Genomic DNA, 144,179 nt, shown 5'->3' with positions numbered 1-144,179 from the left:
GTTGTCAGGACAAAGGTGTGGAGGGTGGGGGCCGAGGTACGGGCGGCTGGAGGAGGGGCGGTGTCCGCGGAGACGGCAGGGGAAGGGGGAGGTGGTGTTGACTTTTTGTGGGAAGTGGCGGGAGCAGAGTCGGTAATGACGCGCTTTTGGGGTTTTTTGGAGACTGGAGGCTGGGAGGAGGAGAGAGGGACGCGGAGGAGAGAGAGGTGGTGGGTGGCAGATCCCTGTGGCGTAGTGGAGGGGCCGGGAGGAGCAGCCGGGTCAGTGGTGGTGACGGTGGTTCAGCGCGAAGCGATGTGTGCGGGAGATGCAGGTGACGAAGCGACCGGGTGGGTGAGAGAGGGGAAGCCGACCACCTGAGGGGTGGCAGCAGAGGCGGCAACAGAGGCGTACGTGAGGGCTGGGGTAGTAGTGGGAGCTGTTGAGGGTGTGGAGGCTGGAGGAGGAGTGTAGAGGTGTGGGTATACAGCAGGGGAGGATATAGGGGGATTGGTGAGTGGGGGAAGGGGAGGGAAGGTGTAAGGAGGGAGGCCAGGGGCGGCACTCCAGGAAGTGACTGTGGGAGAGGGGGGGAGGTGTAGATGACGGTGGAGGTGGGAGGGCTCACAGCAGACGGACGGCGACAGACGGACGGACGGACAGCAGGCAGCAGCGGCGGCGGCGGCGGAGGTTACGGCGACGGCGATGGACAGCGAGCAAGCAGGCGGGCGGACGAACAGCTGCAGCAGCAAGCGGCGGGCGGGCGGATAAACAGACAGACACAATCTTCGAAGACGGAGATTCCACCCTGAGAGTAGCCCAGGCTTTGCAATCTGACGCTTTCGAAGGAAGGGATCCAACCTTCTAGATTCGAAGACGTTCTCCGTTATATAGTGCGCTGATAGCACTACCTCGCATGCGTTGCAATTGCGGAGACAGAAGGGCCACACCGACCAGCGGCAGCGCCCTCGCTGGTGGAACTGCAGTAATCAGCTGCCGTCGGTATTCTCGCTGGCCACAGCTGTCGAAGTCTTCTGGCGTCTTCGTCTCGAGCAAATTTCTGAGATGACGGCATTCCACGTGTGGTGTCACCGCCAGACACCACACTTGCTAGGTGGTAGTTTTAAATCGGCCGCGGTCCATTAGTACATGTCGGACCCGCGTGACGCCACTGTGTGATCGCAGACCGAGCGCCACCACAAGGCAGGTCTCGAGATACGGAATAGCACTCGCCCCAGTTGTACGGACGACGTAGCTAGCGATGCACACTGACGAAGCCTCGCTCATTTGCAGAGCAGATAGTTAGAATAGCCTTCAGCTAAGTCAATGGCTACGACCTAGCAAGGCGCCATTAGTAACACTGCATGTATCTAAAGAGTCTCACTTGTATCGCCACAGCCGGCCGCGTTGGTCGTGCGTTTCTAGGCGCTCCAGTCCGGAGCCGCGCTGCTTCTCCGGTCGCAGGTTCGAATCCTGCCTCGGGCATGGATGTGTGTGATGTCCTTAGGTTAGTTAGGTTTAATTAGTTCTAAGTTATAGGGGACTGATGACCACAGCAGTTGAGTCCCATAGTGCTCAGAGCCATTTGAACCATTTTTGTATCGCCACAATCTCCAGATGTACCAAAAGGATGGATTAAAATTAAGTATTCCAGAAGCTACGTACTTTTCTTTATAGCATTCATTACGTATCCTGTTTCAGACCTCACGCCATCCTGCTTTGGCTTAGCGCGTGCCTTTCGGCTTCCTCTCCTTGTGTCTAGGCTGTCTTGTCTAGACACAACACCACGTGTCATTCAGTTGGTAACCACTGTCACGGTTCATTAGATTTCCCGCAATGCGTATTTCAACGGATTCTTTGATAATGGAGTCCCAAAAAGTTTTTGCAGTGGCCAAAATCGAAACTTTGTCGTACTTCATTGAATGTTCGTTAGAAATACAATGTTCCGCAACTGCGGACTTACTGGGTTGCAGTAGCCGAGTGCTGTACAATGCTCTTCCACTGTATGCGTCGTCTGTCCTATATAGGCCATACCACACTGACACGGTGTTTTGGAAATTTCCGCCTTCCGCAGTAACAAATCATCCTTCACCGATCCCAGCAAATTGGAAATCTTAGAAGCCGAACGAAAAACCACTTTCACATTAAAACGATTAAGAACCCTTGCTATATTGAAGGCGATATTTCCGACAAAGGGAAGAAAAGCTAGGGACTTGGCTGGCGCGTCCTCCTCTTTACCCACTTCCCGGTTCCTGGCTCTAGTTGAGAAGGCCCTGTTTATTTGCTGGGTCGAGTACCCATTGTCTCTGAATGCCATCCTCAAATGTGCCAGTTCCTTAGGCAAATTCTCTGCATCCGACACTGTGTGTGACCTGTGTACAAGGGTTTTAAGTACACTCATGGTCTGGGATGGGTGATGGCAACTTGAAGAATGTAAATACAAATCAGTGTGAGTGGGCTTGCAATAGACAGAATGTCCCACAGTGCCGTCACTCTTCCGTTTAACCAAAACATCCAGGAATGGAAGGCAGCCATCTTTCTCTAGTTCCATAGTAAATTAAATATTCTCATGGATGGAGTTAAGATGATGGAAAAACTCCATTAACCTTTCTTCTCCGTGGAGCCACACTACGAAAGTGTCATCGACGTATCTCCAGAAAGCAGTTGGTTTACAGACCGCTGATTCAAGTGCTCTCTCCTCAAAATCCTCCATAAAGAGGTTAGCCACCAGAGGAGACAGAGCGCTGCCCGTGGCGACACCGTCAGACTGTTCAAAATATTCCTGGTTAAACATAAAATAAGTTGAGGAAAGAGTATGTCGGAACAAAGCAGTAATGTCCGATTCAAACTGTTGACCAATTAGAATCAAGGAATCCGCAAGAGGTACTGTTGTGAAAAGGGAAACTACATCAAAACTCACCAGAAGATCCGAACTACTTAAATGGAGAGCCCCCAGTCTGTTAATAAAATCAGCAGAGTTCCGTATATGGTGTGAACATTTGCCAACAAATGGTCTCAACAAAGAAGCTAGATGTTTGGCTAAATCATATGTCGGTGCGTCAATATTAATCACCATAGGCCGTAAAGGCATACCTTCTTTATGCACTTTAGGAAGACCATACATTCTCGATGGTACGCTGCCATGTTGTATTAACCGCTTGATAGTCTCTGGAGCTAGCGAGGAAGAGTTCAAAAGTGCACACGTCTTCCGTTGCACACGTGCTGTTGGATCTTGATCAATTCTCCGATACATAGTATCACTAAGTAGGCTACACATCTTCTCCAAATACAACCCACGAGGTAACAAAACGGTAGAGTGACCTTTATCAACCTTCAGCACCACTATTTCCGGATCTTCTCGAAGGTTCCGTAGTGCAGCCCTTTCTTCAGAATGTCCCAATGGTGGCTTTAGAATGGATCCTGATATTGTTATTTTACCTGCAGACAAGGGTAACGCCACCGTTTTGTTTTTGGAACATCTGAATTCAATCCACCCGAATATTCAGTACACTATGGAGGTGGAGAATGGATGCCTTCCCTTCCTTGATGTGTTGGTCAAAAGGAAGACTGATGGTACGTTGGGACATTCTGTTTATAGGAAGCCCGCTCACACTGACTTGTATCTGCGAGCTGATAGTTGTCACCATCCAGCTCAGCGTGAAGGAGTACTTCACACCTTGGTTCACAGGGCCCACGTTATCTCAGACCCTGAAAGTTTGGCAGCTGAGCTATCGCATCTCGAAGTCACCTTCCGTCAGAATGGTTATAGTGAGAGGCAGATCAAACGAGCGTTGCGCTATCAGCCTTCTGTGCAACGGGTGAGTGACGATAGCAACGAAGTGGCACCTAAGTCTACGGCCTTTTTGCCTTACGCAGGAAGCATTTCCAACAGGATTGGCCGTATTTTACGGAAATATGATGTGAAATGTGTTTTTCGACCACCTTCTAAGATTAAGGCCCTGTTGGCGTCCGCAAAAGATGATCTCGGTTTGCGTAATGGTGGGGTCTATCGTATTTCTTGCAGTTGTGGCGTGTCATATATTGGTCAGACAATCAGGACTGTGGAAGACCGGTGTACTGAACATAAGCGTCACACACGCTTACAACAGCCGAGCAAATCCGCTATTGCAGAACATTGCCTTGACACCGGTCATCCTATGGAATACAACAACACGGAGATTCTGGCTTGCACGTCCAGCTATTGGGATAGTGTTATTAAGGAAGCTGTTGAAATCAGACTATCAAGCAACCTTATTAACAGAGATGGTGGATTTTGTTTAAATGCTGCTTGGAATCCGGCTCTGTCTCTCATAAAAAAAACAGAGGGACAGAATTAGTGCTACCTCACCTGTTGTTTAATAGTAACTATCGATATTTCTGATGTTGCTTATCGTTGGTTGTGTTGACACTTGTTCTGTGTGTGGTGTCTTCCTTGTTTCTCCTCTGTGAACCGAAGTATTAAATTTGCTTGCACGTTTTTTCTTCCTTGCATTTGTGCCTTGAGAATGGCAGGGTGTGCTCCTGTCGAAATATCGGCAGTGTTCGATGACGTCACCCGGCAGCAAACCCGTAAGTTATTTGAACAGCACTGTCATACATTATACACAAATCATATACAGTTAATGTCACAACATATATACATATAGTAGTTGCACAGTACAATAGAATACGCTAATTCAGGTGAGACAGGTTCAAAGTGTTTAATGAAGCCCTCCCACTTGAAATAGCTAGATAAAGGGACCTATTTTGTTACCTATATCTTTCCTTTTGAGTATTATTTGCTTCCTAAAAATAGAATAAAACTTGTTTTTTTTCCTTCCTTTCCCATATTGCACTTTATGCACCTTGTGTTTTTTGTTTTCTTTTTCTGTTTTTAACTTACAATTTAATTCATATAAAAAACAAGAAAAGTACTAAAATTCTAAAAATTGTCAAGTTTGTGGTAGCAAACGGCCGACTGTGGTTAACAAGGTGGTGAGTCACTCTGTCATATTGATAAATAAATTAATAAATGAATAAATATCTTCTATAAAACAGGAAAAGTGCTTTTTTACCACTTGTACATATATAATTTTGAGTTTTTAAGACACTATTTACATATTTGCAAACAGGCATCATTTTGAGTATATACTTTGTAACAACATTCTGTGGATTTTCTAGATTTTATGTAATTTAATGCAGTTGTTTTGTTTCAACTTTGTCATCTGAAATCATATAGAACTAAATATGGAACAGTTATTTATTTCGAAAATGTGCAAGTGGGCATATTATGGTTATGCCTATGAATAACTAATACTGTGTGGAAGACTGTGTGTGTTTGTAATATGTTTCACTTACTTTTGCTGGTTTCACTGTGAAAGCCTGCACTAAATAACTTTTCATGTCACTGTTTACAAACTACAAAAACAAGATGGCAGATAACTGAACAATTCAATCTTTTCTCGGCTGGAGTTTTGAATCTTTGTGGGGTGTATATGTCATTTTCTCAGTTTGTGTGAGTGCATGTGCATGTGTGTGTATGTATGTGTGTGTGTGTGTGTGTGTGTGTGTGTGTGTGTGTGTGTGTGTGTATGTGTGCTGGCTGCTGTGGCTGAGTGGTTCTAGGCACTTCAGTTCAGACCCGCACTGCTGCTGTGGTCGCAGGTGAGAAACCTGCCACAGGCATGGATGTGTGTGATGTCCTTAGGTTAGTTAGGTTTAAGTAGTTCTAAGTCTGGGGGACTGATGACCTCAGATGTTAAGTCTCATAGTGCTTAGAGCCATTTGAACCATTTTGCGTGTGTGTGTGTAAGTGGGTGGGGTGGATGGGTCAATGTGTGTGAGTTTTATTTATCTAATTATACTTTTTTATTTTTATTTATTTTTTTATTTTTTATTTGTTGTGCATATGTTTGTGTGTGTGTGTGTGTGTGTGTGTGTGTGTGTGTGTGTGTGTATGTGTGCTGGCTGCTGTGGCTGAGTGGTTCTAGGCACTTCAGTCCAGACCCGCACTGCTGCTGTGGTCGCAGGTGAGAAACCTGCCACAGGCATGGATGTGTGTGATGTCCTTAGGTTAGTTAGGTTTAAGTAGTTCTAAGTCTGGGGGACTGATGACCTCAGATGTTAAGTCTCATAGTGCTTAGAGCCATTTGAACCATTTTGCGTGTGTGTGTAAGTGGGTCGGGTTGATGGGTCAATGTGTGTGAGTTTTATTTATCTAATTACACTTTTTTATTTTTATTTATTTTTTTATTTTTTATTTGTTGTGCATATGTTTGTGTGTGTGTGTGTGTGTGTGTGTGTGTGTGTGTGTGTATGTGTGTGTGTGTGCGTGTGTGTCTGTTTGGAAGTGGAGTTTGGGGTGTTTATGGGCTGGTTTTGTGTGATAGCTCTTTGAGGAAAGAGATCACAGTTAGGGCTTTTTGTATTTGATACAAAGGTAGCATTTATGGACTGGGCACTAAATTCAGCCCTTTAACAAGATTCTTCGCTGTATCCTCATCAAGAAGTTTGTCAGTGAGATTAATTACTGCACCACTCCCTGCTTTTTGTCTCGATTTTTAACGGAAGTTGTAACGAGAATTATACGTATAAGAATTTTTTTCTTTATGAATTTAGATAAATTAATAATAGCAATGTGTTGAATTTCTTTTTCGATTCTTTTCGTGTCATGTTAAAGAAACTGTGAGTAACTTTTGAAACGAATATTATTTATGTTAGATTTCAAATAATGTGGTAATCAAAGGAAAGTGTATTTAATGTTAAAACTATTGTAAGATGTGAAAATTGTAATTTATACACTTGGTCCATACGTAGGTAATGCAATAGGATATGTGTAGTAGAAAACCTGTGGTGAATACCCTACCTGTAGGGGAGCGGGAAAGGGTGGAGGCAGGCGAGGCGGGAAAAAGCACACTGGGCGCGGTTCGGCACAACGGGCACAGTAACACAGTCGGAGGCGAGCAACAGTCGGAAGTACACGTACTGTACCGAGGAGGCTACCCAGGAAAAGTGGATTCCATTGAGCCTCGGATGAACCGATTCCGACAGCTACTTGGCATGGCTAGATTCTGAGGCACAAAATTGGAAAGATTACGACGCTAAGAAGATGGAAAGTGCCAATGTTGTGTGAGCCTTAGCCGTGCTTGTATGTGTGCCGTGCTGCCCGCTATCTCGCTGCCCGCCTACCGCCGCACCGACTTGCACAGGTCAAACATTTATTTCATCTTTAGAAGTGTATCTGTGTGGACCAGTGTCGAAACTGTTTCTAATGGTTCAATAATAACGTGACTTTTACCAGAATTGCTTTAGCCATGACTTATCCCGATCACTGACCTAGACAGGATCCTTACCTCGTATTGTGCAATCCGAGTATCCTAAACTGAAAGTTTAATGTTGGTGTTAATGAAAATTATCAGCAGATTAATCTATGCCATAAAGGAATCTATAGTTCTGTGTGCTGTTGCAAATATTGGTAAAGAACAAAAGAGTTTTTGTTGGATTGAGTTAGCGATGTTATTTAATTAATTTGAGACAGAAATAATGACAGTTAAATTATTCAGAAGTAAGACAAAAGAGTAGTTATCCAGAGATTGATAATTTTGTGTGTTAATTTGCCTTCAGTACTAGATAGTTTCAGACTAACGACTATAACAGTTTCAGGGCCTCCCCCTTTTGCTCTTGTTCATTCGTTCAAACCTTGATGTGTACTGATCAAATTTGACTAGTAAAGCTAAATTCTATATTAATCCTAAATGTATTAGAGTTTTTCCATTATTCATAGTGATATTGTGTGTGTACTTTTAAGATTGTCGACGCTAGGGCAATCTATGCCCGAGTTCAGTCTGCTCAACATACAAAATGCAGTTCGTAGTAATCATTACTGTGTGGTGTTGTGTAAATGTAGCTCGTCCAAATTAGTACCAAAAAAAAAGAGAAAACTTTAGTTCAGTGGATTTTTCGGGTTCCAAACTTTGCCATATAACGCATCTTTACTACGTGTTACTATGCTTGTACATGCACCCACTTGTACAAGGAAAAACTCACTAACTGCCTAAGTAGGCTGGCGACCGAATTGTTAGTTATAGGTAGCATCTACTGTGTGTACTTCTTGTCCATGCAAAAGAATAATTATACTGTACATTTGCTTGATGCATCACTGTGGTTATTGACTGAGTATAAGTCCGATCTTGCTTCTATTAGGTACACGCGGTCAACTTTTGTACTAAAATCCTTGTTCATAAGGTGAAGCCCGTGAACTTTTTTTTTTTTCTTTATTGTATTTCAATTCCCCATCGGGGCGGGCTGGCAGCAGCATATGCGCTGCTCTTCAGCCGAAAGACATAGAACAAAACAATAGAAGACATTTAAAAACAGCAAAGGAGAGAAGAAGGCGAACATAGATATAAAAAGGGAGAACATCATGGAAGGCAATATACAAAAAACGGGGTGACTGTAAAATGGAGATAAAAAACTGTTTAAAAGTAGCACACACAAAAAGCCACACACTGCGACGATTAAAAGAACACAAGGCACAGTATGACTGGAGCATAAAGGTGTTGACGGATGGCATAGCACACAGCGTAACACTGACGGCGAACCTCAAGGCAGTACACAATTAAAATCACACCTCTTGACGCACACGAGAAACAGCACGAAACACAACACTGACGTGGCACACTGATGATGAGCAATACAGAGGATCTGCCAGGTTCAAGGAGATGAGGGAGACCTGAAGAAGGGAGGGAGGGGAAGAGATGGGGGAGGGGAATGGGGGGCGCTCGGAAGAGGGCCAGGTAGGAAGGGATGTGGGAAGGAGAGAGGCAAGTATGGGGTGCAGGGTCTCAGGGGAGGGGGGGGATGGAGGAAAATCCGCTCTGGGAGAAGGAAGAAAGAGGAGAAAGGGGCCCTGGGGAGGGGGGGGGGACAAGGCCGGTTTATAGTTGGAAGGAAGGGTATATGTCACGGCGAAAATCGTCATCCGGGAGGGGGAGGCGTTGGAAATTGCCCTGATGAAGGAGATGGAGGGTGTGGAGGTGGAGAGAGGGAGGGATACAGCGATAGAGGCGCGGCAACGGGCGGGGGGTGGAGAGGAAGGAGGAAACCAGAGGGTGGGGGGGATCAAGCCTGCGAACAATGTAAAGGATGCGGAGATGTTGGAGGAACAAGAGGAGGTGGGGGAAGTGGATCAGTTCATACAGGAGCCGTGTGGGGGAAGGAAGGCGGATACGGAAGGCAAGGCGGAGCGCATGGCATTCAAGGATTTGGAGAGCCTTGTAAAAGCGGGAGGGGGCGGAGATCCAGGCGACGCTGGCATAACAGAGGATAGGACGGATGAGGGATTTGTAGGTGTGGAGGATGGTAGAAGGATGCAATCCCCATGTCCGGCCGGACAGGAGTTTCAGCAGGCGGAGGCGGGAATGGGCTTTCTGCTGGATGGTCAGGAGATGAGGGGTCCAGGTGAGGTGTCGGTCAAGGGTAAGGCCAAGGTATTTCAGGGTGGGGGTGAGTTGGATAGGACGACCATAAAGGGTGAGGTAGAAATCTTGGAGGCGAAAGGAGCGAGTGGTACGGCCTATGATGATTGCCTGGGTTTTGGAGGGGTTGAGACGGAGGAGCCACTGATTACACCAAGTGGTGAACTGGTTAAGGTGGGTTTGGAGGGTACGTTGAGACCGTTGAAGGGTAGGATAGAGAGCCAGGAAGGCGGTGTCATCAGCATATTGGAGAAGGTGAACTGGTGGGGGTGGCTTGGGCATATCAGCTGTATACAAGAGATAAAGGAGAGGGGAGAGGACAGAACCCTGGGGGACGCCAGCCGTGGGATAAAAGATACGGGAGTTGGAGTTGTGGAGGGTGACATAGGAAGGACGGTGCGAGAGGAAGGAAGCGACCAGACGGACAAAATTGATAGGCAGGGCGTAGGTTTGGAGTTTAAAGAGGAGACCGGGATGCCATACACGGTCATAGGCATTTTGGAGGTCAAAGGAAACAAAAATGGCGGAGCGACGGGAGTTGAGCTGGAGGGACAGAAGGTGAACAAGGTTGAGGAGTTGGTCGTCAGCAGAGAAGGAGGGTCGGAAGCCACACTGGGTAAGGGGGAAGAGGTGGTGTTGAGCAAGGTGCCGATGGATACGGTGGGAGAGGATGGATTCAAGGACCTTACTGAAGACGGAGGTGAGGCAGATGGGACGATAGGAAGAGGCGGCAGAAGGGGGTTTGTTGGGTTTGAGGAAGAGGAGGACGCGGGAGGTCTTCCACAGGTCAGGGTAGAAGCCAGTAGAGAGGATGACATTATAGAGATGGGCGAGGACAGTTAGGAAGGAATAGGGGCTTTCTCGAAGGTGACGGTAGGTGACACAGTCGTGACCAGGGGCCGTGTTGCGTTTGGACTGGAGGAGAAGTTGAATGTCTTGTGCTGTGATGGGAGTGTTGACGTCGGAGGGGGGCAACTGCCCCAAGTACTGGAGAGTAGGAGTAAGTGGAGCGACTGAGGTATCAGCACGTGCCATGACGGTGGGGAAAAGAGAATAATCAAAGTGGGGATCATCGGGGATGGAGAAGACCCCGGAAAGGTGGGAGGCAAAGTGGTTGGCCTTACTGAGGTTGTCTGGAAGGGGGCGATCGTTATGGAGAAGGGGGTAGTGGGGAGCGGAAAGGGAACCAGTAAGACGATGGAAGGCAGACCAGTACTTGGAGGAGTTGATAGGGAGGGTGGCGTTGAGTCGTGTGCAGGTCTGGCGCCAGTCCCGGCGTTTCGTTGCTGTAATAAGGTTCCGTACGTGTCGCTGTATTTGCCGGTGGCGTTGGAGTGTATCCCTGTCACGAGTGCGGAGGAAGGAGCGATAGAGGCGGCGGGATTCACGGAGGAGGAGGACAGCCCGCGGAGGGAGAGTGGGACGGTGTGGGTGGATGGTTTTAGTAGGAACATGGGCCTCCACGGCGTCAGTAATTACCGTCTGAAGGAAGGACGAGGCGCAGATGATGTCGTCAGGATGGCGATAGGTAAGAGGGTGGCTTTCGACCTGGGTGGAGATGGAGTCCTGGTAGGCATCCCAGTTGGCACGGCGATAGTCATGGACGACCTTGCGAGGGGGCGCAGGTTGCGGAGCCGGAGGGGGGCGGTTGGCAGACGTTATGGTGAGAAGGACAGGGAGGTGATCGCTACCTGTGGGTTCAAGGACGGCGACAGTGATACGCCCAAGGAGGTTGGCGGAGGCAATGACAACATCGGGGGTGGTGTTACTTTCAGGTCGGGTGTGCTGGGGAATGGGAACAAGGTCACCCTGGATTGTGGAGAGGAACTGATGCCACCGCCGAAGGGCAGCAGGAGTGCGGCTATGGACGTTGAGGTCGGCGGCAATCACATAGGTGGAGAAGGTGTGGTCAATGTGTGAGATGAAGTCATAAGGAAGAGGAGCAGTGGAGCGGACATAGATGGTGGCACAGGTAATGGTGATGGAGGGGAAGAAGACGCTAAGGATAAGGTGTTCAGTGGGGTCATTGAGGAGAGGTTGTGGCCAGACGGGGATATGCTTAAGGTGGCCATTCGCGACTCCACCCTGCGCACGAGGACCAGGAGCATCAGTGCGGTGGAGGATATAGGGGGAGGTGCGGATAGAATGGTGGGGCTGGAGAAAGGTTTCGTTCAAGAGGAAGGTGTCGACCTGGTGGTGGGAGAGGGTGTGCATGAGGAGGTATTTGTTGGAGCGGAAGGAGCGAATGTTCTGGAAGAGGATGCGAGACTCGTGCCGCGCCATGACGGGAAGGAGGGGGGGGGAAGAGAGGGAAGGGACGAGACTTAAACTAGGGTGTCGAGGCGGGTGAAGGTGAAGTGGGCTTGGTTGTGGGAGTAAGTGGCGAAAGTGTTCAGGTGGAAAACAGAGCGAGCAGCAAGGGATATTTGTTGGAAGGTGTGTGGGCGCTGAAAAGGGTGAATGTTTTAGAGTACAACGGTAACGAACCGGATGATGTCCTCGGCCATGGGGGGTGGACGGAGGGAATTGTTAGGATGGACAGGAGGATCGACGGGACGAACTGGGACTGTAAGTTCAGGGGTGGCTGGAGGGGGTTTAGCTTTACACTTGTGGGAGTATGTGGAGTATGGGGGCCATTGCAGGTATTACAGGAAGGAGGAGCAGCGAGGTTGGGGCAGTTCTTGAGAAAGTGGGAGGCCTTGCAATGGGGACAGGTGGGGGGGTTTTTGCAGTTGGGAGTCAGGTGGTCATTGTACATCAGGCACCGTTGGCAACGGTAGGATTGGGGAGGGGATTTGGAGGATTCAACAGGGTGGCGACGGTGGTATATCAGGGCACCCTGGGTGAGGAGATGGTCTATGGACGGGGCAGACTCGGAGAATACCCGCATGAGGTAGGTGGGACCAGAGGCATTGTGGATACGGCGGGCAGAGCGGATTTCCAAGTCCGGGTGGGAGTTCAGTTCTACCAACACTTCATCCTCTGTGATCACCGGGCTGAGCTCGGTGATCACAACGGTGTAGGTGGGGGGGCGACGGGGAGGCTGGGGCTGACGAGGAGTAGAAGCGGAAAGGAAGGGTGTCAGAGAGGCGTGGGGGCCAAACATAACTCGTGGGAGTTTTCGCAGGAGGTCTGTGTGAAATGATGGGGACGGGGACTTGATAAGGACTGAGTCCCTGCGGGGAATGAGTTGGGAGATGGGAGCACCAGGTAAGTACTTTCGTATTTCCTTGGTGAGGGTACGAGCGTCGAGGAACTTAGGATCGGGAGTGGACAGGACAAAGGTGTGGAGGGTGGGGGCCAAGGTAGGGGTGGCAGGAGGAGGGGTGGTGTCCATGGTGACGGCAGGGGGAGGGGGAGGTGGCGTTGATTTTTTGTGGGAAGTGGCGGGAGCAGAGTCGTTGAGGACGCGCTTTTGGGGTTTTTTGGAGACTGGAGGCTGGGAGGAGGGGAGAGGGACGGGGAGGAGAGGGAGGTGGCGGGTGGCAGATCCCTGTGGCGTAGTGGAGGCACCGGGAGAAGCAGCTGGTTCAGTGGCGGCGATGGTGGCTCGGCGCAACGTGATGCGTGCGGGAGATGCAGAAGACGAAGCGACGGGGTCGGTGAGAGAGGGGAAGCCAACCACCTGAGGGGCGGCAGCAGAGGCGGCAACAGAGGCGTACGTGAGGGCGGGGGTAGTAGTGGGAGCTGTTGAGGGTGTGGAGGCTGGAGGAAGGGTGTAGAGGTGTGGGTATACAGCAGGGGAGGAGATAGGGGGGTGGGTAAGTGGAGGAAGGGAAGGGGAGGTGGAAGGAGGGAGGCCAGAGGCGGCACTCCAGGAAGTGACTGTGGGAGAGGGGGAGGGGGAGGTGTAGATGACGGTGGAGGTGGGAGTACTCATTGCAGACGAACGGCGACGGACAGACGGACGTGCAGCAGGCGGCGTCGGCGTCGGCGATGGGCAGCGGCGAACAGCAGGCGGCGTCGGCGTCGGCGTCGGCGGCGGCGGCGAACAGACGGACGAACAGCAGGCGGCGGCGGCGGCGGCGACGGACAGCCAGCAGGCGGACGGACGGACGGATGGACGAACGAACGAACGAACAGCGACAGCAGCGGGCAGACAGACAGACAGACACACACAATCTTCGAAGACGGAGATTCCACCCTGAGAGTAGCCCAGGCTTTGCAATCTGACGCTTTCGAAGGAGGGGATCCAACCCTCTAGATCCCCGTGAACTTATTACAGTACAGGCTTTATATAGCTAACCTACGTCCGAGTAGGGCGGGAGTGTTACAAGTGGCTTCCCGGTGACAGGACATCCAGTTGTTGTCAGTTACAAATTAATGTAAAGAACGAACAGTGGATGTTCAGTGGCACGAATAGCAATAAAGTTCAACAAAAGAAGCTGCAGTGTGAGCCAAGTATAATAGTGTGGTATAGTTGGCATTTAGTATGGACAGAAACGTAGACGGGGTAGGTGCGCCAAGCGAAATGGAGAATGCGGCTGGCAGTAGCCGGAGTTTACGCGGCCAGATAACAGATGGCGTTAGCGAAAGACAGTTGGCGTACATACAATACCACGAACACGTCAATGAACAGATTGAAAGGTTGAGATCACCTCGGACACAGCAAGGGACAAAACAGGAAGCAGAGGGTGACTTTGTAGATGATAGTGGGTATGTGAACGAATCCACTGACATATTTGATTCACCACAGATAAAGAAAGAACCGAAAGAAACTTCTGAAGTAGAATCGGAACACATCGATCCTGTAGAACAAAAAAGTATAAAAATTTTAAGTATGAACGACTTATTTGAACAATTAACCAAACAAATTGCGGGACAGAATGATCAGCTTCAAAAACAAGTCGGCAATCAGGTTAATCAGCTCAAAACACACGTTGACGAGCAACTCAAAACACAGAACGAGCAGCTCAAAACACAGAGTGATCAGATTAAAGCACAGGTCGAAGGACAGGGGATTAAAATTAGTAAACAAATAGAACAGGTAGAACAAAAAGTGGGTAATTTAAGTTCTGTGGTAAATACTCTGAAACTTGAAATTGATACCATTAACAAAAATATGGATACTATGCAGGAGGAAATTGGAAACATTAATAGTAGATTCGATGTTGAAATTCTCAACATCCAAGAGAAAGTAGAACCTCTGGTTGAAACTAAGGTAGACGAAAAAGTTTTCGGTCTTAAAACTGAGGTCGTAAACAAATGTCAACACGGGATATCGCAATTGAAAAAGGTAGTTTTAGACACTGAAAGGGATTTAAGTAAAAAAGTAACCGGATGTGTTCACAATTGTGAACAAAATACTACGAAAATTCAAGGCAGAATTTTCGATCTGGAGAGCAAAATTAAAGATAGGCCTGGTGTTGTCTGTAATGGCACACCAATTACGAAGCTATTAGAAGGCGAGGAACGCTTCGATCCAGCCAAAAAACATAACGGGTGGCATCCGTTAGATTTTATCAAAAATTGCGAGAGAGTATTTCCTGAGCACTTATCTGATCAGGAAAAGATAAACGTTGTAATTAGCGCCTTAGCGGGTGATGCTAAGCGCTGGGGAATAAATTTAAATACCGAACGAATGACGTTCGAGGAATTTAGGCAGAGATTTACGGAAGAATATTGGTCTGAACAAAAGCAGGACCATTTATGGCGCGAGTTTATCATGGCCAAACAGCATGATAACCGGGGCAGGAATTCTTTGAAAGATTTCTGCGAGCATTGGTACCGGAAATTGACGCATTTAAGAGGTCGAAGATCAGATTCAGAAATTATCTGGGAGCTATATAAAAAGCTTCCGGAGGATTCCAAGAGGTACGTAGGAAGCAATCATCGTAGCTTCCAAGCATTTCTAGAAAGGGTCGAAGATGAAGACCATTGGCGCGAAAGTCGTGCCAATTATCAAAATTTTGGTAACCGTAATAACCGACACAATGACGAACGAAACGACGGCGATGGATTTCGCGTCAATGTAATACAGAGAGGAAGAGGCAGAGGAAGAGGCAGAGGAAATAATCCAGGTCGCGGTAGAGGGTATACCGCGCAAAACAATAACGACGCGGGAAACTAATTTCCGCGAACGTTGCGGGCCAAACGGAAGCGGACAATACATACCGGCCCCGATTCAAGAAAAGATACCGGACCGACCGTAATGTAATGAGACAGGCTAGGGACGAGCATGGAACGCCGCGACGTGTTGTGGCGAAACAAGCGTCAGGTGCGAGCCAGAATGAATCATCGCTGCCGCACAGAGCGCTACATGTTAACAGGCGAGTGGAGCATCAGAGGGCAACGGCCCAGCCTAGCCGAACTTCTGTTCGGAAAGAAGCCACTAGCAATACGGCAGCAGTAGGTACGAACGTAGCAGTCAGAGCTAATGAAAATTTTACGAGTAATAATTCCGTGGCAAAGGAAACAATAAATGAAACTGTGAATACACAGAGAGGTGCGGTTAGCAGTGTTTGCAATGAGATAAAAGGGGAGGATGAATTAGCAGAAGTAACTGATTGGCGTGTGCAGATCGATGATCTGTACAAGGGCCTAAAGCAATGTGAGTGGGAGGATTTTAAAAGGGAGTATGAGGCGAAGAGATTAGTTGGTGGAAAGAGAGATAGTAGGGACGTCCATAAAGTGACGTGGCCCAAATTTGAAGAGGGGAGAATAAATAGCGCCGCGCAAAGTACGCGTGCTGCCGATAGGAGGAAGGTTAATGATAGGAAGGATTTGGAGGATGAAATCCTCAGCATTGACGAAGAAATAACTTCTGCTAACAGTCCGCCAATAGTACAAGCTGCTACCGAGAGGCACCGTGTAGAAGGGGTAGATGATTACCTGAAAGTAATTAAAGTCCACGAGGATTACACCGAATATGAAGTCACAGTGGATGTGAATAAAGCTGAGGATAAGGCCGTTTTGCCAAAAGAGGAGATTGAATTAAAATCTAAACCTGACGACAATACAGAGGAAGAACTTAGTGCCTGTCTCAGAAAAGCTTTTATGTTAGAACCTGAAAGCGATCCGGAATGGTCGGATTCCGACGATAGTTCAGATGATGAAAGATACGCAGATACAGACGAAAATGAATGTACTAACTCTCCCTATTGTGCAAAAGTAGCGTACTTAAGTGAATCTGATGTAGAGGAAGAGAGTAGTGATGACTCTAGTGAAGATGAATTTTCAGGTGTAAAGGAAAATGAATATACTTTTACTGAAAGAGGCTATGAGAAAATCAGTGAAAATAAAGGGGACGCAGTTAATTGCGATATTGTACCTAACGATGACGACGTATCAAAACAAAATCCAGACGTTGAAACTGAACAAAGAAAGAAAGAGCCACCTGACGACTCTGTGTTTATTTTGCGAAGAGTTCAAGTAAGCAAAGACTTTGAACTCCAGAAGCCTAAGAAGCCACCAGACTTAAGTGACTGTTTTATGAACCAGAAAAGACTGCCTTGTTAATAAAGAGATTAGGGGGCAGGATGTTGTATTTTTATATATTATTAATATTCTGCATGACTTTATTATTACTGTAACTCAGTTTTATCTGAAAGTGAATTATTGTTTGTTGAATTAGAGCCTGGGGCAGATTTATATTGGATTTTGAGAATGTCATGAACACATTACATCATGAAACTACAGGATTTCCACTGGAAGAAATTTTGTTAGGCAGAAGTAGTAAAAGTTTAATTGAAGAAAAACTAGAGTTTCCACCTTGTACAAGTTTAGGATTGGATCAAAAGAAAGAATTGGTGATAAAAAGGGCAAAGCAAAAAGCTGAATCTAGATCTAAAAGACACAATAAAAATTTAAAAGTTTCAAAATTTAAAATTGGAGATTATGTTCTTTTAAAAACCCACGAAAAGTCTAGTGAACTAAACCATGAAATTTCAAAATTTAAATATATTTATAATGGACCATATATAATACAGAATATTCCACACGACAATGCTTACTACCTGATCTACCCAAAATCCAAAAGACCTTTAGGCGTAAGAAATATTGTGGACCTGAAACTGTATGTACCTAGGAACGAGTAAATGTGCTGTATCTTATGCTGAACCCAAGTTATTCTAAATGTATCTAATCTTGGTAAATGTCTGTATACCCTTGAAAGTGTGCTAATGTAGTTATGTGAGTTTCAGATTACCAATTGTACTGTAACTGTAAAAATGTATGGAGAAAAGGACTGAAAAGAAAGGATAAATGCTATCAGCCAGATAAAAGATGGGACTGTCAAAATGAAAATGGGCAGTGTAAGAACCATAATATGAAGGACTAACAAATACCAATGAGGGCAGATAAATAATCGATGGAAAATTGTAAATATGATCCAGGAGATGTCACAATATGAAGTGAAAAGGACTGTCCAAATCCGCATAATAGGCAGCAAATATGTGTAATTAATTTTTTGAATATATGTGTGTGTGTTTTGTTTAGTAAGTAAGAAAATGGACTGCTATTCAAAGCAAGCAGCGACAAATTATCTTATATTGTATACAAAATATGAAATTGTTTTTGTAGTTATATGTTTGTATTTCAGAATTTTAAATTATTTCTTTGAGAAATTTAGAAAAAATAAGTAAATTGCTATTTTAGTAAGGTTGTGATGGGAAGTTGGACTGTGCAAAAGGCACTTGAGTAAATGACAAGTCAGTATTCTTGAAGTATTAAAAAAGTGTAAACCTATATACAGTGAGCAAAAGGAAATATGTAGTGTAAATCTTTTTGGACAGTTAAGTAAAAATTCAGAACCACTGTATAATTGTAAGATTTAGTGTTCCCATAAAATTTGGACTTAAGAAAATTTTCTGGAAACAGGGGCATGTGTAACGAGAATTATACGTATAAGAATTTTTTTCTTTATGAATTTAGATAAATTAATAATAGCAACATGTTGAATTTCTTTTTCGATTCTTTTCGTGTCATGTTAAAGAAACTGTGAGTAACTTTTGAAACGAATATTATTTATGTTAGATTTCAAATAATGTGGTAATCAAAGGAAAGTGTATTTAATGTTAAAACTATTGTAAGATGTGAAAATTGTAATTTATACACTTGGTCCATACGTAGGTAATGCAATAGGATATGTGTAGTAGAAAACCTGTGGTGAATACCCTACCTGTAGGGGAGCGGGAAAGGGTGGAGGCAGGCGAGGCGGGAAAAAGCACACTGGGCGCGGTTCGGCACAACGGGCACAGTAACACAGTCGGAGGCGAGCAACAGTCGGAAGTACACGTACTGTACCGAGGAGGCTACCCAGGAAAAGTGGATTCCATTGAGCCTCGGATGAACCGATTCCGACAGCTACTTGGCATGGCTAGATTCTGAGGCACAAAATTGGAAAGATTACGACGCTAAGAAGATGGAAAGTGCCAATGTTGTGTGAGCCTTAGCCGTGCTTGTATGTGTGCCGTGCTGCCCGCTATCTCGCTGCCCGCCTACCGCCGCACCGACTTGCACAGGTCAAACATTTATTTCATCTTTAGAAGTGTATCTGTGTGGACCAGTGTCGAAACTGTTTCTAATGGTTCAATAATAACGTGACTTTTACCAGAATTGCTTTAGCCATGACTTATCCCGATCACTGACCTAGACAGGATCCTTACCTCGTATTGTGCAATCCGAGTATCCTAAACTGAAAGTTTAATGTTGGTGTTAATGAAAATTATCAGCAGATTAATCTATGCCATAAAGGAATCTATAGTTCTGTGTGCTGTTGCAAATATTGGTAAAGAACAAAAGAGTTTTTGTTGGATTGAGTTAGCGATGTTATTTAATTAATTTGAGACAGAAATAATGACAGTTAAATTATTCAGAAGTAAGACAAAAGAGTAGTTATCCAGAGATTGATAATTTTGTGTGTTAATTTGCCTTCAGTACTAGATAGTTTCAGACTAACGACTATAACAGTTTCAGGGCCTCCCCCTTTTGCTCTTGTTCATTCGTTCAAACCTTGATGTGTACTGATCAAATTTGACTAGTAAAGCTAAATTCTATATTAATCCTAAATGTATTAGAGTTTTTCCATTATTCATAGTGATATTGTGTGTGTACTTTTAAGATTGTCGACGCTAGGGCAATCTATGCCCGAGTTCAGTCTGCTCAACATACAAAATGCAGTTCGTAGTAATCATTACTGTGTGGTGTTGTGTAAATGTAGCTCGTCCAAATTAGTACCAAAAAAAAAAGAGAAAACTTTAGTTCAGTGGATTTTTCGGGTTCCAAACTTTGCCATATAACGCATCATTACTACGTGTTACTATGCTTGTACATGCACCCACTTGTACAAGGAAAAACTCACTAATTGCCTAAGTAGGCTGGCGACCGAATTGTTAGTTATAGGTAGCATCTACTGTGTGTACTTCTTGTCCATGCGAAAGAATAATTATACTGTACATTTGCTTGATGCATCACTGTAGTTATTGACTGAGTATAAGTCCGATCTTGCTTCTATTAGGTACACGCGGTCAACTTTTGTACTAAAATCCTTGTTCATAAGGTGAAGCCCGTGAACTTATTACAGTACAGGCTTTATATAGCTAACCTACGTCCGAGTAGGGCGGGAGTGTTACAAAGTGATCTAATTTTGTTTTCCGACTCGCACAGAATTGCAGCTGCATTCATTTTTCTTGTGAGCCCATTGTATTGTCATCTCATTCCAAAAAATGTACAGAACGTGTAGCCGACATGTAAAGATGGAGATGGCATGGCACTTTGGCCGCTGGTGTGCTAATGACTCTAAGACCAAAGAAAATGGACACACATCGAAGGCATTATTCGAATTTGACAGTTATTGGTATATGTAATGTATGTGGACAAACAAACCAATGACTACGATTTCAGAAAAATCGGATGACTAATTCAAAAGAAAGAGCTTCACAAATTGAGCATGTTAATAATCTTTGGCCCACCTCAGGTCCTTGTGCAAGAAGTTATTCGGCTGGCCATTGATTGATAAGATTGTTGGATGTGTTCCTGAGGGATAGCGTGCCAAATTCTGTCCAGCTGGCGCATTACATCGTCAAAATTCCGTGCTGGTTGAAGTGGTGACCTTTCTGGCAAAGTAGGATTTGGCAAGCACGAAGACAAGCAGTAGAAACCCTCATCATTTGCGGTCAGACATTATCTTGTTGAAATGTAAGCCCAGGATGGCTTGCCATGATGGGTAACAGAACAGCACATAATGTCGTCGACATACCTCTGTACGATAAGGATGCCGCTTATGACAACCAAACAGGTCCTGCTTTGAAATGAAATGGCACTGTAGACCATCACTCCTGGTTGTTTGGCCCTCTGGTGGGTGACAGCCAGATTAGTATCCTATCGCTGTTTAGGTTGTCTCCAGACACGTCTTCGCTAACCATCGGGGCACAGTTCGAAGTGGGACTCACCACTAAACACAGTTCCACCGCAGTCAATGAGATTCCAGGCCAAAGACGTGTCTGGAGATGCCCCAGGCAGCGGTGGGATACCGACCTGACTGTCGTTCACCAGACAGCCTGTATGCTACAATGAATCTTCAAGAGGAGATTGACATCCAGATACATAAGAATACCTTCCCTGACCTAATTCTCAATGCCCAAGCAGAGTCATCAGTACCAAATTTCTAAATAACAACTCAGAGGTCTTCTCATCTTTTAAACCAACGTAGGACATTGATACTGAACACAAGAAAAGGCCGCAGCAGGAAGAAAAGAAATCTTTAACAGGTATCAGAAGATGGATTTTACTGTAGGCAATACCGGTAATTGTAAGGGGTCTTCGACCTCTTACTCAGAGATAAACACATTTTGCTTAACATAGGTTGATGGTAGGCAGAATCTACTGTCAAGTGCTACAAGCACTCAGCAAGTTAATGTGATAATAGACTGGATCAGTGAGCAATGCATGGTGTCATATCCCCACTGGCACAGGATGGCCCTCAGTAAAACACTGTACCAAAGTGTGACAAGTGGTATTACAATCAAGTGTTCCAAAAGTTCATGTAGTGCTGGAAATCTATGTTCACATCAACCATGCTGGCCACACACTGGATTTCAGTGAGTACTGTGTATGCTAATTATTGTTACAGTGTGATATAAAGTACCAATGTACTAATCTGTCTTGAGATTGACCATATATGACGAAAGTAGTGTCTTGTGTATAGCGAATTATCCAAATAAAAAAAGAGCTTTTCTTTGCGTGGGATCAAATACTTAACCTATGCTGTCAGCTTCGAAGAGTTGATCTTGCTGCACTTGGTATAGAAAACAATAATAAATCGACGTCCTAGAGGTACAAATGGGTGTCAATGCCCACATTAATTCGTGCCACACTTTCTTTTGAGCTTCAATTAAGTTTATTTCAGAGTATAACTGTTCAAAGTTGGCAGACTGTGTGTTATTTAGAATCGACTGCATGTTAACTGATCAGAACAGGTGCTGTGTTGATACTTCAACCAAAACTGGGCACACAACAGTGACTCCACATGAGCCTTGTATAGGTTTAGTGACACTGATGTAATTCTTAAAAACGGAACTTTGACACATAACAGTTCATTATGTAATATTGAACAAATCATAAAATAAAATTATATTACATAACATATGAAATTCATTGTAAGGCATTCTCACTAAGAATGCAAATAGTCAAATGCGTAATTATGACAATACATATTACATTTTAGTGGATTACTCGTAAAATACAGAATATAAATTATTCCTAGCATGTTTCCTGGCTTTAATAAAAATGTACCTCTTTTTAGTAAAACAATATTTTCAAAATTGTGTCTGGCAGACATGAAATGTTTTGTAATTTCATAACTACACTTGTATTCTAATTGGACACTGTTCTTTGTTTTTAATTAGATTAGTTTTAAACTATATATATCATCAATACTAACTATGACTAATTTTTCTGCTTTTAATTACTTTGAAATTACTTCTGTTTTAAATATGTTATCAACAGTGATGGTAGCAGAAAGACATAAATGTTAAGGGAGTAGAAGGGTTTTAAACATTAATACCACTTACATTGTCTACTTGAGGCCTAAGAAATACATTGAGCACGTTTATTTTATGATAACAGTTCCCAAAGTATAGTATTACTAATATTGCTCATGTATGGCTATGCTTAGGATTACTATTGACACATTATTAACTTTTCAGTTAATTAATTTGAATGTGACATTGATGGTAACAAACCTTAAAAGAAGGGGAAGGCCATAGCTGCTACATTTCACACCTCCTTCCCCTCCCCATACCACCTGCAGCAGTTCTGCACAGTTTTACATTTTTGTAAGTTACAAGTGAAAACGATAATATGAATTTACAAAACCAGAATACCACTGGCATAAACATTTCTTTGAAAGTTTACTGTTTTAGCAAAATATGGAGTGGATCCTTCTAACTTGGCACAAAATTGTAAAATATGTAAGTATTCAAAACTCTATCTACGAATTTTGGTGATCAGGCACAGCTCTCCATATTTGAAGGCAAAATGAAATTAATTTTTGCATTTGCAGTAGACCAATATTATACAAAATTCAAAGAAGTAATGATAACATTTAAACCAAATTAAATACTAAGTATGATTAGTGGTACTGTTTTATAAGTTCATGTTTGCATGTAATAATGCAATACAGTTATAAAAAAGAAGTAATAAGTTTTACAAAATGAATATTACAATATGCATTTCTAAACACATGCCACCGTAGTTTAGGTCAAGACATGTCGATGTGCTAATAAGTACAAAGATATTATTCATAGTAATGAATATTACAGCACAAATATTCATTATCTACATACTGGTGTCAGAGACCATTTAGTTTCTACAACTAAATAGTGTCTTATTGTTTTCTTTTAATCTTTGCAGTCTGAGGAAGTAGGTGACAAAAATTCCAAGTTTGACTTTATCACTGATCATTTGTAACATATTCAAGAGTTTAACTCAAAGTTTTCTATTATTGTTTCATCATTTCATAATTTTTATTTGATCAAGAGGTACAGTACTGCTACTTGCTAGTGTTTTACTCTCAGTCTGCATTTTGCCAAGAATCATAGCATGCTACATGGTAATAGTAATTTTCTGTTGTCCCAAGTAAAACTCCACAAACAGACATTACTAGATTGGCAATATTGTATACAGTGTCAGTATTGTCACTGAAGCCAGTACTTTAGAATAGAAACATGGCGATGAGGGCAAAGGACATATAAACAGCTGATTATTTGCTGATAAAACAGTCACAAGAACTGGGAATAAACTGATACAATTACATTACCTTTAGAGTTTAGACACAATGGGCAATATATTCATCGTATTTGTCTGTAATGTTTCGTACAGAAACTGAAGATACAAGCAAAGGAACATGTCTCAAAGCAAGCATGACCAGAAACATCTTACATATTTTTCCTTTTGTTCATTGTATAAGCCCAGACGATTGCATTATAGTTTTCTTATCTGAAATACTGGCAGTGTTGAAATAGTTCTGTATATTTGAAAGATTTAATAAATTCGTATTAACAGACATAACTTAATTTTGTGTTTTCAACTAGTTCTGATCACTTTGGCTGTTTCTCGAATAGTATGCTCGCTGTAAGTAGAATATGCTATTTGTCATTGATACCAAGTATCTTCATTCATTTCAGTGTTCTTATGGAAACTACAGTCTGTTTTAAATGTATATATGTGTAACTTAATGTTGTTCTCATAACACAATTCTACATTGTATATGTTAAATTGAAACAGTATGCAAATAGCTGCTCAACTGCAGATTTTCTGTGGACCACCTCATAACGTTTATAACGCAATTCATTTCAGAGACTGGCATTAGTTCCTTATAGAAACTTCCTGACATGACTGTCTTACCTCACCAAACGTCAGGCTTCAGTAAAAGTTGCATCTTTGCCAGTCTAGTATGATAAATATGTGTAAAACTTAACGTCAAAAATCATTTATCTTTTTATATTACTATAATCGACTCTCTTGCTAATGAAATGTCTTAATGTTAGCTTATACACTTATGAAGTATATTTCTCAGTTAAAAATTATTGTCCATAAACAAACGAAAGAATATATATATATATATATATATATATATATATATATATATATATATATCTGTGTGTGTGTGTGTGTGTGTGTGTGTGTGTGAATCACAATATTCTCAAGTGAGACTACTAACCTAAATATGTACATACTTTAACAGGGACATTTTTATCATTGGAACCTAATATTTCCTTATTCAAAAGTGATGCTGTTCCATAGACAAATCTTTATTTTCAAATAAAGCAAATTTTTCCTGTCATGGGCAGAATTCAAAGTTACCCCTACTTCTGTCTTTATGATAATTATTTTTGGTCATAAATAGGGCAAGCCAAACAAAACTTTACTTCTTTCAGTATTATACTTACATCACAGTTAGCACAGAAACAAAACACTTAATGTTTTTCCTTTTCCATTAGTATTTCCACCTCTCTTCATACAATGACAAATGTCGAAGTGCAATGATATGTTTTAGTCAAATTTGCATTATGCAAGAAAAATCATCAAAATAAGACTTCCGCAAGTAAATATAAAGTTTCTAAAGGCATGTGTGCAAATTATGTTGCAGTTCCTCTCATATCTTCTTTCTTCACTCACAGCTGTGTAAAGTTATTAAATATGAATCTCTTCCCAGGTATCATAACAAATTTTTCGTTGCAGCATGGCAAGTCTTTTCTTGTCAAATTCTATACGTCTGTATAGCAAATCATGAATGTGTTGTTTACATGTGTAGTAATTCTTCAGTCTCTCATAACAGTACAAATATTTCAAGTTGTCATAATAATAACCATAATGTTAACAAATATACAAAGTGTGATTCAGTTCAGAACTAGAAATTTACTGGACATTTAAGTACAGGAGACTAAAATTCTTCAAAATATGACTCTTCATCATCAACACAGCACTGCCAGCGCGTTTTCCACTGTTTGTAGCCCTTCTGGAAGACCTTGGGCGTCATGCTGTCAAGGGCTCTCGTCGAAGCCTGCTGGATGGCGCCGATGGAGTCGAATCGCTTCCCTTTTAGGCCTGTCTTGAATCAGGAGAAGAGGAGAAAATCACTTGGAGCCAAGTCGGGGCTGTAGGGTGGCTGCGGCAGTGTTGTCACATTGAACTTGACCAAAACTTCGGCAGCGGTGCTCGACGTGTGAGCGGGCGAGCTGTCATCTATGTTATCCGCACTATAAACATCCTGCCACTCTTGTTCCTTGACAAGGTTTAAAAAACTCTCTATTGCTGTTGTATTAACTTTCTTACATAGTTTGTAATTAAATATGACATTTGTTGGAGTACAAAAGCCTTTTAGAGTTAAAATTTGTGCATCATGGTCTGAAAGGCCATTCACGCTTTTACTAACACAATGCACATCTAGTAATGAAAAATGAATAAAAATATTGTCTACTGTTCCCCTGCACCCTAGTTGGAAAAACATAGTCTGCATCAGATCCCATGAATTTAGGAGACCTACCAACACCCTTTTTCTTGCACCATCATATACAAAATTGACATTGAGATCACCACATATTACTAATTTCTGGTACTTCCTACAAAGTGAATCAAGGGCCCTCTCTAGTTTCAGCAGAAATGCTCTGAAGTCAGAGTTAGGGGACCTATAAACAACAACAATTAGAAGTTTAGTTTCACTAAATTCAACTGCCCCTGCACAACATTCAAATATCTGTTCAGTGCAGTGTCATGATACATCTATGGACTCAAATGGAATACTATTTCTTACATACATAGCCACTCCCCCACCCCACAAGGAACTCCTTGAGAAACAGCCAGCTAATCTGTATTCTGGTAAAGGAAGCCTCTGAACTGCCAAATTATTTAAGTGGTGCTCTGATATACCAATAATTTCAGAGTCAACACCTATAAGAAGTTCGCTAACTTTATCTCTAATACCTCTTATATTTTGATGAAATATGCTAATTCCTCCTATACTTCGAAACATTACATCCTCGGAAGGTGAGCCCTTAGAGGGACTTCTTTAAGCAGGTATTCCTATCAGCTGACTTCAATCTAAAAAAGGTGCAGCTCTAACACCAACTACAGCAGGTACTTTTCCATGAGTGATCCCACCACCACCACCCACTACACTGTCACCTATAAGCTTAGCCAGCCGCCCCTTCCCATACCCATTGAGGTGCAGGTCATTCCTAATGAAACCATATCTACTGATAGATCCAACTGGCACCACTGAGATGTGACCCATGCCCTCTGCCATCTGCGCCCTCCCCAGCCCCATGTTAACGTGCGTAACATCCGCATTAAGATGATGCCTATCATGACACTGAAACAGTTGCATGAAATGCACATTAGTGCCACCAGTTTCAGTAGCTATCTTTACCAGGTCAACACCTACATAATATTCCCCCTCCCTATCAAGACTGTTCCCTGCTCCACCCACTATCTGATCCTCCTTCGTAAAATTCCTACATAACTCCCCTATGCTGTCAGTCACTTGGGCCATCCCTGCACAAGGCTTCACAATGCTGGTGACCTGGTACTCACTCCCCAATACCTCCTGAAACTGCTGGCCCACGTTTCTACTGTGTGAACCTGGCAGCAGAACCTTCTTCTTTCTGTTGGACACTGCAACTCGTTTATGCCTCCTAACTGCTGAGGACTGCACCATGTTTCCTACATCTACAGCTACACGAGGCTCCTCTCCACTCAACTCTGACAGTTGGTCAAATCTATTGCATATATGCAAAGTGAAACTTTCTGAATACCTTCTCTTCCCAACTGCCTTCTTGCCAACTGCCAGTTCCCATTCCCGATCACCCTTCACAACCTATCTAGTTCCTCCTTCGCATGTTGATCTATGATCAGTTTTCTCAGTTTAAAGTAAAGAACATAGGTATGGTTTTCATCCATGCCACAAGCAGTATGCAGGCAGTTCATACCCAATAGTAACATAAATTTTGGTATAATATGCAGGTTGATAGCATATGGCTCAAAATAAATGTTATGAGTTCTGTATAGGTATGTGAATGATGAAATAGTACACATATCCTGACTGTATATTGAAATTTATACATGAGTACATGCTTTGTTGTGTTTGTATAGAAAGAGTATAAAGAATAGGAAAAGAGATGAATGTGACAGCAGAGACTGTTTATTTTCAAGAAAATGTCAACAGCTATGGCCCTATGTTTGCCACATGCATAATGCGTAAACAGCTTGCATCCCCCCGAGGGTAGTAATGATCAAACATGACAAAAGAAAATTCCAAATTGGAATAAAATAAAAATTTCAAAAGGAAACAAGGAACTGATTGATGTGTAAAATGAATCAACTCAGTCAGAATGCTTGTATGGTTTCAATTGTGTTACATTTCTAAGTCCATATAGTTTTCTGGATTTTGGGCAGATGAGCCTTTAAGCTTTAGGGTGTGGATTTTCATAAATTTCAAGAGATTCTATGTAAATATCAAAAACTTTCTTAATTTCACTATTTACTGCTTTTGGTTTAGTACAACTTTTCAGAAGAACGAAATCTCCAATTTTAAACTGTGTTGGTTTTGTTTTCCTGTCATGTCTATGCCGTAATGCTGCTCAGTGACAAATATACTTTTGCATAATGTAAATTCAGTTGGTTCACTAATGAGATAAGTGGGTCTCTTGTTAAATAAAATTTAGCATGATGAGGATCCCATTGTATTATATTATAATCTAGTCAATACACTTTCAAAACTACTGATATACTATAACCCATTTGAACGACACTCAGTGCAATAAGTCTCCATAACCGTTTTATTTATCCCATGTATCGTTCAGTCAGGTTGCAAATTGGCGAGTAAGAGAAAATAAGTATATGTTTTATGTTTCAGTCTTCGATTAACTGTTCCCATACTTTTGATGTAAACTGACTTCCATTGTCAGATGAAATTATAATTGTCTCACAGCAAATCGATATTTTTTCAAGAGCTAATGTCATTCCCCCTAATATCATATTTTTCTCAGTTTCCTTCAAGGTGTCCATATGCTCTTCGTGGGTTCTACTTGACAATAAAATATCATCTACATATATAGACAATTTTTCCAAAGTTGCCCTCCAAAAACAGAATCTAATCCGCTGACAAATTCTGCTACAGAAACATTTAAACCAAATGGTACAACGCAATACTGAAAGCTTTTCCCACTATAAAAATGCTATATATTTTATGGAGTCGTATTTTAGTTCAGTTTGGTGGAAACTAGATGTTAAGTGAAGACTAGTCATAAAATTTACAATTTCAAGCTTATTTAGCAACTCATCAATATTCTACATCACTATTAGATACCGTTTTTAATGGTTTTCTATGCTGAATTCTATGTGTCCCTATTATTTTCCACTTCTGCATTTTTGCAACACTCTTTCTACTTACTTTCTTTTACATATTGCCGGCCAGGGTGGCCGAGCGGTTCTAGGCGCTACAGTCTGGAACCGCGCGACTGCTACAGTCGCAGGTTCGAGTCCTGCCTCGGGCATGGGTGTGTGTGATGTCCTTAGGTTGGTTAGGTTTAAGTAGTCCTAAGTTCTAGGGGACTGATGACCTCAGAAGTTCAGTCCCATAGTGGTGCTCAGAGTCATCTGAACCACTTTTTTTTACATATTGGTAAGGTATAAGGCTTAATAAGAAATGGAACATGAGCCTTTAATTTAAGTCTACACTGATAACCTATTATTCTACTTCACAAATATCACTCTACTCCAATAGAAATTTCTAGTTCCTCTGTTAAAGTCTCTACTTCAGATAATTTTTAGCTACTAATTTGCTATACAAATTAATATTTATTTCATCATTACAAAGTTCATCATCTCCCTCTGTCTCTTCAAATAATTCCAGCCACATGACCAGATTATTTTGGTTATTGTTTCTCCAGAAATCCCGCTTTTTGATTCAGTGAAAATTATTTTCGTATCTCTCCAATTAAAATTTATCTTTGGTTTAAGGTAATGTCCATTTGAAATCTCTGATTTTAATCTAGATTGCTTAATTTCTGACCAAAATTTGTTCATGAAACGTCTTTCAAAGTCTAAAGAACTAATAGTGGATTAATAATTCGATTTTCCCATTATAGTTCATCTCCATCTAAATTATTTTTTTACAAATTCAATTTTCAGGTTATCTGACATGTTGGCGTAAAAATTGTCTTTGCACTGACAAATGAAACCTACAGGATGGAAAATTTTTGAAATTGATGCTACTGCAAATATTATTCTTATTACTGCAAAAATTTCTAGCTATAGTACTCTCTTCAGGCTCATCTATTGTTGACTTTACATTTGAAATATTCGTAACACATGCTTCAATGTCACTTTTACTTCCAGAAAGGCTGTCATTAAAATTTTTAGTTGTTTCATCTCCTTTCTAAACAATAATATATGTTTCATTTTTGACTATTGAATGTAGCATCTTGAAATTTTTGGCATTACTTTCAATTTCATAAACTAGGGTTGTTTCTTACCTTTGTGTCTTCACCTCCAATCCCTCAGTCCTGTTACTGACTTTTTGGTGTTCATTTAAACTAACTATATTATTTTCAAGCTTTTTTTGTTTTTTTTTTCAGATTTCAAATTACTTTGGTTTTAGTTTTATCCAGGGTAAATGTAGCAAAGAAATATGTTATAGAAGTTGTGTGAAGAAATACTGTATTTCCAGAGCAAAACAGGTAAGAATCACGTTTCAACACGCTTGATGTAATTCTGGTACTCTGTTGAAGAAGCTATTCACAGTATATGTGAGCAATAGCCTTGAATTCTTTACTGTATTTTGAAAGGCCAGTTTTCAGTCTACCATACTTCATCGACATGTTTTCAAATGTGATATCTGCTGCCATCTGTTGACTTTGCTCAGAATCATTGTTACTGTACTAAAGAGCGCGCATATAACGCCCTCAAAGAGATCATGCATGCTATTTTGTATACAAGGGTAGTTTTGTACTGCCATGTGTGTGTTGTGGAGCCCGAAGGTTAGGTTTTATTTCAGAAGGATATCGAATTATGTACGAAACACGAACTGAAGAGGTTCTCAGTCAGGCCAGACAATGAATCGAAAATTGAGAAAACAAACAGAAGGTTGCTGTGAGTAGAGAACATAGTTTTTGGCGTTTCCTTGTTAAATGTCCAATATACAGATACACAGGCTATGTTCAAAAAAATCCAATTTTAGGTTGCATTTCGTTTTAGGGCACTGTACCAGTGTCACTAGGATGTTTAAAAATGATTTTCATAGGTGAGTAGGGAGAAGAATTAGCACGCTACGTCAGGGATCTTGATGTTAGAGTCTACGGTATCAGCAGGAAGCAGCTCATGCAATTGGCATGTGAGCATGCAGAGGCTAACAAGTTAGATCACCATTTCAGAAAGACACAAAAACAGTTGGATATCAGTGTGTTCAAGATTACTGCAAAAGTCACCATCTTACTCTTATGACTCCAGAGAAATGCAGTGTAAGCAGGAGATCTGGTCTGAATAAATTCCAAACTGAGTGATTTTTTAAAAAGATTTGAGGCATGTAGTAGGAGAGACCCCCCCATGAACCATGGGCCTTGCCGTTGGTGGGGAGGCTTGCATTCCTCAACGATACAGGTAGCCATACTGTAGATGCAACCACAACGGAGGGGTATCTGTTGAGAGGCCAGACAAACGTGTGGTTCCTGAAGAGGGGCAGCAGCCTTTTCAGTAGTTGCAGGGGCAACAGTGTGGATGATTGACTGATCTGGCCTTGCTACACTAACCAAAACAGCCTTGCTGTGCTGGTACTGCGAACGGCTGAAAGCAAGGGGAAACTACAGCCGTAATTTTTCCCGAGGGCATGTGGCTTTACTGTATGGTTAAATGATGATGGCATCCTCTTGGGTAAAATATTCCGGAGGTAAAATAGTCCCCCATTCGGATCTCCGGGCGGGGACTACTCAGGAGGACGTCATTACAGGAGAAAGAAAACTGGCATTCTACGTATCAGAGTGTGGAATGTCAGATCCCTTAATTGGGCACGTAGGTTAGAATATTTAAAAAGGGAAATGGATAGGTTAAAGTTAGACATAGTGGGAATGAATGAAGTTCGGTGGCAGGAGGAAGAAGATTTTTGGTCAGGTGAATACAGGGTTATAAATACAAAATCAAATAGGGGTAATACAGGATTAGGTTTAATAATGAATAAAAAAATAGGAGTGTGGGTAAGCTACTACAAACAGCAAAGTTAACGTATCGTAGTGGCCAAGATAGACACGAAGCCCATGTCTACTACAGTAGTACAAGTTTATATGCCAACTAGCTCTGCAGATGACGAAGAAATTGAAGAAATGTAAGATGAAATAAAAGAAATTATTCAGGTAGTGAAGGGAGACGAAAATTTAATAGTCATGGGTGACTGGAATTCGAGAGTAGGAAAAGGGAGAGAAGGAAACATAGTAGGTGAATATGGATTGGGGCTAAGAAATGAAAGAGGAAGCCTTCTGGTAGAATTCTGCACAGAGCATAACTTAATCGCAGCCGACACTTGGTTCAAGAATCATAAAAGAAGGTTGTATACATGGAAGAATCCTGGAGATACTAAAAAGTATCAGACAGATTATATAATGGTAAGACAGAGATTTAGGAACCAGGATTTAAATTCTAAGACATTTCCAGGGGCAGATGTGGACTCTGACCACAATCCCGGTTATGAACTGTATATTAAAACTGAAGAAACTGCAAAAAGGTGGGAATTTAAGGAGATGGGACCTGGATAAACTGAAAGAGCCAGAGGTTGTACAGAGTTTCAGGGACAGCATAAGGGAACAATTGACAGGAATGGGGGAAAGAAATACTGTAGAAGAAGAATGGGTAGCTCTGAGGGATGAAGTAGTGAAGGCAGCAGAGGATCAAGTAGGTAAAAAGACGAGGGCTAGTAGAAATCCTTGGGTAACAGAAGAAATATTGAATTTAATTGATGAAAGCAGAAAATATAAAAACGCAGTAAATGAAGCAGACGAAAAGGAATACAAAAGTCTCAAAAATGAGATCGACAGGAAGTGCAAAATGGCTAAGCAGGCATGGCTAGAGGACAACTGTAAGGATGTAGAGGCTTATCTCACTAGGGGTAAGATAGATACTGCCTACAGGAAAATTAAAGAGACCTTTGGAGAAAAGAGAGCCACTTGTATGAGTATCAAGATCCCAGATGGAAACCCAGTTCTAAGCAAAGAAGGGAAAGCAGAAAGGTGGAAGGAGTATATAGAGGGACTATACAAGGGCGATGTACTTGAAGACAATATTATGGAAATGGAAGAGGATTTAGATGAAGGTGAAATGGGAGATACGATATTGCGTGAAGAGTTTGACAGAGCACTGAAAGACCTGAGTCGAAACAAGGCCCTGGTAGTAGACAACATTCCATTAGAACTACAGACAGCCTTGGGAGAGCCAGTCCTGACAAAACTCTACCATCTGGTGAGCTAGATGTACGAGACAGGCGAAATACCCTCAGACTTCAAGAAGAATATAATAATTCCAATCCCAAAGAAAGCAGGCGTTGACAGATGTGAAAATTATCGATCTATCAGTTTAATAAGTCACAGCTGAAAAATACTAACACGAATTCTTTACAGACGAATGGAAAAACTGGTAGAACCCGACCTTGGGGAAGATCAGTTTGGATTCCATAGAAATGTTGGAACACGTGAGGCAATACTGACCTTACGACTTATCTTAGAAGAAAGATTAAGGAAAGGCAAACCTAGGGTTTATAGCGATTGTAGGCTTAGAGAAAGCTTTTGACAATGTTGACTCGAATACTCTCTTTCAAATTCTAGAGGTGGCAGGGTAAAATAGAGGGAGCGAAAGGCTATTTACAATTTGTACAGAAACCAGATGGCAGTTATAAGAGTCGAGGGGCATGAAAGGGAAGCAGTGGTTGGGAAAGGAGTGAGACAGGGTTGTAGCCTGCCCCTGATGTTATTCAATCTGTATATTGAGCAAGCAGTAAAGGAAACAAAAGAAAAATTCGGAGTAGGTATTAAAATCCATGGAGAAGAAATAAAAACTTTGAGGTTCGCTGATGACATTGCAATTCTGTCAGAGACAGCAAAGGACTTGGAAGAGCAGTTGAACGGAATGGATAGTGTCTTGAAAGGAGGATATAAGATGAACATCAACAAAAGCAAAACGAGGATAATGGAATGTAGTCTAATTAAGTCGGGTGATGCTGAGGGAATTAGATTAGGAAATGAGACACTTAAAGTAGTGAAGGAGTTTTGCTATTTGGGGAGCAAAATAACTGATGATGGTCGAAGTAGAGAGGATATAAAATGTAGGCTGGCAATGGCAAGGAAAGCGTTTCTGAAGAAGAGAAATTTGTTAACATCGAGTATAGATTTAAGTGTCAGGAAGTCCTTTCTGAAAGTATTTGTGTGGAGTGTAGCCATGTATGGAAGTGAAACATGGACAATAAATAGTTTGTACAAGAAGAGAATAGAAGCTTTCGAAATGTGGTGCTACAGAAGAATGTTGAAGGTCAGGTGGGTAGATCACATAACTAATGAGGAGGTATTGAATAGGATTGGGGAGAAGAGAAATTTGTGGCACAACTTGACTAGAAGAAGGGATCGGTTGGTAGAACATGTCCTGAGGCATCAAGGGATCACAAATTTAGCATTAGAGGGCAGCGTGGAGGGTAAAAATCGTAGAGGGAGACCAAGAGATGAATACACTAAGCAGATTCTGAAGGATGTAGGTTGCAGTAGGTACTGGGAGATGAAGGAGCTTGCACAGGAGAGATTAGCGTGGAGAGCTGCATCACACCAGTCTCAGGACTGAAGACCACAACAACAACAACAGTAGGAGAGAAAGTTTCTTGCTCATCATATCTATAACATGGATGTGAGAGAAATATTTTCTGCTCCAAACAAGATCCCAAAGGTCCATAAATCCAAAAGGAAAACAATTGATTGAGAAGGTTGTATCAGCAGAAAGAGGCCAAGCTGTGACAGTTGTCTCTGCAATGAATCCCATCGGTTTCTTCACACCACCAGCCACGATCTTTGCACAAAAAAGGATGAATCCTGAGCTCTTCAAAGATGGACCACAGGAACTCTTCCCATGGTCTCAGGCAGTGCTTTCGTAAACACTGATCTCTTTGTTGACTGAATAAAGCATTTCAGTGACAATGCCAGACTAAATAAAGATGGCCCAGTCCTTTTGATACTTGACTGTCAGCCATAAACTCCAGCCCCTAGACGGCGTACTCTTTAGGCCACTGAAAACTGTTTACACTCCTGAAGCGAACAAAGGAAGATGCATAACCACTCAGGGACTGTAATTACACTGAGTGACACCTTGCTGGTATTTATTTGTGACATTTGCTAATTTCATACTCTTTGGGTATGTTTTGCGTAGTCTTAAGTGCAGGTGAACAAATGAGTACGAATTTCCCATTTCTTACATTTTTGAAAATTTCAGTAAAAATATTACCTCCCTGCTGTTGTTGTATACTGAACCTGTAGATATTGAGTTAATAAATATAAACCTAAAACGATTTCCTTTTGGTATTAATAATAACCCAGATACTTAAGGTTATTCCTCAACGGCACTCTCTTAGGTATGTCCTTTTTCACTGTGTCCATTGCTTCTCCTTGCCTCTTAACAAAATTTTCTAGCTTATTTAAACTGTTATTGAACTGTTTACTCTGTTTTTCTGAGTTTTTTTGTTAAACTAGCTCATCTGTCAAACAAACTATTATTACTACTACTTCTCATGCCCTCTCTCTCCTCAAACTTCAATGTCGACAGGATGTTAAACTGAATCTTCTTTCCTTCCTTTTCTCTCCTCAGAGCCAAGTAAAGATGTACAGAATTACTCACTCCGTGATCTATCACTTCATCCTCAAACTCTACACTAATATGACTCTCATCAATACTCTGTGCTACATCCTCCTCCCTTCTTTCATTAACGTCTTCTATCTTTACATCATTCATGTTTCCTCAGACATTTGACCAATCAGAAATATCATTCAAAATAAAATTCAAATTCTAACCAAAAAGTTTTTCACACGATCTACACTCACTATCACTTTGAAGAAAAGTAGAAACAACTGACATAACCCATTGACGGTGATGTGTGCTGCTGACTCAATTGTAAGATGTTGTAGTTTGTTATACTCTTGGCTGAATTTTGCATTGTATTTTTGTCCAAACAGTTGTTTGTCTTTTTTTATTCTCTCCTTTGTCCAAATTTTGTTTCCAATCTTGATTCTCCAAAATATGTTGTCGAAATATACCTCAAACTTCAAAACTGTGTAAGCACTCTGCTCAAAAATTTACACTGAACCCAGCCCTGCTACCAGATCAGAAGTTTCCAAATAAAAAGTGGACTCTTGTTTGGGTGGGAACAAATACTTAACATATGCTGTCAGCTTTGAAGAGTTCATCTTGCTGCACTTGCTATAGAAAACAAAAACAAGTCGACATCCTAGAGGTACAAATGGGTTGCAATACCCACATTAATTCGAGCAACACTTTTTTGAGCTTCAATTTGGTTTATTTCGCAGAACAACTCTACAAAGTTGTTAGAGTGTGTGTCATTTAGAATCGATAACATGTTAACTGATCAGCATAGGTGTCATGTCGATACTTCAACCAAAACTGGGAATATAACAGTGACTCCACATGAGCCTTATACAGGGTGTTACAAAAAGGTACGGCCAAACTTTCAGGAAACATTCCTCACACACAAATAAAGAAAAGATGTTATGTCGACATGTGTCCGGAAACGCTTAATTTCCATGTTAGAGCTCGTTTTAGTTTCGTCGTCCACCTATGCTCAATGGAGCACGTTATCATGATTTCATACATACTCTCTACCTGTGCTGCTAGAACATGTGCCTTTACAAGTACGACACATCATGTGGTTCATGCACGATGGAGCTCCTGCACATTTCAGTCGAAGTGTTCCTACGCTTCTCAACAACAGATTTGGTGACCGATGGATTGGTAGAGGCAGACCAATTCCATGGCCTCCACGCTCTTCTGACCTCTACCCTCTTGACTTTCATTTATGGTGGCATTTGAAAGCTCTTGTCTACGCAACCCCGGTACCAAATGTAGAGACTCTTCGTGCTCGTATTGTGGACGGCTGTGATACAATACGCCATTCTCCAGGGCTGCATCAGCGCATCAGGGATTCCATGCGACGGAGGGTGGATGCATGTATCCTCGCTAACGGAGGACATTTTGAACATTTCCTGTAACAAAGCGTTTGAAGTCACGCTGGTGCGTTCTGTTGCTGTGTGTTTCCATTCCATGATTAATGTGATATGAAGAGAAGTAATAAAATGAGCTCTAACATGGAAAGTAAGCGTTTCCGGACACATGTCCACATAACATATTTTCTTTCTTTGTGTGTGAGGAATGTTTCCTGAAAGTTTGGCCATAACTTTTTGTAACACCCTGTATAGGTTTTTCTACAATGATGTAATTGTTAAAAACAGAAATTTGAAGAACTATAAGGAGTGTTGACAGACAACAGTGCATTAAATAAATTATAAAATAAAATCATATTATACAATATATGAAATTCATTATAAAGCAGCCTCATTCAGAATTTAAATAGCCAGATATGTAATTATAAAAATACATATTACATTTTAGTGGATTATTCATAAAACACAGAATATAAATTCTTTGCAGTATGTTTCCAGCCTTAATAAAAAATGCGCTTCGTTTTAGTAAAACACTCTTTTCAAAATTGTATCTGGTGGACATGAAATGTTTTGTATTTCATAGTTACAATCGTTTTTTAGTTGCACTCTGTTCTTTGTTTTTTAATTACATTAGTTATAAACTATAAGTCATCAGTTCTGATTATGACTGATTTATTTTATTTTAATTACTTCCAAATTATTTCTATTTTAAATCTGTTATTGAGAATGATGGTAGCAGAAATATATGAATGTTAAAGAGATACAATGGTTTCAAACATTCTTACCAGTTGCTGTGTCTACTTGAGGTCTAAGGAAAACATTGTGCAGGTATGATAACAGTATCCAAAGTATGTGAATGCAAAATTGCTAGTTATAAAATTCAAAAGAAGGAGAAAGGTCCTAGCTGTTATGTTTCACTAAGTAGAATATTTTGCTGAAATAGTATAAAATATCTTGACATTGATTATTGCAAAAGCCCCTTTTCATTGTGATTAACATTGCTGAGCAGGCACATTCTGGTTAGAAACGACTCCTGAAGCGATTAAACCTTATTAGCACATATCTGGTAGCTCACATCATATCAGAATTGGATTTAGGCTGCTATTCTGTTATTAAACATGGAGAGAGTTTAATCCAAAGTGTCTCGTAATGATTTGAGTTAAACAAACTTTTTTTAAAAATCATAAAGCTTGAAACTGTACTACATTTCTACAGCCATTTGCATCTACATCTATGTGGATACACTGCAAATTACACTTAGCACTAGAACTGTGGCCTGGTCACTTCTCACCTACTACTTAATTCTTTCATTTGTCACACTTTTGCATTTTTGGCGTAGAGTGCTGAATTTCTGTGGCTTCCTTTGAAATAAGGTAGTTAGCGATTATACTTAATTTTACATTTCATCAGCACCTTAGGAGAGAAATATTTTTGGGGTGCACTCAGCCTCGTGATGCCAATTGAGGAGCTACTCGACCGAATAGTAGCGGCTCCGGTCAAAGAAAACCATCATAGCGACCGAGAGAGCGGTGTGCTGACCACACGCCCCTCCTATCCGCATCCTCATCTGAGGATGACACGGCGGTCGGACGGTCCCGATGGGCCACTTGTGACCTGAAGACGGAGTGCTTTTTAAGAGAGAAATATGAAGATTCACCTAGAACTATGGATGTGTCAGTTCTGACACCTCTGATGCAGCTGCTAAAACAATCGCATTTTTTTTGTAGCTTCATGCTTATTGTTAGATTGGGGTTGGACAAAAATCGGAAAACTCACATTTATCTCACTGCCAGATGACGTTGCAGTTTTCCAGCGGGGGAGAAGAAGGAAAGCAGGTTGAAACATGTCTAACTGTGTGTGCAAGTATAGCGCAGCCCATGCTTAGTTTAATGAAATATGGTTTTAGTAGTGCACTATCCTGTGCGGCTAGTCCCGGCGGAGGTTCGAGTCCTCCCTCGGCATGGGTGTGTGTGTGTTTGTCCTTAGGATAATTTAGGTTAAGTAGTATGTAAGCTTAAGGACTGATGATCTTTGCAGTTAAGTCCCATAAGATTTCACACACATTTGAACATTTGAGTGCACTATAACTGTGTAGATAGTGTTTGCAACATATAAATTTTTTATGACCAAGCGTCTATGAACAGAAGAGGATGCGCTAAATGATATTTTGGATCACGAATCTGTGGACAAGCTGCTGGAGACTTCATCTAAGAAAGAATTATCACCACCTGTAATTTTGGATTCTTCATCAGGAGATGATGTTACATCTCAAGATGTTCTACTGGATATTGATGAGGAAGCTATGCATGTTTATGCGTTTGTTTTCATATCAATTATTGTTTATGAATCTGTTCCATAGACACAGATTTCAGTTACAACACTTACGTTTATACGTTGTTACTTTCTTGAATTTTTACAGTTCTTATATTACCCTAATGAATGTGATTTTTATGTTCTAATATTCCAAAATATATTGAATACCAATAAACGTCGTGATACTAAATACTGCCATTACAGGAACAGCTGCCAAAAAGGCTCATGGCAGTGGGCATCACAGACAACAAAATGACCAAGGTTGTGGACTATTTCAGTTTCCTTCAGTTAAGATGGAACGGCCTGGGAAGTGGAAGTTGTAGGTGACTGTTCAGCCGGTAGATATGGACAACAGAATGTTTTCAAAGACCATGCAGGACCATCGTCACATGCAAAATGAAACCTCAGTGAGACCTGCTACAGTGCTTGGCATCTTTTGATAATGGACAAAATTTTGAAACACGTTGCAAAATGCACTAAGACTGAAGCACGTCGAGTATTGGGCTCAGATGATTGGACTGTGAATGGTGAAGAACTGGAAGCTTTTATAGCTGTGTTGTACATTCATGGTGCTTTAGTTGCAAAGAGCTTAGAACCAGGTACATTTTGGTCAATGGAGTGGGGAAATAATTTTGTGAAGCCAACAATGGCTTGTGACAGATTCATAGACACAATGCGTTACCTCAGATTTGAAATTAGATCCACAAGATCAAAACAACTGATAGATGATAAGTTTGCTTTGCTATCAGGAATCTGGCATGAGTTCACAGCGAATGCACAGTGTAGCTACATACCAGGTCCAAATGAACAATCGATGAGCAGCTTTTTCCATCAACATGCTGTTGCAGATTCACACAGTTCATGCCATCAAAACTGGGGTACACGAAAGAAGCCTCTTCGAAGATCATGACAGCAATTGGGCATACCCTGGGCAACGTCAGGTTTTTCCCTAACAGCCAATCCTTTCAGCACCAGGATATCACAAAACGGCTTTTGTTAAAGCTAACTTTGACGATAATGTCCATAAGAAAGAAGTATTACTCGCTGAAGCATGTAAAAGATACAACTGTGATCTCCTGCTAATTCAAGAGACCCATAGTGGCCCCAACAATAGAATACCTAAGGTCAACGTAATGAAATTAGTAATCGAAAGACCACATGCGCAATATGGCAGTGCAGTCTTCGCCAAAATCGACTTATACATAATATCTGTAGAACTGACATCTCAAGAAGAAATCGAAATCTTGACTATTGAGATTCAGTCTATAAGCCACCGAACAGTGAGCTCAGATACAATGAACCATCCACCTTCGGCTTACAACTGATGGAACTAGTAATGGGTGATTTCAACTGCTGTAGCTCAACCTGGGGGTACAGGCACACAGACAAAAGTGGGGAGGACCTCGACACCTGGGCAGACTCAACTGGACTGAAATTAATACACGATCCTAAACTTCCATCCTCCCTTAACAGCAGCAGGTGTAGCCACCGACACAACCCTGATAACGTCTTTGTCAGCGAATACATTGCACATCAAACTGGGCATGTTGTGGGAGAACCCCTCCCACATACACAACATCGAGACATAATATGTCTTGTAGAAGCTGTTGTTAAACCAGCAACCACCCAATTCAAAAGACACTTTAACTGCAAGTGTGCTCGGTGGGATAAATTCACCAAAGAACTTGACAAAGAGGTGCACAGCCTAGATGCGAGCCCCAAAAATGCGACGCATTTATTGAATCAGTTAAAACTGTCTCTTGCTAAAACATCCCCCGAGGTTGTAGAACAACGTATATACCTGGCCTTGATAGAAACTCAAAGGTGCTCCTGGAACATTACCAACAGCTCTCTGAGGGAAACTCGTTTTCAGACAAAACAGGTGTAATGGGAGAAGAACTCCTCCAGGCCACATTAGACTCAAGGAAAGCGAAATGGTGTAACTTAATCACAAGCCTAGACATGAAACAGAATAGCCAAAAGGCCTGGCAATTTATTAAAGACATCAATAATGACCTACCAACTAACACTCAAAATTTATATAAGGTCACACCAAATCAAATAGAAAATCAGCTCCTACTCAATAGAAAACCAACAGCAAACATGCAAGAAAGAACCTTCAGAGATTCATTCAAGAAGAAGAACTGTGGGTTGTGGTCCCCATCTACAATTTGAAATCTTGAGGATGACGATGTTCCTGGCACTCACTTTCATCTTTGTATCCAAACAGGGTCCCTTGAAGGTGAGAGCGCGGTCGAGTTTGACTCCAAGATATTTTGGCCTGTTGCAATGAAAGAGGTGCTGTCCCCCCAGGTTATGTTGAGTTTTCTCCTGGCCTCTGTACATTGCAGGTGAAAGAGCAAGTTCTGACCCGCTACCAGACGATGGTTACTAGCTATGGTGAACAACTGCATCCTTGAAATGAAGATCCCCAAGATCTGGCAGAAGGCAAAGATAGTAGCCATACCAAAACCTGGAAAAAGCCCTACAGGTCTCAAAAAAATTTGGCTCATCTCCCTCCTCTGTCAGCTCTATTAAGTCCTAGAAAGAATTATCCTCATCCACATCTCTGCACCTGTAGAGTAGAATATTATTGAAGAGCAAGCAGGGTTCTGCCCTCAGAGGTCATTCTGAGGACAAATTTTGAACCTCATGCAGCACATAGAGGATGGCTATGAATGGTGACAAATCACAGGTTCAGATTTTATCGATTTTGCAGCCACATATGACACCATTAATCATAATAAGTTAATATCACAAATATATAACACCACGAAGGATTACTGACTGGCACAGTTCATCCAGTGCCTGCTGCAGAACAGACGCTACTCTGTTACACTGCACACAAAGAGGAGCCAATGGCGTACCCAGAAAAATTGACTACCTCAAGGCTGCCGATTAGTAAAGATGTTCACTCCTTCATCTATGCAGATAACACAGTCATTGCTGCTAAGGGCAAAACATTTGAAGAAGTGGGAATAAAACACAACAGTGCTTGAGAATCTAGCTGATTACTATGACGGTAACCATTTCAAGCCAAAACCAACCAAAACCCAGGTCTGCACTTTTCACCTGCAATGTACAGAGGCCAGGAAAAAACTCAACATAACCTGGAGGGGACAGCACCTCTTTCATTGCTACAGACCACAATATCTTGGAGTCAAACTCGACCACGCTCTCACCTTCAAGGGACCCTGTTTGGATACAAAGATGAAAGTGAGTGCCAGGAACATCATCATCCTCAAGATTTCAAATTGTAGACGGGGACCACAACCCACAGTTCACCGTACATCAGCTCTAGCGTTATGTTTCTCTGCTGTGGAGAACTTGGTACCTGTATGGGAAAAATCCACCCATGTAAAACAAGTAAATATAGCTCTGAATGAGACACGACGCATCATAACAGGATGCATCCGCCCAACTCCCGCAAACCAACTGTGCCAACTTATGGGCATATCACCTCCAGACATCAGAAGGAGAACAGCTCCAGAAATCGAGAAAGAAAAACAAGAAACAGATCCCAGACATCCAATGTTTGGACACTACCCCCAAACTAAAAGACTTAAATCAAGGAATACTTTTCTACAAACAACTGATCTAGCCCCTTTACCGCCTCAAGCACAAAGAGAACAACTGTGGCGAAACTCGGAACCAGGAAGAACCTACAGCTGGCTTCGAACTTCCATAGCCATGTGGAAAGCGTTGAATAGATTAAGAATGGTGTATCACGATAGAAAGTAAACGTGGAGGAATGAGGCTGTATCAGTATGGAGGAACTCTGCGAATGTGGAGAACTTCAAGACCCACAACATCTACTAGTCTGCAGGAAATTGGACGAACTTTGCGAGATACAGGACCTACTAACAACAAATGACAGGGCTGTACAAGCTGCAACGTACAGAGTTTGGCGTGCGACATAAAGATTGTAATCCCAGAGGGAACCATACCAGCTCTTTTAAATGAATGGTGTTTTCTGTGTTTTCGTGTTTTACTGTATTTAATCTTCACTTCTCTCACTACCATGTATAGTATTACTTTATGTTTTCTCTTTATTGTAATCTTAAAGATTTTGTAAAAATGACATCTTGGGTACATAAATAAAATCAAAACCGGATAAATACGGGCAAAGGTATTGGATGGCAGTAGATAAAGACTGTAAATATATTGTAAATACCTTCCCTTATCTAGGGAAGAATGACACTAGGCCGAGTGATGAACGTCTTGGCGATTTTGTTGTGAAAAAATTGATCCAGCATTACCTCAATAAAGGAATAAATCTCACATGTGACAATTTTTCACCTGATTGGCTCTCTCTGAAATTTTGAAAGCATATGCTACAAGTCTAATGGGCACCATAAATCTCGCGCGGAAATTCCGGTCTGTATAAAGAAGGCAAAAGAAGCGCAACACAGCACGGAATAGCTGAAGAAGAATGATGCTGCACGGCCATGTTTACCAGGGAAAAATCAACAAGAATGTCCTGATTCTCAGCACTATGAATCCTTATGTTAAAATTGAAGATGGTTTCTAAAATAAGCCTAAAAAATGGTTAAAATGGCTCTGAGCACTATGGGACTTAACATCTATGGTCATCAGTCCCCTAGAACTACTTAAACCTAACTAACCTAAGGACAGCACACAACACCCAGCCATCACGAGGCAGAGAAAATCTCTGACCCCGCCGGGAATCGAACCCGGGAACCCGGGCGTGGGAAGCGAGAACGCTACCGCACGACCACGAGATGCGGGCTAAGTCAAATAGGGTTACATTTTATAAAGGCTCTAAATATGGAGCGGACATGGTTGACTAAATGGATCACAAATATTCTGTCAAAGCACCTTCGAGATGTTGACCTGTTCTCACATTTTGCAACTTACTGGATTTGGCTGGGCTAAATGCCTGGGTACTGTACAATGTTCTAAACGAGAAAAAGTTGAAATGCAGAGACTTCATACTGCAGCTGAGGTAAGAGATTACTGAGAAGTACGCAGCAACTGGGAAGACTGGTACCTCCATCACACCTTATGACGGAGCAAGCTGGCATCTTTTTACTTCCTATCTTGTTTTCCCATCTACCTCCTTAAATTCATTTTTCATTTTTGACTAATTATAATTAACATACATGAGTATTATCTGCATTTCCATAAAACAAAAAGGTTGACCCTCAGTCTTAAAGAATATAGCACCGGGACTAGTTTTGTGCCCAGTTTTGTGTAGGTAATTAATTTACTAATTTATTTCGACTATTCCTGGTTATTGTCTTTTGTTATAGGATGAAACCAGTGATTGTTTTGTGACATAGATTCTATTGTTGACTTACAAACAAATATAAATTTTGTACTAATTATAAACATTTGGAAGAAGAATTACTAGGATTCTTAAAGTATGTATTTGGCTCTATCCAAAAAAATGTTACCAAAGCCAGCCCTTAATTAATTCCAAAGTAATTACTGGGTTTGTCAAAAGTGTTGTTTGTGTAGCTATATCTGTTAATTTCATTGCTTAAACAAATAATTTGGACTAACCCTTGAGGTAGAAGGAACTGTACAAAAGGAGGTATTTTTCTATATATTCAGTTAATTGGATGAGTAATGTTTTAATTTTAATTTCTGTAACTTAAAAAACATCGAACAATGTGTAGTTTCAGTGCCTATTATTGTGAGGATATACAAAGGCCCGATTTTTGGTCCCAAGACAGTCAGTCCGCGGCCGATTTTCAGATGAGAAACCGGTATTGCTTCGGTCAACAACAGTGCATCAATTTAACTGTGGCATAACTGTGACACAAATAGGCTGTATGTTAAAATAATGAGTGCCTGTTCAATAGTGCCGCACATACCGTATTATTCTGCAAGAACTGTGTGGTTAGATTTTTATTGCTCATAGATGTTCAATGGTAAACTGTTGCACCAGTATGTTGATATGTGCCGGCAAACTACTAATGAGGCTTATCAAAAGTTAGCCAATAGTGAACTGGCCATGTTAACTGTGTAATATGGGGGGGTTGTGAACACTGAAAGTAAAGAACTGTGAAGTGGAACTGTGCAGCTGTTGGCTACATCATTTACAGTAGTCAGTGTAGAACTTCCACCCCCCCCCCCCTCCCATTTTTCAGCCAGTATAACAACACAGCACGTCGACACCCAGGACTATCAACGAAGAAATAAAGCAGGCAAACTTCACAACCTGAAGACATTCCCGACAGACAAGAAAAGCGAACACGTTGCCCTGTAAAGTCTAACTGTGAAAGAGAAAAATCATTTGACAAATGGCATATGTGCAAGAAAACTGTTGGCAACAAATGTGCATCAAAAGATTAGTATTTGTGCTCATTATGTGAGGGCAGTCAGTAAAGGCACCCATCAAATGTGCGTAAGTTTTGCAAAATAATAAATGATAATTTGTGAAATCTACTTTATTTTAGTTGATTTCGTGATAAATATTCCAGCACTTCAGATTCATTAGAGGTAACAAAATAAGCCACTGACACAGGGTAATAGAAAGGGAAGGATACGTAGGTCATTCGTGACCCAGACACGGTTCTAGGTATATCCAAATATCGGCAGTTCCGGTGTTAAGTACCTGGCAGAAGGTTCATCGAACAATCTTCACAATGATTCTCTATTATTCCACGCTCTAACAGCGCGCAGAGAAACTAACACCTATATCTTTCCCTGTGAGCTCTGTTTTCCCTTATTTTGTTATGATGATAGTTTCTTTCTATGTTAGGAAAGAGTCAAAAAAATATTTTCACTTTCCGAGGAGAAAGTTGGTGACTGGAATTTCGTGAGAAAATTCCGTCGCAGCGAAAAACGCCTTTGTTTTAATGGTGTCCATCCCAAATCCTGTATCATGTCCGTGACACTCTCTCTCCTATTTCGCGGTAATACAAAACGTGCTGCTCTTCGTTGAACCTTGTCGATGTACTCCATTAATCCTGCCTGACAAGTATCCCAGAGGGCGCAGCAATACACCAAAAGTGGACGGACAAGCATAGTATAGGCACTCTCATTAGTAGATCTGTTACATTTTCTAAGTGTTCTGCCAATAAAACGCAATCTTTGGTTTGCCTTCCCCACAACATTTTCTGTGTGTTCTTTCCAATTTAAATTTTTCGTAATTGTAATTTCTAAGCATTTAGTTGAATTTATGGCGTTTAGATAAGACTGATTTATTGTGTAACCGAAGTTTAATGGATTCCTTTTAACATTCATGCGGATGACCTCACACCCTTCATCATTTGGGGTCAATTGCCAATTTTGGCACCATTCTGATATATTTTGTAAATCGTTTTCCAATTTCTTTTGATCTTCTGATGAGCTTACTAGGCGATAAACGACAGCCTCCTCCGTAAACAACCTAAGACGACTGCTCAGACTTTCTCCTAAATCTTTTATATAGATAAGGAACAGCAGAGTGCCTACAGCACTATCTTCAGGAACGACAGAAATTACTTCTGTTTTACTCGATGACTTTCCGTCAATTGCCTGCGGGTGTGGCCGAGCGGTTCTAGACGCTTCAGTCTGGAACCGCGCGACCGCTACGGTCGCAGGTTCGAATCCTGCCTCGGGCATAGATGTGTGTGATGTCCTTAGGTTAGTTAGGTTTAAGTAGTTCTAAGTTCTAGTTGACTGATGACCTCAGATGTTAAGTCTCATAGTGCTCAGAGGCATTTGAACGATATTTTTCCGTCAATTACTACGAACTGTGACGCCCCTGGGAGAAAATCACGAATTCAGTCACGTGACTCAGACAATATTCCATAAGCATGCAATTTCACCCTAAACTGCTTGTATGGTACAGTGTCAAAAGCCTTTTGGAAATTTAGAAATACAGAATCAATTTGAAATCCATTGTCAATAGCACTGAGTGTGTAAAGAGCTAGTTGTGTTTCACAAGAAAGATGTTTTCTAAATCCGTGTTGATTGTCAATAGACCATTCTCTTCGAGGTAATTCATAATGTTAGAACTCAATATCAGTTCCAGTATCCTGCTGCATATCGACATTAATGACATGGGCCTGTAATTTAGTGGATCACTCCTAATGCCTTTCTTTAATATTGGCATGACCTGAGCAACTTCACAGTATTTGGATACAGATCTGTCGTCGAGTGAGCGGTTGTATATGACTGTTGAGTATGGAGCTATTGTATCAGCATATTTTGAAACTAACCTAATTGGTATACAATCGGGACCAGAAGGCATGCTTTTATTAAGTGATTTAAGTTGCTTACTACTCCAAGGATATCTACTTCTTACTCATGTTGGCAGCTGTTCTTGATTCGAATTCTGGAATATTTACTTTGTCTTCTTTGGTGAAGGAATTTCAGAAGGCTGTGCTTCGTAACGTTGCTTTAACAGCACTGTCGTCGATAGTATTTTCATTGCTACCGTGCAGAAAAGGCATTGATTGTGGTTTGCCACTAGCATACTTTACTTACGACCAGAATCCTTTGGTTTTTCTGCCAGGTGTCGACACAAAAATTTGTTGTAAAAGGTGATTCGTCTTGGAGATTTTTCGTTCTTTTAAATTTGGCAAGCTTTTTTCATTGTTTCTGCAACAGAGTTCTGACCTGTTTTGTGAACCGTCGAGGATCCGCTCAGTAGTTTGTTAATTTATTTGGTACAAGTCTCTCAATTGCTGTCGATACTATTTCTACGAATTCATGCCACACCTGGTCTACACGGGCATTGTTTATTTGGTAGGAGTGGAGATTGTCTCTCAGGAAGGCTTCAAGTGAATTTTTATCTGCTTTTTTGAAAAGATTCATAGTTTGCTTATTTTCGCCCTTTAAGACTGAAGCCATGTCGGTCAGCATGTCAGTTTTAGGAAAGATAGCGAACCTGTGACTATTTATATTGCTATTCTTTGTATATACATATTCAGTATCCCCTGTTGGTCCTATCAGCATGGGTTCCACACACCTGGGCAGTGTTCTTGGCTAGGTCATACAAGTATTTTCTAAGTGATCTCCTTCTTAGACTGATTGTAGTTCCCTAGTATTCCACTAATGAGCTGAAGTCTGCCACCTGTTTCAACTTTGACTGTGTCGATGTGATCGGAACTTTTATTTCTGTACTGGTTGTTATATCCAAATATTTGTAGAAGTTGACTGTTTCCAACTGTGACTCGTTGAAACTATAGTCATTTTCATTTTGTGAAGTGCTAAATTTTATATTTCTTAACATTAACTGCAAGCTCCCAATCTTTGAACAACTTTGAAATCTTGTCAAGATCTCATTGAATATTTTGGTGTAGCATGTTTAGGTACTATTTCATTATAGACAACTGCATCATCTAAGAAAAGTCTTAGGGTACTACTTACATTGTCCACAAAGTCATTAATATACAACATAAACGGCAAATGGCTCAACATACTTCCTAGTGAAGTTACTTGTACATCTGGCTATGACACTCTATCCATGATAATGTGCTGTGTCCTTGCTGCCAAGATATCCTCAGTCCACTCCAAAATCTCGCTCAGTACTCCATGTGATTGTGCTTTCGGTAATAACTGCATGTTTGATACCAGCTTAACTGCTTTTTAGATGTCAAGAAATACTACATCTACCTGACACTCTTGTTCAAAGGTAACTGAGTGTCATGTATGAAAAGTGAAAATTATATTTCAAATGATGGATGTTTTCAGCATCCATGCTGGTTGACAGAGAGGAGGTCATTTTGTTCGAGATACCTTGCTACATTTGTTCTAAGGTTTCACCATGAACATATATCAAGGATACTGGAAGTTAGTTTTGTGGATTGTTTCTGCTGGCCTTCTTTTAAACTGGTGGTACATGTGATTTCTTCCACACACTTTTTTGTTCGAGAGATCTACATTATATTGTGACTGAAAGAAGTACTATTTCAGCTGCTAATTTGATGTAAAATTTGATCCCATCAAACTCTGGTGCTTTGTTCAGTTTTAACGATTTCTGCTGGTTTTCAAAGCCACTGACTCTAATATGTAGCCATGTGGGGTAGCTGTTCGGTCTGAGGTGCCTCACCACAGTTCGTGTGGCTTTCCCCCGTTGGAGGTTCGAGTCCTCCCTCGGGCGTGGATATGTGTGTTATTGTTAGCGTCAGTTAGTTTAAGTTAGATTAAGTAGTGTGTAAGCCTAGCCTCAGCAGTTTGGTCCTATAGGAGCTTACCAAAAATTTCCAAATTTTACTAATATCTATTTCACCTACGTTTGCAGTGGCACATGAATTAAATTCGACCTATAATACTTGATTTCGTTTTCAAAGGAACTGTTGCAATAAATACACTAGCAATTCAATAATTACCATGTAAAATAACAATAATAATTTTCAGTTAGACAACGGAGTATATCAAACCAACAATGTCCATGACTACTGGTAGTCACAAGCTGCTGCTGCACTGCTACATTCACTTGTTCATGTTTTCACAGTGATGCCAAACAGGTAGGAGCACTTGTGCCTGATGTAAAGATTGAACGTTCACAGATGTGTACACAAGGTTTCCATTTAGAAAAACATTTCTATAGCAGCTAATACACTCTAAAAATTAATGCACACAATTGTAGCCAGATGGTCTCAAAGATATATACTATTTAATTTTTTTAAAAGAAAATGTTATGCATAAATTGCTTAGCACCCAATGATGCAGACTAGGAAAAAGGAGAGGCTACAAGAAAAATATGACTAATAACAATAATAACTTTTTCAAGATAGGGAAAGAAAGAACATCTATAAATTATAAACACTGTGCTGTTTGGGGAGAGTTGTAAAGTACCGGCCACATTAGGTATTTTTTCAAAACATTTTTAAAAAAGCATGGGAAATGGAAGTACAACAACCGTAACGTTCAAATATTTATTTATAGCAAAAAAGTAGTCATTTTCAGAATACAATACTTTAGTGCTTCAACTAAATAAACTAAAAAATCATCAAAAATGACTGTGGTGAAAAACCATCACCCAGTGTTGGAGACTTTACAGACTCATTAATTACAACTGTAATTATGTATTTTTGCCTAACAAATGATACTTTTCATTTATCTATGTGTCATTCTAAATAAATGGAATGTTTATGCATGGTAGTTGTCACACTTATAGTAAAGGAGATTTTCTTGGTCCATGAAAAACACACATTCCCACCCCTTGCATGATGTTCACTGAACCCAATTTTCAATTGTTGATTCACAGCAAATAATACACTCTGTAGTGCTGTCTTCTACATTAGTGTCAATTTTAGAACTTCTGTTCTGTGGAATATTTGACTACAAGTGTTTTCGATTTATTTTCACTTTTTTTTCTTTCTTTTCCTGATCACTCTTCTTCTCTCTTCTTAGGGCTACATATACAAGCTTCTCTGTGCATTCTTCTAATTCCTTCTCCAGCAAATCTTCATAGGGGTTGTCACTAAATATTTCACTTTTTTCACTACTTCTCTTCCTACTGACAGTTTTCGTTCTCGCTTTCTCTGACACTGGAGAAATTTTGTCCGTGACTGTTTGGAATAAAGACAAAATGTAGCTTCCATATCAACTGAAGCACCCAGAAGTGCTTGGAGAAGAAGCAGGAGCAGAATCTACTGTGGAAAGACTTGCTGATGCAACGAAGGGTAACGGAGAGTATGATGGCATAGCTTCAATCACTGACACAGAAGAAGTTGCAGTTACAGAGCCTGGTTCTTCTGAAGAAGCTTTTAGGCCTACAGCACTAAAAACCATGGATCTTGAAAGAGCTATCAGACTTTCCTCAGAGAAGTGAATTGCACTAGGAATTCTAAATTTGTAAAGATGTCTTTCTTCAGTGAGTGAAGCCCAGTGGAGGAAAATCCAGAAGTTGCAAAGTCCATCCTGGAAATAGCCTTGAATGCAACTCCTACGAAATCAACAATGTCCCTTTGAGTTATTGTAAGAGAGCGATTTTGGTTCTTCCATTCAGCACGGACTTCATTGTAAGCCACTTTGAAGGGTCTCATCACTGCACAGTCAAACAGAAGTATGTTTGTAGTATGACGAGGAATGTTTATCATATGCACACTGTTATTTCTGGCTCACAAAATCACTTGAATTTCCATGTGTGAGCTGTGGCCATCTAAAATTATAAGAGCAGGACTTTCCTTTGTTGCGGTCATATGAGCAACAAATATCTTTAGCCAGAGCAAAAATTAATTTCCTGTGATCCACCCACTTTGTTCACAACCAAAGATACTCCCCTCTGTTGCATCCTTTTTTAGATCATCAACCATTTTCGCTTTCACAAATACAAATAAAATTGGTAGGAATACATCACCTGTAGCGTTGGGCAGTCATATTGCTTCCTTTTTCTCCAGACATGATTTTATTAACTTGTTTTTTGCCTTTTTGAGACAGAACTATTGTGGAGTTATCATTACACTGACACACCAGTTTTGTCACAGTTGAAGATTTTTGAGGGATCAGACTTGCATTTTGGTAACATTGTCTCATACTTCTCATAAACCAAGTCAACTTGTTCTCTGTTGAAACCGACCCTTTGGATACTTGTTGATTGAGATTTTCATAAAGAGAGTTCAGTATGGCTGTCTACAACTTCATAGCAAAATTTATCACATGGTGTTTTCTCCTTTCTTGGATCAGTACAGGATTTTAAATTCCTCAGCCATTTCAAATACAAATTTTAAAAATTCTTTTTTATTCATTGGCATTGTTCTATTATCTAGATCTACCAAATCCTCAACTAAGCTTGATTCTAATACTTCTGAAATGATCTGCTTGAAACAACCAAGCAGGGACTTCATTTAAGCATCCCTATCATGTTTTAAATGCTCTACTGTATCTACCTGTAACCTCCCCCTCACTTATCGACCTTAATGATAGTGCAAAATTAAACCGCGTGTACCTAATGGAAATGTGGGAAAAAGCAATCGTCACCGAAGTCAATTTGTTGGTAAAGAGGGAGGAAAGGGTTACATCTAAATGAAAGGAAAAATGCAAATGAAACTGGTGGAAATTAATTTTGAAAAGGGGTAAAGTTAATAAAGAAAGTAAATGTGCGGCCATTACGTTAACAATTAACTAGCGGTAATTAGATATTTGAGATTTGGGGGAAATTACAGTCGCCAGTCCTAAGGACAATTACTATAGTAACTGAAAACAGAAAGGTTATTACACAATAATTAGCACTAGAAGCGTGGCAACTGAAGGTTGACACGTGTAGTGTGAAAACTGAAAGTTTGTCAGAAGTAATAAATTTCCCTACACTCTGACTTAATTTAGCAAAAGAATTAATAAAACCGGAAAATCGAAAGTTAATTTAGTGACTGAAGTTAATAGTGAGCTTTCTTTCTGAAGCACATCGAAATTCAGTAAAATACGGTTAGTCTTGGACTACCTCAACAATCATTTCAAAAGCTACTTGAATCTACGCAATTTAGAGATAAGAGATTTAACTTTGAACTTGAATTAAATGATTCTGAACAATTAACAACAGTAAAATTTAGTACGCACAAAGCTGAGCTGCAGTCACAGGTAACTAAAATACGGTAACAAAACTCGCACTCTTAATTTGTGCTTGTGTAATCTAAATATTGTAGCCAGCTATGAATACCTTAACTGAACTTTGAAATTAAAGCAGTGAAATCGAATGATGCTGGGGTTTGAATTTCAACGACACTCGGGCTCATTTCGGAAAAGGAAGGGACCCAGCTTGGCAATGCAATTGGGACAATGAGCAACAAAGGTTCATGCTACGTTGCTGTAATTTAGTTATGAAACAATTTTAAAAGTTTGAAAAGCTGAGGTCTACCATACAGTTCTAAAACTTTACGTGCTTCCAGTCTTCCTTGTTGGCTGATTGAAGGTTTGAAGCCGTCGATCGAGGAGGTGGCGACAGTCACTCATTGTCGGCCGTCGCTGTTGCAGAAGCTGGATGTTGGCGCGCCTTCTTCTCGACATGGTCACCAGACGAAACGGGCTCTTGATGTGCGCCAGCTAATGCTTCCCGTCCGCGACACCACGTCAGAAACTATCATCGCAAGTCGAGCGCAATTACATGCTGCCAAACCCCGAAAGTGCGACAACTCGTGGGAGCTTCACACAACACACCTGCTCCACTGCACCATCCCAGCCAGACTCTCTCTGCTCTGCCCGCGCTCCACGCACCAGAGTTAACCCTACTGAAGATCCTAAACACTTAGGTTCTCCACACGACCTATCGATGTATTCGTTCGATAGCATAGTTTTCCCTAGGCCAGACCCAGCGTATAAATACAAATAATATTCACAAAACAAACCAACATAAATGCATAAATATATATATACAAACAGTAAAACAGTTACAATATATATAGATACAGAAATGTCATAACTTGAGGTAACAAAACAAGGAAAAATAATTATAGTACAATAGATGGAAATAGGAGGATATGCATTTACGGCGTTACATACCAAAGTGCTTTTTGGGACAGAAAAATGAATCGAGGCCTGTCCTATTCTCATTTTGTTGAATAGGACTTGCTCAATAGCAATCTTCATGGCATCCTTGGACTAAAGTCCCCTTTTTTCTCTTTATCCACAGAGTGAAATGTGCATTGAAAGGGAAAAATGATATTAGCACAGTCAAAATATCCACGGGTGTGCTGCCGGTCTATAGTGTCCAACGGGCACAATATTTCGGCGATCATACATGTCGCCATCATCAGGTGAACTGACGGACTGAGCTCCTGTGAACGCGCCGGCACGGAGATCCGTACGCTATGGCTGCTCAGAGGGAACTGGGTTCGGTCGCGGCGGCGGCCGATTTAAATACCCTCCGCCCGCGGCGCGCTCCCTCCGCCGTCCGCGCCCCGCGCCACGGTCGGGCGGTGGAACAGATTGCGACGGCGTCTGAGATGACGTCGGAGTGATGGCTCTGTCCGCCGTGGTCGTCACAACTATACGTTTGCTCGATTTACTCTTGATTAACCCGATCGCTGGTTCCCAAGCCTTGCTAAGATTATAGCCACAGTCACGGTTTATGAGGTCGTCATTGGTGCGAATTTCGATGGCCTCTCTAACAACGCTGTCCCAGTATCTCGACGTCTGTACCAGAATCCTCGTGCGGTCATATTCCATGGCGTGATTTTCCGACAAACAATGTTCAGCGACCGCCGACTTGCTCGGATACATCAGGCGAGTGTGCCTCTGGTGTTCACGGCATCGATCCTCGACGGTACGCATCGTCTGACGAATATACGACTTGCCACATTGTCACGGAATCTGGTACACGCCGGCCTTCCTCAAACTTCTTATGGGCGGAATCAGCTGACACCCAGGTGACGCCATCAATCCAATCCCAGGAACAAGAAGTAAACTTACTAGCCAGTTGCAAATGTAGTTTGAGTAATTCCAGCTGATTCCGCCCATAAGAAGGCTACGGGACGTCAAACAGCTAAGTTCTCACGTCTCCTTGACAAACCATCTCTGCAGGTTCCGTGCAAGACTGTCATCGATTTGAGTGGCATGGTGTTGAGTGATGATGCAGTCTCGGTTTTGCAGAAAGGTCTCAACTTCGCTCCCACCCCCAAGTTCACTCCAGTCGCAGAAATTGTTAGTGCTGTTGAACAGGTTGCAGCTCGACTTCCGCCAGAATCAGCCGAGGAAATACGTCGTGAAACTTGTCGTGCGTTGACGAAATCCAAGCCAATGAAGTCAAATATCAGCAGTAAAGAGAGGGCGGCCATTCGTGATCTGAGGGAGCGCTCTGAAATTGTTGTCTTACCGGCTGACAAAGGCAATGCTACAGTTGTTGTCTCCCATAAGGACTACACTGATAAGATGCAGAGCCTGCTAAATGACGATTCCTACCGGAAGATCAGCGTTGACCCTACAAAGAAGGTGGAGAACAAGACGAGGGCGCTTCTCAAGGACGCAGATTTACCGGAGGGTGACGCTAAGAAATTGTTACCCCAAGGCCCGGTACCGCCTAGACTATATGGACTCCCGAAGGTTCACAAAGAGGGGATACCATTACGCCCCATTGTCAGCAACATCAGGGCACCTACATATTTGTTGGCCAAATACCTGACGGGAATATTAAGTCCTTATGTGGGTAAATGCCCTCATCACATCCGTAATTCCGTGGATTTTGTTAAACGCCTTGACAGCTTCAGGTTGGATGAGTCAGATATCATGGTGAGTTTTGACGTCGTTTCCTTGTTTACGAGGGTACCCCTGCGAGAGTCACTAGAATTGATTAGTCAGAAGTTTGACGAGAAGACCACTGAACTTTTTAGGCATGTCTTGACTTCCACGTATTTTCTTTTTAATGGAGAATACTACGAACAAACGGAGGGAGTCGCCATGGGTAGCCCACTCTCACCGGTGGTAGCGAATTTGTACATGGAGAACTTCGAGGAGGAAGCCCTGTCGTCATCCGTATGGAAACCTACTTGCTTTTTCCGTTACGTGGACGACACGTTCGTCATCTGGCCACATGGTATGGATAAACTCCTTGACTTCCTTACACATCTAAACTCCATACACCCCAACATCAAATTCACTATGGAGACTGAAACGGAGGGTAAATTACCTTTCCTTGACGTCTTGGTCAAGAGAAGGGCTGACGGCACCCTAGGTCATGGGGTGTATCGGAAGACTATGCACACTGATCTGTATTTGCACGCAGACAGCTGCCACCACCCTTCACAGAGGAATGGGGTACTTAAAACTCTAGTACATAGGGCGCGCACTATCTCTGACGCAGAGAGTCTACCCCAGGAATTGGAACATCTGAGAACTGTATTTCGAAAAAATGGGTACTCAGAGTGGCAGATTCAACGTGCTCTCCGCCCAACCACTGCAGCACAACCTCTTGAGATGGATGAAGTCACGAGGGAGGAGGTAGGCACTGCATTTATTCCATACACAGGCGCACTCTCGGGGAAAATCGCTCGCATTCTGAAGAAACACCGGGTCGGAACTGTGTTTTGTCCTCCAAATAAAACTCGTGCACTGGTGGGGAGCGCCAAAGATGACCTCGGTTTGAGGAAGGCCGGCGTGTACCAGATTCCGTGTCAATGTGGCAAGTCGTATATTGGTCAGACGATGCGTACCGTCGAGGATCGATGCCGTGAACACCAGAGGCACACTCGCCTGATGTATCCGAGCAAGTCGGCGGTCGCTCAACATTGTTTGTCGGAAAATCACGCCATGGCATATGACCGCACGAGGATTCTGGTACAGACGTCGAGATACTGGGACAGCGTTGTTAGAGAGGCCATCGAAATTCGCACCAATGACGACCTCATAAACCGTGACTGTGGCTATAATCTTAGCAAGGCTTGGGAACCAGCGATCGGGTTAATCAAGAGTAAATCGAGCAAACGTATAGTTGTGACGACCACGGCGGACAGAGCCATCACTCCGACGTCATCTCAGACGCCGTCGCAATCTGTTCCACCGCGCGAACGTGGCGCGGGGCGCGGACGGCGGAGGGAGCGCGCCGCGGGCGGAGGGTATTTAAATCGGCCGCCGCCGCGACCGAACCCAGTTCCCTCTGAGCAGCCATAGCGTACGGATCTCCGTGCCGGCGCGTTCACAGGAGCTCAGTCCGTCAGTTCACCTGATGATGGCGACATGTATGATCGCCGAAATATTGTGCCCGTTGGACACTATAGACCGGCAGCACACCCGTGGATATTTTGACTATCAAATACGCCGGGAGAAACTCAAGAATCAAAAGATATTAGCACAGTTTACATTTTTACTAATACTGTAGTTCAGATACCTGGTACTGAACAAGTAACAGGCAAATGAAGCATGGGAAGAATATAAATTTATCATCATTAACTAACTTTTAAAACTGAAGTTCAGTTACCTCTATCTATTCACAATGAAAGGGATGTCGTCACAAAAAATAGTCGAACACATTCTACTTACCTAGTAGGGTGAAACCTTACAACAGGAAGCCGCTCCTTGCACACAAACACATCTCCCACTCACTACTCAGACAACAGTAGCACGAAACTGAAGAGAACAGTGTTGAGACCTTCAGTGGCAAAGAGTTCATCTGCCTGCCATTTATCAGAGTTTTTCAGAAAAACGCTCTGTCCAATACTGAGCAATGGCCAGTACTATTTACAGGCAGTGATGCAGCTTCCTAATGGGTACGTGTCAATATTTCATAATAAATTGAAATTACACACTTTTAGTATAGCAATATATTACTTAAAATAATAATTCTTATTATTATTTTGTATGAAACTAAGGAAACAGCCCCCATGGGTCAACGTTTTAGGAATATCTACCTTTAAATATCTGTAAGAGACAATGAAGATGAAAAAGTTTGTTTACCCGGACAACTGTGTGCAGGGAAAACAACTTTAATTGTATGCCACTAGATTTTTGGGCTGGACTCAGCTAGGCTTAAGATGCTAATTGAAGACCATGTGCATAATGTGGATGATCCTGCCTGTTCTTTAATAGAGAAGAAGATAAAATTCTATTTCACAAAGTGGATGTATCTACTAGACTTCTTCCACTCTCCAGTTCAGTCTGCAAGAAAGCTTGAGAACACTTCTGTGTCAGTAAATTGAGCCATGAGGACTTCTGTAACTTGAAAGCACTGGCTTGAGACCTAGGTCCCTCAATCTGATAAAATTTGAATCCTCACCAACCAAAAACTTCTAGTGTTAAGAGATCTGTCTTTTGTTTTCTATAAATAACCATATCAAAATAGTTTTAAAGAAGCTGTAGTAATAAAAGGGGAGACGAAAATTCTGAGTAATAAAATCACCAGCTTGTCCTCAGCTTTTGATTCAAAATTAGCAATCTTAAAAACCAATGTAGAAGACTCTCATTGGTGAGTAAGCGTTCACTTACAAGATATTCCATTACAAATCATCTCTTAAAACTCATGAAGTTTAAGACCTTAGAGAGACAAAACTTAGATGACAGTTATAAACATGTTGTCTTTTTTGTTTTGAGTAATAAAAGTAATATGAGTTATACACTGTCTCCTGCAACTGTGCTTAAGCGTTATTAAATAAGATTTTTATTATAGTTGCAAATACAGGATGTGGTCCATATTACTATATAGTTACAAACTTTTGTGATGTGATAAAATTTAGCTGAATCTGAAAAAATTATTCAGTTTTATAAAATTAGTTGATGTTGTGGAACTTAGTTGATTGTGATGAAATTACAATATTCTATTACTGAATGTGAATGCCAATTCATAATTTTTGTTTTACTTTTAAATAAAGTTTGTACAAAGATATTTTCTCTAAACTACTTCATATTATGAAGTTCATTTTCAGCCCTTCTGATGGTTTATTATTTTTCTATACAAGTATTTGATGTTTGTTTCAACATTTCATTTTCCTCATTGATAATTTTTACGAAGTTCTGTCTTTTCCCCACATTCTGAAGCAAATTTTGATAAACTGAAATAAATAAATAAATAAAATAAAAATAGGGTGCAGCAGACTTCTAGCAAAGAAACTCACTGTAGGTCAGTACCAGAAGAGAGTAGAAAGAAAAGAGTCTTCTTGTTAGGTAGTAGTCATAGCAGTGGTATAGACCAGTAGTACAGTACAAATTAGGGACAGGGTACCAGATCACAAGTATTGTGAAGCCAAGTGCTATTCTTATCCAGGTGACAGAGGACATAGGAAATTGTGCAAAGCTTTTGGCAAAGAGGATCAGGTTATTGTACTTGAAGAGGACTAAACAGCCTGGATAAGAACAGTAATTACAGCATTAGTGGTGACCTGGATGGAACAGGGATAGCAGCCACACAGATAAATATGAGTTTTGTGGAGGTCGTGCAGCATCATGACCAGCCATATGAACACTGAGATGAGCAGGTGATGATCGAAGCATCCAGATGCAAGCCATCCCCTTTCACTCAGGTCATCGTTAATCAAGAAATGGTCAAAACAGGGGAAGGAATTCAGCGACCAGTCACATATTCAATGTGTATTTTATTTCTGATTTGCATTTCAGGTTAGTGAACAGCTACCCTCAGTTCGTTTGAACTGAGTCTTATAGACTTGTCAAGTTAGTGACAACACATGTTACGGAATGAGTTTAACACATACATAGCCAGATTCTAGCTAAATCTGGCTATCTATGTGTTAAAGTTGTATAGTAACATCAGTTGGCATAAGCTTCACGAGTCTTTATGACTCAGTTTAACCACACGTTGTATAGCTTTCAACAGCTGAAATCTATATCTGCAGTAAAATAAAGATTGGATTTGTAGCTGATCTGACTGATTATCAGTAATCCTTCCCACTTTTTAAGATATACCACAGTCGTAAAACTCATGTGCAGACTGTGTAGGGCGCAGCCTACAGACCCATGCCACAAAGGGACCAACACTACAAATATTTCAAAAAATAGTCTTCATTTCAATATGGTGGTGTGGGCACTCTTAAAATTGTAAAAATACAGAAACACTTTGTATGTGCTTACTTGGCTGAAATTGTGGGTGGGCACCTGATATGAATTCCCAGCGGCCCTCAGTCGGAAATGAGGCATTCCAGTTGGAAAACTCGCTAAGATTTATAAAAGAATCGTTAACGTAATTTTGGGCTTTTGAAGTGCATTCAATTTTGCAGAAAGCCAATGTCTCACACTCCTTATCTCATCCAAACCAGAAGCCATAAAACTCTTTTTATTCTCGCCAGTAGATGTTGATTTCTAAGTTTTTGAAGCTGGGGGAAATCATTTAAAGATAACTATATTCAATAACAAATACATCGAGACACATAAAAGATCCATAGTGTCTGACAGATAACTTCCTAACTCATGATGTCACAGTAAAGTCATGTGGCCATGATGAACATTTTAATGAGATATTCAAAAATCAATTTAACAAGTTTGTTTTGTTAAAAAATACTAACATATTTTTATAAATAAGTATTTTACTCATAGTAGTTTTATTACTACACATTACTTATGATTCAAACATCTTCTTTTGAAAACTGAAATAGCGAATTCTAAAAAAATTTAGCAATGTTTATAAATCATGTTGAACACCTTACTGATTTCGAATCTTCTCATTTTTAAATCTGATCAACTCATTAAGTCACAGAATAACGTAGAAAATTTTAATACACTTACATAATAAACTTAAAATTCTGCTTTAAGGGCTTTTTGTTCGAATGTTGCTCTGAAATGGTATTTTTGGTTGTTAGTTTTCATAACATTTCCGGTGCTAGGGCTCATACTACAAGTTCAGCCTAATGATGTGTGAAACCAGTATATGGTACTGTGTGAATCTCCTTTCATTCCCATAAAAGAAGCGCTTTTCTCCCGAATTTAGAAGAATATGTCAAGAATTGTAACTCTACTAATCCACTTCAGTGCACAGTAATATCACTATTTCCCCTTACAGATGTTGCAAAAGGCGTCTGAACTCGCAATAATTGACACTGTGGTGTGCCATAAAACTCGTTTTCTCTACCATGAGCTTCATAATGTTGTCATATTGCTTACTTTTTGCGCACACAGACTCCTCATGGAGTGTACTTCAGTAGGGAGGCTGTGGGGGTCCACAGTTTTTAAAGACATTATGTCTGCATCATGAGACTCCAGGATGTTATGGCCCCTTCCCTCCCCCTACTCTCCCTTGATTCATGACCCCTCCTGAACCCTCTCTCCCCCTCCTGCTAGGCCAATTGCTTTATCTATAAATGGTGGTTTTGCTATCCTAATGGTTGGGTTGCCAGCATTGAATTTCTTGACACTATGAAATCCAAACATCCTTCATTCTCCCTCCCCCTCTCCCTCTCATTCTAGGACACTTGGTTGTTATCTGGGGTTTATTTAGAATGAAATTTATTACTCATTTAGGACAGGCAGTTATCCTATTCGTTGGAGAGTAAGCGAGGGTGCTTATTTATGATACAAATTATTACTGAGTTAAGGCAGGCTGTGGATGTTTATTTATCATCCTTATCACCATAATTTATTACCCTGTATATCATCCAATATGGCTTCCCAAGGATCTCCCCTCCCCTCCCCCCTCCCAATTAAGTGACAGTGGACATAATCTAGAGTGAAACGACAGGAAAATAATCCAAGTTAGACACCTTTTCTGACAGTTGCACATTGCATGCTCTATTTATTTAAACATTTAGGAATGTTTTTGTGTAATTTAACATAGCACTCCTTTTAACAACATGTGTGTAGCCATCTTTTTTTTAAAAAAAAAGTGTACCCTTGCTTTGAAGCAGCAACATTGTGTATGTATTGGGTTTCATCTTTTTAAACAAAGTAAACTTTTGTTATGTAACAGGTACACTGTGGAGGTGTTGGGATTCATTTTTTAAACGACATACACCCTTCCTACGTGACAATTGCACCGTGAAGTTGCAAGCTTCATTCTTTAAAACAAAATTCTTTAAAACAAATTGCACTGATAGCCTCTGGTTCCATGTATAACAATTACCACAGGCATTTTTAAGCAGTTGTCCTGTACCATCCAGTGTAGAAGAAAGGAAGGGAACAATTACAACGTTTCTATTATGTAAACATCCTTGCAGCATGCCTGCCACTAGCACTCAGCAAGCCCAAACACCAGCCATGCTGTCCTCTGTCGCCTTTGCCATACCCTCCTCTGCCGTGCTCTGTTCGATATGAGTGATGCTACAGGTCTGCAGTGTGAGAGAAGTAATCCAAAAAGTACCAGCTCCTTATGCTGTATGGTGGAGAGTACTTCTGATATCTGTGCTATTTAACCCCTGTTCCTTCCGTGAGATGGATGTAAGAGAAACCAATATGCTGACCAACTGTTCACAGAATACAGTCTCTTGGATTTTCGACAACCTGTCCATGATACACAATGCCTCTCGCATACCATCCACCACTGAAGATTGTTTAGCATCTCCGTAACACTATGATACGTACTAAACGATTGCATACATGCTGTCTATTTCGGATCTTGTCTATGTCTTTTGTTAATGTAACCTGGTAACAGTGCGAGACTGGTGAGCAATACTCAAAAATTAATAGAACAAGTGCTTTGTCAGCTGCTGCTTTCATTGATGAATTGCATTTTCCTAAGATTCCTCCAATGAATCTGAGCGTGTCAATTGCTTTTCCTACATTTTGTTTTATATATTCATTCGACTTAAAGTCCCTCTGTGTGGTTACGCTCACGTGGTTTATGTTATTACTGCTTCTAGCAATTTGTTGTCAATAGTGTAATTGTACAGCATTGGATTTCTAGGCCATATTCAGTGTCAACTCTCAGTCCCTGCACCAGTTATCGATTCTCTGCAGATCTTCCTACTATTAGCTACAGTCGTCTGGCATTGATGTCTCCTTATAGTCAACTACATCACTGATGACCAGCCTCATAGAGCTTCTGATGTTATACACTGGAACATTTATTTTCGTGTGGAATCTTCACGGGTATGCCACAACCAATCAGTCACGCAACAAGATTTTATCAGTAGTGTCAAAATATGATCCATGTGTACTTTTTTAGTGCTATAGAACAAATAAGTTATAACTTTAACAATTAATTAACACCACCTTCCCCCCCTCTACCACTCCCGCCCCCAACCTCCACCCACCCCCAACCCCAGATGTGATTTCCTAAGCTTGCACATGGGTCCCTGCTTCCTCCCCCTCATCCACCTATTCTATTGGTGGGAATTTGGAATTTTGGCGGGGATTTCTACACCAAGGGCTTTGATGACATCCCACCAGGGCATTGGCGCTACATTAAATGAGAGGAAGGTTAGGTTAGTGTACTTTATTTATTTTGATTGGGAAACTGAGGTAAAGATCGCTCCTAACTGTGTAATTAATGATAAAGATCGATCCTAACTACACTATTATATGCACTGTACTACACAAGGAGTGCCTAAAATCACAGTAAAGCTAAAACATTAATGATGTCATACAGTGTTATCCCACTGAGAGAAAAATTCACAGTACTGTTCGAAACTAGTGGCAAACATACTCAAACTCTACGTTTCACCTACAACATGGCTGGAAAAGGCTGAAGATACTATTTTTGCTGTTTTGTGGGAAATATATTCAACTGAGAAGATGCTGGTGTTGGGACAGAGAGCAGTTTAATAACTAATTGCACACATAAATTGTCCTGAAAAGAAAAACAGCACTCGTAATCAACAGGTCATAATGCAACACATGTTCTGGAGATTGGGAAAAATCATTATAATAACACAACTACCGCAGAAACCGGCCCCAGAAGAATGCAGAGGTGTGACAGTTGCAGCTATGTCGTCCTCGATGGATGGTTACAAACTAACCATCTTAGAGGCAGTCTTACCTTCCCATCCCCCACCAACCCTCACCCCTCTCTCCCCTCACCGAACGCTGGGATAGAGGGCTGTTCCATCATGCCACTGATTGTCCACAAAGAGATCCTTCTGGTGGCATTGATATACTGTCTCCAGTCTGTAGAAATCAGTCACAGATAGACGAAAGACAGGAACACAAGGCTTCATGCAATCTGTTGAATGTGTTTCTCAGAAAGACTTGGCCACCCTGAAACAACAACGAAATTCCAGAGAACTCTCCAGATCGCTTTTTCAAACAGCCAACTCATACTGCTTCTGCGTGCTACGCCCTGCTTTGCTGCCTACCGACATCCGCCGGTGGGGGAAGTCGCTGTCGCTGGCCACCTCCAGGCATCGGCTCTTCGCCACCACAAAAGGATGTAAAGTCAACTAAACAGAATGAGATAAACAGGGCCTCCACAAGCACAACTTATTTGTTTGTCTGAAATGTAGCGACACCATACCGCTCCACACACCACCACCTGACCTACGCAAAGCGCCTCCAGGGACCACACACACACACACACACACACACACACACACGCACACTGGAGCGTCCACCACACCGCCCCTGCAAGAGCAAGCCGTTCTGAATGTGAAAACACTTCACTGTAACAACTGTAATTAACGTCAACGCGAGTACTATAAGCGAGCGTTTATTAAAAATGAAAACACAATTGCGACGATAATAAATGTCCTCTTTCTATGAAAATAGGCGCATTCCATTTTCTTTTACTTTTATGAGCAAAGTCGTTATAGTTTTTACGAATTCCTTTCCTGTGCTAACCTCTTCATCTCAGAGTAGCACTTGCAACCTACATCCTCAATTATTTGCTTGACGTATTCCAATCTCTGTCTTCCTCTACAGTTTTTGCCCTCTACAGCTCCCTCTAGTACCATGGAAGTCATTCCCTCATGTCGTAGTAGATGTCCTATCATCCTGTCCCTTCTCCTTATCAGTGTTTTCCACATATTCCTTTCCTCTCCGATTGTGCGTAGAACCTCCTCATTCGTCCACCTAATTTTCAACATTCGTCTGTAGCACCACATCTCAAATGCTTCGATTTTCTTCTGTTCCGGTTTTCCCACGTCTAACGTCTAACAAAGTGTAAAAAAAACTACAGCACCGCCATTGATTATAGATGATCAAATTGCAAAGGCCTATACATGTCCACCCTACATAAAACTGGGAAAAAAAAACTTCCACTATTTTGCTGCGAAAGCTACTGATCATCGCAGAATGTCCTCGTTATTTTCGAAACCGTCATCAGAGTAAAGAAAAACGAGAATTTAAACTCTATGTTAAGCAATTTATTTCAGCTTGACGGGCAAATTACACGACCTGAGAGCGTCTCTCGCATTCAAATCAGTGTCTTTAAATTAACTGTCATGTACGTGTGTATTACAAACATTTCAGACACGTGAAATTAGAAAACAGCCTTTCACGCCATTTGCTCACATGTCGGAAGAAAGACAACCATTTGACATTCCACAATAACGAGCTATAATTTAAAAGGACGTTGCTGTTTTATACACTATGGCAGATCCCATTTTACCAGTCATCCTTTATCACACTAGCGTTTACGAAACAAATCGGAGAGCCTGTCTTGTAGTAGAACTTTCTATAAGAAATTACCGCGTCGCTCTCTCCCTACCGATACATCAAGAACAAATACCATCTCCCCTCTGCAGACATGCATGTAATATTTTTTTCATACACAATCATTCGCAATAACAGCAGATTCTTGCGTTATAGTTTTGTAATCAGTTTGATAACCACAGCCTGTTTCACGCATTCTTCTCATAAGTCGGGAAAGACACGATCATTTCTAGGTTCCAAAACGTGCTATAATTCAAGTGGTGTCTATAATTAGATGTTATGAAATAGGAAATAACGCAGGACGTGCGGTAACACCTATTTTTAAACATGCAATCTTGACGATAATAATAAAAAAACAGTCATGATTCCACGAGAATAGATACAATTCTATTAATTTTATGAACAAAATCGGTAAAATGGAAATGCCGTGTGGCTAGAGCCTCCCGTCGGGTAGACCATTCGCTTGGTGCAAGTCTTTCGAGCTGACCCCACTTCGGCGACTTGCGTGTCGATGGTGATCAAAGGACGATGATAAGGACAACACAACACCCAGTCCCTGAGCAGAGAAAATCTCCGACCCAGCCGGGAATCGAACCCGGAACGTTAGCTATGACAGTCCGCCGCGCTGAACACTCAGCTACCAAACAAAATCGGTGTAGTTTTGAGAGTACTATATGCATCCAAACTTTAACCAATTATACCACTCCTTGTAATAGAACCACCTACAAGATTTTACTGCGTCTCTCTCTCTTCTGATAAATCGAAAATCAAATACCATCTGCATGCTGACATCGAGCATATTATGTATACAAGTATCGCTCCATTGGAGCCAGTGCCCAGTGGTCGAAGTTGCTTGCACAGACCAGCATAAAGGCGGCCGGACTGGTCGAGCGGTTCTAAGCACTACAGGTTCGAATCCTGCCTCGGACATGGATGTGTGTGATGACCTTAGGTTAGTTAGGTTTAAGTAGTTCTAAGTTCTAGGGGACTGATGACCTCAACAGTTAAGTCCAATAGTGCTCAGAGCCATTTTGAACCAGCATAAAGCTTTGTCGACTGTACTGGAGGAAGACCATATCTAACAGACTATCAATCACATGAGTGGTTCCCTGTTTTGTTCGTTCATAAGCAGTTATGTACATTGTTTTTCAGCTGCAACACATCTAAATAGTGTATGACTACAACTTTTTACACTGTCATACACTTTGTTTTTCTACCACGACTTCAAGGTCTGTGTCACTCCAGATCTCTCCTGCTTCCTGATCTGACTTCCAAAGGACACAAATAATTTATAGCTTTCACTAATCAAGAGTGCAATCCTTCCATAAAAATCTGTATCCATGTTCTGTGACATTCAAAATATATGCTCTTAAGAGAATAAAGATATTGTGTAATTGTTTTTATGCTTTTATTGATCTTAGATTTTCTACTTTTTAATTCCTCACTAGCATTCCCCATTTTACAATTGAATTATGCTATAAATTTCAACTGTTTTGCACTATAGCTTTCAATATCAACAACTTTCCGGCCCGATGCTTCCATTTCCAACAGAAAACCTACAAACTGGCACGTATTTACACTTTCAACACCAGTACTTAACTTATTAATCAATTTGGCTGCCTCTGCCCTGCTGCTGTTCCTGAAAGTGAAATCACTGACACTGTCGAAGCCACTGCTGATGCCAACGTTGAAGATCTTAGAGTCGCTGCCATAGCCTCTCCATGTTCTAGTTGCTGCCAATTGAGTCTCTGCTGCTGGCTGCTGATATCTCGTACTCAGAAAAACATTGTCTTGCAATTCCGCTCCACAGCTAATTCCCCATGCCTGATTCCTTCAACATATTTTTATCCATGCAATCTTTAGCTCCGAGTTCCTATAGAAAACTGCTTATAGTATTTCAGATTCAGTAAGTGGATCACGAAATATTAGTAATCTGTTAGAATCACACTTGCAATTCTAAAGGATTGAATTTATATCCTGGATGAGAAAAAGCCCAACTGAGACTTACACCGGTATTAATGCTTTTTACTAAATACAGTTCCTGAGACAAGATTAAACATTAAACGCATTTGGGTGATGCATGGCTTCATTGAGTATTTTGGCTTGATGCAGTCAAAGGATCAAGCCGTTCATGTCTGTTTTCATGCCCAACAGCTAAATGTGCTGCAAAAATATGATCTTTTAGTCTAATTGTCCAAGTATATGCATGTAAAGTGGATTTTTAAGTAAAAATGTATTTCAATAAAATAGAATGATAATAACAATAAATGATAATAATAATGAAAAAACGGTTAGATTCTGCTAAATAAATCATGTAAATGACACCAAAAGGCTTAGGTTGAATGAACTGGTTTATTCAGTCACTCAAACAAAGAAATTGTTTATAATGCTGCTCCTACAGTAGCTCTTTTACACATAAAGTAAAATAATAATAATTTTCAAATGCAGTAAAGCTTGTGTATTTGCACAATTAGAATGGTGAAAGATCCCCAAATACCAGTTAAATGCTACTTCTATCCAAAAAACACAAAATATTTGCCTTATCTTAAATACAAAAAAGCCCACTGTGTTGATCATCTCATGAAATCATTAGCAGATCCCTGTTCAATATCCGGTATTAATTCCCAAATGCAACCGAAATAACTTAAAGTTCAAAGCTGCACATCATCCATCGAAATTTTATTTCTTTTGGAATACCAGTCAATATATAGAAAAGTTACATATATGTATATACAGGGTGGTGCATTGATCGTGACTGGGCCAAATATCTCAAGAAATAAGCGTCAAACGAAAAAACTACAAAGAACGAAACTTGTCTAGCTTGAAGGGGGAAGCCAGATGACGCTATGGTTGGCCCGCTACATGGCGCTGCCATAGGTCAAAAGGATATCAACGGCGTTTTTTAAACAGGAACCCCCATTTTTATTACATATTCGTGTAGTATGTAAAAAAAATGAATGTTTTAGTTGGACCACTTTTTTCGCTTTGTAATAGATGGCGCTGTAATAGTCACAAACATATGGCTCAAAATTTTAGACGAACAGTTGGTAACAGGTAGGTTTTTTAAATTAAAATACTGAGCGTAGGTTCGTTTGAACATTTTATTTCGGTTCTTCCAATGTGATACATGTACCTTTGTGAACTTATCATTACTGAGAACGCATGCCGTTACAGTGTGATTACTTGTAAATACCACACTAATGCAATAAATGCTCAAAATGATGTCTGTCAACCTCAATACATTTGGCAATACGTGTAATGGCATTCCTCTCAACCGCGAGTAGTTCACCTTCCGTAATGTTCGCACATGCATTGACAATGCGCTGATGCATGTTGTCAGGCGTTGTCGGTGGACCATGATAGCAAATATCCTTCAACTTTCCCCACAGAAAGAAATCCGGGGACGTCAGATCCAGTGAACGTGCAGGCCATGGTATAGTGCCTCGTCGACCAATCCACCTGTCATGAAATATGCTATTCAACACCGCTTCAACTGCACACGAGCTATGTGCCAGACATCAATCTTGTTGGAAGTACATCGCAATTCTGTCATGCAGTGAAACATCTTGTAGTAACATCAGTAGAACATTATGTAGCAAATCAGCATACATTGCACCATTTAGATTGCCATCGATAAAATGGAGGCCAATTATCCTTCCTCCTATAATGCCGCATCATACATTAACCCGCCAGGGTCGCTGGTGTTCCACTTGTCACAGCCATCGTGGATTTTCCGATGCCCAGTAGTGCATATTATGCCAGTTTACGTTACCGCTGTTGGTGAATGACGCTTCATCACTATATAGAATGCGTGCAAAAAATCTGTCATCATCCCGTAATTTCTCTTGTGCCCAGTGACAGAACTGTACACGACGTTCAAAGTCGTCGCCAAGCAATTCCTGGTGCATAGAAATATGGTACGGGTGCAATCGATGTTGATGTAGCATTCTCAACACCGACGTTTTTGAGATTCCTGGTTCTCGCGCAATTTGTCTGCTACTGATGTGCGGATTAGCCGCGACAGCAGCTAAAACACCCTTGGGCATCATCATTTGTTGCAGGGCTGGCCGGAGTGGCCGAGCGGTTCTAGGTGCTACAGTCTGGAACCGTGTGACCGCTACGGTAGCTCCTTCGAATCCTGCCTCGGGCATGGATGTGTGTGATGTCCTTAGGTTATTTAGGTTTAAGTAGTTTTAAGTTCTAGGGGACTGATGACCACAGCAGTTAAGTCCCATAGTGCTCAGAGACATTTGTTGCAGGTCGTGGTTGACGTTTCACATGTGGCTGAACACTTCCTGCTCCCTTAAATAACGTAACTATCCGGCGAACGGTCCAGACACGCGGATGATGTCGTCTAGGATACCGAGCAGCATACATAGCACACGCCCGTTGGGCATTTTGATCACAATAGCAACACATCAACACGATATCGACCTTTTCCGCAATTGGCAAATGGTCCATTTTAACACGGGTAATGTATAACGAAGCAAATACCGTCCGCACTGGCGGAATGTTACGTGATACCACGTACTTATACGTTTGTGACTATTACAGCGCCATCTGTCACAAAGCGAAAAAAGTGGTCCAACTAAAACATTCATATTTCTGTACATACTACACGAATGTGTAATAAAAATGGGCGTTCCTACTTAAAAAAACGCAGTTGATATCCGTTTGACCTATGGCAGCGCCATCTAGAGGGCCTATCATAGCCCCATCTGGTTTCCCCCTTCAAGCTAGACGAGTTTCGTTCTTTGTAGTTTTTTCGTTTGATACTTATTTCGTGAAATATTTGGCCTGGTCACTATCAATGGAGCACCCTGTATATTAAATTAAAAGTCTTGCTCTCTTGATCCCCCTCAATCCATTCTATATCAAAAAGTTTAAGCATAACAAATTAAAATATAAGCTTTGCACATGCACACTTATAACAAATGACAAAGAAAAATTTGTTAAAATATTTTCACTTTCAAATAACAATTGTCTTTAATGTACACTGAATTAATTTTTAATTAAATACACCAAAAATCAATTGATATTTAAGCCATACGTTGTATGGTTAAGTAAGGAGAGATATGTAGGATACTGTGCTGTGTTCATTTGATGTGTAACGGTGGAGACTACTATGACCTGATACATTTACATAATGAAGAAAGATATTAAAAACGCAATAACTCAATACATAAAATAATTGTGACTGTCAGGGGTGATTGCTAGTGTTCCAAGTTATCATCCCATACCCTGTTTGTCAAGATAGCATGACTTTGCGATGATTATTAACTTTTAATGTATTTTGCAACAGTTACTGTGAGTACCTGACTTCTTTAGTTTTCATGACATTGATAAGTTAATGTTTCAATACTTGCACTTAAGCGCTGTGAATATCCTTATGTGATTGATTTTGTGCTATGATGAAACTGTAAATTATTACTAATTTCGAAGTATTTCAAAGTAGCTACATTCTATAAGTTACAAGTCGCCATTTTGAAATCCACTTACACTGCAGACCATACTTACTGATGGCCAACTGCTTCCCACAACTCCCGCCGCCAGGGGAAACTGCCAATTATCTGTCACTGGGTGCTCGCCTGTGTATGACTGCGTGACTTATCGTGAAAGCCTCAGCCATCAGCGATCATCCTGCCCCCCCCCCCCCCCCGCAACACTTAAAATTCCATGAATCAAAATTCAACCTGATGAACAGCTTGTATGCACTTCGTTATACCCTGTGTATTGTGTATACTGCTCTGAAAATCTTTAGACTGAGATAGATAAACAATAGCACATTAACAACTCGATGGAAATGAATTAAAGTGCGGAAACATGTGATCAGAGGTCTCCCAGCCGTGCACAGAAAGCTGGACGTCATATGGCGTGAGGTCAGCGTTTCTATAGAACCAAATGGGGCTGGCTCTGCAATGTGGAAGCAGTGGAAGGAACAGAAAAAATAGTTTGTGCCAGCCAACAGCTACAGTGCACTGTGAATGTATTTGTCGTTACAATATGACCCAGAGACAATGTTTGGATGATTTCACATGAGGTTAATTTCATTGGGAAACTAGAAGAAAGACTAAGTGTGGTGAGTGTAGGACAAGAGTTTGGTGTTGCTCAGAGCATTGTCTCATGTGCACAAAGAATTTTCTGAATCACAGGAACTCCTACCCAAAGGAGTGAAATTGGTCGACCATGGTCAGCAATAGATGCAGATGACAGCTATGTTGTGTGACAGAAGATAAGGGATCCATATTAAACAGTAAGTGCTATTGCAACCATACTTAATAGGATTGCAAGGCACTCAGTCTCATGCTCCACAGTGGCACAACGACTGCATGGGGTGATCTCGTAGCAAAAGACCAGTACATTGTGTTCCGTTGACAACTGCACATTGGTGGGGCCATTTTCGATGCTGGCAAGAGCATGGGGACTGGACCGATGAGGAGCTGGGTTGTGTATTCTCCCCAGGTGAGAACAGGTTCAGTCTGAGTCGTGATTTTGGATGTTCCCTCGTATGGCGAGAGACAGGAACACATAAGGCACACAGGAACATTGTTGAACATTACCATGTTGGTTATGATGTGGAAAAGCATAATGCTGCATGTGCACACTGACTTCCAAATAGTTGAACAAAGTATGCTCATTAGTCAAAGTTATTGTGACACTGTACTCTTTCCCCAGGTGCGTCTTTTCAGGGGTGCGTTGAGCCATGACTTCATTTTTATAGATGACAATGTGCAACTGCATCGAAATGCACAGGTGGACTAGCACTTGAATGAGATGATATTTAGCAAATGGATTGGCTTGCCCATTCCCCTGACTTAAATCCTATCAAGTACATAAGGAAAGCGATGGGGAGATGTGTTGCAGCATGTACAAATGCACCAATGATTATCCAGCTGTTGTCAACTGCGCTGGTGGAGGACTGGAACACCCTATCACAAAAGCTCCTTACCAACCTTGTGGCTAGAATGTGAGCACATTGAAGAGCATGCATTGGCATCTGTAGTGATCATACTCCCTATTAAGGCCCATTTCATGCCTTTTGTGATGTCCAGGGGATTATAATAAATCGCTCTGAGGTTAGCGTAATTATTGTCTTTAAATAAAAGTTTCATTTCTGTTTCTCTCATTATGTATTTCTTTCAGTTACCTTTCGCACTATACTGCAGAGACCTTTTCTGTGTATAGTGCAAGATTCATCAAGCTATGTTACTTGGCAATGACACATCGTGTAGATGTTACTTTCATCCCTAAGTTTTGCACACCACTTTATTAAACTTTGTAGAGAAATGTATTAAACCTTTGTACATAAATATGACACATATTAATCTTGCACATAATATCATTTTTGCAGAACTAGTAATTTGATGACTATACAAAGTACATACCATATAAAAAATTTAATATCAAATAAAAAATTAAAATGCCCTCCATATGGAATTCTATTGGGTGACTTACCATTTCGTTTTTTTCACAGTCCATATTCTCAGACTGTTTTTCTTTCTATTTCCTATCATATTATTAAATTCCTGTCTCTCAGAACAATTAAATCATCATCGGCTTTAACGATTTGAGTAATTTTTTTCCTTTATTGTAAGTTATTTCAGTCTCTTCATCATCAACAGAGGGAAGACATATAATCTTGTACTACTGTGGTAGGTGTTGTTCTGTGTAGTATTTGTTAGATTGATGTGATAGATTTGTGCCCCATAAACAGCTATTACAATCAAAAATTGCATTAATAATATACACTCGAATAGATTGGTTGTGTTTTTCCTACATTCTGCATGCATTTGCCAAAATTATAAAGGTACAGATTGTCAATGATTTTCGACTCTGCTCCTTGGTGTAGTATCACAGATCATGAATAACTACTGCATTTCCTGCAGAAATGAGTCTTTTAGCAGAAGGTTCTAGTATTGCCTAAAGGGGGGAGGACAATGGGTAATTTTGAGAGAAGATATCTTATTTCTTGCACATTGAGATGAGCCAGTGAGACCATCAAGACACAGCACCAATATGAACTATTAACAAATTTGCTATCCTGTTCTGTTAGTTACTAATAATCACTGATAAATGACTGGGTTTTAATTAAAATATTAGAAAACCGAGTAAGTACTTGTGCTGATTCATTTAGAACAGAACTTAAATAGAGACAACCGATAATAGTCAGAGAAGCTTTATCTTCCTTAATTGATGACATCTTATACATGATAAAAACTTTGAATGTTATGCTCCCCTGCAGTGTATTTCATTTTCTTTTCTGAAAGTAATCAAACTAGTTACTCTAGATCATTTTATTTATATTATGGAGAGGTCGTATGCAATCTTATGTCATCAGTGTAGAAGATGACAGACAAGCAGAGTTTTTCTTGAATTTTAACAAGAATGTGAAATTTTACTATGGACAACAATTGTATATTTCTATGGATGTGCCTTATTCTCATCATGTTCCGTATACATCTCTGATTATTTAATGACTGTTACTTTTACTTTACAATGTTTTATTATTGTGTATAGTTGTAGATGCCATTCTCTACATTTATGTTGTGCAGCCCTTTTTCACAATTGACATTCTTATGGAATACAGTTCATCTTTACTCTTGTTTTTTCTTGTTGTTACCATCAGCATTCATTGATACAACATAACAGCTTTTACTTAGAAAAAAAGAGTAATTAATATAAAATATAAATTGACCTTTCCAAAACTAATGTCGTTTTTCATTATAACAATACAGGAATGTGTAATGATAGCTGTATAGGAAGGGTAAACAAGGCCATAGGACAGAAAATCAGAGTACTTGATTGTTAACAAATACACAGAACATAAAATGAAAAAAAATTTCAACATTTCAGGAAGCAGTATTCAAACTTTTATTGATCAACTTGTATTATAATAAAAACAAATAACCACAACAGATATGTTATATAAACTAATTAGATGCATTTATTACATATCAATAGCATTTGTAAAGTGCTTTCTTTAATGTGAAGAAATATTTTAACAGATGTGTTACAACTCAGATTTTGTCTATAAATGGCAACTTAAGTGTTCTATGTACAATACTTCCGTCATACAGTTTTATAATTTATCAGATTCGCATGTGCAACATTGAATGTAATGTTGTGTATGGTACTAGAAATCTTTGTATGGTGTAGGAAATTATAGGCTCTTCTATTTTTATACTATATATATTCTGGCAAAATCCATGAAGTATATATAGTATCTTGATAAAGAAACTGCTACTACCTCTACCAGTAGTAGTAGTAGTAGTGGTAGTAGTAGTAGAAGAAGTTAGAAGAGGGGATAACTCACCCTCAAATTCAAAATAGAATCTGACAGGGATTCTGTCAGAGCCTGGAGCTTTGTTCAATTTTAACGATTTGAGCTGTTTCTAGACACCACTGCCACTAATGCTTATTTAGTTTATCTTTTAGTGTTACAATAATTAAACTGTGGAAGTTCTCCTGGGTTTTCCTTTGTAAAGGAATGTTTCAGAATGGAGTTAAGCATTTCAGCTTTTGCTTTGCAACCCTTTCAGTTCCTGTCTCACTCACTAACTTTGGAGTCACTAACGGACTTTACGTATGACCACAATTTCTTTGGGTTCTGTGAAGATCACTTGACAATACTCTGCTATGGTAGTCATAGAAGGCATCTCGCATTACTCTCGTGACAGCCAAATGCGTTTCATTCAGCCTCTCTCTATCTATAGCCCTACGCTTTGTTTTATACCTATTATGCAGTAATCACAGTTTCTGTAGAAGTTTATTTATAGTGACTATACCATGGAAAACTGTTCTGCTGGGTACTTGTTTACCATGGAGGTTCCCTCTAATTATGAACTGTTCTACTTAGTACAAATCTATCCAGTGCATGGTCAGCTGTTCTTTTAAACTTGAGCCAGAATTCCGTTTCATGGTGAAAGTTTCAAGTTCCTCATTGAGATATGATGCTACTAATTTTTCACCTAGTTTATTGTATACATCTTTCTGCTTCTTTCAGTTGTCCTTCATATTTTGGTAATCATTGTTACCACAATTACATCATGATCAGTGATATTAGTTTCAAAGTGAATATTGAAACTGGACACAGGTCTAGTTGTTGCTATTAGATCCAGTATATTCCAGTCATGAGTGGGATTTCTAACTATCTGTTCTAGGTAGTTTTCAGAGAAGGCATTTAGTAAAGCTTCACGGGATGTCTTATCATGTCCACCTCTAACAAAACTGTAATTTTTTCAATTAATTGTTGAATGATTAAAATCTGCACTGATGATTACAGTATGATTTGGGAACTTATGCATAAGTGAATTGAGGTTTTCTCTAAAGTTTTAGGTTATATCAGGAGATGAGTCTGGTTGGCAATAGAAGGATCCAATTACCATTTTATTCCCACCCCTGATACTGAATCTTGTCCAAACAATCTCCCATAGAGGTTCAGTTTCTATCTCAGTGTAATTGCGTTTCTTGAATTCTGCAACAAATACACCACCTCAATTTCTGATTTGTCCACCCTTTTGATATACACCTTATTTTTCCCTAAAAATCTCACTACTGCGAATTTCAAGTTTCAACCAGATTTCTGTACCCAGGTATTATGTGAAATTCACTGCTTTTCATGAACGCTTCAAACTCTGGCACTTTGTTGCGATTGCTTGGGCAGTTTACAATTAGGATTTTAATAGTCTCACCTGTCAAAAACCTTGTTTTTGTGTAAAAATAAAAAAAATTTGGTGGCCCCTTACTGCACTCCTTTCGGACAAGTGGTAGCTTTAATGATAATTAATACAGAGATATCTTCTAGTCTTGTTCTTGTGGACATCTGTTGGAAAATACCCATAAATTTGTAACATTTCAATTGACATCACTGCGTCCTGTTAATGTGCTACATTTGTCATTGTTGTTATTCCACTGACTGTGTATAAACAAATGTGCTGTGGGGTTTTTCATCAAAGCTATGAGATTGGTAGAAAATGTTTTGACTACTCTTCAAAAAACATTAATGACACTTTATTTTATTTCTGTCCCTTTTGCAGAATTATTTGTGACAAATATGAAATCTGTCGAAAATGATTCTAATTCTGATTGAAGTATTAATGTGAAAGGTCATTCACACGAATAAAGAACAATGGTAAGACTTAGAGTCTGTTGTAATTTTCTCCAAATATATCTTTCTTTTGTATTTACTTTTGACTCTGGTCGAAAGTAGCTACTTGTTTGTGTATTTACTAATTCCAACAATCCAAACTTTTAAAAAATATCAAAATCCATACAGTCAGATGCTTTGGACAGATCATAGCGAATACATACCTCTCATTTCAGGCTTCTAATAAGTGGAGTGGAGTGGACAAATTACGTTTTGACTGGGACAAACTTTCTTGAATCCAAACGCCATCGCTTAAAGTAAATTAGTTCAGTTTATTTTTATGCATCATTGTCGTTTTTTAATTTTAATCTACAACAAAATTTCATTAATATAACCTAATGCCATCTGTTCAGAAATTCGTCTATGGAGTGGAAGGAATTGTCAAGCAGAAATGATTTCAGTCAGTTTTTAAATCTTTCGTTATTTGCATGAGCATATTTTAGTTCACAAGGAGGGTGGTTAAATTTTTTTGGCTGTTGCTCTATAATCGTGTCACTACATTACTATGTCGAAAGTTTTGGGAATAATCTCAGTAAAGCCCGGTCCACACGCAACGATCTGTCTGCGCAGACATCGGCGCAGATGTCTGTACATGCAAAAGATCGCTGCAAATGTGGTGTGTTCACACGACACAAACCCCAATCTACTACTCGCCCGCCATCTGTCGGAGTAGAAAGGAAATATCAGTGGCAAGCGACTACGCTCCCCGAAAACGTCAAAATTTAATTCAGTTATTTTGAAAAATAGAAATGGAGGAAGTTCTGTTGTGGTCTGTGTTCGCAACTTGTGTTGCAAAAAACATTCAGACCAACCGCAGGAAACAGAGAAAGCGGTCAAAATGGTGCAGACAGTGGCTGCTAAAGCGAAAGCAGTTTTGTCACGTAAATTTACTGCGAGAGTTGCAGGGCGAACCTGTTTTGTTTTACATAACCTCGTGTTCCATTTCCTCGCACATTGGCACTCCAATTTCATCTTCAATTGTACTCCTGCTTGGTCTTGGCGTTTCTTGATCACTAAGAAAGCCAAGTAGATCAAAATACCATAACGTTGGCTGGTATATTGGATCTACTCCTACACCAGATCTTCTAGATTTCTGAACTTTGGATAACTCTTTTCGGTAAACAGTTCGCTGACAGACTAATTTACTTGACTTTCCTTCATGAACTCATCTTTCAGGAAAGCGTAAATAGCCTCACATGTGTTGGGTATTATTTCACTCAATGCTTGTTTCGATATTGCAGATGAAAATTCCAAATCATTGTAGCTCCTTCCTGTTGCTAGGAATCTTAATGTTACTTCCAGGCGTTCATGAGGAGAAATTTCCCTTCTCATACAAGTATTTTTCTCATAATATGAGGGGTTACATGCTTTAAGAGATAATTATAAGTTTCGACATCCATCCGCAAATAATTTCGCCAGTTCGTAACGAAATTATTTTTTTATTGCCGTTTCTCTGTTTGCCGAGTCGCCAACTGCCCGCAATTTTTCAATTAGAGCATTGTATGCTGCTGTCTTTTTGTCTCGGTCACTATATTCTTTACTTTTAATCTTCCACAAACATGGGTGGTTTCTGTATATTTCAATGGATTCACTTACAAACTCTCGAGAACACTGACGAGTATCAGCCATTTTAATGCCCTGTGCACACAAATACAAACACTAGACTGAGCAAACAGCTGTTTCGCGCCAGATTTGCGACGATCTCCTGTCCACACGCTCCAACTTGTCTGCGCAGATGTGGTTTGAACCGACAGATTTGAGAGGTTTCGCTCAAACCTCCAACTCCAACTTCCAGGTTTGCACACACCTCAGGTTGGTGCAAATCTTCTGTTCACACGCAACGATCTGTCTGCGCAGATGTGATGTGCACAGACATTTGCGCAGACAGATCGTTGCGTGTGGACGGGCCTTAACGAATTTAGACCAGTATTATTTACATCTTGCTTTTACTTTTCGTAAGAAGAAGCTTAACTATAGCACATCGGACTGTGTAGCTTCCCGAGGTTTCCGACGTTGACATTAACTGGCTGGAAAAATTTCGTGTGCTAATGACACATTGCATATGGCACCATTCAAGTATCAGCTACTTATATAATAGGAATAACATTTCAAAATCATGTACGGCATTCATTTGATAGTTTGCGAAGCTTTTTTCTTGCTAATTTTTCTTTGTATTAATTCAGTCAGGGACCCTCGTATTTAAACCATATTCGGTTTGAATACCATACTGCTTTACTTTCGGTAACTAAATACGAAAAACATTTGTCACATTGCAACATGATGGAAGGAGGAAGTCGTAAAGGAAAAGCGACTTAACTGTAATTGGAGGTAATATATAATCATTTATTCCATTAATCTGATGCGAAAGTATAAATGAAACTACAAACACACTTTAATTTACGATGGCTTTATTAGATGAGTTTACCTTCACGAGGTAGGATGAATCACTGAAAAAAATTATTTATCTAATACTGTGTAGTAGTTCTGCCGATGTCAGTCCAACGGATTTTGCTGTTTTTTCTGCTTTTGTTATAAGGAAAAAATTATGTGATGTGGAAAATTGTTGGGGTGAATGCAACGGATGTTCTCATAAACGATGATACGGACTAGAATTCTGTAGACGGACAATTACCCAAATGTTTCGTAAGCTGAACGTTGGAAATTTCTGTAGATTTGCTTGACATAGAAACAAAATAGAAGGGAATGGAATTATAGTCTATGAAGTGACATTATTCGTATGGCAATTCGTATAGAAGGCCACGGAATACTAGAAGTGCCCGAAGTTCCCGGTAGAGAGCTCAGTTTGTCGGAAGTTTTGTAGAAACAAAATTCTCATACATGTAGCAGCAACTGCCGGAAGTAAAACTCTGTGGTAGCGCATGCGGCCTTGAGATTACTAAACCTGAGCCATTTTCCAAGGAGTGATTGTTTGCCTCTTTAAATTAAAAGTATTCTCTCATTCATGTCAGAGCCACAGTCAGCTCTTTTATTACGGAAACAACTAGCAGGTAAAGGAAGATAAATTTCTGTATTCCTTATAGTCAGGAAATCTTTATTATTGTCATAGCAAAACCTCTACTTATTTGTGTTGTAGATCGGAGATGTTGCCAGACGAACCAAATCTATATTTTGACACTCTAACAGCTGACACATCATTAGATTTTCTATAACTCTAAGATATCTAAATGTGTTAATGACGAAGTGTGGTGTATCAAAAGTATTGGATTTGAAATTCGTTTTGTTGTTAACCTAGAGGTAGACTTATTTGCAAGTCGGTATTATTGTTAGAACACGACGACGACATACATTTAGGAACTTATTTTAGTCTCGGGCCGTGCATAAAACCTATATTAAGCGTATGTGAGGCGAATTAAATTATGTTAGCAGGAAATGTTAAATCGATCGACTAGTGTTTGACGTACCTAACCTCAAATAGTGGTACTATTTTGGGCTTTCTTTGATAGTAAAAAGTTTTACGTAGCACCAAAATAGTTTTATTAGCCATTTTAATAAGGACCTGTTATAAAAACTTGTTAGCTAACTGAAATTTTTATTGGTTTAGTTAGGGACTGCCACCTCGAACGACAGTTTATACTATATTTCCTTTTTTCCCCCGTAGAACTTAATAAGAACCCTGTTGAAGGGTTTTCCGCTGGCCTGATTGACGACAATGACATATACAGATGGGAAGTCCTCATCATTGGACCTCCAGACACCTTATAGTAAGTATTATTAGACTGTCATTAATTTAAGTACATGCTTACAATGTATGTTAAATGTTATTTCTCCATATAGTCTGTAACCATTGAAAATAAAAGTGCATGTGTATTATATGGGTGTGTAAATGTATGAAATGTTTAGTATGCAAGGACATTAATACATCGTTGAGTTTGATAGCACTAGTGCTTAGAAAGTAAAGATTGTATTTTGGAGAATGCAAATTTATAGTGTTTACGGTATTTCAGTAAAATGGGAGAAAATTGTTGATTGAAGGATGGGATGCATTTTAATTATCTACCATATTGTGTCGAGGGATGGTTGTCAAAATTATCAGATTATATTAGTTTTAATCTCAAAGCAGATTTCTAAAAACAGTTATGATGAAGTCTTGCTGCTGCCAGTAAGTTGTTTTGGGAAATGGATAGCATTGAACAAAATAATGGAGTTACTTGTTTTTATTATTCCACTTCCTTCAAAATCAAATAAACTAAATACAATAAATCCATAAATATCTTTGTATGCAGCATGACAGTTTAGAAGTAAACATTAGTGTTGCAACATTCCACATATGAAAGAAAGATGACATTCAACTTTTATTTTCTGTACAGGGTATTATTTCACACATTCACATTAAATTTCACTGGTTTTCTTACTAATAATATTTCCGTCTGTGCTTTTTGAGTATGTAATACTTGGTAATCAATGCCAAATATGCATGTACAACTGCAAGACAAAAACAGGAAAGCATATAGTCACTAATGACAAACTTTTAATTGACAAAACATGTTATAGAGCAAATCTTGGTTTGCAGACTTTTAAACTGAAAGGCAGCAATGGGCACACACGTGTGCCCTTTTGTGACCATTGTTAAAGAACCAAAAGAATGCCCAATCTGTTTTTGTGCTTAGGCATGTAGCAGTTGTTTTGAAATTTATTTTGATATTGTGTAAGTAATTAACATTTCATGTCCAAAACTTAGAAGCTGTGAGTCTTAATTACCTAGTTTTCTGCATGTTACAATTGTAAGAACATAAGTTAATCTGCAACATTTAAGACTTCACAATTTTTTAACCCTTTTGACACCTTTTGAACTTTGAATTTTATCTTTTGTCTCTCTCTTTCTGTTGTCAGTCTACTTACATTCCTTAAGTGTTTCCTAGATGTACATAATGTATTAGAACGTGTGTGTGTGTGTGTGTGTGTGTGTGTGTGTGTGTGTGTGTGTGTGTGTGTGTGTGTGTGTCACTGTCCAACAGTACGTGCTTTTGTTATTGGATAGTGCACTTTTGCAGTAGACAAGTCATTGGACTAGAATATTTTCTTTATCCTCGGTTAATATAGTGGAAGGACCAAACTCTACACAGATTGGAACTTATGTCACTTACTTTGTAATTAAGTTACTCTTGCCACAAATCCCTGGGTGCAGTATCCTTTACTTGTTTAGAAGCGTCTGTAAAAGCCATTTGTTCAGACTTGTAACTTGTCTTGGGCCCAAACCTGGAACAAAATATGCTTGTGCCATTGACAGTAGTTTGTTCCCAGTGATACAGTCAGCGATTGGATGTAGATTCACAGAAATGAAATTCCAAGAGTAATTCATAACATTCTCTTGAAGTAAAGGTAACAACTCACTGAATGGTAGTGGTGTTGAATAGTGGAAAGGTTTTTAAATAAGTGAAAACTATGTCTTTAGGACAATTTCTTTTTTGAGCGAGAAACCACAAGGACTTAACATTACCAAACTAATAAATTAGTCAGTTTGCACTGGTATGTTTTGAACTTGATTGGTACCCTCATTTTATTTTTATATTAAGAGGTGTCAGACTAGATTATCATAGAAAATGGCCTTACGCACCCCTCCTTGAAATTTAACAGTTGGGGTTGATCTTATTTTTAACATTTCACTTAACTTCCTACAATACCATGGATCAGTGCAAATAATACTAAAATTATAGAGTTTAACTTTCTAATGTACAGAAAACTTTGTCAACAAAGAACCTTACCTTAACACTTGCCTTTATGAAAATAGTGAAAATTGCTCTAGACACACGTAAGTTTCTTTTCCCACCAAACAGCATTGTTTTCAGGACCTTCTAACGTACAGTTTTGCCATGCAGTATTAATGAAATTTCCTGTACTAGAGAGAATGGTTTTACTTTCCTTGTTCTTTAACAAAAAAAGTGTCAGGCTGGAGTACTCCCATAGAATGGCGCTGCTATCTTAGTTTGAATTATTGTTCTGCCTCCCTCCTGTCTCTCCAGGATACTCTTCATTCCTAGTTTAAGATAAGTTTGAGGTAAATTAAATGCAAGTATTTATTCTGCTTTCAAATGTGAAACAGTACTGATAACTATTCATCACAGGCTTCATCATCCAGTTGTCTTGCAGCTTCATCAAACAGATGAAAAAATGATTTAATCAATATGATAAGCTTGATCATGTGCTGTGTAGAACTTGTTCAGTCTATAGGTAGATTGGTATTGTCTTAATGAAAGCTAAAACACAGTGTGAGCAGCCCTGTAGTAACATTTAAATACTAAAAATGTTAATATAATGCTCCTCATGACCACATATTTGTACTTAAATGGCATAAAACAAAACAAAGATAAAACTTTTATTCAACAGGGCGCACTTAACAGGTTCTCTCCGTGGTCATTGATCTGCTGATCTTCTAAAAGCTACTGGCGAACCCAGCTATGGTTTGCCATTGTTAAATTCGTATGGGAGTCAGGTATATATCCTAATCTTGTTGGCCCCATTCTCTCTGCTGTATCCTTCCTCTCCCCTGTCACTATATCCTCCTTCCCCACTTCCTCTCTGCCTGCCTTGTCCTTCCCTTCTCTCTCTCTCTCTCTCTCTCTCTCTCTCTCTCTCTCTCTCCCTCTCCCCCCTGCCTCATCCTTCCCCCTTAAAAAAAGTAGCCTATACCCATCCCAATGCTCAATAGAGTATTGTGTAAATATTTGAAGTAAATTGGTCTGAAACTACTTTTCAGGGTTTTTGGTACCAACATTAAATGACAATGTCTTTATATGATAGATCACATAATAATTCATATATGTAAGTGTTTAAATTTCATTTAGATACCCTGTAAGACAGTGTCAGTAACACTGTAGTTTGCACTGAATAATTTCTAATAGCATCAATCAAAATAAACATATCTTGTCAGTGAATTATGTATCGTGTTGATTTTATGGTGTAATATCAGTGAATGATGCCTTTGACAAAAATGTGGAGTGGCGTGATATCAATATGTGCAACATGGCATTAACCTCAACTTTTGCAGACTTGAAGCACCTGTGTGGTGTAAGACCACTTACATATTCAGATACAAGATATTGAGAGGAAGTGTGACATGAAATTAACTAGCAGTAATTAATCACATTAATGTAAATTACTATTAGGGTAACAATGATCGGTTTGTGAAATTTTATTCAATGATTATTAATGAAATAATTTTACTGGTTCAATCTGAAACACACTCAAATGTAACACAGTATCAACATTGAATTGGAGAGAAGTGGCTTCTCTTTATGAAACATGAGGGTAGGACACTACTGGGAGACAAGCCACCAGCATATCACAAAGATTTCTCAAGTTGCTGTTTATTTTTGATGTGTGTCCCAAGGAACAAACATTGTATATCTGCTACAATCAATAAAGCTTTACTTGACCCCAACTTCAGTGTTGTTGCAAGGATTACATATTTAAAAAATCATTGATGGCACCCATTATGATAGCCTGAGCAAAGATGTGTGCTGGAACAAATCTGCATCCAGCCTCTTTTCTGAGGTCAATAAGTAGTCTCCTGCCATCTGCAGGATACAGTGATCAATCATGTGTAGAGTTCCTTGTCTATTTCAGGTGTGTCGGCATTCCATGCTCTTACTTGCTATTGCAAAGGGAACCAATGGGCCTGTGTTGGTGGTTCAGTCTGTAACATTAGCATTGACAGTCATGTCTACAAACTGCTGTGAATTCTACACACAGCTAGTGTAGTACAAGCAGTGATAAATTTTCCACATCGTGTGACAGTGTCACAGTGGTGTCAAATAAATTGGAGTTGTTCATGAGGGGTGGATGTGTTTACCTAGATTGTTCAAGTGGCCCATAATTGATTTACTGAAGTGTTTAAGAATATGACACTGTTCTGCAGGTGTTCAGTCCAACTTTTAATGTCACTACACTGAGGTTGGTTAACCATTAAAGCAAGTGATCGTTTATCTAAGAATTTCGAAAGTATCTCTGTTCCAATGCCGCCAGATCGAAATGGGGAAACTTATATTACTTCATGGATACTGTGTGCGTGGAGGGTACTTCACCGCACCATGATGCAGAACACCTTTTAGTCTCTGCCACTAGTTGGCTGACCATCTCTGTGAAGCTTGTGCTCACCTGTAACAAAACATGCTGCTCTTCTTTGAATCATATATTTCCTCTTATCAATCCTGTCTGGTAAGGATCTGATTGATGAACAGTATTCAGACATTGCTCAAAAAAGTGCTAATTCCTTTTTTGGACTAAATTTCTGGAGGTTTTTTCCAGTGAACCTGTCTGACGTCTGCCTTACTCGCAATTAATTTTGTGTGGTTGCTTAACTTCAAATCAGTTTGTAAACATACTCCACTATGTTTACTGGAAGTAAATGCTTCCAGTGATTGTTCTGTTCTCATGTAATTATACAATAAAAGATCTTTGTGTGAATGCATGCTTTCCCGGCATATAAAGCTGGTGAAAAGTTCTCAGGCTTCCAGCCAGGTGATGGTGTCTTCAAACTTGAATGACTCAATGAGTGACATACTCGTCATCTTTTGGCGAAGTGCCGAGACTTTGTGGATGCCGGTCCCTTTATATCTGCGGTGTGCCCCCCACAACCTGGCAACAGGAGGCTGGATCCAGAGGAGCTGGCGGGCTGGGTGGAGGGGGAAGCGGGTGCGCCATTCGTGTCTGTCAGAACATTCTGGTCGCGTCTCACAAGCTGGGCGGTTCTTGGTGTGTTCAGTGTATTGGGGCTAATGCTGGATTCCAGGCCATGCTAAGTTGATAACCTTCATCCCTGTCCACAATTGGGAGGCTACTGAGAAAATTGATCATAAATAGTGTCGTCTGACCACCGCAGAAGACGAAAGAGATGCTGGGCTCAGCTAAAGACCCACTCACTCAACACACCTGGTATATATAGCATTGCCTGTGAGTGTGGTGTAAGTACCTTGGACAAAAACAGCGCTGCATCTCGAAAAGGTGTGGGGAACACATCAGAGAAACCTGCTATAGCTGAACATAGTATCAAAGATAACCTCACCTTTGATTTCGATAACACCAGGGTGCTGTGCCGTGTTCAGAGCTATTGGGACAGCATCATTAAAGAATCGATAGAAATACCTGTCCACAAGAATGTTGTGAACTGGGGCATAGGTTATCAACTTACCGCGGCCTGGAATCCTGCAGTTAGCCGTGAACGCACCAAGAACTGTCCAGCTCGCAAGGCGCGACCAGAATGGTCTGACACACGAACGGCGCACCTGCTTCCTCCCTCCACGCTGCCTGAAGTCTCCTGAATCCAGCCTCCCGCGGGTGGGTGGTGGCGACACGCTGCAGGTATAAAGGGACTGGCATCCACAGTCTTGGCACTTCACCAGAAGATGAGTATATCACTCGTCAAAACATCGTTGTTTGAAGACTCTGCCACCTGGCTGGAAGCCCGAGAACTCTTCACCAGCTGTATATGCCAGGAAAGCATACATTCACATTTGACACCTGTATGGGGAGGAGATGCTCTGCAGCTTCAATCTGCTGCAGAAAGAACGCAACTGGAAAGCCAAACTTCTCATCTCATTGGCTTTTCTCTAACGTTGCCGAGACAAGAACATCTTGCTATGATTTTCGGAATCAAGACATCCTGTGAAAACGAAGAAAACCGAACATATTTTACGGCAAGCAAGCATGGCCATTGTCAGGGAATGCATTCACTACACATGGCAAGAATGTATGCACAGTGACCGCATGCCACCTGAAGATGGCAGAAGCATAACTGGCACATACTTGGGAGTGGTTTGACTGCAGATCTCATGCCAACAGTGAGGGGCAGAAACAGTGTGCTTCTGCACAACAGATTGGCAAATACGACAGACTTTCTGTAGTTCAGTTGACTCGGGTGACAAATAGCACCAGAGCTATTGTAAATTTGGCAGATAAGGTGCTAGATGCAGCCATAACTTCTGTCCTCATGAAAGTGTTGAACTTTTGCACCTGTACCAGAGACATACCGAAACGGGACATTATCAGCGGCATAGAGGAAGAAATTTGGGGCCTACCCAAGGAGGAAGCTGAGCAGATCCAAAGGGAGACCTGCAGGATCATAGACAAGTCAAGACTCCCAAAACCAACATTACTGTGCAGGAACTAGAAGCTATCCGCGCACTGAGGGGTGATGCTGACACCATGGTCCTCCCAGCAGGCAAGGGAAATGAGACGGTGCTGATGCGCATGTCGACTACCAGCAGAAAATCTGCTCTCTGCTGCAAGACCCGGCTTAAAAGAAACTCAACAAGGACCCTACCTTGACGATGACCAGAAACATCGTGGCGCTACTGAAGGACTCAGATCTACCAGAGGCAGTGAAGAAACGGCTGTATCCCAGAGTGCCGACAACACCGCGCCTGTATGGATTGCCCAAGATTCACAAAGATGGGGTACCTCTCCGGCCGATTCTGGACACTATTAACTCACACAGTTGTGGACTGACCAAATACCTGGTGACACTGTTAAAACCACTGGTGGGGGCACTGCAGTCACCACATAGAAAACTGCAGATTTTGTGAGAATACTGAAGGACATTCAAATACAGAGAGATGACCCACTCATGAGCTTAGACGTCACCACCTTGTTCACAGAAGTACCTCTACAGAACACCTTGGCACTCCTTAATCAGCACATCTAGCCTTAAACAGTGAGTATGTGCTTACGGCCACCTACTTAAAGTGCAATGGAGAACATTATGAACAAGTGGATGGAGTGGCCAAGGGATCTCCCCTTGCTCCAGGGATTGCAAATCTGTATATGGAATACTTTGAGGAGGTGGCCCTACAAACTGCTCACTGTAAGCCCGGGCACTTCTTCTGCTATGTCGACAATACTTTCGTGATTTGGCAGCGTGGCAGGCAGGCACCGGAGTAGTTTATGGACCCTCTAAACAGCATACATGGGAATATCACCTTCATGATGGAAGTAGAGGAGAATGGCTATATTCCTTCCCTAGACATATTCATTAGGAAAAAGGTGGATGGCTTGCTGGGCCATTAAGCGTATAGAAAGGAGACGCACATAGAACTGTGCCTCCATGCAACCAGCTGCCACCATCTGGCTTAACCCTTTCATGAGCTGTGGGAAACATGCTTCCCACTACAACAAACTTGCTCCTAGTCCTGTGGGATTCACAGTTCCCACCTCTGTACGGTGCTACCACCTAGTGAACAGTGTAGGGTACTACTTCCAATCGGAAGTTCCTGCCGTTTTTGCTGTGCTTTAGCGCAGAGGCATTGTATAGCTGAGTGTTGCTCTGTAGAGGAGCCTTTCAGTGCTGTTTGCGTGACATTGGTAAATACTTTTGATTTATCCAAATTTATGAAGGAAAACGTAAGATTGGAACGAGGAGAATTCCAGTTTGAAACAAAAGGAGCCATTTCTGCAGTAAAATAGATTGATAACTGTCCAGTCACTTTCCTGTCCTCAATTCATGACCCATGAGAAACAGCCACAGTGAAAAGGAAAACAAGGATGGTACTAGTACAGAGATTTCGTGTCCTGAAGTTGTGGCAGAATACAACAAAATAATGGGTAGTGTTGATAAGTTTGATCAATTACAAGAAAGGTATGCTATTGGCAGACATTCTGTAAAATGGTGGCACAGAATATTTTATTTCCTGGTGGATGTTGCTGCAGTGAACAGTTTTATCCTGTGGAAAATAAGTAAAAGAGAAAGAGGACAGCATGGTCAGCTCACATACAGGATCCATCTAGCCAGACAATTGAGTGCTGGCTTCTCATCCCAAAAAGGCATGGAAAAAAACTGTCTTTCTGGCAAAAAGGGGTAAAGTACCTGAAGATTTTCTTCATGTGGCTGTAGATGAGCATCAACCCATTTTAGGAGAAAGCTACTGGACGTGCTGTCATTGTAGTACCAAAGCTGCGGAAAAGAGCACTCGCTATGTTTGTACATATTGTCAAATACCACTTTGCATAGACCCATGTTTCAGAAAATTTCATGGCAAGTACTTATGAACAATCATTGTAACAAGAGAAGTAAATTTATCAAATATGACATATATTGAAAAAGTTGTTTTGTCGTTTAACTCCAAGGCAGGACAGTGGGAAGAATACTTCCCACCTTGTTGTGTGACCTCACTTTCACAGTTGGAGCAAATTTGATATTCTGTATGATAGGTATATTTATCTGTTAACTACTATCTGCTCTCCATTCATTAAAAAAAACTACTCTATAATTTTGCCCGCGAAAGGGTTAACGCCAGTCAGTACTGACCACCTTTGAACATAGGGCTTGTCATTTGCGACAAAGAAAGCCTCTCAGACAAATTACACCACCTAAGAGAGGTATTTCGTAAAAATGGGTGTTGACGACGACGACGTGCCTTCCTGGGTATACTGGGGCCCCCTGTCAGTCAAAAGCGGGAGGCTGCTGAGAAAATCGAAAATAAATACTGTCTTCCGACCACCACCGAAGACAAAAGAGCTATTGGGCTCAGCTAAAGACCCACTCAAACTCAACACACCTGTCATATATAGCATTGCCTGCGAGAGTGGTGTACAGTACATTGGACAAACGCAGCACTGCATCTCGAAAAGGTGTGGAGAACACATCAGACGCGTCCAACTTGGACAGACAGAACAACCCGTTATAGCTGAACATAGTATCAAAGAAAACACACCTTTGATTTAGAGAACACCGGGTGCTGTGCCGAGCCGGGAGCTGTTGGGGCGGCAGCATAATTAAAGAATCGATAGAAATATGGGTCTACGAGAATCTTGTGAATAGGGACGAAGGTTATCAACTTAGCATGGCCTGGAATCCCGAAATGCGCCATGAACACACAAAGAACCGTCCAGCTCGCGAGATGACTGGAATGCTGTGACGGAGACACGCACGGCGCACCCACTTCCCCCTCCACCCTGCCTGCCAACCCCTCTGGATACAGCCTCCCGCGGCCAGGTCTTGGGGATGCGCCGCAGGTATAAAGGGACTGGTATCGGCAAAGTCTTGGTATTTCGCCAGAAGATGATTATGTTACTTGTCGAAATGTCACAGTTTGAAGACATTGCCACCTGGCTGGAATCACCAGATCTTTCTATGTATTTGCAATATAATACATTTATGTCAGAAGTCAGTTGCTGCCACTCCCTGCACAAGTGTCGATTCTCAGTGAGTCTTTCTGCATTTTGCTATAATTTTCCAGTGTTGACTTCTCTGTACACAGCAGCATTGTCTGTGAAAAGCCTCATGGAACTTTTGATGTTATCTAGATGTTAATTTAGAAATATTGGGATAAGCAGTGGTCTGTAAAACTCTTGGGCAACTAGAATTTAACTTCCTCTGAAGAATTTTCTCTGAGAATAACATGGTTTCACAGAATTAGATATTTACACTGGCCTAATAATGAAACGAATTTGGAGAATTTTCAGATAAGATTCCTAGTCCACTTGGACTAAAATACCAAGATTATAGTTGTGGTGCACACAATTTGCAGTTGTACTGACAACTCGATTAGCTACATAATTCTGCAGCCTATCGGCTGATGCAAATATTTCGAGTGGTTGTTGAATTCAGCCTGCTTGACTCACTTTGCTTAGTAATTTTGTCAGAACATTCTTGATATGATAAAATGTATTGCGATTACTGTGACATTGAAATGACCTTGAACATGACAATACATATAGATGTCAAAGCATACTAAAATTTATCTGCACATATTTATTTTTAAATGAATTAAGCAGAACAAAAAATAACTTTCAAACCACTGAAACTTGCTATGAAAGATACTGTTGAAACAACACTGAAATACTGCACACCAAGTGACAAACTCCTCACAATAATATAGAATCGAAAGCAAATTATTTCAGTGTTCGGACTGTTTACTGTCAGCATTAAAATGAGATACCTTCAAAGAAAAGAATACTAGGCTTGTGGCCTGTTGCTACGCAATTGGCTGTTGATTGAGATGAGTAAATCTTCCAAAGGAACAAAATTTTATTTAGTTCTTCTAGCCCTTCTCTGTGGCTTCACTCAAGTACACGTTATAAATATTACACACACCTCCTCCCCCTGTGTCCACTTCTACCTCCCATTTCTATCCGGCCATCTCCTCCTCCCAGCTCACTTGCACATACACACACGGTTCATGTTTGATATTCAGTTTTGCCTGAAGGAATATTTTAATAGGCAACCTATCCCCAGTTATTGTGTTCTATGTCTACATCTATACTCTGCAAACCACCATGAGGTGCAAAGGTATACCCCATTGTACCATTTATTAGTGTTCCTTCCTGTTTCGTTCACGTGTGGAGCATGGGAAGAATAATTGTTTAAATGCCCCTGAGCATGCAGCAGTTATTCTAATCTTATCCTCACAATCCCTGAGTGAGTGATATGGAGGGGGTTGTAGTATATTCCTAGAGTCATAATTAAAAGCTAGTTCTTGAAACTTCCCGAGTTTTCATCGGTATAGTTTACGTCTATCTTAAACTATCTTTCAGTTCAGTTCCTTCAGGATCTCTGTGACACTCTCCCATGGGTTAAACAAACCTGCGACTGTTCGTGCTGCTGCCAACCTTTATGTATGTTAAATATCCCCTGTTGGTCCTATCAGGTATGGGTCCCACAAGCTTGAGCAATATTCTAGAACTGGACACATGAGTGTTGTGTAAGCAATGTCCTGTGTAACTAATTACATTCCCCAGAATTCTACCAATAAACTGAAGTCTGCCACCTGCTTTACCCATAACCGAATCTATGTGATGATTCCATCTCATATCGCTACAAAGTTTTCCACCCAGGTATTTGTATGAGTTGGCTGATTCCAACATTGACTCATTGACACTACAGTCATAGGATACTAAGTTTCTTTCGTTTGGTGAAGTGCAAAATTTTACATTTTTAAATAATTAGAGCAAGTTGCCAATTCGTGCACCACATTCTCTCAGTAATGAGTTTACCACATGCAGTCTACTCCAATACACAGCACTGTTACAGGGAAATTGCTGTTATCACTATTCACTGGGGTTTAAAATTGAAAATTACTAGTCACTCTAAAGTGCCAATCTTAGTCTCAGTATACTGGCATTGTCACATCAGTCTCGTGATGTTGATTGTCAGGAACAGTGATCCCAAACTGCTATGTCTGGTTTTCAACAACTTACTAATAGTGTGCAGTGACACACTGTTATTAGTTTCCTTCTCTGCCTATTGCAACCCATGAGTGTCAAAGGCACTTGAGTACTGCTTGGTGTTTGGACCGACTCTGGCTCGAACCTCCTGCTAATGACACTTCCAGTGGCCAGATTCCTTCTCTGTGACCAGTGTAAGGACATGTACAAGCAAAGTCATTGTGAGGAAGATGTGTGTAAGCTTAAAATTCTCTTTATCCCACCATACCCCAGTGATTACACATATCAACACATTTTGGTCACTGCGTGTAGAAATTATGGGCATTTTCTGATTGTTATTTCACGATGCATTATTTCTGAGCAGTGAAAAGATAATTGTTCGATCTTTTAGTACTCCGAAGAGCTGTTGGAGGATGATCCTGCTTCCACAAAGTTCCACATGACTTGAAAAACACATTACAGGTATGATCATTTCGTGAACAACCATTGTTCTAGTGATCTTCCATGATTCTCCTGATCGCAAAAGTTTGTTGTAAAGTAGGGGACAGAGCGACTCAACTTCGGTAGCTGCTTGAAGAGTTTGGTTCTGAAATTGATAAAGATGGTTTTAAAATTGGCAAAAGTATTTCTGAAATGCCTTTGTCATGCAATAGGATTTCCGGGACTATTCTAAGATATTAGGTTGCCTTAATTCTGCAGTTGTGGGTGCTGACAGACCCTTGGAGGGTGAAATGGGCTTCGTTGGTCGACAACATGTTAGGCAACCAGTTGTTTGGTTCTCTCATTTTTGAAGTACCCACACTGTAAATGCTCTCCATGCCACAAAATTGGTGGGTAACAGTTCATGACACTGGATTTTGTATGCATAGCATTAGAGCATACATCTTAGAGCTCTCCAAACAGCAATGTACGGAATGCTGGTGTGATATGAGACTTGACAATCGCTGACTTCACAATGTGGAGACGAACCCGCTTGTCTCAATTTCTTTTTGAACTGTCAAAATAGTAGTTAACACTTGTCTGATTGCCCACTATGGGGCCAGTCGTCTAATCAAGCTATGTCTTTAAACTTCCTGATCACTTTCTTCACAGCAATATTTATCACAGTACCTTCACTGAATCGAATGCCCTTCTTATGGTGATAGGGTCATAAAGCTTCACTAACAATGCCTTTTCTGTTAAGTGACCATGCTGTGATTACTGGCGCATCTCTCTGATAGCTCGTGCATTCATATATTAGCTTAAAGAGTTCAAAGCATCTTTTCATTGAAGTATTAGGCTGACAGGCAGGCTTGATTCGTCATATGCAGCAGTATGTGTTTTGTGGTTGTAGCAAATACACAGCATATACAGTAAAATTATGCAGATTCCTCATTTTGCTATGTGATCAAATTATTCTGATGCGAAGGGAGGAATTTGTATTAAAAAAGGAATAGAGCTACCTGACTTCAATGTTTGCCAGAAAACAATACATTTTATGTACTTTAAACTGGTTCAGCTGTGTCAGAAGTGTGTTCCAGAAAGGAATTCGTTACCCTGTGTGAAACGTTTGTGAATGATTTATTGTAATTGCACTCAGAGCACAGCCGAACTGGAGACTGTGGCTGTACTACTGATCCTACACCATTTCTCACTAGCTCCAACCAAAATATTCAGCACACGGCCAGGAATCCAGCACAGGTAGCACAGCAGGCAGTGAAGGGTCACAGACGGAAGGGCCCCACCGTAGGTAGTTGGCTTAGGCCGTAATGATGATGCACTCGGCGTGACCTGTGGCAAGCACATCTGTAGCAACAGAAGGGTTAAGCACTTGTTTTATAGTTTAAAATTTATTGCGAATTGTGTAGTTACCGTTATTTAAGCCTAGAGAACATTTTTGTGAGAGGTCAAATGGAAAGTCAAGGTTGGGATATTATGAAAAGGATAGGTAGCTACTCATCATAAAGATGACATGTTCAGTTGCATGCAAGCACAACGAAAAGATTGTTACTACACATTGAGCTTTCAGCCAAAGCCTTTTTCAGAAAAGACACACATACATTTACGCAAGCAAGCATACTTCCTGCAAACATGACTGCTATCTACAGTTGGTCCAGTGTGTTGTTAATGACCCTCTATCACTTCATTTTCTTTTCAATGAAAATATTTCGAATTTCTATTTCTTACGCTGCCACTAAAGTGTCTGATAGATGCATTAAACTAACCACATTTAGGGATGCCTCAAAGACTTAGATTAGTTACTACCTACACTCATTACTAACATATGACAGTTTCTTAACCTAACTTTACACATCTAAAAAAAACCAAACATCAGCAGTGTGAGGGTGGGTATTCACATATTATCCTTTCTTTGCGTTAATGACAACTTCATTATTATTTACTGTTTAAATTATATTTGTGCAAAATAAAAGTACTGTTATCTAATGCCACTAGGTTGTCAACTGATGATTGTAGTTGGACTTGACTTGATTAATGGTATTTTGCCAATCAAAGATGACAGAACTTCGTGGTGATAGCTGATCAAAATTTATGCAGTGCAGTTTTCAGAGTTCAGCTTGATTGGAGGTGACTTTGTGTCAATCTAAGATCAAATGCTGTACACAGTTAGCTCTAAAAGTTGTTTCTGTAGTATGGAGAAAAATCCTTCATTTAACAGGAACTGCTGTCCCAACTTCTGGTGAGTTATTTTGGTGACCACATATCTCTTAAAATATTGTGTGGGTAACAGTGGTTCACATTTTGATGTAATATGTGAATATGGTCTTTTGATCCCCACACTTTATAAATAGGTTAACTGTTGTCTTGTGTCCTTCAGCATATATTTAAGGTACTTCATTGCAATTATGTGAGCTTGTTGCAGTTAGAAATCGTCAATTTATGCATGCAAATCCTAGCTCAGGCATTCACAACTTTGCTGTGCATTTCTTACATCTTAGGACTGTGCCAGGTATTTCTGCCAGATTCAGTGAATTCATCTGCAGATATTTTTTATGGAGCGATGAGTTGCTATTATGAAAAATAGATTTCATAGTTGATTTTCATACAGCTGCTCAGTATCTTCTAGCCCCATTTCGTTCAGGATGGTCATTTTTCAACAACTGTGGCTGCCATACTTCATTCAAATTTCCTGAGTTTCCCTCTGGATATCTTTCAGGTTTATTTTTTGCCCAGTTAAGTAGCTTGTCGCAAGCCTTTGGTAAGCTTACCCTGTTCCCCTGCGGGTCTGGGGCTTACAATAGGCCCGAGGTATTCCTGCCTGTCGTAAGAGGTGACTAAAAGGACTTCCACACGTTCTAGCCTTTATGTAATGGTCCCCTATAGGGTTTGACCCCCATTCTTCAAAATTTTCCCGAAGAGTGAGCCAATTGGGGAAGGGCGCCTTACATGGTGCATTGTGTCCACCCTGCATTGAGATCTTTAGCCCACTTTCTCGTTGCATTGCAGTCTTGCCCATTCTCCATCTCTCGGGCGAGGATACCTTTCTGGGTGCATTTCCCACCATGCACTGTGTAGTGTCGCTTTCTGCATCGACGATGACCATGGACTTCTTTGCACCTGATATCCAGCACGGTAGCCAGTCAGTTGGGGTGGGGCCGCCATGTACCCTGTTAGTTGTAGCCCCCGACCACACAGGGTCTGCTGATGCCTGCGCCGTTAACTCCCCACGTATGCCAAGGGGTAGATGCCCATCCCCCTGGGGCATCGGGACTCCCGCCAATGGCCATCCTGTCAGATGGCCTTTGCTGTGGCTGGGTGGCACCCCTGGTGGGGGGGGGGGGGCCTGGTTGGAGTGTGTGGCATCAGAGTGGATGGCACGTGATGAAGCTTAGTCCATCATCTCTTGCTGGTTGTGAAACACCAGTAGTCTCTAAGTGATAAAGAGCTCAATTCAACGCACAGAAGTAAGACACAGAAGTACGACCCCAAATCACTCCCCTCCCTGGCCACACCATGGGAGGAATGTCAGGCTAAGGATGGCAGTGGATCTTATTCAACCTGGTACCTTGTATGTTCGAGAGCTGATGGGGAATCTTTCATGACGAAGTCTCAGTTTTTTGTTGAGCATTTAGAGGACAAGTTTGGGGATGTGGAGGGCTTGTCCAAAATGAGATCTGGGTCATTCTTGATCAAAACAGCATCCTTTGCCCAGTCAGGGGAGTTAATCACTTGTGCCAAACTGGGGATGTTTGTTACTATCACTCCCCATAAGAGCCTAAATATTGTTCAGGATATTATATTCCACAGGGACCTTCTGTTCCAGTCTGACGATGAGCTGCGCACCAATTTAAAGCGCAGAGGTGTAAATTATGTCCGACATGTCCATCAGGGTCTGAGGGATAATCAGGTTGCCACTGGCCTTTGAGAGTGATACATTCCCGAGAAGGTCAAGGTGATGGTCTATCGCTGTGATGTAAAGCCCTATATCCCTTCCCCAATGTGGTGCTTTAAGTGCTGGTAGTTCGGCCATATGTCTTCCCACTGTTTTTCCAGCGTAACATGCAGAGATTGTGGATGCCAATCACATCCCAATATTCCATGTGCCCCGCCTCCCATCTGTGTCAACTGCAGAGAGCACCATTTGCCTTGCCTGCCAGACTGCAGGATTCTCCAGAAAGAAAGGAAAATCGTGGAATAAGACCCTAGAGTGACTGGCCTATACTGAGGCTAAGAGAAAATTTGAACGCTTGCATCCTGTGCGTATGACATTGTCTTACACTGCCGCTACAACAGTTCTGGCACCACCAGCTCCGCCAACCCAAGTCACCTCTGAGTCGGAAGACTACACGTGCCCCATTGATGGTGGGGCCATTTCCCTCCCTATTGCTCCTGCACCACCTACTTCGGGAGCAACACCCCTTCCCCAACCATCAAGGACGTCCGTCCCCATTTCTAAGCCGGAGAAGTGTAAGTCTTCTTTGGCTTCTCTCGCTAGGAAGGGGTCATGTGGATCAATCCTTTCCAAGGCTTCTGCTAGTGGGAAAGACGATGCCCACCAGTGGCTGAAGAGTCCAAAAACAGCTGGTCATAGGGCTTCATGCTCACCCTCAGTCCTGGAGACTGAGCCAGTGAAGTCCTCCCAGCCAGAGAGTCCCAGGGAGCAGTGAGAGAAATCCAAAAAGAAAATGCCTAAGACAAAGGAAATTGCGGTGGCTCCCACACCACCGCTGCCTACATGCTCTGTCTCTGTGGATGGGGTGGAGATCTTGGTGTCCGCTGAGGACCTAGATCTCGCTGGGCCCTCAGACACAATGGATATGGACTGCTCGGGCAAAAAGTCTGTGGCAGCAGGTGACCCTGAGATGTAAACTGCCTCATTGTATGTTCCGTGCCTTCCCAATCTAACAATGATGTCATCCTCCAGTGGAATTGCTGCGGATTTTTCCACAACCTGGCAGAGCTACAGCAGCTGTTCAGCTTGACACATGCTTTCTGCATCGCCCTCCAGGAAACGGGGTTCCCGGCAATATGGACCCCTGCCCTCCATGGCTATAAGGGATATTACAGGAACCGTAGCAACTATAATTGATTGACAGGGGTAGTTTGCGTTTATGTCCTAAACTCGGTCTGTACTGAAACTGTGCCTCTTCAAACCCCTCTTGAAGCTGTGGCTGTCAGGATAAGGGCAACTTGGGAAATACTTGTAAGCAATGTATATCTTCCTCCAGATGGTACAGTATCCCTGAATGTATTAAATGCACTGATCGATCAACTTCCTAAACCTTTCCTACTTTTGGGAGATTTTAAAACCCATAACCCTTTCTTGGGTGGCACCGTGCTTACTGGCTGATGGAGAGATGTTGAAATGTTAGTCTCGGTTCGACCTCTGCCTCTTAAATACTGGGGCTGCCATTCATTTCAGTGTTGGTCCTGGTAGTTACTCGGCGATTGATTTTCAATTTGCAGCCCAGGACTACTCCCATCTATCCACTGTAGAGCACATGATGACCTGTGGTAGTGACCACTTCCCCATCTTCCTGTCACTGCCCCAGTGTCAGGCTCATGGACGCCTGCCCAGATGGGCTTTAAACAAGGCAGACTGGGAAACTTTCACCTCTGGTGTCACCGTTGAATCTCTCCCACATGGTAACATCGATGTTGTGGTTGAGCAGGTGACTACAACAATTGTTTCTGCAGCAGAAAACTCTATCCCTCACTCTTTAGGGTGCCCGAGGCTAAAGGCAGTTTCTTGGTGGTCGCCGGAAGTCGCTAAAGGAATCAAGGAGCGTTGGATAGCTCTACAGCAGCACAAGTTACACCCTTCCCTGGAGCACCTCGTAGCCTTTAAACGACTCAGTGCCTGTGTTCGCTACCTTATCAAACGAGTGTTGGGACAGATATGTCTCGACCATTGGTTGCCATGCATCACCTTCCCAAGTCTGGGCAAAGATCAAACGTGTTTTCACGTACCAGACCCCAACAGGTGTCCCTGGTGTTAGCATAAATGGTGTGTTATCTACCGACGCAAACACAGTTGCCGAGCACTTTGCTCAAGCCTCTGCTTCAGAGAATTACCCCCCAGCCTTTCGCACACTCAAATGGCGGCTGGAAGGGGACGTCCTATGATTAACTATACGCCACAATGAATCCTATAACACCCATTTTACAGAGTGGGAGCTCCTCAGTGCCCTTGCACATTGCCCCGACACGGCTCCTGGGCATGATCGGATCGACAGCCAGATGATTAAACGTTTCTCATCTGACTACAAGCGACATCTCCTCGTCATCTTCAATCGGATATGGTGCGATGGTGTCTTTCCATCGCAATGGCGGGAGAGCACCATCATTCTGGTGCTCAAACCCGATAAAAACCAGCTTGATGTGGATAGCAATCGGCCCATCAGCCTCACCAACGTTCTTTGTAAACTGCTGGAACATAAGGTATGTCTGCAGTTGGGTTGGGTTGGGTCCTGGAGTCACGTGGCTTACTGGGTCCACATCAGGGCAGCTTCCGTCAGGGTCGCTCTACCGCTGATAATCTTGTGTCCATCAAGTCTGCCATTCGAGCAGCCTTTTCCAGACAGCAACACCTGGTTGCCGTCTTTCTTTACTTACGTAAAGCATACGACACGACCTGGCAGCACCATATCCTTGCTATATTGTATGAGTGGGGCTTCCGGGACCCACTCCCAATTTTTATCCGGAACTTTGTGTTGCTCTGTACTTTCCGTGTCCAAGTTGGTGCCTCCCATAGTTCCATCCATACCCAGGAGAATGGAGTCCTGTAGGGCTCTGTATTAAGTGTCTCTCTCTATTTTTAGTGGTCATTAACGGTCTAGCAGCAGCCATCAGGCCCTCCGTCTCACCTTCTCTGTATGCAGACGACTTCTGCATTTCATACTGCTGCTCCAGTACTGGTGTTGCTGAGCGGCACCTACAGGGAGCCATCACAAGATGGTCATGGGCTCTATCACATGGCTTCCAGTTTTCAGCCGCAAAGTCGTGTGTCGTGCACTTCTGTCAGCGTTGTACCATTCATCCGGAACCAGCGCTCTACTTTAATGATAATCCACTCACTGTAGTGGAGACATATCGATTCCTAGGATTGGTTTTCGACACTCAATTCAATGCCCTCCGTTGCCTGAGCAACAAAAAAATTGGGGTGCAGATTGCTCTACGCTGCTGCAGCTCTACAGAGCCCTTGTCCAATCCCAAATTGACTATGGGAGTGTGGTTTGTGGTTCGGCAGCACCTTCAGCATTGCATTTACTCAACCCAGTGCACCACTGTGGGGTTAGTCCCTCCATTGCAGATCAGACGTGTGCAACTGCTCGCCAGTTACGCAGCACACATTCGTAGTTACTGTGAGCATCCAAATTACCATCTCTTCCCGCTCGCAGCAGTCCATCTCCCTTATCGCCAGTGCAGGTCGGGGCTAACAATTGCAGTTTGCATGCGGTCCCTTCTCTCCGAACTAGAGTCCTTCCCTTCACCACCTCTACTTGCGGTCCGTTCACGTACATCTCCATGGTGTACGCCTCAGTCGCAGCTTCGTCTGGACCTTTCACATAGCCCTAAGGATTCAATTAATCCTGAGGCTCTGAAGTGATTTACACCAACGGCTTGATGGCTGATGGTTGCATTAGCTTTGCCTACGTGTACGGTGGCCATATTGAACAGCATTCCTTACCCGATGGCTGCAGTGTATTCACTGCAGAGCTGGTGGCCATTTCTCGTGCACTTCAGTATCTCCGTTCACACCCTGGAGCGTCTTTTCTTTTATGTACTGATTCCTTGAGCAGCCTGAAAACTAGTGTTAACCACGTCATCCTTTGGTAGCATCCATCCAAGAGTGTCCATCTATGCCCTGGAATGGTCCAGTCATTCAGTGGTGTTTCCTTGTGGACCCCTGGTCATGTCGGGATCCCAGGAAATGAACTTGCTGACAGGCTTGCTGAACAGGCTACATGGAAAACATTTCTGGAGATGTGCATACCAACAACTGACCTGTGATCGCTATTACACCACAAGGTTTTTCAGCTTTGGGAGACGGAATGGCAAAATCTCAGTATGCACAACAAACTGCGAGCCATTAAGGGGACCACGAACATGTGGAAGTCCTCGATGAGGGTGTCTCACAGGGACTCTGTGGTTTTCTGCAGGCTCCACATTGGCCACGCATGGGCGACACACGGCTATCTCCTGCACCCTGAAGACCCACCTCAGTGTTGGTGTGGTGCCCGATTGACAGTGGCCCACATTCTTCTACTATGTCCTCCTTTGGTTGCCCTGTGACTTCCTCTACGGTTGCCGGACTCGTTATCATTGATTTTAGCAGACAACGCCACGTCGGCTGATTTGGTTTTACGTTTCATCCGTGAGGGTGGGTTTTATCATTCGCTCTGAGTTTTAGCGCCTGTCCTTTGTCCCTCGGTGTCCTCCACTCTAGTGCTTTTAGGGTGAAAGTTTTAATGTGTTGTAGGGTTATATGTCTGGTCTATTTTATTCTCACACTTGTGGCATTGTTTTATTAGGGACAAGGGACTGATGACCTCATAGTTTGGTCTTTTCCCCCCTCTTGTAAACAAACAAACCAACCAACCCTACCAGGTCATTTATTTTTTTACCTCTTGTAGCATTTCATTACACCACATCGCCATCACCCCACTTATGCCCAGTCTATTACTTGCTCTGTTGATTCATTCATCCCTCCCCCCTGCAGTGGACCCATGGCCCTTCCTTGCTGTCAGAAAAAGCAACTAAAAGGTCTAAGTAGGTCAAGTTTTTTACCTTTGTCTTGTGAGTATTCTTCAGAGTTTTGAAGGGTTTTGCTTTTCACTTCTTTAATGCTTTTTTCCCCTCTCATATTTTGCATTTTAAATTCTGGTCCCCTCTTTGGGTTTGACCTTCACTTTTCCAAATTTTACCGAAGTGCAGGCCATTTGGGGAAGGACTCCTTACTGTGGTGTGTCACCTCTCCATTGTCTCTTGTTACCTTTCATACCTACCAATCTACATCTACATCTACATTGATACTCCGCAAGCCACCCAACGGTGTGTGGCGGAGGGCACTTTACGTGCCACTGTCATTACCTCCCTTTCCTGTTCCAGTCGCGTATGGTTCGCGGGAAGAACGACTGTCTGAAAGCCTCCGTGCGCGCTCTAATCTCTCTAATTTTACATTCGTGATCTCCTCGGGAAGTATAAGTAGGGGGAAGCAATATATTCGATACCTCATCCAGAAACGCACCCTCTCGAAACCTGGCGAGCAAGCTACACCGCGATGCAGAGCGCCTCTCTTGCAGAGTCTGCCACTTGAGTTTATTAAACATCTCCGTAACGCTATCACGGTTACCAAATAACCCAGTGACGAAACGCGCCGCTCTTCTTTGGATCTTCTCTACCTCCTCCGTCAACCCGACCTGGTACGGATCCCACACTGATGAGCAATACTCAAGTATAGGTCGAACGAGTGTTTTGTAAGCCACCTCCTTTGTTGATGGACTACATTTTCTAAGCACTCTCCCAATGAATCTCAACCTGGTACCCGCTTTACCAACAATTAATTTTATATGATCATTCCACTTCAAATCGTTCCGCACGCATACTCCCAGATATTTTACAGAAGTAACTGCTACCAGTGTTTGTTCCGCTATCATATAATCATACAATAAAGGATCCTTCTTTCTATGTATTCGCAATACATTACATTTGTCTATGTTAAGGGTCAGTTGCCACTCCCTGCACCAAGTACCTATCCGCTGCAGATCTTCCTGCATTTCGTTACAATTTTCTAATGCTGCAACTTCTCTCTATACTACAGCATCATCCGCGAAAAGCTGCATGGAACTTCCGACACTATCTACTAGGTCATTTATATATATTGTGAAAAGCAGTGGTCCCATAACACTTCCCTGTGGCACACCAGAGGTTACTTTAACGTCTGTAGACGTCTCTCCATTGATAACAACATGCTGTGTTTTGTTTGCTAAAAACTCTTCAATCCAGCCACACAGCTGGTCTGATATTCCGTAGGCTCTTACTTTGTTTATCAGGCGACAGTGCGGAACTGTATCGAACGCCTTCCGGAAGTCAAGAAAAATAGCATCTACCTGGGAGCCTGTATCTAATATTTTCTGGGTCTCATGAACAAATAAGGCGAGTTGGGTCTCACACGATCGCTGTTTCCGGAATCCATGTTGATTCCTACATAGTAGATTCTGGGTTTCCAGAAATGACATGATACGCGAGCAAAAAACATGTTCTAAAATTCTACAAGAGATCGACGTAAGAGATATAGGTCTATAGTTTTGCGCATCTGCTCGACGACCCTTCTTGAAGACTGGGACTACCTGTGCTCTTTTCCAATCATTTGGAACCCTCCGTTCCTCTAGAGACTTGCGGTACACGGCTGTTAGAAGGGGGGCAAGTTCTTTCGCGTACTCTGTGTAGAATCGAATTGGTATCCCGTCAGGTCCAGTGGACTTTCCTCTATTGAGTGATTCCAGTTGCTTTTCTATTCCTTGGACACTTATTTCGATGTCAGCCATTTTTTCATTTGTGCGAGGATTTAGAGAAGGAACTGCAGTGCGGTCTTCCTCTGTGAAACAGCTTTGGAAAAAGGTGTTTAGCATTTCAGCTTTACGCGTGTCATCCTCTGTTTCAATGCCATCATCATCCCGTAGTGTCTGGATATGCTGTTTCGAGCCACTTACTGATTTAACGTAAGACCAGAACTTCCTAGGATTTTCTGTCAAGTCGGTACATAGAATTTTACTTTCGAATTCAATGAACGCTTCACGCATAGCCCTCCTTACACTAACTTTGACATCGTTTAGCTTCTGTTTGTCTGAGAGGTTTTGGCTGCGTTTAAACTTGGAGTGGAGCTCTTTGCTTTCGCAGTAGTTTCCTAACTTTGTTGTTGTACCACGGTGGGTTTTTCCCGTCCCTCACAGTTTTACTCGGCACGTACCTGTCTAAAACGCATTTTACGATTGCCTTGAACTTTTTCCATAAACACTCAACATTGTCAGTGTCGGAACAGAAATTTTCGTTTTGATCTGTTAGGTAGTCTGAAATCTGCCTTCTATTACTCTTGCTAAACAGATAAACCTTCCTCCCTTTTTTTATATTCCTGTTAACTTCCATATTCAGGGATGCTGCAACGGCCTTATGATCACTGATTCCCTGTTCTGTACATACAGATTCGAAAAGTTCGGGTCTGTTTGTTATCAGTAGGTCCAATATGTTATCTCCACGAGTCGGTTCTCTGTTTAATTGCTCGAGGTAATTTTCGGATAGTGCACTCAGTATAATGTCACTCGATGCTCTGTCCCTACCACCCGTCCTAAACATCTGAGTGTCCCAGTCTATATCTGGTAAATTGAAATCTCCACCTAAGACTATAACATGCTGAGAAAATTCATGTGAAATGTATTCCAAATTTTCTCTCAGTTCTGCCACTAATGCCGCTGAGTCGGGAGGTCGGTAAAAGGAGCCAATTATTAACCTAGTTCGGTTGTTTAGTGTAACCTCCACCCATAATAATTCACAGGAACTATCCACTTCTACTTCACTACAGGATAAACTACTACTAACAGCGATGAACACTCAACCACCGGTTGCATGCAATCTATCCTTTCTAAACACCGTCTGTACCTTTGTAAAAATTTCGGCAGAATTTATCTCTGGCTTCAGCCAGCTTTCTGTACCTATAACGATTTCAGCTTTGGTGCTTTCTATCAGCGCTTGAAGTTCCGGTACTTTACCAACGCAGCTTCGACAGTTGACAATTACAATACCGATTGCTGCTTGGTCCCCGCATGTCCTGACTTTGCCCCGCACCCGTTGAGGCTGTTGCCCTTTCTGTACTTGCCCAAGGCCATCTAACCTAAAAAACCGCCCAGCCCACGCCACACAACCCCTGCTACCCGTGTAGCCGCTTGTTGCGTGTAGTGGACTCCTGACCTATCCAGCGGAACCCGAAACCCCACCACCCTATGGCGCAAGTCGAGGAATCTGCAGCCCACACGGTCGCAGAACCGTCTCAGCCTCTGATTCAGACCCTCCACTCGGCTCTGTACCAAAGGTCCGCAGTCAGTCCTGTCGACGATGCTGCAGATGGTGAGCTCTGCTTTCATCCCGCTAGCGAGACTGGCAGTCTTCACCTAATCAGATAGCCGCCGGAAGCCAGAGAGGATTTCCTCCGATCCATAGCGACACACATCATTGGTGCCGACATGAGCGACCACCTGCAGATGGGTGCACCCTGTACCCTTCATGGCATCCGGAAGGACCCTTTCCACATCTGGAATGACTCCCCCCGGTATGCACACGGAGTGCACATTGGTTTTCTTCCCCTCTCTTGCTGCCATTTCCCTAAGGGGCCCCATTACGCGCCTGACATTGGAGCTCCCAACTACCAGTAAGCCCACCCTCTGCGACTGCCCGGATCTTGCAGACTGAGGAGCAACCTCTGGAACAGGACAAGCAGCCATGTCAGGCCGAAGATCAGTATCAGCCTGAGACAGAGCCTGAAACCGGTTCGTCAGACAAACTGGAGAGGCTTTCCGTTCAGCCCTCCGGAATGTCTTTCGCCCCCTGCCACACCTTGAAACGACCTCCCACTCTACCACAGGTGAGGGATCAGCCTCAATGCGGGCAGTATCCCGGGCAACCACAGTCGTAGTCCGATCAGGGGATGCGTGGGACGAGCTGGCCGTCCCCGTCAAACCCCCATCCCGACCCCCCACAGTGATGCCCATTGGCAACAGCCTCAAGCTGTGTGACCGAAGCCAACACTGCCTGAAGCTGGGAGCGAAGGGATGCCAACTCCGCCTGCATCCGAACACAGCAGTTGCAGTCCCTATCCATGCTAAAAACTGTTTTGCAAAGAACGTCTGAACTAATCTACAGAGAGCGCAAACAAATCGACAAAATTTAAACGGTTATTAAAATACAAGATTGCCTAGTAAATGCAGTAATGCTGCTACTTGCGCACTGCTGACACTGCTCGGCGGCGGAAGGAGACTAAGCGAAATTACACTATTCAGGTACTAAAACACGATGCTACACTCTCAAATACTATAATACGCCCGAAATTTATGAATTAAACAATGCAAGAACCAAAAACACGCAAAGAAATTAAGAATTAAACTATGTAACAAATGAGTGAGCTAGGGGTATACGACTTGCTGCTGCAGCTGCTTATCCAACGGCGGCAGGGAGCACACTGACTGCGACCAACCGACACTGGCCGTTCAAAACAAAACAGTAGACAAATGACTACGCGAATTTACACTATTCAGGTACTAAAACGCGATGCTACAACTCTCAAATACTATAATACGCCCGAAATTTATGAATTACACAATGCAAGTACCAAAAACACGCAAAGAAATTAAGAATTAAACTATGTAACAAATGAGTGAGCTAGGAGTATACGACTTGCTGCTCAGCTGCTTATCCAACGGCGGCAGGGAGCACACTGACTGCGACCAACCGACACTGGCCGTTCAAAACAAAACAGTAGACAAACGACTACGGGAATTTACACTATTCAGGTACTAAAACTCGATGCTACAACTCTCAAATACTATAATACGCCCGAAATTTATGAATTACACAATGCAAGTACCAAAAACACGCAAAGAAATTAAGAATTAAACTATGTAACAAATGAGTGAGCTAGGAGTATACGACTTGCTGCTCAGCTGCTTATCCAACGGCGGCAGGGAGCACACTGACTGCGACCAACCGACACTGGCCGTTCAAAACAAAACAGTAGACAAACGACTACGCGAATTTACACTATTCAGGTACTAAAACGCGATGCTACAACTCTCAAATACTATAATACGCCCGAAATTTATGAATTACACAATGCAAGTACCAAACACACGCAAAGAAATTAAGAATTAAACTATGTAACAAATGAGTGAGCTAGGGGTATACGACTTGCTGCTGCAGCTGCTTATCCAACGGCGGCAGGGAGTAATCAAGTGGTCTACCTCTGCATCTGAAATAAACTGCAGTAGACAGTCTGTCATGAGGTTGTCGTGTATCCTCTCAGTAGCAGCCCCCTGACAACGCAGGGATCGCACTGCAGTGCCTGAGCTTTGACTTTCCTGTGTCAGCCAAGGAGTAGATGCTTGTCCACTTCGGGGTACGGGGACTCAGTGCGAAAGCTACTGTGCCAGGTGGCCTTTGCGTTTGGGTGGCGGGGGGGGGGGGGGGTGGTATACATGGGGAGAGCCTCTGATCAGAGTGAATGGCGTCGGGGTGGATGATCCTCAGTGAAATAAATCAAACTTCATAGTAGCTGTGCCAACATGGCTGTCTCATCAGTCACGAACAGTGATTTTAATGCTGAAGTTTACAATCCTGCAGCATTTCCATCATTGACCATACCTCAAGACTAGAGCCAGGCAAGGAGAAATCGCAGGGGACAGTTTGCAGAGTTCTTGGTTTCTTCTCACACTGACGGTGGCTCTTTCACTTCAATGAAGCCAATGTTTTTCATTAAAATATTGAAGATCGGTTTGGGGAAGCTGTGGCACCAGAGAAGATAAGAAATGGATCTTTGCTAATCAAAACCTCTTTTGCCAACCAATCACAAACACTTCAGGCGTGCATCAAGTTAAGAGATATAGCGATCACAATTTCTCCTCACAACCAGCTCAGTAGAATTGAAGGTGTTACTTTCCATCAGGACCTAATGCTACAAACTGATGAAGAGCTGTGTATCAGTTTGGCACGGTGTGTGGAGTCGATTTTGTTTACCACATCCAGAAGGAACCCAAGGATAAGAGAGTGGACAGCGGAACTTTTGTTCTAGCTTTCACATCAACATTTTACCTGAGAAAGTTAAGATCATGGTTTATAGGTGTGATGTTGGGCCTTACTTTCATCCTCCGGTGAGGTGTTTCAAATGCTAAAGTTTCGGACACATGCCCTTCACTTGTTCTCGTGAGGCTATATGTAGGGCACTTGGACGGGTGTCCCTTGAGAGCAGCCCTTGTGACCAAGCCCCTCAATGCATCAACTGTCCAGAACCGCACACTCCTTGTTCACTACAATTCCGTGTTCAAGAGGGAGAAGAAAATTAGAGTATAAAACACTTGATAGCATGTCTTACCAAGAAGTAAGGGAGAAGTTTGAAAGACTTCATGCAACTATTATGGCCTCCAATTTTGCGACTGTTGCCACATTCCACACCTCATGCGATGACAAGGTCTCGCACGACATCTGGCCCTGGTTGTATGCCAGGGCGTGCCCCACCATTGGGGGAGGAAACATCAGCTCCCTCATCCCCTGCACTCATAGCACCAGTGTTTCTCACACAATCAGTGCAGCCAGAGATGTCTAGTCATCCTCTGGCATCATCAGTGAGTACACATGTAAAGGTGTGCTCCTCTCAAGACAAGGACCAGCAGCCACAGGCTGCAGGCCAAAGAAAAGTACTGTCATATTCTCTCCCAGAAGATAAAATGGGGAAATCTTCACAGAAATTGAACTTGGTACGATAAGCTACTTTCTGAGGCTTTGGATGTTCTGCTCCCCAGCCCTGCAGCAGTAGAATCTATGCACACGGACAATGGATCACACATTCAGATGGACCACTATCTGGTAGTGGAGTAATTACATCCTGAGTTTCCATTCGCCACTTTCTCAGACTTGACTCAAACAGCTCCTTCAATGGAACTGTAACAGCTCCTATTCTCATTTGATCGAACTCCGCCATTTAATGGCTACTTACTAGGTAATTGGCATAGTGATTGAGGAAACAAGATTTACAGCAACACACCTTCCTGCTCTGAAAAACTGTAAACACTGCTGTACCAATTGTGTTAATGTTGATTGTTTTCAGTGAGCAGGTGCCCCTTACCACTGCACTAGAGGCTGTGGCCATCAGTCATACCTGCTTGTATGACAATATGTACTGTTTATCTACCCCCAGGTGGGCCCTTTCATTGTCACAATATGTTTGGTTAGTGATCGACAAATTGGTACAAGATACTATTATTCGCGCTGCAGCAGCAAAGCTACAAAACTCCTCCGGCTCATCCCGACAACCACCCGTGCCATGGTGGCCTGAAGATACAGCCACAGCTATCAAGGAATGCCCCCAGGGTGCTTAAACACCACAAGCGCCGTCCCTGTACAGATAGTTTAATAGCATTCTGCACCTACATCTACATAGAAACTCCGCAAGCCACAATACGGGTGTATGGGAGGGTACCCCCCAGGCACTTAAATGTGATTTGCAGGAGTATCCATGTAAATGTAGATGTACCCTGTACCACTACTTGCCATTTCCCCTTCTGTTCTAATCGCAAATAGAGCGAGGGAAAAATATTTATGAGCCCTAATGTCTTATATTTTATCTTTGTGGTACTTGCGTGCAATATATGTTGGCGGCAGTAGAATTGTTTGGCAGTCAGCTTCAAATGCCAGTTCTCTAAATTTTTTCAATAGCGTTTCTTGAAAAGAATGTCGCTGTCCCTCCAGGGATTCCCATTTGAGTAACACTTGCGTATTGTTCGACCCTACCAGTAACAAATCTAGCAGCCTTCCTCTGAATTGCTTCCATGTCTTCCTTCAATCTAACCTGGTATGTATCCCAAATGCTAGATAGTAGTCGCATCAATGTCCTATATGTGGTGTCCTTTACAAATGAACCACTCTTTCCTAAAATTATCTCAATAAACCAGACTGACCATTTGCCTCCACTGCCACAGTTTTCACATGGTCGTTCCACCTCATTATCGCTTTGCAATGTTAAGCTCAGCTATTTAAATTACTTGACTGTGTAAAACAGGACATTAGTAATACTGTGTCCGAACATTACAGGTTTGTTCTTCCTACTCATCCTCATTAACTTATATTTTTCAACATTTAGGGCTAGCTGCAATTCGTCACACCAACTGGAAATTTTTTTAAGTCTTTTGTCTCTTCCTACTGTCAAACACCTTACCATACATGTGGCTTCATCAGCAAACACAGCAAACAGCTACAGATTGCTGCTCACCCTGTTCGCCAAATCCCCCCACCAGGGGCTCACGGTTCTTTCATGAGTTCGTGTGGGGTGCACACAGGGTGCCGAGCTGTTGCAGCCCATTCTTCTTTCTGTGGCTGCATTTCCTTCACCCTGCTCTCCCTCCCTATCCTCGCACCTTCCCCGTTGCCCCTTCCTTTCTCTCTCTCTCTCTCTCTCTCTCTCGGTGTTGTGATTTATCCTGACCTGCCTATCCACCTGGTTCCCTATATTGCTTGAAATTTTGTTTCTTCTGCCTGTTCCTTCATCCTTTTTGGCATTTAGGTCCATGCATGAGGTTTGACCTCCACGTATAAATTTTCTGTTTTTAGTGTTAGCCGTTCAGGGAAGAACACCTTCCCTAGCATCTGTGGTGTGGATTCCTCTCCCCTATTCCTTCCCCTCTTCCTTTCCCACTGTAGCCCCCTTCCACCCTGCTAGGTCATCAGCACGTGTAGCCATTCCGTGTGTTTGGGCTGTTATGTACTTATCTGGCTGAGCCCCCTGAAAACACAGGGATCACATTACTGATACCTGAGCTGTTCCCTCCCCATGTGTGCCAACGAGTCGTTGCTTGTCTTCTTGGAGTATCAGAACTCCCGGCAATATTTGCTGTGCGTGGCAGCCCTTACTTTGGCTTGGTGGTACCCATGGGGATAGTATCATATCGGAGTGGATGTATCAGGGCAGATGCTTGGTGATGAAGCGTATCTAACTGCAAAAATTAGCAATTCTTAAACAACTGTCACTTTGAATGGTGAAGGATCATTCAATGTTGCATCATATGACCCAGCAGTGTTACCTTCCCTAGCTACACTATGGCAGGAGGGCCATGCTTGCCGTCTTGGGATGAAACACTCCCTGCTACCTTGCCTACACTAGGATGGATGGGGACACATTCACCACCACAAAGCCATGGAGAATATTGAGGACAATTTTGGTGAAGTGGAGTCTCTTAGTAAGAGGCGGTCAGACTCCCTGCTTCTTCTGTCACCGAACCTGCAGCTCTTCATGCTTGTGAATGTCTTGACTCTTCACAAGTTTTTGAATATGGTTCAGGGAGTGATTTTTCATAGGGACCTCACCCTGCAAACTGATGAGGAACTCCAGGCTAATCTGGAGTGATGCAGCATTCATTTTGTTCAACGTGTGCCAAAGGGTCGCAAAGACAACCACACCGATATCAGTGCCTTCATTCTGGCTTGAGTGGGATACCCTCCCAGAGAAGTTCAAGATTATGTGCTACAGGTGAGATGTGAAGTGGTACATCGCACCACCCTGGAGGTGCTTTTGGTGCTTGCATTTTGGGCATGTCTTCCTGCTGTATGGTGGACACTCATTGTGGTGACTGGACACCCACTTCATGAGGGAAGCCCCTGTGTTCCACCATCTGTGTGTATCAGTTGTCGTGACTGCCATAGTGCTCACTCACCAGATTGCCCAGCTTGCAAGAGAGAAAAGAAGGTCCAAGAGTAAAAGTCTGGATCACTGTCTTATGCTGAGGGTCACCAAAAGTGTCAGGCACTCCATCTAGTGTCAGGCACTCCATCTAGTGTCAGGCACTCCATCTAGTGTCAGGCACTCCATCTAGTGTCAGGCACTCCATCTAGTGTCAGGCACTCCATCTAGTGTCAGGCACTCCATCTAGTGTCAGGCACTCCATCTAGTGTCAGGCACTCCATCTAGTGTCAGGCACTCCATCTAGTGTCAGGCACTCCATCTAGTGTCAGGCACTCCATCTAGTGTCAGGCACTCCATCTAGTGTCAGGCACTCCATCTAGTGTCAGGCACTCCATCTAGTGTCAGGCACTCCATCTAGTGTCAGGCACTCCATCTAGTGTCAGGCACTCCATCTAGTGTCAGGCACTCCATCTAGTGTCAGGCACTCCATCTAGTGTCAGGCACTCCATCTAGTGTCAGGCACTCCATCTAGTGTCAGGCACTCCATCTAGTGTCAGGCACTCCATCTAGTGTCAGGCACTCCATCTAGTGTCAGGCACTCCATCTAGTGTCAGGCACTCCATCTAGTGTCAGGCACTCCATCTAGTGTCAGGCACTCCATCTAGTGTCAGGCACTCCATCTAGTGTCAGGCACTCCATCTAGTGTCAGGCACTCCATCTAGTGTCAGGCACTCCATCTAGTGTCAGGCACTCCATCTAGTGTCAGGCACTCCATCTAGTGTCAGGCACTCCATCTAGTGTCAGGCACTCCATCTAGTGTCAGGCACTCCATCTAGTGTCAGGCACTCCATCTAGTGTCAGGCACTCCATCTAGTGTCAGGCACTCCATCTAGTGTCAGGCACTCCATCTAGTGTCAGGCACTCCATCTAGTGTCAGGCACTCCATCTAGTGTCAGGCACTCCATCTAGTGTCAGGCACTCCATCTAGTGTCAGGCACTCCATCTAGTGTCAGGCACTCCATCTAGTGTCAGGCACTCCATCTAGTGTCAGGCACTCCATCTAGTGTCAGGCACTCCATCTAGTGTCAGGCACTCCATCTAGTGTCAGGCACTCCATCTAGTGTCAGGCACTCCATCTAGTGTCAGGCACTCCATCTAGTGTCAGGCACTCCATCTAGTGTCAGGCACTCCATCTAGTGTCAGGCACTCCATCTAGTGTCAGGCACTCCATCTAGTGTCAGGCACTCCATCTAGTGTCAGGCACTCCATCTAGTGTCAGGCACTCCATCTAGTGTCAGGCACTCCATCTAGTGTCAGGCACTCCATCTAGTGTCAGGCACTCCATCTAGTGTCAGGCACTCCATCTAGTGTCAGGCACTCCATCTAGTGTCAGGCACTCCATCTAGTGTCAGGCACTCCATCTAGTGTCAGGCACTCCATCTAGTGTCAGGCACTCCATCTAGTGTCAGGCACTCCATCTAGTGTCAGGCACTCCATCTAGTGTCAGGCACTCCATCTAGTGTCAGGCACTCCATCTAGTGTCAGGCACTCCATCTAGTGTCAGGCACTCCATCTAGTGTCAGGCACTCCATCTAGTGTCAGGCACTCCATCTAGTGTCAGGCACTCCATCTAGTGTCAGGCACTCCATCTAGTGTCAGGCACTCCATCTAGTGTCAGGCACTCCATCTAGTGTCAGGCACTCCATCTAGTGTCAGGCACTCCATCTAGTGTCAGGCACTCCATCTAGTGTCAGGCACTCCATCTAGTGTCAGGCACTCCATCTAGTGTCAGGCACTCCATCTAGTGTCAGGCACTCCATCTAGTGTCAGGCACTCCATCTAGTGTCAGGCACTCCATCTAGTGTCAGGCACTCCATCTAGTGTCAGGCACTCCATCTAGTGTCAGGCACTCCATCTAGTGTCAGGCACTCCATCTAGTGTCAGGCACTCCATCTAGTGTCAGGCACTCCATCTAGTGTCAGGCACTCCATCTAGTGTCAGGCACTCCATCTAGTGTCAGGCACTCCATCTAGTGTCAGGCACTCCATCTAGTGTCAGGCACTCCATCTAGTGTCAGGCACTCCATCTAGTGTCAGGCACTCCACTTTTGTTTGTTACATCCTTTCCCTCTCCTACCTCTTCCTTACTCCAGCTCAGTTCCCCTCTCCCCTCCCTCTCTAATGCAGTTCCTATGACCTCCCGTCCGGGAGTCACTCCCCACTCCCCGGCGAAAGAAGTGCTCTTCTTCGGCACCTACCTGTGATGAGGCTCCCCAGGTGGACCCTTTCCCAGGTGTCTTTCAGGGCGGAGGCCTCCTACAACAACTCGGCCATGAGATGCACTATGTGTGCGCCCCAAGGTCGTCTGCTCTCTTTCACTTTCGGATCTATCAGATGCCTGTACTCCCTCTGTGCCCTGACCTTCTCCACCTCTGAAAATAAGAAGAAACATAAGTCCCAAGACAAGGCACCTGGGCATCCTCAGAGGTCCATGTCCCCCCTCTCAACCTGAGTCTTAACATCTTATTTATGGATGTCACTCCATCATTCTTGGTGACAACCACTGAGTGACATGACCACCTCCTGGCTTCTTTATGTCCAAACTGGACTCTTGCCACACGATCATCCAGTGGAATTGCAAGAGATACTATCGTCACCCACCGAAAATACGTCTTGTCTCCTCCTACTCAGTCTTGCTCTTAAAAAAACGCACTTCTGTGATGATGACCACTCTCCAATGTTTTGTGGTTATCAGGCATTCTGTTGGAACCATGTTAGTGCCAGGGTAGCATCTCATGGGGTCTGCACTTGTGTTCGCTCCGATATCATTAGTGACTTGATCCCCCTACGTACCAACCTAGAAGCAATGGTGGTTAGAGTGCAAACGACTCCGGCAATAACTGTTTGCAATGTCTACTTCCCTCCAGGTGGGCTACTTCCTTATGCTGAACTGTCTACCTTAAGACAGCTACTCCTGCCCCTGTTTCTGCTCCATGGGGACTTCAGTGCCCAGCACTCCCGTGCAGGAAGGCCACTTAAACACATAGGGGTCTCCTAATTGACTAACTTATTACTGATCTCAATTAGTCTTCAGTGATGGTTTCCCCTACTCACTTCAGTGCCGCTTATGGCAACTTTACTGCTATCGATCTCATGATCTCCTCCCCTGTTCACGTGGCTTCCCTGCATTGGTCATCCCATGATGACCTTTGTGGCAGTGACCACTTTCTGGTGATTCTATCATTTCACTGCTGCCTCCAGGCAGACAGGTCCCCATGTTGGGCATTCCGCAAGTCCAATTGGCCTTTATATACACGTGCTGTGTTACACCTCCCTCTTGAATTGCATTGATGCGGTCATGGAAGGCATCTCTGCCACTATTCTTCATACTGCTGGCACTGCTGTCCCCCTATTCACAGGTCCTCCTCATCGTCGACTGGTACTGTGGTGGACAGAGGATGTAGCAGTTGCTGTTCAGGACTGCCAACAGGTACTGCAGCGATTTAAACGACATCCTTCCCACACCAACCTCCTCACTTTTAAGCTTCTGTGCGCAGCTCGTGGTCGTGCGGTAGCGTTCTCGCTTCCCGCGCCCGGGTTCGATTCCCGGCGGGGTCAGGGATTTTCTCTGCCTTGTGATGACTGGATGTTGTGTGATGTCCTGAGGTTAGTTAGGTTTAAGTAGTTCTAAGTTCTTGGGGACTGATAACCATAGGTGTTAAGTCCCATAGTGCTCAGAGCCATTTTTTAAGCTTCTCTGTGTTAAGGCTTATTACCTTCTTAAGCAAAGTAAAAAGCAGTGCTGGGAGTGCTGTTTCCTCCCTGAGGATGTATGCCTTTTCATAGCAGGTTTGGTCAAAGCTCCATAGCCTTCTGGGCCACCAGCAACAGTCTGTTGCCCAGACACAGACAGCATTTGTGTCCTCTTCCTAGCCTCTTCTCTCTGGGAGAAACAGAGTTGAACAGATGCCCCTCTGTTTCAACGTGCACAGTGTGGTGCCCTATAATGAACCATTCACTGAATGGGAATTCTTACAGGCTCTTACCTCTTTACAAGACATGGCCCCAGACCTAGATTCCATCCACAACCAGATGACCAACACTTGGACGTTTCCCAGAGTGGTGGGATCGAACGTAGTTTTCTGATTTATTGACCTTCTTCCATAGATTGTGAAAATCTTCTTTGGTATAACATTAATGCAAGGGTGCTGATGATCTAGCTGTTTAGTGCCCTCCACCATAAATAATATGAAGCAGTGGGTGTCAGGTGTGGATAATTTTACTTAGAATTCCCCCCCTCCCCCAATGACACAAAGTATTGCGATTTAAGATTTGTGTGTCCATTCATAGAAAACACATTATTTTATTTTATTACTATGTGTACTGTCTTGGGAATTATTCAAGACTAATTAGAAGTTCCCACCAGGTTGGAAAAATGAGCCTTTCAATTTTTCTGTACTCTTCTGGTAATTGGAAAGTGACAAATACTTTATTGTTCTTTATAACTTTACTTCTTAACTAATTCATGTCTGTTAAGTATGTGCTTCTCTTAACTTGTGAAAAAACTCCAAATCAAAAGCTTCATAAACACCTGAGTTACGGGCATTTATGTAGATAAGTACTGTTTTGGATTTACATGCTTGTAGAGCCAGTTATCTGAATATCGCTACATTTAAAATTAGATATACAAAAGTTTGTCAGAGAACAAAGATTTTGTACAAGTTCTTATGGTAAAAGTACCGGCAAATGTGCAAAGTTTCATAAAAATCTGAGATGAGTGACAAGAAGTGTGTAATTAGACATGGAATGACCCTCTTATAACCCCTGTGTTCATAATTTTCTTGTTGCAAAACTACTGACTTGATTTTGCAAAAGTGCTTATAACTGAAAATTAGTTTCATTTGATGGTTCCAGTTCATACACAATTGCAGAGTCTAGGAATAGAACTCTTTCCTGAAGAGCTTAATTTGTGAAACTTTTACAAAAGATCATTGCTGAGAAACAAGAGACCATTGCCAACAAAAATATTGGGTCACAATAATATAATACCAGTAATTGCTGCTGATGACATGGTGGTCGGCCAGTACCGTTGGGCCTTCAGGGCCTGCCCAGGAGTAGTTTTTTTAATTGCTTCTGCTTCAGTCCAGAGACTAGTTTGCTCTGTGTAACCACACTAGTCTACTTGTTGCATATAAATAATTTCTTGTTTCTGAATTTAAATTCCTTTTCCAAATTTCTCCTCGATTTCATCTGTAGCTTGCTGTATGTGTAGATTGAATTACAGGGGTGAGGGGAGGTTGGAGCTAGAACTCGTCCTCACTTCCTTCTCTGGTACTGCCTTCCTTTCATCTCCTTACTCATAGCTGTTGTCTGATTTCTGTGCAAGTTTTAGATAACCTTTTGCTCCCTGAATTTTAGCCCTGCTATCTTCAGAATGTCAGTCTATTCCAGTGTACAAATGCTATAAATGTAAGTTTGTTGACTTTCTTCAGGTTATCTTCTAAGATAAATTGTAGGTTCAGTATGGCCTCACATTTTATGTATGTAATACTCAGAGTCCACATCTGCTTCTAGAAAAATTTTGCCGTTGAAAACCTGGTTTTTAAAATCCTATCTTACCATTACGCAATCTGACTGAAAAGTTGAATTTCCTCCAGATCATCTTGTATACAACCTCCTTTTAAGATGAGTATATGGCTCTAAGGTCAGCAGACCAACCAGGGAAGCCTGAAGACTGAATTGTTTCACAATTCTTAGAAGCATTTTCAAGCACTAAATTGTGTCAAAAAGTGAAATTTTCGCGGGTTCCCATTTTGTTCCCTACATTCCATGTTCTCCTACTTTCTTTTCCCAGTGGCAAATTCCAGTACCACACGATAGTTAATTTTCGTCTCATTAAAAGTGCTTAAATAGTTCATCTCGTTTATTTTAAAATTAATTTTGACAGTGGTTTGATCTTTTATTGGGTATTTTTCATCAAAGAAATGTATGTTTTGATTTTCAGCGAAGGTGGTTTTTTCAAAGCACACCTTCATTTCCCAAAGGAATATCCACTGCGGCCACCCCGTATGAAATTTATCACAGAAATATGGCATCCAAACAGTGAGTAGCAATTAAAATAAGTTATATACCATCTTGCATGCTTAGTCATTATTGCTAACAAAATTAAAATACTGATTTTTCAGTATCTTAAAAATTAGTGTTAATTTGCACTCTGAAATCGTGAAAATATTTGCCCTCGGTATTGAAGGTACTTCTTCTGTGTTAGAATAGTATCAGTGTGCAATTTGGACAATATTGTCTGTATCATTTTCATGTGATATACTGTAATACTCCCTTTTTATACTTTTCAGTTGATTGACATAGTGTTAAATGCAGGAAAGTGTAAAATATAGGAAAACAAATGAAAATAAATTACTTGTACTGTCATTCTTTGTGTTGTTCAAAGTATGAAATTTAAAAAATTTAAATTTTGCCTATTTTTAAAAAATCTGAAATTGTTTTTATTTCTAATAGCAGTTACCTTTACTTACTCTACACAATATACAAAGCATCAAAACAAATCACTACCACCAGATGCCCTACTAATGTACTGCCTCAAAATGTTGATAGCTTCCATGGCATCTCTGTTTCTTGGCCCAACTGATTCTTGATCATCTTCCTTTTCACAAATCATCTTTCTCTTCCCTTCTTCAAAATGTTTGGTAATGAAGCTGTTTGCACCTCTGAAGTGATGACTGAAGCATCAACATGGCATACTCTTGAAATGTAGATAATGTGCCTATCACAGAAAAATCTGTAGGCTCAGGCAGATCTTCCAGTGGTTCCAGTTTGTTTTCTGTGAACTTAAATCCCGCTGTCATGAAACATTTAGCAATAATTAAAGTAGTCATGTCCATCCCTGCTTTGGCTGCACAGTACATAGCATCCAAAAGTGATAGTCATTGATTTTATGTCCATGACATTATCATGCATAAATACAGCCTTCTGGACAAGCATTTTTTTTATATTTCCATTTAAATGAGCAGATAATTCCCAGATCTAATGGTCAAAGCTATCATACAATTGGAAGGCAGCAACACTAACTTAATATTTCTGAGATGGAAACTGTCTGGGTGTGCTGGACATCTGTCAAGTAGCAGCATTATTTTCCTATTTTTGCTCTCATTTTAGCATCCATTGCTTGCATGGTGGATGTGAAGATGGAATTGGTCATCCATGCAGTGCTGTTGGAATCATTAGTCATTCACATTTTTTAAACTTGTTGGCTTTTTAAGTTTACCAATTACCAAAGGAGGTAATTTTTCACATGTCAGCATTAAGCACAAGTGAAACAGTTATCCTCAGTTTCCCACTTTGGCATTTATCACCTTTAAGATGTATGATATTACTTGGTAGTGTGTTATAAAAAGACCATTTTCGTCTACATTAAAAAAAATTTAGGACGTAATCTTTAAAGATATATTGCAGTCTGTTTTTCCATTGGTCCACAGTTCCACTATTAACACTTAAACTTTCACTACACAGCTGGCTGTAGGCAATGTTCTGATGAGTTTTAAATAGACTGATCCAACAATTCAGTGCTGTGAAGTTTGTGATAACCCATTTTTGCAACAAACTGAAGCCCCCCCCCCCCTTGTTTTTTTCAGTATGTTGCCATCAAGTGGAGTTCTTGATACTCATGCTAACAAACCACTCCGCAATGAGTTTGGACAAACAATTATATGCTGATGGCCAAATGTATTCACACTTTTTTGCCATGGAACCAGGCTGCGTCGCATTGGCTTTGATATAGGTCCTTCAGTAATTGAACTCTCAATCCAAAATGTGAATCTATCCAGTGGAGAATCATCATTCTTTCTTCCACAGAAATACATTTATTTTTCTAATCATGTCACTTGTAGGCACTGATTCAAGTTACCACAGAATGTGGTTCGTACCCTAGTGTTTGTTTATTATTTTTTAGAGGTACTGTTAGAATTGCAGCTCCCTTTTTACATTCAAAGAAACAGATACTATTTGTATAATACAGAATATAAAATTTACTTACTACCGTTAGTGAAAATTTAATGGTGCATTTTGTTTCAGAATTCATAATTAAATATGCAGTAATCATTTCTATTTTTTAGTGATAAGAAGACTTCTTGCCTAGTTCGTTTCATTACACATTGGCATGATTCAGAACTACTCCTGTCGACTGTCTTCTGTTTTAAATTGTGGCCATGTATACAGTCAGATGGTAATGGTTATTTTATATTTTACCTAAAAACTAGTGAGATCATTTTCCAACCAAAAAAGTCTGTTTAACATAGATCTATGTGAAGCATTCAGTGCAAGCAGTATTCCTCTTCACAAACCCTGTCCTCAAAGGCTTCCTGCACAAATATTGCATAATTCAAAATATACTAGATAAACAAACATTGCGTAAAAGTTATATTCTGCAATTTACGTAAATGTTCTGGAAGAAATAAGCAATGAACTAGATGACAGCACTATCTGGATTTCAATTGACGAAAGTACCTACACTTGTGGCCTTTAAATTGCAAATTAATTATTGGTTCTTTAAAAGAGGAGCCTTCTTCTTATTTAGCAGCCCGCAAAGAACTTGGAAAAAGTAAGTCATTCTATGATTGCCACACTAGCAGGAAAAGCTGTCAAAGTATTTTACATCAATTTGGTTCATGTGATGTGCTTCGCTCATGGAGTACATAGTCTTGCTGAAGAAATACATTGTATGTGTGCGAATGTCAATAAACTGAGTTCATCCACAAAGAAAGGGTTTCTAAAATCTCGTGCTGGCATCGAGACCTACAAAGAAAAACTACCAAATGTGCCTTTACCTCCCGAACCAATGGTAACTCATTGGGGTATGTTGGTCGAAGCTGTGTTTTTACAATGAAAAATGTAAAATAAATTGCAAATGATACTTTGGCCCGGTGGGAAAGTTTTGAATTAGAGAATAGTACTTCTGTGGGACCAATAAAAATGAACGTAAGTGGGTAAACATGAAATGGGGAGTGGGGGATTAAAACAGATAAGTGAATAACACTAATAACCAACAGGGGAGGAAGGTTTGAGATTGCTTATGGAGTTTTTCCATGTGATTGATGGACTCAGAAAGGATGTCAGAAAGTTTAAATCTGCATAGTTCAGGGAAACCATACTGTTCAGATGGTTTTGGCACTTCCACTCAGAACTTTCACATTCTGATGTGGAGGTTGATGGTGTCTCTCATCATCTGCACAAGAATGCTCAGTATATTTTAATCCTACAGACACAATAAGATTGTACATTCAGCGTGGTCCACATCCTTCAATAAATTCGTGAATGGTTAATTATTGGAACATACATTTTTAACAACTAAGAGAATTCCACGATGCAAGCATTGGCATTTTGACTAATGCTGAAGAAAGGTTTATTTTTAAGTAGTTTGTAGCGGAAAAGAGTTTTGATTATGATGGCTATTCCAATGTACATGGTTAGTGGCAACCAGTCAGCCAATAGCCATTCCTTCCTTCCGGCCTTGATCATCAGATATGTTTAAATTTCATCATAGCTGTCAGAGTACTCACTGGTAGCTGTTGGATGACTCCTGTCTCCACAAATGTTTCTACATTAATAGCACTATAGAGAACCTGGATACTTGTATTTAATCACTGAAGTGTTAAATTTGACTCACTTTGTTTCTGGTTCTGGAATAAACTTTTAAATGCACATAGATTACATTCTACATCCAGTGTTGTTGTTAATGTCTTATTTAAATGGCAGGTATTGCATTTTGCTGTGTCATACATAGGTGCCTGGTGATGGCTAGTAGTTTCCTTAAAAGCTAGATACACATAAAGTGATCGTAATGATGTGCTTTAGGAAAATGAGACGAAGCATTACTTCATATCCTGTTATTTCATTGCGGTATGTTGTCCTCGGAGCTGTCGTTCGTTATGAAGTTAGCAGGGTTGCCACAAGTTCTGGAAATCAGGGAATTTCAAACATGACAGGTAAATCAGAGAAATATTAGGGGAAATTTGTAAAAAAAAACTGAAAATCTCATTTTGTCTCAGTAATTGAAATAGTTTGTTTACTGAGGTGATGGGCATTTGTCATTGACTAGGTGCAGCTGAGTACATGCACCCCTTCCCCACTCCCTCATTACTACTGCATCACCCATTCCTACCACCCCATTTGGCTTGAAGTTGGTGCTGGCACAACTTCTTGCTTCTAGCCTAGCAGCTGCTGATGAGAGGCAGGGAAGCATGAGGAATGGTTTGTTTGGATCTGATTCTCAGAGACTGTAGATGCAGTGACCAATGACGATAGTCATGTGTGTGTGGGTTGTGTCTGAGTGATTGTGTCAATGTGTGGCATTTTGGTTTTCTGAAGCTATGGCTGAATATTTAGGTGTGAGAGTGTGATTCTTTCCTATGTACCTGTCTACAGCTCAGCAATCGTCTTTGCGGTAAGTTGCTACCTGTCCTCATTGTTATTGATTCTCAGAGTACTTGTTCAAGTTACCTTTTGCATCAATTGGATCACCGTGGTCTCATTTCAACATGTTGTCTGTGGCTCATGAATAGCTGGCCACACAAGGTGATTTCTGTGACGGGTCAAAACCACAGGTCGTTTCTGCTGATATCTGTAATGGATCAGGCCTGCTGATCTGGCACCATTTAGTTCCCACTAATGTGCATGCCCTGCCCGTCGGATCAAGTCTCACCAATCTTCCAGCAGGCCAGGTCTGTTTGTGTCGTAATGCAGTGGATTTTCATGGTTTATCCATGAACCCACAACTGGTGTTCTTCAGCAGGCCAGAGGCCGTGGACTATATAGATCTCAAGAATTGCAACTCTCACCATAAGAACCTATTCTACCTCACCCTCTTAGATTTTGCTGAAAGTTGGTATACTTATAGTGGGCACTGAGACTAAGAAAAATACCAAATTTCAATTTTTTATCTCCAACAATTCCTGAAATATGGCTATGTAAACTTTTCAAAACCCAGCCAAAAATGTGTGAATGGGCTTTTTAAATTGTCCTAGGACCTGCCCTTATTGAGCTAGAGAACTGGGAAAGGTGTCATTTTGCATGCTCTTTCCAGGGACATACAACAAAACATAGCTTCTAATTAATAACCTTTTTCAAAATACTAATTAATATTTTGATTTAATTTTAATTTTTTTACAAAAAATACATAATTGAAAATTTTCAAAATATTTCCATAACTACTACATACTATACAAATCACATGGCAAAATATAAATCTGGGATGATGATGGGTTCATTGTTAAAAAAATTATTCCGGACTCTTGTTTTTCACTAACGACCCTAGTTTGACCAAATTGTCCTTTAACAAACAGGAATTTCTTTAAAATATACTGAAAGGTAAGTAAAAAGTATTAAAAATATCAAAACATCACCTTATTAAATCAAAACCAATCAGCATATTTTATAATTAAGTTGATTGCCTATTTTAAGTTCATACAACTTCACTAACAATATATTAACTGATATAACAAAAACAAGAAATTGAGCATTTAACTACAAACTGAAATAAAGTATGAATAAGTACAAGTATTTACATAATAGTTCTGGTCCATGATGTTTGAAATGGAACTATTAAACAAATTAAACACGTAATGCTTGTTTTTTAGTAACAGCTATCTGTACAGGGTTATCACAAATGATTGAAGCGATTTCACAGCTCTACAATAGCTTTATTATTTGAGATATTTTCACAGTGCTTTGCACACACATACAAAAACTCAGTTTTTTTTAGGCATTCACAATGTTCGATATGTGCCCCTTTAGTGATTCGGCAGACATCAAGCCGATAATCAAGTTCCTCCCACACTCGGCGCAGCATGTCCCCATCAATGAGTTCGAAAGCATCGTTGATGCGAGCTCGCAGTTCTGGCACGTTTCTTGGTAGAGGAGGTTTAAACACTGAATCTTTCACATAACCCCACAGAAAGAAATCGCATGGGGTTAAGTCGAGAGAGCGTGGAGGCCATGACATGAATTGCCGATCATGATCTCCACCACGACCGATCCATCGGTTTTCCAATCTCCTGTTTAAGAAATGCGGAACATCATGATGGAAGTGCAGTGTAGCACCGTCCTGTTGAAAGCTGAAGTCGCCGCTGTCGGTCTCCAGTTGTGGCATGAGCCAATTTTCCAGCATGTCCAGATACACGTGTTCAACCGTTTCTTCGCTCACTGCAGGCCGACCCGTTGATTTCACCTTACAGAAGCATCCAGAAGCTTTAAACTGCGCATACCATCGCCGAATGGAGTTAGGAGTTGGTGGATCTTTGTTGAACTTCGTCCTGAAGTGTCGTTGCACTGTTATGACTGACTGATGTGAGTGCATTTGAAGCACGACATACGCTTTCGCGGCTCCTGTCGCCATTTTGTCTCACTGCGCTCTCGAGCACTCTGGCGGCAGAAACCTGAAGTGCGGCTTCAGCCGAACAAAACTGAGTTTTTCTACGTATCTGTAGTGTGTCGTGACCATATGTCAATGAATGGAGCTACAGTGAATTTATGAAATCGCTTCAATCATTTGTAATAGCCCTATACATAGCCAAATTTAACACAATAGATACTAACAATAATTTTGAAACAACTTTCTATAAAATATACATTAACACTAACCTGAGACAAAAATTAAGTTTTGAGTTGAAAGCAGTTTCCCAATAATTTGTCTTGGAACTTCACATATTACATTTTAATAAAGCTGACTGGGTTCATTAAGAATGTATGCTCTCCCTGTTAGAGTAAATGGATTCACTTTTGTGAGAACATCCACAATTGACACCCACAGGACACCTGCATGTGCAGGATAAGAGAATGACTTAGCTGGTCCACATGGATGAAGAAAAGTTATTTTCACTTAAAGTTCTTCGTTTTTTTTTTTTCTTTCTAAAATGTACCCAAGCCACCAGTGTCTGCCATATACAGTGGTGATGTAGTTACTTCCCTCTCCCAACTCTGCATATCACTGAGAAGTATTTGACTATTAATTTTGATGTAGTGTTGGGAATGAAAGTGTGAAATTACTGTGTTCCTTTGATTGTCAAGGCCTCTTCAAGTTGGCTTTTTAAGAATATTTCTGAAGCAGCATAGTCTTCTTCAGTGGAATATGCAAAATCAACATTTGTGATGTTATCTACTGCCCACTCAAATATATATTGTGCGGTTTGGATCTGATTTTGGTATGGCCTTTGCAAACTTGCACGAGCTGCCAGTCTCTTTACTGAACCCCCTACTCCATCACAAGGCCCTTTCCCATGTGCTGTGGCTGAAGAGTGCCACTCAGCTTTTATGTTGAAGTCTTCCTCATGAGGGCAGAGGTTCAGGAAGTTTTTCTTATTTTTATACTGAGTGGCAGAAATGTCAGAATAATAGTATATCTTTTTTAAAATCTTTTGAAATTTATTTGTTAGATATGAAATTAGCTTCTTTTGAAAAGTGTAAACTGCAGTTGTATTGTGCTCCAGGCAATTGGAAACAATGACAAAGCTCATATGCTCAATTTTGTATTCCTGTTTGTAATATAATCTGTTGTCTTGTCCAGTGGAAACTCTGAGCTTCATCCTGTAGAACTATACTAGATTTTTCTGAAAAATCACATATGACAACAAATTCAGATTCCATAAGGTTTTCTCTTGTGGAGTTAAGGAATGTTCGTTGTTGCTTGGCAATGAAGTCGTGCCGAATCAAAGTTGACACCTTACTACAAAATAAATCTAGGAATTCTTCAGAAGTTTTCTGAACAATTTACCGATTACATCGGTCAACTGACATCCACTGTCGGAACTGAACTTGTTCAATTAAGTTTTCATGAAAAGAGTCTTTTAAAATTTTACATATGACAGTTTGTCCTGGGCAGTATTCAGAGTTTCCCAGGTTGCAATCAACTGATGATGGGTTGCAAAGCATTTTTGCAATGCATTGCTTATAATTGTTTAAGCTTCTGTTCGTTACTGCATTTAGTTTGGCATTTTCTATCATTTTATGTTTTGGTGAGTTGTGCACATGCAGACAGTGTGTGTGCCACTCCGGCCAGCTAATAAACAATGTTTTGGTCTCAACTCAGCAAATTTAGAGAAACCTATATTTATGTTGGGGAACTTGTCTTTAAAATGTTTGTAAGCTTCTTTAAGGTTACACAAAATAAGTTTTTTTATATTTTTGTTTTATTTCCACTTGTTTCTGTAATTGTCACACAATCTTTAATACCTGGTATTACCCTGCCAACTTCATCATTTTCATATGTACAGTTTTGACAGTTTTGGTTGGTAAACAGGTAAACACTTTCCTGGTTTTGGGTTTGGAACTTTCATGAATCCTCTCTTTCAGAATTGTTTTGGACTGCCGAACAATGTAATTAGGAGCATTAAATTCCCTCATTATTTTCCTGACACTCCACTTTTCGGGCAAACTTGTAAGAATCATTAGTTTTTGCTCTGCTTATAGAATTTTTAAAGTTTATTTTAAGATTTTCAAGAACGGATTCATCAGTATCTGACGAAGTTCCAGGAGCAACAAAAAGTTTACGTGTCCTAGTGAGATTTTCTTCACTTTTAATTTGGCGTAATGCCTAGATGTTAGTTTTCTCTTGTCAGTTGGGGACTCGCCTAGTTCTTGAAGTGTTGTGTTATGTTTTAACAGCTACTGAAGTTGAAGTCAGGGTCTTGGTCTCGGATGATCATCTCTGATCCAGAAGATTCTTCTTCAACACTTTAATCACTGATGGGCTCTGGTGTATTTTTCAATTTGGTTACATCTTTCCTACATTCATCACAAATCTTGGCACCACTTGGTACTTGAGGAAATAATTTGGGCATCCATGTTGTGACATTTCAGTTTTTTTCTGTCTCTAATAAAATGATTCGATTTCTTCAATGGAACACTGCACTCTTACAGCACTGCACTTTTTACTTGGTTCCATATTTATACAAAAACCACTTATAAACTGTCCTTCAATGTATAGATTTACTTGAAAATGAACTATTAAATATAATAGATACAGGCTGGTCAACACACAGGTAACAATTGATTTGCACTAAAACCGCAGTGCACAATAATGCTGTAGGCACACAAACCCTTAGAAGGTAACAATGCAGACTACATCATCTCAACAATGGCTCCAGTCTCTGAATTATTGTACAGACATCAAGCCCTATGTATACGGTCCTCTACTGATGTACTACCTTAAAGGTCAGTTTGGTCAAACTAGGGCCGTTAGTGAAAAACAAGAGTACAGAATAATTTTTTTAACAATGAACCCATCATCATCCTACATTTATATTTTGCCATGTGATTTACAAGAGTATGAAGTAGTTGTGGAAATATTTTGAAAATTTTCAATTATTTAATTTTTGTAAAAAAATTAAATCAAAATATTAATTAGTATTTTGAAAAAGGTTATTAATTAGAAGCTATGTTTCTATCACTGGAAAGAGCATGAAAAATGCTGCAAAATGACACCTTTCCCAGTTCTCTAGCTCAATTAGGGCAGCTCCTAGGGCAATTTAAAAAAAGTCCGTTCATACATTTTTGGCCAGTTTTTTAAAAGTTTACATGACCATATTTCAGGAATGGTTTGAGGTAAAAAATTGAAATTTGGTATTTTTATTAATTTCAGCGCCCACTATAAGTATACAAACTTTCAGCAAAATCTAAGAGTGTGAGGTAAAATTTATTTAAAGTGTGTTGATTTGACATGGAATGACTCCAGTGTTGTGTTTTATAAACATTTTACTTGTTCTAGTACATTTTGGCTCTTAAAAAGTAGTTTGTCAGAAAGTATGGACAATAAGAAGAAAATTGTCAGTCGCTTGGTTTTGTATGCTATGTACTCGTATATTTCTTGAAAGAAAAATCACAAAATACCTGTAAAATAATGAATATAACACAGTGGGTAATAACTTGCATAATAGAAGCAACATTTTATTGGTGGTCACATAAGTGTTGGCTTACATAATTCTTCCCTGTCTTATACACTTTTCTAGAGGTCTAATTTTTTTCTGAGGTTATTTCTGAAATCAGTGAAGGTTTTAAATCTGTCGGGCAACTCCAATGAAATGTGCATTTTTCTCACAAAATGTTTCGTTTTATTGAAATAAAATATCAGTGATCTTAATGAAATGCACATACTATTTTGGGTTGCTTTCTCCACCTAAAACAGTTCCTTACAAAAGATGTTGATGTTCGTACTTAAGAGTTTTTCTGAGATAAGGAAACGCCATCTGCTTTCAAGTTTAAAGATATTTCCTCATTCGCACTATTGTCTTTTGTACTGTTGCTGAAAAGACAGATCTTAATTTACCCTAGATCACTAAATTTGTCGGGGAAAGATGCTAAAACTTGCGTGGAAATCAGGGAAATAGCGGGGAATTTCACTTGGGCAAACTTGTGGTAAGCCTGCTTAGATACCATCAGTTTAGATCAGTGGAAGGTAAAGATCACATGAAATATATTTCAATCTCCAAGTTTTCTTGTGATAACGAATGGTATGATTGATGTACTTTTGCCTATGTAAGCAATTTATATTCTTGTTTATTTTGTGTGCACATTAAAGCTTAGTATTGATAAAATGAACTCATTGTCGATTTTCCTGTACCACCCCTTACTCGCAATTGCTGCCATGATTGCCACCTTGTAAATGGGACACATTTACATCAAAATGAGAACAGTTATATTTAGTATCTCAACGAAAGAAGTGACACTAATTAGATATTCATATAACCAGAGTTTATCAGCTACTGTTTCTGGACTGGTCAAAATAGTTACGGTAATATGTGATTTCATCAAAATTCTACCTAATGTAGTTTAGGTACCTATTCTTACAATCAAATTAACACCCTTCATATATTTGGAAATTGTTTTATAGACTGGTAACAGTGCTTTATTAGAGATGCCATAGTGTTATTATAATATTGGATATGTAGAAATTATTTCCTCTGGTATCTCCTTGTATGCTGTGATGTCAGTATTAATATGCTTCTGTGATAGGATATTGTTGTAAAATATGTTTGATGTGTGATTGCCCTTGCCAGTGGCCTTGCTGCAGTGGTAAAATTGGTTCCTGCCAGATCACCAAAGTTAAGCACTGTCGGCTTGGTTAGCACGTGGATGAGTGACTGTCCGGTCTAGTGAGTGCTGTTGGTAAGTAGGGTGCACTCAGCCCTTGAGGCTAATTAAGGAGCTAACTTGATAAGTAGCAGCTCCAGTCACAAGAACTGGCAACAGCCGGAGAGCTGTGTGCATCCACTGACAGCAATAGGCTGAGGATGATACGGTGGTTGGTTAGTACTGTTGGGCCTTCAGAGGCCTGTTCAGATAGTATAGGTAGTTTAGTAAGATTTCCCACGGATACAGTAGCAGTTCATATTCTTGTCCTGTTTTAATTTGCCTGTTTACAAGAAGTAGGCTCTAATGAAAAGATACGAATAAGCTGGGAGCATTCAGAAAACAGTCCAGTAAAGTGTAATTTAAAAGACACTCTGTATTTGAGGCCACAAATTATTCTTAGAGCTCTTTTTTTTCCATTCTAAAACCATTAACGCTAAGAGTTGAATGTCCCTAGAAGGTGGTCCCATATTGGAGCAGTAAGTGGAACTGGATATAGTATACCTGCAGTTTTGTTTTGCTTTTATGTTCTTAGGCCATAGCACATGGATGAATTGGAAGTGTACACTGTGCAGGAAAGGGTTAAATTTTCCACAGAAATGTATCTAATTGCTGTAATGGGAAAAGAAATTATCATGCTTGGAGTTACACCAAGGTAGAGTGAACTCACTGTATCCTTGTCATGAATGATCATAAATTATTTTTTGTTGCAAATATCAAACTTAACTGCCAAATTATCCTCAACTTTCCCGTGTTCATATCTGAAATAAGTACTGATACTAAGGAAAAATCCACTGATTCAAAGGTTTTGTGCTATTAAGGAGATCAGAAAATAATAAAATTTCCTAAAAAGTAATTTTTCTCCTGCTTAAATGGGTATAATGTGCCCTTAATGCATAATTATCAGTAAACCTAAAATCCTTGACTTCATGCAACTATAAACAAATTTTCTCAAATTATTTACACCAAAAATTATTAATAAAGTTAAGTACACCAGTGCATAAATAGTAAAATAAAATTATAATAGTCACTTGATTTGAATAAGCATAAATATACTATTTCCTTCAGTCATTTGGAGTGTCATTTTCAATTACTGTGCACTTTGTCAGTGGAAGATAGTGACTTGTTGACCATTTACAGGATTCTCTTAAGATACCCCCCCCCCCCTTTTTTCTTAAACCAGTAGCATTTGTGTAATAGGTCCTGCAAAATTGAATGTGGAGATCATATATGTTGGATTTAATTAATATTAAAATTTTTCTGTGTGTGTGATATGCAGCTGTTTTAATGACAGCATCATTGTTTGAGCAGACAGTTATACCAGAATAATGCATAGTTCTGTATGAATATAAAAACCACTGGCCATCATTACTCTTTCTTTTTCTGCGACAGGGCTAGCGAAGCACCACGGCTAATAGAGTTCTGAGATTTCATTAGGTGACACCACCCTTGTTTCACTTGTGCTTAAGTTGGGTTATTGAAACTTGATAATGTATTGCATTTGTTTGGTTTTTTATTTCATGCAGGTGCATTTTTACACTGTGTAAAAGTGCTTGGGTATATGCTACTTAATGTTTCAGCTGTTTGTTACTATGTTCATGCATTTTAGACAGACATGTCCCTTACATATCGACTTTGAGAAGATTTCTGTTTGAATAAATATAGCCTAATAATTGTCATACCATTCCATGTACGTAATGTTTGATGTAGATAGTGTCAGCAATTTGGTTGAAGATTTAATATTGATGAGGCTACACGCTTTGAAGAGTTAATGTGCAGATTTTCTTAAATCTGTACTTCCTCCTTATTTCTCTGACTAGAAGGTGGTAAGTCATTTGTTTTGTGTGTTATACAAATACTTCAGTGGGGTCATACAAACTTCAAAAATTAATTGAATTTAAACTAACCAACACAGTGGAGAATACAGCTGAAGGGGAAATATTTCACACAAAAAATCACTAGTAGATGACACTCTGTCTGTGGAAGGCAAATTTGTGAACAAAAGGTACTGGACCAAATGTAGAATACGTAGAAGATAAGAGCACACACCCAGATTGAAACTGAACAGAAAATTGGATATAAACTTGGCCAACTGAGTTTGTTTCTACATCCACAAATGTAGAAGTTGACAATGTTCAGTGCAAAGATTTTATGTACTGTTTCTGATGATTAACATAACCATCATATTTTGATGATATTGCTGTGTAGTCCGTCGTAAAGTGTTAATTGATGACTGTTTTGTTCTAGTCGAGAAGAACGGTGATGTTTGTATATCAATCTTACACGAGCCTGGTGACGATAAGTGGGGTTACGAGAAAGCCTCGGAACGGTGGCTGCCCGTTCATACAGTAGAAACAATTCTAATATCAGTTATATCGATGTTAGCCGATCCCAACGATGAAAGTCCAGCCAACGTGGATGCTGCGGTAAGAAAGTTACTCTCTCTGCTTGCTAAAGAAGTGGAAAAGAAGGCTGATAGCTGAATTTAATTGCAAATTTCTAATCTTTTTCTTTAGAGTTTGAAGTTTATTGTAGTTCATGTGCCTGTTAAGTTTCAGTTAAATGAAATAAAAACATTAACGCTGTATTTGTGAAGTGTCCAAAGACAGTGAAAATAGTAGAGCAAATCTGGTGCTTCATTAAGTGTATAGTTACCACATTTGAAGTGCCAAATGTCTCAGCTGTCACTCATCAAAGCAGTAAGATTTTAACCAAAAGAATAATTTATTTCTGTTTGTGAGAGATTTTCAGGAATTATTTTCATAGTAAATGAGGTGTGATCAAAAAGAAATGGGAATTTTTTAATTTCACAGGCATTATAATCAGATTTTCAACTTTATCTTGTTGTTAAACATGTTCCTGATACATGCTGACGTTTTCAGCTGTTTTGAATGCTTAGTTTATTGTTGACAGTTGGAAAGGTTACACATGTTTTCGGGTGCTCGATCTATTTTTACTTTAGAAAAAGATGGACCAAAGAATTTGCATTAAATTTTGCCTGAAAATTGAGTAAAGTGCAGTGCCATTTATGCAATGTTGACTTTGGCTTTGGTGAATCTACTTTAAGAGAAGAGTTTGGGTGGTATAAACAGTTCAGAGAGATCTGAGAAGACAATGTGGAAAAGTAAAAATGGTTGTGGAAAATCACCAATCGTCCCAATGGAAACTACCTGAAGGACCAAGGCCAAAAAAGTTGACATGTTTGATCGCACATTGAAGTACTTCAGTTTCACAGTTTTTTTTGGATTACAATGACATACTGCATCATGTGTTCCTGTCTTATGATCGTATGATCAGTAAGTAATACTACCTGGAAGTTAAAAGCAGTTTGCATGAAGCAGTCGGAAGAAAATGACCAGAACTGTCAAAACCACTCTTGGAAGTTGCATCATGATAATGCTCCCACCAACACCTCAGTGCTTGTTAATGATTTTTGAAAAAAATACTGTTATTTGACATACATGCCCCTCTTGCGACTTCTGTTTATTCTCCAGGCTGAAAAGAACCATGAAAGTAAGTCATTTTGCCATAACTATATCTATATCTGGATCCCGCTCCAGCTACTGCTGGGTCTAGGTACTGATGAGTCCTCTCCATTTGGCTCAGTCCTCCCACCACTTTTCTTCCTCCACTTACTGCCAGGTCACACCTCTCCTTACAACAGATATTCTCACTCCTGTTTTCCACCATGTTCTTGGGTGCCCTCTAGGTCTTTTTCCATCCGTCTTTAGTTCTTCCATAATTTTGGGGAGTCTCGCCCACACATCCTCTTAACATGCTCGTATCATCTTAATTTCCTTTTTCAATTTCTTCTCCTGTACTTACTTGTTTAAGGTCCTTTCTATATCTACATTACTTACGCTGTCCATTCTTGTTTTTCCCTTAAGTGCTCTGAGAAATATTTCATTTCCCCTGCCTGCGGTCTGCTCCAGTCCTTTTGTCATTGTCCATGTTTTTCCTCCATAGGTTGACAACAGGGAAGTAATAACCCTTATGCATAAGGAGTTTTGCTTTTTCTGAAACTTCCTTTTTCGAAATCAGGTGTTTCATTGTTTGATAGAAATTGCCTTCCTTCTGTAATTTCATTGGTTATTTTCCATCACTAGATATTTCACTCCCTAAATAAATGAAACTATCTACCACTTTGAGGGGTTCTCCATTCAAAGTAACATTTCTGTTGATCCCTTTGTCTCTTCCAAATACAATTACTTCACTCTTGTCTTCATTTTTAATCCATACCTTTTCATTATTCCCTTTCACACACAAAGTTTTAACTGTACATCTACCTCTTTATCACCCCATATTACCATATCTACAAAAATCAACTTTGTCTTTTTCTTTTACTATATCTTTAACTGCCCTATTCATTCCCTCAATCACAACATTAAAAAGTGCAGGAGATAGAATACTTCCTTGTTTAAGTCCTTGTCTTATTTCGAAGTATTCAGAGTTCCCCAATGGTGTTCTAATTCTACTGTTGTGTCCTCTGTACATTGTCTTTATTACATTAATGTATCCATCTTCTATATCTATCTTCATTTCTTCCCAGTGTCTTTCCCTGTTAACTGAGTCATATGCCTTTTCTATGTCTGTAAAAATCATTATCACCCTTTTGTTACACTCCCAACTTTTTCAATCAGTTGACGGATAGAAAATATCAGGTAAATTGTGAGTCTTCCTTTCCTAAACCCATGCTGTCCTTCACTCAGCTCCTTTTTTATTGTTTCACTTATTCGATTAGTAAAATTCTTTCAAAAATCTTAGCTGTGTGCCTCATAAGGGTTGTTCCTCTGTAGTTTTTATAAAGGCTTTTATTGCCTTTGTACTATTTCTCCACACTCTTGATAGTACTCTATACAGCCACTACATTCCCACTGGATCTGCTGCTCTTATGTCCACTGATACTTCAGGTCCTGGGGCTTTCCCCCATTCATCTTCTTCACAGCTATTTCTATTTCTTCTTGGGTAATTTGTCATGGTTCTGCTTCCCAACTGCTCTCAATTTCTCCATTATTTGTTGTTTCCTCGTGTACCTGCTTCTCAGCATTTAACAGTTTCTTAATACGTTCTTTCCAGAGATCGTTCACATTCCCTGGATCTTCAGTCTCAGTACCATCCTCTGTTCCATCTTTACTGATATTTCAGAAGCCGTCCTTTAATTTTTCATAATTTTATACATCATTTTCTTATTGCTGTCCACATCAAGCTTTTTGTAAACTCTTCCCATGCCTTTTCCTTTGCTGTTTCCACTGTTTCTTTGCACTTCTTCTTTTCCTCTATATATATTTTATGGTTCTCGTCATTTTTAGTTTTCCCCCACTTTCTCCATGCTCCATTTTTTCTTCTAACTGCTTGGATTGTGGCATCACCCCACCAACTTGTCTGACTTCATCCTTTCCAGATGTTCTAGTGTATACTTTTTGTGCTGCTTCGACTAGTGTCTTTGAATAAACTCCATTCTTTTTCTAGATTGCAGAAAACTTCTTTTGGAAATTTTTGTGTGATTCTCTATACTTGTCAGCACTTCCACTCTCCTTCAGTTTCCAATCCTGTATCCTTATCACTTTCTTTTGTTTTATATTTTTCACACACTCATTCATTTTTATTGTCCCACCAGTAATATATGGACTCCATCTGCACTCGCACTTTGAATTACCTTCACGTTTGTTACTTTCTCACCCCATTCCCTCTCTACTAGAATATAATCAGTTACACTCTTGGTTCCTCCATCCAACTGTATTTGGTGATAACATGACTTTCTCTCTTCAGAAACCAGCTGTTTGCTATTTTCATTCCATTCCCCTGGCACAAATCCAGGAGTCATTCTCCTCCTTAATTTCTGCCTCCATATCTAAAACATCCCAACACTTGCTCAAATCCCTTTCTGTCTTTCCCTACCTTTGCATTAGAATCTCCCATCACTATATTAGTACTCTCTATATAGTTTTCTAAGTCATTTTCAAAGTCATTTTCAAAGTCCATCTTATCTTCTTCACTACATCCCACTTGAGTTGCATAAATCTAGATAACTTTTAGTGTTTCTTTTTGAAATATCAGGTTTAAGATTATGATCCTGTCTGATATGTATCTCACACTTTCAATAAGCTTTGTACATTCTTATTCACCATCACTGCCACACCATTTCTTCCAAACCTGTTATTCCCACTCCAGTACAGTTTTCCTCCTCCTCTCTAATTATTCTCACATTTTCCCTTCCACTTCGTTTCGCCTAATCCCAAAATGTAGGTTATTTTTAGTCCATTTGGTTTCATCTTGTACTGATGAATATCATCAGGTCTCCCATCATTCGTGCCAGTACTTGAAGCAGTGGAGTCAAATCCTGAGTGGTTTGTTCCAAGGCTCATCTGTGTTTTGAAAGTAATATATGAAGACTTTCCTGCTGGCTTGCTAAGCCTAATGCGAGAAAGGATTTTCTGTTGGGGTTGTCTGCGTTAGGAGTTTCTCTGCCACCACAAGGCTGTGGTTCCTTTCTCATTTAATCTCCAGAAAGAAGGGTTGCCTCATCTGCGAGCAATGCTGTTCAGAAGTCTTTCTTCTCTGCCATTGCTGCCATTAAGGCCTTCACCCATAACCCTGGGCATGAGTTCCATGTTATACCCCACGGGATTCCCATCACTGAGTTAACAACAGAACAGAAGCACTGAAGGAATTGAACACACAACAAAAAGTGAGTTCCAGAACTGCTTCCAAGATGTATTTATCTGAGGCGCATTACTTTAAAGGGGACAAATGTGATGATGAACAAATAAAGATTCTATAGGAAAAACAAATTACCATTACCATTACAGTGTGTATTCAAAATTAAATTGAAAATTGTGGAAGTTTAATTAAACATGTTGAGTAGAATCACTTGCCTTCTTAAGACAGAAAATAATGCATTGGTCTCCTCTGCCCTTTCTTCTCCTTTCTTGTCTGTCGTATTTCTTTTTAGCATTTTAATCCCCTGTTCGCAATCTCATTTGATTGTTTTTTGTCCTATCAAGGATGTTTGAAATCACTCTAATCTTCATAGTAGCGGAACAACAGGTCTTGCTTTGCTTGAGCTGTTACTCTCACCAGTCAATTTTTTTATTATTATTTTTTCTAAACCCCCCCCCCCCCCTCCCCCCGGAAAAGCTTTACACGATTTTAAAGATTTTCGAAAATGTTCTGACAATCCCACATCATCATGTGAGAACCTGCAAAAAAGACTTTCTACATTTTCACAGTTCGTGTGATAGGAAATCATTGCCAGGCACAACATTTTAAATTATTACTTCAGTACTACTCACTCTATTTGCAGACAGTATCCACTTACACCACTGAATGTACCTGCAAAAATTGTCTTTGACAACACATTTTTCAGGAGATATGTCATCATAAACGTTTCAGATGTGTGAAAATCTAGGTTTCGCTTAAAATGGAGTGCAAATTACTCAGACTATACTCATCCTGAATCCAGTGGTTTGTAATGAGAGCACGTGGTGACTGCCAACAAACCTGAAACATAATGTCAGACCTTTCCTAAACGTCCTCACTTGCATTAACACATTTGTAATCAGACATCTGACACTGCTTTATATATGGGAGTTAAATTCTTTAAAGAATTTGAAGTTGGGGGGGGGGGGGGGGGGGTGTTACTGGTATTAAATGACACAAGCACATTGTCTTTTGTTTGTCTGCCTAGATTTCATTTCAGGCAAATAACATAATTTTTATTGCAAAGAGCGTGCTATGCACTTGTATATATTATTTGTGATGTGTGAATAGAGCATCACCTTGTTACCATACATTCTCGTGCAAACCCCCCTGCGGGTTGGAGGTTAGAATATGTCCGAGGTATTCTTGCCTGTCGTAAGAGGCGACTAAAAGGAGTCCCTCCCCCTCAAGGGGGTAGTTTACGCCTGCGTCCGGAGACGGACGGTTCCACGACTTACATTTGTGGTCGTTTTGGTTTTTCGCTTATTCTGGTTCCTTCCTTCCTTCCTTCCTTCCTTCCTTCCTTCCTTCCTTCCTTTGTTTCCTTTCTTTGTCCTCCCTCTCTCACTGTCTTCCTTACTTTTTACCTTGCCTTCTTCCCCTTGCCTTCTTCCCCTTGCCTTCTTCCCCTTGCCTTCTTCCCCTTGCCTTCTTCCCCTTGCCTTCTTCCCCTTGCCTTCTTCCCCTTGCCTTCTTCCCCTTGCCTTCTTCCCCTTGCCTTCTTCCCCTCCCTCTCTCCCCCTTTTTTTCCTCTTCTTCTTTCCTCCCAGTGCGTGCCTGAAGGCCGACCCATGTGTTTGCACACGTAACTGGTAACGGGGTAATGCGTAATTCCCCGCCCTGGGTAGACAAGTAAGGCATGCATGTACACCCTGGTAAAGGCCAGGCCCAGGGAGGGGTGATTGCCTGAGCTGATACCTTCTGACCATGCCGATTGGTCCTTCCGTCCATTTCTCGGGAAGTGTGACCTGAGGTGTAAACATTCACCTAAGATGGGAGTGCCCTCTGAGAGGGTCCCCACAAGGAAGGAGCGCACCATCGGAGACGCTGGTAATCATGGGGGATTCCTCCGCACTGGATTTCTCTTCTTCTTCTCTCTCGACTTCTGCCCAAAAATGGAAACTTGACCAGCCACCAGTGACAAAAGTACTACTGCCTGCCCCAAAGTTACTCGTAATTTCTAGATCTGAGGATGGAAAGGATTTTTCATCTGTCAACCCTTTCATTATTCAGAAGGTCATAGATGCCATAGCCGGACCTGTCAAGTTTTGTACCAGGATGCGTAACGGTACCTTTTTGTTAGAAACTGAGCGCGCCTTTCAGACACACAAACTACTTCAGTCCACACTCCTGTACACGTTCCCTGTCTGGGTGGAGGCTCACCACCGCACTTTGAATTCGTTGCATGGTGTGGTATACACTAGATCACTTGACGGTTTGACTGACAAGGAGATTCGGTCTTTCCTTGCTGAGCAGGGCGTGACGGCTGTCCATAGGGTCATGGAAAGGGTCGACAATGACCTTTTACCGACCCGGACACTTTTCTTGACCTTTGATAGTGTTCAGCTGCCGTCGCGTGTCAAAGCGGGCTATGAGGTTGTTTCTGTTCGCCCCTATGTCCCAACACCTGCGCGCTGCTACCAGTGTCAGCATTTTAATCACACCTTCCAGTCTTGTTCTAATGCGGCTAAATGCGTCACTCGTGAGAGGGATGCCCATGAGGGTGACTGTCCACCTCCGTCTCCTCGTTGTGTGAACTGTCAGGGTGACCATTAAGTGTCCTCCCGCGACTGTCCCATCTACAAGGATGAATGCTGTATACAGGAAATTCGGGTCAAAGAGAAAGTGTCCACCTCGACTGCTGGCAAGCTATTTGCTAATAGGAAGCCCAAACTGCACCCAGCAGGGAAATACAGTACTGTCCTCGCCTCTCTTCAGCCTACCAGGGATGTGTCGACGCAGACATGCGATTTGACCTGTAGCGCTACAGTCGTCCGTTCGGCCAGTGCCAAGATCGCCCGGTCAACGTCTCCTCCTCCCGTCACCCCTAAGATACAAGCACCTTCATCAGCTTCTGCCAAGACTAAGACCCAGAAGTCAGATGCACGGGCCTTCAAGAAGGAACTGTCCCGTGAAGACTTCCTACGTACACCAAACTCCCAGCCATCGGCCAGTATTTCGACTAAACAACCTTCCAAGAAGGCTCACAGGAAGCAAAGTTCTCCTCCTCCGCCTCGGCGCGTTTCTTCTCCTGCGCCGCCCAGCAGTTGCCGCCCCAGGCCGTCATCCATTTCGCCTGGCCCTCACCGCTGTTAGCCGAACATCTGGCTGTTCACCAGTGAAGGAAGCTCCCCCTCCCAGCCATCTTAACATGGTGGCCAACGAACCTCTTGAAAAAAATGATGGTGACGCTCCTCCTATTGATAGCGGCAGCAGTGATCACTCGAAACAAGGCCCTCGGCAGCCTTTGAGGTGACCTCTTCTTGCTTCTCCTTTTTCTTCTCACGATGGCACTTCTTCAGTGGAATATTCACGGCATTCGCTCCAACCGAGAGGACTTAAAGTTGCTGCTATGCTTGCACTGTCGGCTCATAGTAGCTCTGCAGGAAATGAAGCTACACCCATGCGATCAAATTGACTTGGCACACTAGGCCTCCGTGCGTTTTGACCTACCCCCTGTGGCAGGTATTCCGGCTCATGGAGGGGTTATGTTGCTGGTCCAGGATAATATCTACTACGATCCCATCACATTGCACACCGATCTGCAGGCAGTTGCCATCCGAATTACTCTCCCCACTTTTCCATTTTCCATTTGCACAGTTTACACTCCATCATCGTCTGCCGTTAGACATGATGCCAATTATTGCTCAGCTACCTGCACCATTTTTGTTGACTGGAGACTTCAATGCCCACCATCCCCTTTGGGGCTCTCCAGCATCCTGCCTGAGAGGCTCCCTGTTAGCAGATCTTTTCAACCACCTCAATCTTGTCTGCCTCAATACTGGCGCCCCTACTTCTTTTGGACACAACTCTCACCTGTTCCCATTTAGCCTTCTCTATATGTACTACCCAACTTGTAAGCCGGCTTGAGTGGTACGCTCTTTCTGATACGTATTCGAGTGACCACTTCCCTTATGTTATCCATTTCCTGCATCATACCCCATCTCCATGCTCAACTAGTTGGAACATCTCCAAAGCAGACTGGGGGCTCTTCTCTTCCAGGACGACATTTCAGGATCAAAACTTCGCAAGCTGCGATAGTCAGGTCGCACACCTCACGGAAGTCATTCTCACTGCTGCTGAATATTCCATCCCTCATACTACTTCTTCTCCACGTCACATACCGGTCCCCTGGTGGACCGCAGCATGTAGAGACACTTTACGTGCTCGTTGACGTGCTTTACGCACCTTTAAATGCCACCCTACGATGGCGAATTGTATTAATTATAAACGATTACGCGCGCAGTGTCGTCGTGTTATTAAAGAAAGCAAGAAAGCAGCTGGGCTGCTTTCACAAGCTCCTTCAACAGTTTACTCCCTCTTCTGTTGTCTGGGGTAGCCTGCACTGGCTATCTGGCACTAAGGTCCACTCACCAGTTTCTGGCTTGACGGTCGCGAATGACGTCCTTGTGGCCCCTGAGGATGTCTCCAATGCCTTCGGCCGATTTTTCGCAGAGGTTTCGAGCTCCGCTCATTACCACCCTGCCTTCCTCCCCCGAAAACAGGCAGAGGAGGCAAGATCACTTTACTTGCATTCCTCGAATCATGAAAGTTATAATGCCCCATTCACCATGCGGGAACTCGAAAATGCACTTGCCCGGTCACAGTCCTCCACTCTGGGGCCTGATTCTATTCATATTCAGATGATGAAGAACCTTTCTCCTGCGGGTAAAGGTTTTCTTCTTCGTACTTATAATCGCATCTGGATTGGGGGTCATGTTCCCACATGCTGACGCGAATCTATTGTTGTCCAGATTCCTAAGCTGGGGAAGGACAAGCACTTGCCTTCCAGTTATCGACCCATTTCCCTTACCAGCTGTGTCTGTAAGGTGATGGAACGAATGGTTAACTCTAGTTTGGTTCGGCTGCTCGAATCTCGACGCCTACTTACCAATGTACAATGTGGATTTCGTAGGTGCCGCTCTGCTGTTGACCATCTGGTTACCCTGTCTACCTTCATTATGAATAACTTCTTGTGGAAGTGCCAGACAGTGGCTGTGTTCTTTGATTTGGAGAAGGCGTATGACACCTGTTGGAGGGCGGGCATTCTCCGCACCATGCATACATGGGGCTTTCACAGTCGCCTCCCTCTTTATTCGTGCGTTTTTAAGGGATCGACAGTTCAGGGTACGTGTGGGTTCTGTCGTGGCCGACGCCTTTCGCCAGGAGAATGGGGTGACACAGGGCTCAGTTTTGAGTGTTGCTGTCTTCGCCATAGTGATCAATTCAATAATGGATTGCCTCCCAGCTGATGTATCGGGCTCCCTTTTCATGGATGATTTTACCATCTACTGCAGTGCACAGTGTACATGTTTCCTGGAGCGCTATCGTCAGCGTTGTCTTGACCGTCTTTACTCCTGGAGTGTCACCAATGGCTTCAGTTTTTCTGCTGAGAAGACGGTGTGTATTAACCTCTGGCGCTACAAAGTTTCTCCCACTGTCCTTACATCTTGGTCCCATTGCTCTCCCATTCGTGGAGACAACAAAATTGTTTGGTCTTACATTTGACAGGAAACTCAGCTGGTCTCCACATGTCATATTTGGCTGCCCATTGTACCCGTTCCTTAAATGTTCTCCGTGTTCTCAGCAGTAAGTCGTGGGGAGCGGATCGAACCGTCCTACTTCACCTATATCGGTCGATCGTCCGCTCAAAGCTGGATTAGCTTTGTATACTCCTCTGCACGGCCGTCCATCTTACGCCGCCTCAACTCTATACAAAATCGGGGGTTATGTCTTGCGATCAGAGCGTTCTATACTAGTCCCGTCGAGAGTCTTCATGCTGAAGCCAATGAATTGCCACTAACCTACCGGCGCGATATACTGCTTTGTCGGTATGCCTGTCGGTTATTATCAGTGTCCAACCACCCGTCTTACCGTTCCTTTTTTGACAAATCTCTCGACTGTCAATACAGGTTGTATGTATCTGCCCTGATACCCCCTGGAGTTCGCTTTCGTCGCCTCCTTGAGCGCCTTGATTTTTCACTCCCTGCAACCTTTAGAGTGGGCAAGAGCCAAACGCCACCTTGGCTCCAGGCTCAGGTTTGCATTCACCTTGACCTCAGCTCGCTCCCAAAGGAGGTTATCCTAGCTTCAGTATACCGCTCGCGGTTTGTCGAACTTCGTTCAAAGTTCATTCATGCGATCTTCATTTATACAGATGGCTCTAAGACCAATGACTGTGTCGGGTGTTCTTTTATTGTCGGGGCACACGGTTTCAAATACCGGCTCCATGGCCATTGTTTGGTCTTCACAGCTGAGCTATTTGCCCTCTATCAGGCTGTTCTTTACATCCTTTGCCACCGACATTCTGCTTATGTCATCTGCTCTGATTCCCTGAGTGCCATCCAGAGCCTCAGTGATCTGTATCCAGTTCACCCATTCGTGCACCAGATCCCACGCTCTCTGCAGCAGCTGGTGGACGACGGTTGTCAGGTTACCTTTGTGGGTTCCTGGCCATGTTGGTATCCCTGGGAACGAAGCTGCAGATGCCGCGGCCAAGGCTGTGGTCCTCCAGCCTTGGACAGCTTCTTGTTGTGTGCCTTCATCTGGATTTAGCAGGGTCATCTGTCAGCGCATTTTATCGCTGTGGCATGCCGATTGGTCTACACTTACTGAAAACAACCTTCGGGCCTTGAAACCTCTCCCCACGGCTTGGACGACCTTTCCTCGGCGGGAGGAGGTTGTTTTGGCCTGGTTACGGATTGGACACTGCCGGTTCAGCCATTGCCATCTGCTGACGGCTGCACCGGCACCGTTCTGCCCATGTGGGCAATTGCTGACGGTACACCACATTTTAACGTCCTATCTGAATTTTAATACACTGTGCATTGATCTTGGCCTGCCATGTACTCTGAATGACATTTTAGCGGATGACCCAGGAGCAGCTGCTCGTGTTCTTCATTTTATCCACTTGACAAACTTGTCTGAGGACATTTGATTATGCTTTCTTCTTTTAATCCCTTGCCAGTTAATGTCTTTTATAGTGTTGTCCTTTTCAGTTGCTGTTTCAACCTTGTGCCTCGCAGTGCATTCATAACTTAGTCTGGGCGCTAATGACCACTGTAGTTGTGCGCCACAAAAAAAACTCGTGCAAAACACATCCCCTTTTCTATTCTGTTGTTCTGTTTACACTCTTGACTAATTTGCGTAGCAATGGAATGCAGCAGTTTTCTTTCATATTTTATTCCCACAACTAATTATCTTGATGTTTCCTGTCCGAGTCCTAATCATTCTGTACTTACAGATGTATTCAGCCAGTGCTTCAGTAAAACTAACTAGTTCCTTCCAGTCCTTGAAAAATCACTAGGATTATAGGATTTCTGATACTTATTTAGAAGTAGACAACTGTAGCAACCATCATTATATGGTTGCTAATCCATATTTTTTTGTTTGTTTGTTGTCAGAAGTAGGGAAAGTTGATTATAATGTTATTACCCTGAATTAACATTTAAACATTTCATAGCACTGGCAGTTTTTCCACACTTCCGTAAAAGGAACTGTACTTTGAGTCAAAGTAATTTATACTGCAAATTTAATCCATTGATCACAAATTAACATTGCTGTGAAACATTTTCAGACTTGTTCTATTTCAGTAATTCATGCACAGCTTTAATTTGGGATATTGCATTGAAATTATCTGTAACTAATAGTTTGAGTAACTGTCAGTTAGTGCATATAATTGGCACAACTCTTTCCTGTTACAGAAAGAATGGAGAGAAAACTACGCAGACTTTAAGAGAAAGGTTGCCAGGTGTGTACGAAGAAGTCAAGAAGAATGTTTGTAGGGCATTTTTATTTCATTTGGGGAGACTTGAGAAAGAGGTGTGTACTTGCAAGACATATCTGATTAATCAGATACATGCACACAATTGCAATGTACTGCTCTTGGACTGAGAAATTAAATTAACTTTGTTACCTTAATTTGTGTGAGTGATCTTTGTGGGCTTTCCATGAAATTGTTTTTTATTTTTTTAGGGGACACCATGATGAGGGCTGGATCTCTGTGGGCAATGAGTGTGATAATTTAAACTTTTCAATTGTGGAATTGTGAAAAATAGTGTGGCCATCACCTGTTTTTGGGAACCGAATATGCACATTAATCAGCTCAGTGAGAAACTGAATTACCATTACTTCCATGCTAGTGCTTGTGGGGGTGGGGAGTAGGTAGGAGAGGTGACGGAAAGAGTCACCTGTGCAGTCGCAGTCCTCCGTCGGCTGCAAGCTGTTTCCACCGCACCGACAGCACTGTGCAGGAGCCTTCGCTCCCGTCACCTGGTGTGCTCCGCAGGAAGACATCGCCTGGGTCTCCCCGGTATTGAGAGAGAGGAAAACCTTTTGTGCCAGTGGCACCGTTTTGGTGTGGACATCAGCCAGACAGTTGCCTTCTTATTGTGTTTTTTTAATCAAAGGGAAACGAAACTATTTCTGGAATGATAGCCTGTGCAGGAAGTGCTTCATTTGTGATCTGGGTGACAGCAGGAAAAGAGTATTTAGCTGCCTTCTCACCCCAGCCCCATTTGCTCATTAGGCTCATATGAAATGCAGGCCATTACTGCTGACCATGGAAACTCCACATGCCCACTTTAAGTATGAGGACAATGTGATGGGGGGAAGGAGTTAGCCTGTGCGCATGTTGAGAGTTCGTTTTTACTATGATTTTTACATTGATTTTTCCTGCCTCAGAATCAGATTTTCCGTGACACCCTGTATACTAGCTTTTCTGACTTGTTTGGCACTGTGGCCTCTTGAGCACAACCTTGCTAGAGGTCTGTACAGATATTGTATATAATATACACATGGTCCAAATGTGTTTGACTGGCATCTGTACTGTTCAACACTTCATAACGTTTCTCTTACCCTGTGCCCGCGCACAGTGTGCAGCGAAAGACTTTTCAGTGAGTGTGCTTTTTTTTTTTTAAGTTTAATACTAAAATATAAATAAATGCATCTAAAGTTTGAGTGTAATTGAGATTTCATCTGAAGCATACTAATTTCATTCTGTGACAAATGGAGACACAGCTATAAAATTTGCAATACACTTGTCCTGGAAAGTAATGACTGCTGTATTCAGGGATAAAATTAGTGTACTGCATGTACTCTTTACCCTCACATTTTTCCTTTTTTATGCTCAACAAATTAGATAACATTAGCTTAAGTAAGCATAAAAGACGATGGTAAAAATGGAGGTTGTACATTTAGATTTTGCATTTGTCACTTTCATACTTCTGAATCTGCAGTGTGGTCATTTTTAAATCTGTTTGAAAACAATTTTGTATGCTGTTGTTGCTGTGATTCATTAAGGCAAGACCAGTTTTGTTTGAACTGGTACAGCAACTTATCTGCATGTTTCCCCCAGTTGAAAATTGTTAATTTCAGCTTGTAAATTTGTTTCAAGTAATTGGTGTCTGATGATATATTTTAACTGCCCCTGAAGTGTAACTTAGGGATTTTTTTTTGTTTTAAGCCTATTGCTCCATTTTTCCAATAAAACATGCAAAACTGAAAGGCCAAATGCTGAATGTTATTTTGTTACCTCTGTTCCTCTTGAATTTGGTTTATGTGAAACACAGATTAGTGGGTGCAATGTTTGAAAAGTGCTAAAATAATCTGATGCTTGACACTGAAGAGTGAAATAACAAAATTTTACTGTACTGTGTAAAAGTATATAATACACCTTCTACCGTTTGGCTATTACATTATACCTGTTATTATGTAATGGGGGTCAGTAAACAGATGGATAAAAAACATACATACACATCTAACAGCATGTACTGTGTGCTCCAGAATCAAAAACAGCTAAAATTATTCTGTGATCAAAGTATATAAAACCCGAATGGTGTTTATATTTTATACCAGTCTTCATGACTAAACCTTCCAAGTTACAACAAATGTTAGAATAAGTAATGGGGCCCAAAATATGTCATGTGTGGACCAGAGCGACTTGGTAATATTCAGTTGACCTGGCTATGGACGTCAGGGAAGAAATGTTATTTCGCCTCAGTTTTACCATAAATTGTATATTTTTTCATAAAATACGGATATGGCTTATTGTATTTGTCACAATGCTTGTACTGCATGAGTGCTCACCATTTGCCAGTTGAAAATGTTAAGATCCAGTTTCTTGGTAGATCACACCTGAACACAAGAAGCATTGGCAACTCAACACACTTAATTTTATAGCGCAAGGAGAAAACGTCAGTGCGTGATGATAGTAAATGAGCTCTGAAAATGTTTATTCCATTATGTTCATATTGCTTTGCCCACTGCTATGTTTTGGCAACAGCCTAACCTCAGTCTGCATGTGCAAAGTGTACTACTGCAGTGGTCTGAGGCAGTATTTATAAGCTAACTAGCTGACCCAACAGACTTCGTCCTGTCAAAAAGATTTGTAATATGGCAGTTTTTTTGCCTACGTATTTAAAA

At 41.5% G+C, this 144,179-nt stretch overlaps 1 protein-coding gene across 1 annotated transcript; it reads left to right on the top strand.

The window, feature by feature from the left end:
- The first annotated feature begins 78,765 nt into the window (after positions 1–78,765).
- Positions 78,766–143,238, top strand: LOC126418903 (ubiquitin-conjugating enzyme E2 G1). Its single transcript, XM_050085921.1, has 6 exons — positions 78,766–78,943; positions 79,555–79,657; positions 115,930–116,027; positions 129,306–129,484; positions 141,461–141,578; positions 141,732–143,238. The coding sequence occupies exons 1-5, from the start codon at positions 78,898–78,900 to the stop codon at positions 141,539–141,541; spliced, it is 507 nt and encodes a 168-aa protein (XP_049941878.1). The 5' UTR covers positions 78,766–78,897; the 3' UTR covers positions 141,542–141,578; positions 141,732–143,238.
- The last annotated feature ends 941 nt before the right edge of the window (positions 143,239–144,179 follow it).

Source organism: Schistocerca serialis, chromosome 9, assembly GCF_023864345.2.
Source record: "Schistocerca serialis cubense isolate TAMUIC-IGC-003099 chromosome 9, iqSchSeri2.2, whole genome shotgun sequence".
Classification (NCBI taxonomy): Eukaryota; Metazoa; Arthropoda; class Insecta; order Orthoptera; family Acrididae; genus Schistocerca; species Schistocerca serialis.
This window is presented reverse-complemented; position numbering and strand designations above follow the sequence as displayed.

Coding starts and splice junctions, on each gene's coding strand:
- LOC126418903 (XM_050085921.1), top strand. CDS start 78,898: ATGTCAGAGCCACAGTCAGCTCTTTTATTACGGAAACAACTAGCAG. Junction 79,658..115,929: donor GGACCTCCAGACACCTTATA/GTAAGTATTATT, acceptor TTTGATTTTCAG/CGAAGGTGGTTTTTTCAAAG. Junction 116,028..129,305: donor AGAAATATGGCATCCAAACA/GTGAGTAGCAAT, acceptor GTTTTGTTCTAG/TCGAGAAGAACGGTGATGTT.